The sequence below is a fragment of the Alosa sapidissima genome, chromosome 12 (assembly GCF_018492685.1).
Source record: "Alosa sapidissima isolate fAloSap1 chromosome 12, fAloSap1.pri, whole genome shotgun sequence".
Classification (NCBI taxonomy): Eukaryota; Metazoa; Chordata; class Actinopteri; order Clupeiformes; family Clupeidae; genus Alosa; species Alosa sapidissima.
This window is the reverse complement of record NC_055968.1, coordinates 24333101-24451475: the sequence shown is the minus strand read 5'-3', so window position 1 is coordinate 24451475 and position 118375 is coordinate 24333101. Positions and strand designations below refer to the sequence as shown.

The 118375-nt window shown below is 43.0% G+C and overlaps 7 protein-coding genes and 1 long non-coding RNA gene across 16 annotated transcripts; 2 read left to right on the top strand and 6 right to left on the bottom strand.

Annotated features, from left to right (window-relative positions):
* Window positions 1–1911: 1911 nt before the first annotated feature.
* Window positions 1912–35712, bottom strand: LOC121678083 (lisH domain-containing protein ARMC9). 5 transcript variants are annotated; one of them, XM_042057286.1, is made up of 26 exons: window positions 35583–35712; window positions 34839–34922; window positions 34513–34638; window positions 34236–34406; window positions 32767–32925; window positions 32592–32684; window positions 31683–31707; window positions 30856–31013; window positions 30576–30674; window positions 29918–29953; window positions 27751–27785; window positions 26982–27093; window positions 25503–25610; window positions 23539–23629; window positions 23184–23307; window positions 22470–22609; window positions 21929–22005; window positions 21439–21513; window positions 20755–20845; window positions 20033–20091; window positions 19214–19312; window positions 18570–18679; window positions 16040–16167; window positions 12461–12569; window positions 7564–7733; window positions 1912–3363 (listed from the first exon to the last, which is right to left on the bottom strand). In XM_042057286.1, the coding sequence occupies exons 2-26, from the start codon at window positions 34887–34889 to the stop codon at window positions 3341–3343; spliced, it is 2469 nt and encodes an 822-aa protein (XP_041913220.1). In that variant the 5' UTR covers window positions 34890–34922; window positions 35583–35712; the 3' UTR covers window positions 1912–3340. The 5 variants fall into 5 exon arrangements, with proteins under 5 accessions (XP_041913220.1, XP_041913218.1, XP_041913219.1 ...); XM_042057284.1 differs by lacking the exon at window positions 1912–3363 and adding an exon at window positions 6138–6292; XM_042057285.1 differs by lacking the exon at window positions 1912–3363 and adding an exon at window positions 6138–6292 and having other exon boundaries at window positions 32767–32922.
* A 638-nt stretch (window positions 35713–36350) lies between these two features.
* On the bottom strand, window positions 36351–37968 carry polr2h (RNA polymerase II, I and III subunit H). The gene is made up of 6 exons (XM_042056751.1): window positions 37781–37968; window positions 37376–37468; window positions 37185–37268; window positions 37005–37098; window positions 36817–36900; window positions 36351–36700 (listed from the first exon to the last, which is right to left on the bottom strand). Exons 2-6 carry the CDS (start codon window positions 37446–37448, stop codon window positions 36583–36585), a joined length of 453 nt encoding a protein of 150 aa, XP_041912685.1. The 5' UTR covers window positions 37449–37468; window positions 37781–37968; the 3' UTR covers window positions 36351–36582.
* A 2167-nt stretch (window positions 37969–40135) lies between these two features.
* Window positions 40136–54346, top strand: ap1m3 (adaptor related protein complex 1 subunit mu 3). Its single transcript, XM_042056399.1, has 12 exons — window positions 40136–40313; window positions 43323–43479; window positions 43651–43718; window positions 43908–44038; window positions 46229–46376; window positions 47189–47315; window positions 49751–49893; window positions 50313–50384; window positions 51081–51239; window positions 52329–52454; window positions 52658–52733; window positions 53164–54346. The coding sequence occupies exons 1-12, from the start codon at window positions 40272–40274 to the stop codon at window positions 53184–53186; spliced, it is 1272 nt and encodes a 423-aa protein (XP_041912333.1). The 5' UTR covers window positions 40136–40271; the 3' UTR covers window positions 53187–54346.
* Window positions 54344–64146, bottom strand: LOC121677592 (transmembrane protein 125). Of its 2 annotated transcripts, XM_042056401.1 has the most exons (4): window positions 63702–64146; window positions 59570–60790; window positions 56211–57044; window positions 54344–55732 (listed from the first exon to the last, which is right to left on the bottom strand). In XM_042056401.1, the coding sequence occupies exon 3, from the start codon at window positions 56931–56933 to the stop codon at window positions 56244–56246; it is 690 nt and encodes a 229-aa protein (XP_041912335.1). In that variant the 5' UTR covers window positions 56934–57044; window positions 59570–60790; window positions 63702–64146; the 3' UTR covers window positions 54344–55732; window positions 56211–56243. The 2 variants fall into 2 exon arrangements, with proteins under 2 accessions (XP_041912335.1, XP_041912334.1); XM_042056400.1 differs by having other exon boundaries at window positions 54344–57044.
* Window positions 64147–64264: 118 nt separating this feature from the next.
* Window positions 64265–88241, bottom strand: LOC121677590 (cilia- and flagella-associated protein 57-like). Of its 4 annotated transcripts, none has more exons than XM_042056396.1 (23): window positions 88181–88241; window positions 87148–87339; window positions 86368–86681; window positions 84671–84948; window positions 83828–83990; window positions 83301–83453; window positions 82776–82915; window positions 82395–82560; window positions 82167–82280; window positions 79976–80188; window positions 79016–79189; window positions 78286–78447; window positions 77452–77607; window positions 77092–77185; window positions 76495–76685; window positions 74769–74942; window positions 73206–73364; window positions 70822–70965; window positions 70086–70202; window positions 65922–66056; window positions 65526–65669; window positions 65046–65181; window positions 64265–64538 (listed from the first exon to the last, which is right to left on the bottom strand). In XM_042056396.1, the coding sequence occupies exons 2-23, from the start codon at window positions 87302–87304 to the stop codon at window positions 64348–64350; spliced, it is 3675 nt and encodes a 1224-aa protein (XP_041912330.1). In that variant the 5' UTR covers window positions 87305–87339; window positions 88181–88241; the 3' UTR covers window positions 64265–64347. The 4 variants fall into 4 exon arrangements, with proteins under 4 accessions (XP_041912330.1, XP_041912331.1, XP_041912329.1 ...); XM_042056397.1 differs by lacking the exon at window positions 88181–88241 and adding an exon at window positions 88152–88168; XM_042056395.1 differs by lacking the exon at window positions 88181–88241 and adding an exon at window positions 88080–88164 and having other exon boundaries at window positions 87148–87405.
* A 209-nt stretch (window positions 88242–88450) lies between these two features.
* On the top strand, window positions 88451–99905 carry LOC121678214. Its single transcript, XR_006021188.1, has 4 exons — window positions 88451–88575; window positions 88910–88969; window positions 94066–94301; window positions 99451–99905. It is a non-coding gene; the product is annotated as an uncharacterized LOC121678214 (long non-coding RNA).
* Window positions 89824–91401, bottom strand: fam183a (family with sequence similarity 183 member A). The gene is made up of 4 exons (XM_042057554.1): window positions 91173–91401; window positions 91001–91060; window positions 90722–90825; window positions 89824–89997 (listed from the first exon to the last, which is right to left on the bottom strand). The coding sequence occupies exons 1-4, from the start codon at window positions 91306–91308 to the stop codon at window positions 89884–89886; spliced, it is 414 nt and encodes a 137-aa protein (XP_041913488.1). The 5' UTR covers window positions 91309–91401; the 3' UTR covers window positions 89824–89883.
* Window positions 99906–111976: 12071 nt separating the features above from the next.
* dmrt2b (doublesex and mab-3 related transcription factor 2b) lies at window positions 111977–114816 on the bottom strand. The gene is made up of 3 exons (XM_042057553.1): window positions 114127–114816; window positions 113592–113688; window positions 111977–113151 (listed from the first exon to the last, which is right to left on the bottom strand). The coding sequence occupies exons 1-3, from the start codon at window positions 114484–114486 to the stop codon at window positions 112436–112438; spliced, it is 1173 nt and encodes a 390-aa protein (XP_041913487.1). The 5' UTR covers window positions 114487–114816; the 3' UTR covers window positions 111977–112435.
* Between the last annotated feature and the right edge of the window lie 3559 nt (window positions 114817–118375).

Below are 118375 nucleotides of genomic sequence, written 5' to 3'. Positions count from 1 at the left end.
AGAGAGTCACCCTCCTGACAGTGTTTTCTGTCTGCCTCCACTCACACTAGGCACACTCAAATAATCAGGCATGACTATGCGACTATACTATTTGTGCTAAATAAAGCCAGGCTGTTGATGTCCCATCTAATGATGTACACTGGTGCAGAAAGAAATATTTGGCCTATATATGAATGCAAACACAAAACAAGTAACAATGAAACTAAAACAAGTAACTTCGTTGTTTGGGGGTACCACTAGTTTGTTTTCAGTCCCAATCATGGAGAGCATTAAGAAAGATATCAGTAAGAAAGAGAGGGCTCACAAAATAGAGATTATTTTGTCCCTCAATCTTGATTTTATGGGACAGTTATTTCACTTTGAGCACTGCGGCCCACTACCTCTCTCCCCGTTTCCCCCTCTCCACCACTGTTCTGTCACCCCTGCCCATGTTTGTTTTGATAGTGAGTCCCTCTCTTCCTCCCTGTCGCTGTGGCGACCGGTGTGATAGCAGTGTTATAGGCTTATGAGGAGAAGAGACCACCTGGACGGAGCGCATGATGATGACACACACAGCCTGTTTCCTCTGATTGTGCTGATGCTCTGTTGTGGGGCTGCAATACAATCATGTCTCTTCGCTGACTCATTCAAGTTACCTGGTGTTATGGATGTACACCACAGTGAATACTTCATGTGTAAAACACTAAGTCCTGCTTTTTCTAATTAAAACAAACTGACAAACTTGTATTTCAGACACGACTATCAAAACAGGAACTTTAACAGTGTTATGATTCAAGTGTTGGCAAATGTGTTGTACAAAACAGTGACAAAGGTCTAAAACAATATGATTTGCAATAAGGACTCAGTGGGAATACGGACTAGGCTAAAAGCTAATAGTCTTTCAAAGTTAGTGCTATTAGCGATTGAGTTGTTTGCCTGTGCATTAAGTAGTGGTTGGCCCTGCTCCTGCCTCACCCAGTGCAACTAGCCTCTCTCCACTCTGCAGCTGACTGCACTCCTCAGAGAGATGGCAGCGGCACAGAGTGACCGGATGTGCCTGCGGTGGGAGCATTGACAACCCACTCACACACACTCCAGCCTACAGGCAGAATATTCTGGAGAGTTCAGAGAGAGAATGAGGGAGGGAGGGAGGGGGAGAGAGTGCAGAAAGAAGTAAAAAAAAATAGCATTCAACAAATCAAACACCTGCTCAGGAAAGTGACCAGGAAAAGGCTTGCTCTCGAGTGTCGGCCTGCCATGCAATGCCAGTCACACAGATGTGCATACACTAACATACACCTTTCAGGAAAGACTTAATTTTCGAGTCTGGACATACATAGCAGCCTACAAACACAATGGCAAGTATAGTGCAACTTCCAATTGCTCCACACACCGTTCCACCAAAAGAGGTTGTTTTTGTCCGTGTGGAGATGTGCAGCTGTTGGGCAAGTCGGCGAAGGAGCCATGACACACAACAGGACGTGAGCTTTCTTCCCCAGATGGGGGGGTTTGACAGCTTTATGTGGCGACACACAAAGGCAACAGTGTGGACAACAGCACCCACGACTGCGAGCCACCTCAGTCCCTGTACTTTCTTAATCACGAGAAAGAGCAGAGAGAGAGGGAGGAAAGGAAGGAAGAACAGTATCATATGGAAAGGCTATTTGAACACAGTGGCTACATGCTATTGCAATAAAAGGGAGGGTTAGCCCTGTCATTTCTGAACCCACCGCATCATCAACATTTTATAACTTGTGAGCCAAGCATGTACAGTCAGTGTGAACTGATGTGTGGCAATATTGGCATCTTTTGGATATGTTTTTACTAGTTGGCTAAAAACATACCCACTAAAGACACTTGGCTTCCTCTTCAGAGTTGCCACTAGCATGGAAACACTCAATATAATGTGAATCAAAATGGCAAACAATATGATGTGTTTATTAAAATCTTTATTGTACCTATACAAAAATAGCAGACATTGTGGCTGGTAAAATACATGGTCACATGTTAAGCAGTACCTCTAAAGTCTATTAAAAGTGCATTGATATGCCTGTACAGTCATTGCAGCTAGCTACACTGTGCATCTACAAACCCATGGTGGGATTAATATTTTGCACTGTAAACAAAAATGATACTGTAACAATCATACAGTATGAGAGAGAGTGTCTCCTTTTGTAAATGCAGTGACCACTACTACACCAGTAGTGCAATCTTGGACATGAAAGAGTTGACCAAATCCTTTCAGTCCATTCACCACATTGATCAAAAAGCACAGGTCGCATAAGCAATAATGGAAACTTCAGTCAAACTCAATGGAAAACAAATATGTCTAATTTGCTCTCAAATGAAATGTATGCCTGTGTTTCAAGCTAATGATGATGGAGTGTATATTACGATTACAGTGGAGATTCTTAATTCTTAATGAAACCTATCAAGCCTACAGGAGTCCTTCATGTCTCCAGCTATTTGGTCATACAGCAATTAAGCGAGCGAGGCAGCTAAAGAAACATGAGCACATCAAAGAAGGAGCCAATCTCTTTCACTTCAGAGCAATCAAATGCTACACTCTGCTGCACCTGTCACAGGCTTGAAGGTCAATCACAGGCTTGAAGAGGGAGCCATTAAAGAAGGAGAAACAGACAGAGAAAAATATATTGTACAGAAAATGCAGCCTGGCTCAGAACGGCTGATATAAAGACGAAGCTTTATTGACACCTGAGAGTATTTCAAAATCCATGAGTGAGCAAAAAGTACCAGCTTCAGCCAACACAAATGGATGGACTTGGATGGTCCAAAAACACCACTACCATGTAAACAAAACACTACAAATCACTGCACTCAATATGGCAATAATTAATATCGTTAAAAATCATCAGCTGAGCAAATAAGGGGACTTCAAATTCAATCTGGAGGAAGGTCACGTATGTCAGTAAGGGATTAACACTCTATGTAAACCATTGTCTCAGGAGAACAGGGGGAGAAAGGTGTTGGGCGCCCAGACAGGGCTCACTGATGAAGAGGCAGGTTGTGGAAGTGAGGGAGATAGAGAAAGAGAGAAAGAGATAAATAGAGAGAGAGAGAGAGAGAGAGAGAGAGAGAGAGAGAGGGGAGGAGGAGAAAAAGTGCTTGTTGTGATTATTGCTGGAGCGTGTTGTGTTACAGGAGTCCTTCTGTGGCGGGGTTGAAAGCAGCGAGGGGGGCCACAATCCTGGTCATTGTTCTCACCGTGCTCCTGCTCCCTCTCCCTCGCTGGCTCTGGAGGATTCTCGGTTGGGCTGACTGTGATAAGAGGTGCGGATGCTGTTACAGGAAGCTGGATGCTCCTCTGGAGATAGGCCTCCCCCTGGTGAAAGATATCTTTTCACTTCCTATTCGACAGGCTGCCTGAAGAGCAGAGGAACAGAGAGGGGAAAAGAGGAGTGAGTGAGTGTGTGTGTGTGTGTGTGTGTGTGCATTTTGGGGGGTAGGGACGGGGCGGTGCGGTGCGGTACGATATACCATATATTATAAATTGACCCTGGGCCTGAATCCAGCATAAGATGTTATGGGGCCTTGTTATAGAGTGGGATGTCAATCAGAACAGGTGAATTCAAAGTGTTTTACAATTTACAATTGTAACATTTACAATCACGTGTACAGGCCACCCAGGGTGATAAGGTATCTACAAAGCTAAAAAGTTGACACAAAGCAATCATATAATCACCAGTAAGTGTCATTGATAACGCGAATAGAGAGGCAAGCATTATTTAGCTAGCAAATGCAGCACTTTCCAACCGCAAATGTATGGTCCGCTAACTCTATAGGCAAACCTCCATCTGAAGAGTTCAGAATGCTCCTCTAATACTTCACAGCCACGTGGCACCCACGTTTGATTACTATTCAATTGTACAGTGTCTCAAGGCGTCTGACTCCACTCTTAAAGCAAATACAGGTTTTATCTCAACAAGGCCCCCTTGGAGAGTGTTCTCACTGGACTCAGCCTAGACCTTACTGGAGAGATAAAGAGCCAGGCTACACAAGTTTACTCAGCGTAATGATTCTTAAACATATTGTGGGGGCACCATCTGTCTGTACATTAGCCTAATGTAATGGGCTTTCCGGTCAGGCTTCTTAGGCCTGGACCAGAGGTAATCATTCTCAAATGCAATAAAGTCAGTAGAGAGGGAAAGTGATGTTATCACCACTTCTGTGGGGACCAGACCACTGTGTGAGCTACACAGTACGATGAAAGAGAAGAATCTCTTGGGGCTTTCTTTTTTCCTGAGCTCAGATGACATTTTTCTAATGTAAATAGTTGGCTAGTGTAATCAGGGAGAAAGCTAACAACTACAGGACATTACTATGGGGATCAATAGGATGGGTGTGTATACTAGGGTATACACAAGGTTTGGTCTCTGACAGTATGTCATGCATTATTTTGAGTGGTATTATTAAAAAATAGTCACCTTTGAAGGCAAGTTATACAACAGTGTGTTAACCCAGTGTTTCTCAAACTTTTTTTCTGGAGACCCACTTTTTAAAAATGACAGACTATCGCGACCCAACTCGTGACTGTGGTAGTTAACAAACTAGATCCTTATAGAAAGCTGTTAGCTTTCCTAAGCTATATAAGGTATAAGGAACCAATGAGCTAGACAACAAATTCCCATTATGTTATTGTGTAGCTTAGTACCCTGGGAGTGAGACAGCTATAAGTTAGTGTCTTGAGAGTGACAGTTGTCTGCGTGACTTTCTGAGTCACTCCTTAGATCAGTGGTTCTCAAACGTTTTCTTTCATTCCCACTTTGATCAAGGGGGCATTCTCGAGCCCCACCTGTCCCTCATCGCTTTAAGAAAGTGGTAGGTCAAGCTTAAAATTGTCAAATTTATTGAAATAATGACAAGTTCTAAATATATCCTCTTCAACAGAGTTAAAATCAGCTGGTGCTGCAGATATAATAATAAATAAATAAATAATAACACACATCTTTCTGTTTTCCAGCAACATATTAGGAAGCATAGGCCATTTTACAGCATTGTACAATATATTCAATGAAATACCAACATGCTGCATTAAATGGATCCATAATCCAGTCATACTGAGCACTGCTGGTTGGGAAATATTTTTGAAATAAACTTTGCAGGGATGTGATGTAGGCCTACTGTTTAACACATGGGATCACAAGAGTGGCCCCCGAATCAGACGTTTCAGCGATTTCGCTCAGAAATCTCAAAGGCATAATACTGTCGCGATCGAGGCGCCTGTCCCATACCTCAAGTTTTTTTGGTGAATGCAGTATCTTATTTGCTAGGTGAGGTAGGTGCTTGTCTTTGCCTTGTAACTGGACATTTAACTCAAATGTATCGCTAAGATATATCAAATATATCGCTAAGATAGGCCAGCTTCGTCAAGAAATGTTCATTAGTGAACGTGCTTGCAGATTCAAACACGCGCGACAGCACTTTACCTCGGGAAAGCCACCTTGCCTCGCTGTGAAACAGTACAGCCTTTTGGTCAGCTACCATCTCTTCGCAAAGTGCGGAGAATAGACCCAGTAGTGGGTCGCGACCCACAGTTTGAGAAACGCTGTGTTAACCCATCGTGACGTCAATAGAATTCAAGATTGCTGGACATGCTGCTTGATCATTACATGATCAGGAAAACAGAGAGCATTACTGACATCCACTTAACCCGGGGTTTCGACTGCTCAGACAATATTAGATATCAACCGATACCATAGGGATCAGCTACGTCACAATTGAGGATAAAAGATATGCAACACAAAATCACGGCTTTGAGTGTAAACGTCCACATGTAACCCAACTCTTGCCTTTGGAATCGGATACTCTGGGAATACCTTGCTGGTTGGTATTTAACAATGCAAGTTACGGTCAGCATGCCTTCCTTATTCCTTTTGCCCACTAGAACTTGTTCTCTTCCTCTTCTTCAGGCCAGGCTGAGCATGACCAGCTTATGCTTTGTCAAGGGAGACAGGAGCACTGACTGTAAAAAGGAACATGCTTTCCTCTCTGGCAACAGCAAGACAGGTCCCGTAAGGGGTAATGTGAAACATTAACACATCAATGAATAATCTTACCCCACAGCAAGCTTTGGCAGTGTTGCATAATCATAGAGTACTTTTGGATCTGAGAATTCACAAATCTAATCAGGGAAAGAATTCATTGGATAGCTGCTTTATTACACATGACGGTATAACATATTTTTGTGTTGTAGAATTAAGATGCTCCGAGTGATGCCAAGGTTTTGCATAGTAAGTCCATCCCAGCCTTCAACGTACACACAAAAAGTCTTCAAAGTGCACACACAAAAGACCTGTCAGAAAGAGATATCAGGATGTAGGATGTAGATTCCACTGTAGTCGGTCACACAGTAAGTTGCTTGTTTGTGATGTTTGTTTGTTTGTTACAGTTTGCTATGTATTAAAGGTACACTATGCATGATTTTCACCTAACATTTACAAAGCCAATTTGATGGTAAACGAACTTATAATAGGTGAATCGTTCACCTAGCATACAGAATCGTGAAACATTACCTTGTCAGTAGATATAGCTCTTTGGAGATAATTTTTGCCTGTTGTTAATCCTTCACCTCCACAACAAAAGCATTTTCATTGTGTACAGGGGAGATAAGTCACGAGAAGTTTGCTATTTACAGTAGCAGAGAAAATATAAATATATCGCGACTCTAGAGGGAGCTCTACAGTTGCCAAAAATACCTAAACCTGGGGTGCGTTTCCCAAAAGCATAGTTGCTAACCTGCTAACCCAAAAGCATAGTTGCTAATAACCTGTTAATCCTAATTTAGTTAGCAACTATGCTTTTGGGAAACGCACCCCTGCATAGCGTACATTTAATTTCTGATCGGACGAGAGGCATTCCATGAGTCACCATGAGTGGCAATAATCTCAGGACATCCCCAATGAGACTCTTTACAGCTAAAAGTTCCGCATTTTGCATTGAATTGTCCAAAGTGAATGTTCCATTCATTCAAAGCCAGAAAGCAGCAATTTCATAACGTCACATTTGACAGTTGAAATGTCAGTGAGAAATTAAGTAGGTTGAATGTTCAGATTAACATGTAACATAAGGACAAGCAGGTATACAAATGATTGTTCCCATCTCTCACTCGACTTGGCTGCAGAGTGACATTTACTGTTGCTTGGCAACAGTAGATACCAAGACTATTGATTGGATTTTTTGGGGCGCAGGAAGAACAAAATCTAAATGAACGACAGAGAACACAATTTGATGTCTTTAAACTTGATTAGTTGTAAGCAGAACTGTTGTATATTGGCAATATTGTGGTGTTGGTAAAGGATATTCCCACGACTATGGTTACCCCTGGCACTCGGCCTCCGGTCTCGTGTCTACAGCCAAACCACAACTGTGGGTATATCCTTCACCAACCCTATATGAGCATTAGTGGAAAGCATTTTGTGTGAATCTCATATGTGTGTGCAAACGGGCGAATACTTTATGAACTGACTGAATGGATATGTATATGAATGTGCAGGCTTATTTATATGTGCATTTGTGCATCCCCACATGCGTGTGTGCGTGTGTGTGTGTGTGTTAGAGACTCACTGAGTCGGTGGCTCCGTGCAGCGGAGCCTGATGAGCTGGGCCGGCTGCTCTGCTGGGGCTCACTCTGGGAGAACTGGGGGACCAGGAGGGGGGAGTGCCGCTTGAGGCCCACGTCAGTGTCAGGCGTGCGTGGAATCTTGGGCCGGCTTGCAAATGCAGGGATGGAGTCACTGGGAAAAAAAGAGAGAGACAGAGAGAGAAAGATAAGAGAGATCAGTGGCTCAGCACAATTGCCTTCACTGATAACCTGGCTGGAGAAAAGTAGAGGAAGTCATCCATCTTTTCCTACTTGCAGCCAGGAGATGTTTTTGAAGACTAATAAAAATGTCACTTCAAGACAGACACAGATGTGGCGCTTTGAAGAAGAAGCTCAAGACGCTGGGGAGAAGAGGGAAGGGGCCAATGGAGATCATGGAGCGGTATACATTCTTTAAAGAAGACCCGCGTTCCTGTGCTGGGCCACATTTAATTAAAGCCCTGTCTCCGGGCCTCATTACTGCAGCAGGGCTCCTGGAGTCAGGTTCTGCCAGGAGGGTGGAGGTTATGTGTGTGTGTGTGTGTGTGTTTTTGTGTGTGTGGGTGGAGGGTGAGGGGGTATAGCGTGCCCTGAATCGAGCCCTTTGTTGCGTGGCTGGTTTGAGAGCATGTCACAGGCAGGCCAGTGATGGTGTTGAGTCAGAACTGCGCACGCACACACACACACACACACACACACACACACACACACACACACACACAGGGCCCCTCCCATATGTAGAACCACTCCTGCAAGGCTTTAAGATGAATGTCTCTCTTGAGGAGAGTGAAGGAGAGAGAAAGAGAAGGAGAGAGAGACATGGCAGAATGAAAGAGAGAACGAGAGAGAGGACACAATTAGATCGATAGGGAGTAAAAGTGACAGCGGAGACACAGAGACAGAGGCCGAGATGCAGATAGCAGACAGGCAGGAAGAAAGACAGAGACAGAACAGACAAAGGGCAAGAGGGAGAGATGGGTAGTGAGATATAAAGAGAGAGAGAGAGAGAGAGAGAGACATACAGTGGAGATACAAAGACAGTGAAAGAGAAAGAGACAGTAGAGGCTCCAGCTCTCACAGAGCCCTGTACATTCTGTGGTGGGCATGTCACCCTCGGTGAGGAATATCACACCACATCACGTGGCAGCTCCCTTGTCTGACACCATAGCGACAGGCAGCCAGCCTGGGCTGTGTGGGCATTTAGAAAGGTTGCATCAATGGTTATAAGTCTGCAACTGTGTGTGTGTGTGTACATCCAAGAAAGGAACGTACGTGTGTGTGTGTGTGTCTGGGGCAGGGGCGCCGCTAGTGTTGTATTCCATAGTGCGCACTATGCGCAGTCTTAATGCCCCCCCCCCTTTAAATCAACCCGACCGCAACTCAAACCACGAATATTAATTAGACAAAATTATACCAGACCCGCTTATTTACAAAAATAAGCGGGTTGGGTGTCATACGTTTTGTAAACACTTAGTTAATGTAGGCTAGCCTAACATGCAGTGTATCCTTATTGAGCCTATTATTGGTCATTTTCCTAGTACCAAAGTTATCTTGAAACTCAGTCAGGATGAAGGTCAATCGGTAAACAGTCTGTATTCTTTGCGCATCAAGGGAGAGAGACAAGCTTCACCCAAAGGATTCACCAGTATCTCTAGCTTATACGAAAATCCTAAACTTTAAGTATGTTACAAACAAAGGGGGGTGGGGGGTGGGGGGATCTGTTGTTCTAACTCGAGGGCTCATCCTCCAAAGCGGTCGTTAAGTAGGAGCACCCCAACTTACACATGGCCAAATGCTAGCAGCTATACGTGACAATGGGAAGTGTGAAAGCCCCCCATCCTTGCCCACCTAGTGTATACAATAGAGAATCACACCGGGGGATAAACAAAAGGTCTAGACAGGCTCCCATCAAATTCTTACCATTCAAGGATAAACAAAGGATACTCTGCATACAGACCAAAGACACAAGAGATACACATGGGTACAAAAATCACAAAAGACACAATAAATATACAATTACATGCACAGGTAAAATGCTGATTTAAAATGCTTTCAATATGTAAAACCTTTACATAAACAGGAACAGAAAGCCCTTCTTACTGACATCAGCCTAGTCATGCCTAGACATCCCTTATCAAATACCGCACAAACTCAAGTGTAGCCTATATTACTGCGTTGCGAAGTGGGTTGGTCTCTCTGATAATGTTGGTTGAAAACTGGTTTCAAACCTACATTTCTGGCAGAGATTTTTTATGTCAGTCTAGGGGATCATGTGTCTGTAAAACATGAATTGCCCTTCGGTGTGGCCCAAGGGAGCTGTCTTGGTCCTCTGCTTTTCCCCCTCTATATGCTATGTCAGCATAATGTAAACTTCCACAGCTATGCAGACGATACCCAATTGCATATTTCTGTGGAGCCAACAAACCCAGATGGCCTTTGTTCCCTTCTCGCATGCTTTGCCTCCATTAATCAGTGGATGAGCAACATTTTTTTGCTAAATGACGATAAAACAGAGATACTTTTGGTTGGACCAAAATCAAAGCAAGACACCATTCTTAGCAATCTTGGGAACCTGGCACACCAAGTCAAATACAAAAAGTAACAAGCCTAGGTGTCATCTTAGATTCAGAGTTAGAATGTAGTTTGTTCATTCTGGGCAGAAATACCTGTTCATACGTGCCAGAAGTTGGTTGACTATGGGACGCAGATGTGCAGCACTCAAAAACAATGGTTCTGCAACTAAATATTAGTTCAGTGATATAAAGTGAGATTAAATATGGAAAAAATGCAGATTATGTCAACTGTTTGTGGTTGAAGAGAAAAATGTTATTTTTTTAACAGACTAAATTCCTTTTCTTTGCTTCCTGTAAATAATAATGCAGACTTACATTTGGAATAGGGAAATAAAAACTTTAAAATGATTTTGCACTTTATTCACTTTTTTTTAACACACTGTTGTTTATTTGAACACTGAACTGTAGGCTAAACGTTTGCCAATAAGCCTAGGTTCGGTTGTGTGACATTTCGGGCTACTCATGTCACTGATTAGCTTAACATTGCTATTTGTTGACATCAAACATGAGGAGGAACACCCAAGTTTACCCAGCTGCTATTCAGCAATTACACTCTTTTTTTTCTTTTCTCATGCCCGGTCATTCTCCATCTAAACATCAACAATAAAAACACGTGCGCGTATAGGATACAAGGATACAAGGATACAAGGAAGTTTATTGTCACATGCATATAGTTACTGGAAGTAAGAAATGCAGTGAAATTATGTCTGGTGTCAGCCTATTTGTGCATTAATGGGGGGGGGTAAAAAGTGCAGTAGAAGAGGGGTTTAGTAGATTAAGTGGCAAGGGCTGCATAAAAAAGGTGGGGGAGGATTGGGATTGGGTGGGGGGCACCAACAAGGAGCACCCAAGAGCAACAGGGGCAAGGAAAAACTCCCTTACCAAGGAAGAAACCTTGGGCAGATCCACTGCTCAAGGGGCTAACCCAACTGCCAGGGGTCTTGGTGTGTGTGTTGGGGGGATGACAGGGGAGATGGGATAGTGTGCTGTGTATGTGGGGAGAGGGCAGTGTGCAATATGTGTGTTGGAGAAGCTTCCTCATGAGACAATGTGCTGTGTATTGAGGGGGGGGGGGGGGCAGTGTGCTGTAAGTATGTTGGGGATGTGTGTTGGAGAAGCTTCCTGATGAAATAATGTGCTGTGTATGTAGGGGGGGGGGGGGGGATAATCCAGCTGTGTAGCCTACATGTCGGGTCATCATGTAATTTCCAGTAGCCTAGAAATCTAGACGCACCCTAGCGGCAGCAAATAAAATTTGCTGCCAGGGCTAGTCTAGCAACTCTCCGTTGGCTTGTGAGCTCGAAAAATTAAACTTCTATCAGGCCAATCAAATCGTGTATAGAGTCGTTAGGCGGGCTTAACATAATGATTGATGGCAGAGTTGCAACGGTTTGGCTTGAATTCCCTGCTACTTGAAAACAAAGAAGATGGATGTTGTTGTTGACCAACAGTGTGACACGAGTTAAGCTTGTTTTAAGATGGCAAAAGTTTGAACTAGCCAACTAGCTCCGCTGGTGAGAAAACGCATGGAACTCAGCGCTGTCCTATTGCGTGCAGAGGGAATTTGAAAGACAACCGATTATCCCGCCCCTCCGACTGAGCACTGTGAACGGTGAGTGCCCAGACCCTACATTTAAATGTGGGTCTGGCTCGTCAGGCTACATTTCCAGGACTCCGCTATTGGAAGTAATGATAGGCCAACTTGGAGTGAATATACGCAAAGGGGAAATTCTCTCTCTTCTCGTAGCTGACTAGCCTGATACGCACAGTGCGTAGGCTACGGCCGTACACTTGCAGGCGCCACTGAGCATCACTGCTAAGAACAGTGTGCCTTTTAAAAATATAAAAATGCCTGAAAAATATCAAGCTGCTGTTTTCTTTTCATGACGAGCACTACGCTTAAATGATTTATATGAATGAATGGTTGTGTTTTTAAGCACCAGAACTGTTTATCACGTCATGACAAAGTTTACAACAATCATCAGACAGCTTTCGCTATCCCTTACGCTGAGAAACAGGGAAAGTCTGCTCTCTTTGCCCCAAACATAGGCTATCATTTGTGCGCAAAGCATGTCTCTATCAAGACATTACACAAGCTATTTGTATTTGTCTATTTGTTTATTCGCACAGTGCGTACAGGATTACTGCTGCCGGTGCCAATGGTCTAGGGCATGTGTGTGTATGTGTATGTGTATGTGTATGTGTATGTGTATGTGTATGTGTATGTGTATGTGTATGCGTATGCGTATGCATAAGTGTGTGTATATATGTGTGTGTTTGTGTGTGTGTATAGTGCTGCTGGTCTTACCTGGTGACGTGGCCGTTGCTCTCGCTGGTGGCCGGTGGGGGAGGTTGGCCCACCACTGAGCCCTCCAACCCCGACTCCTGGGAGGAGCGCCAGCACTCCGACTCAGACACTGCATGCAGGGAGACAAGAAACACACAATGACACGTCACACATGCTGATCAACATACACACAGACACAGAGGCACACACAGACACACAAACACACACACAGGCACCCTTGGATGTATCCAGGGGGCTAGCTGACATAGCTAGAGGCTGCCTCTCCATCCATACCAAGAGACAGACACACCGAGCAAACACCTGCTCCACTAAATCCTCTCTAAGTAACACAGAAAAGAAGGTGTGTGTGTGTGTGTGTGTGTGTCAAAGTCAAAGTCAAAGTCAAAGTCAGCTTTATTGTCAATTTCTTCACATGTTCCAGACATACAAAGAGATCGAAATTACGTTTCTCACTATCCCACGGTGAAGACAAGACATATTTTTCCAATTTAAGTCCACAGACAAACATAACATTCAAGTAAACAAAAAAGTAAGTAAATAAGTAAATAAGAGGGCACATATAATAATGAAAAAATAAGAGCAGCAAAATTTGGTTGAAATTGTGCATAGACAGTCAATAAAATACTAGTGCAAAGTCAGGCCAATAAAAGGCTTGGGTAGTTCTGTTTGACCTAAGTAATAAGTGGCATAGTGGTGCAAGTTATGTAAGAGCAGCAGAAGTGTTGTGTTTTCAGGACAACAACACCAAGTTGTAAAGTGTACAAGTGTGCAAGTGTGCAAGTGGAGTAGTGCAGGCGGCCATTGTGGGTCCAATGTCCAGGATGTTATGTAGCTGAGGGTGGAGGGGGGAGAGGAGGGAGAGAGTTCAGCATCCTTACAGCTTGGTGTATGAAGCTGTTGGTGAGTCTGGTAGTGCGGGAGCGCAGGCTTCTGTACCTCTTCCCAGAGGGCAGTAGATCAAACAGATTGTGAGCGGGGTGACTTGCATCACTCACAATTTTGGTCGCCTTGCGGGTGAGGTGTGTGTTGGTGTGTGGTCTTGTCTTTCCTACTTCGTGGGGCCACATGACCGGGAAAAGACCAACGAGAGGCTGCCTCTCCATCCATCCCAAGAGACAGACACACCGAGCAAACACCTACTCCACTATATCCTCTCTGAGTAACACAGAAAAGAAGGTGTGTGTGTTGGTGTGTGTGTTGGGGTGTGTGTGTGTGTGTGTGTGTGTGTGCTTGTGGATCCAGACAAAGTTACAAAGACCATGACCTCAGAGGCAGAGACTCAGGAAGAGGCTGCGATTCAGCCTGAACTGATGTCTTCGAGCAGGAGAATGTTATCAATCCAGCGGATGACTGTAATTGTGACAAATAAAGACACTGTGTGGCTTTAGGATAGAAACAGCTGCCAAATTTGCGTGAGCCTGACCAGGTCTGACCAGGCATATCCAGGTGGTTTCCCTGAAGTGCCAAAGATGCTCGCATGATGTTACTGTTGGTTTTCAACTTTATTTGCACAGATATGGAAAATGATCTGATTGGCCGGACCTTGGTCAGATAAAGTGACACTAGGTAGAAAAACATGCCACTCTACACTGAGTTGAACACTTCTCACAGGCACAGCAGGCAAACACACAGACACACTCCTCACCCCCCTGACACCATTAACACACACACAGCACTGCTAGAAGCCTGAGCCCGGTTCATCTTCATGCAAGAGTGTCAAGTGCCCTCGAGGACTACAGCTATGTCAATGTCATAAGCTCAAAGGCAAGCGGGAACAGAATGTAGCACCAATTATAAAGGCAGAGAAGAAGCCGCCCTTTAAATGAGATCGAGCACTAACATGAGTCGGCAAAGCAACCGAAGGGGCACTATCCAAAATCAAGGATAAGTGCTTCATATAGGCTACATAATAAAACAGTGCATTAATTCAGTAAACACATCGGACATATTCAGCTTCTATATGGTTGTGGTGGAGCGATAACATCCAAAATCAAGGATAAGTGCTTCATATAGGCTACATAATAAAACAGTGCATTAATTCAGTAAACACATCAGACATATTCAGCTTCTATATGGTTGTGGTGGAGCGATAACGTCGACGACTGACAAGCCTTAGCCTGGGTTCAGTTCTCAAACCCGCCGTTGCAAGTCTGTGTCGTTTTGGATAGAAGCGTCTGCTAAATTGATTGAATTCCAATTTACAATCTACTCTTTTTCTCTTTCTAGCACTTTCTCTCACCGCTTCCTGTCTCTTCTTGAATGTGGTGGAGCTGTGGCACGTGTCTATTTGGCACTTTCCCTAAACTTCCTTCATCCGCTTCCTGGCCGTCATCAGCTGTTTGCCCTACACCTCACATGCACTTTAGATAAAAGCCCACAGACAGATGCAAGAGGAGCAGAGGAATAGAGGAGAAGAGAGCATATAGAGGAGTGAGGCGATCCCTACAGTGCAGTGTTTTCCATACATTGACTTATTTGTGGCGGCCCACCACAATATCAACATTGACCACCACACAATGATTTTCCAGGTTGTGCTACATTGTGCTTAAATCTGGTTAGCATAACCGCGCTGCGCTAATTTGTTAAAAACTGTTGCATTCAAGTTAATTCTGCAAACCTACCACCACAAATAGAATACAATTTGTGGAAAACACTGCAGTGGTGCGGTGTTTTTACGACCTCTGTCCACTGAAACGGTCAGCTGCGTTTTGCAAGGGGAAACTGCTTATTCAGTGCCATGCAAGGAAGTGAGCAGAGGGAGTGCGCAAAACAAATTCTTTCTGAAGTCCAGTTTCAGGAACTGCCTAACCTAGGGGCTCTGGACATCAAAAGATGTCCAGACAGAAAGAAAGAAAAATGCAAACTATGAAGAAAGGCTTATTCCGGCAAGTTCCAACTCTAACAGACGGATATTAAAGTCCTGCTACAGAAAAAAGTGAAAAGGAACTGGTGAGGTTACACTACCACCATACTGAAAAACAATACAATATTCATTTTGCATATTTTCCCAGTCATACTCTCCCAACAGTTACTGACTGACCGTTTGCTTTCTCTGAGTCTAGACTCCTAAAATCTTCTAAAATGACCACCTTGCATGCATATAGGCCTGCCATGAATGAACAGGATGTGTTTGGGACTGTAATCTGAAAAACCAGAGAGCTGACTTCTTCCCCAAATGTATAAGAAAACACATGCTTATATTTGTGCTGCAAACAAAATGAACATGCTCTTGTTCAGTGTCAAGTCCACAGATACACAGCTCTACTGGGAGAGGAGTGCTCTGTGTTGGAATGGTGAGGTGTGAGATGTGAGATGTGAGGGACTGAGGGTGATGTGGGGTGTGAATGGTGAGAGTGAAGTGTCGTAGGTAGTCTGGAGGAGTGTTGGGAGATGCTTTGGGGTGAGATGTCTGGTGGAGGTGTGGTGTGTTGAGGTGGGCATGAAGTGTTTGGTGAGGGGTGTGTGAAGCTATGTTGTATTGCACCAAGATGTGTGGAGGAAAAGTATGTTGTGGGAGGACAGGTGTGTGTCTAGAGGTATAGGTATAGAGTGTGATGTGTTACAGGAGTGCTGACGTACCCAAGGTGCGATGCAGCGAATCGGAGGTGCTAGGTCGGCTGCCACTTCTCGTAGGGGGACGGGAGTCGTACCTGGACAGGGGGAGGCTCTCTCGGCTGAGAGGATAGTCTCCTTCTCGCCGGGAATCTCTGGAGAGAGAGAGAGAGAGAGATAGTCTGTTTTCCAGTACAGTTCCAACATGTTTGGAGACCCATTCAGTTGATAAAAACAGTTTTGATGTGTGAGCGAATGTAAATGTACCAAATTTTGTTGTAAAGGATTCCTACAAAACAGTCAAGGCAGCTAGCTTGACTATACACACACATCAGAAATGTGGTTTTCCATTTCAGGTAGTATCACCACTAGAGTTCTATGGAAACATCTCCACTCACTTTGCATGCATCACTGGCCTTCTGTTTGGGGAGAAAGTGGTTCAACATAGGACACCGGCAGCCTAATTCTCAACCTCTATCTTGGCAATTATGAGCTCATGCTGCCTGAGCATCAGATCCTGAACTCTTTCTGAGCATGGAGCCTGTCCAGCTCAAACTGCTGCCTCTGTCTCTGTGTGGTCCCAGGGCACCTGTGACCCTCTACAGCCTTTTCATGGGCGAAAAATACAGGCACTTAGGCATCATAACAATCCCTGGCGCTCCACAAAGGGCTCATAAACTCAGTTATTGTTCCTCCCATTGACTCAATGAAACCAGTGGCTGACAATGACCAGGGGAATCCGAGACAGAGGACCGAGGTTCTCATTGTTCGGATTTGACACCACATTTTGGATATGGCACCACATGCTCTTACCTGACAGATTTATGACTCATAAGTGCTCATAACAAGGACCCTAAAAAGGGACACCTAAACATGCCTCAGATACCGCATAAGAGTGGACACCATTCCAGTGGTGATACCTTCCGATATTTGCTTCCTTAAGGTGTGTTAACGGTATATGCTTTGTGTCTCCAAAATGTGAGGTGCATTCCCGATATTCCAGCAGAGGCAAAGTATGCCAGACCAGGTCCTTTATCTGCCTTTTGTTGAGGTGAGACATAGTGGAGCGATAAGATTAAATGACCCATTACAATAGGTGGGAATGCATTTCCATGCCAACTGTAATGGTTCACTGTGGCTTCGGCAGCTGGGCTTCTTTCACAAGACTCAGAGAGGCAGAACTAACCTAAGAGCGCGACCAAAAATAGATTAGTGCCATTCAGCCAGATCACATATTCCTGTGCTGTTTTATATGGGTCACTGCTGTTTCCGCTGGCCATTTAAAGGATAACTTAGTCAGTATGTGTGTGTGTCTCTGTGTGTTTTTGAGCTGCAGTGTGGCACTCATAGAGGATGGGAATCACAGTGTCACTGGGAATAGGACACATCTGAATTATGCTACCAGTGACGACGTCATGATTCGCGAAATAGTCTGAGGATAGTCAAAGGGTCTTATTTCAACACCTTTTGTCCACACAGAGAGTGATCAGTTATTATCTACAGTAACTTGAGAGAGCTGCTCTTGGCCAGTCACAGCAGGATTAAGCCTGATGCGGGGAAATCAGACTGGAACACCTGTTAGTTATTATCTACAGTAACTTCAGAGAGCCGCTTTTGGCCGTCACAGCAGGAACAAGCCTGATGTGGGGAAATCAGACTGAAACACCTGTTATCTTAATTGAAGCCAAAGGTGTAAACTGATGGAGGTGGAGTGCCACCTCCACTTTCCCAACATCAATCCACACAATATCTCGTGACTAAAATGCACTGATCGGAAAACAGGGTTTCCTGTCAATCTCAACTGTCCTTGGCCAGACAAGATATATTATAACCATTCAGTTACATATTGTATAATCAAACAGAGCTCTTTCAGTTTGGTTCTTACAGTAATTTAGAAGCAATGGATGAAATGCAGATGCTTGTTACTGACACAAGCCTTTTAATAATATATGTTAAGAGGGAGCATTACAGTGCTACTGTATTGCGTTTTTAACACACCCATACTATGCTGGTCTGTGTGCTTGTGGTCTTGTAAGGTTGTATTGCAGGATGACTTTCCCAGGTGTTTGAGTAGGACAATACGTTTGACATTTAAGTGCACCAGTGAAAGAACATTGTTCATCTGTGTATGTACACTGATATCACTGTCAAAGGGTGTGTCACTCAGTGTGCGTATCTGTGTGAGTTAAGGGTGTAACGGTACACAAAAATCCCAATTTGGTGCGTACCCCTGTGTTGAAGTCACGGTTCAGTTAATTGTCGATACAGTAAGCCTGTAAGCTAATATGCTGACAATTGAACTGGAATAGTATTTTGAAAAGGTGTTAAATGTTTTTTGGTGTTAATTAAGTAAACAGACATATGGTCTGCCACCTTGTATGTTTGTGTGAAAACTCAAATTTGAAACATGGTCTGCACACAAAAAAGCCTGTTTATTGATTACTGCATTCAGCACATTTGGTTCACAACTGTATTGAACCTTACATCCTGTAACTTTGGTACAAATATGTGCACCTTTACACCCCTAATGTGTGTGTGTGTGTGTGTGTGCTTTTACATTGTGTTTCGATGCGAACTTGGTGTCACTGGCCGTTGTAAGGGTTCGTCCACGCTGTGGCCTGCAGGCGGACCGGACCTCCTCTTTGCCTTCACCATGTTGGTCATGATCTAGGAAATTCCAAATTCTTGGTCACATATCTCCTCATGTTACATCCACTGAGAAGCCTGAGGAGTCAGACTGTTAGGTAAATATTTCACAGAACATTCTATAATAGGATATTAAGGTAATCAATCAGAGAAAACAGAAATTTAACATCACTCCCTGTCTCTGTGTTTCATCCCTAGGCTGTCACGCTTGCTTTATGATGGTAAATATCTACTTCAGCCTATTAATGTGTGACTTATTTAATTCAATTTCCTCTTACGTTACCCCACAGGTTGCGGTCAGTGTAAAGCTGGCATTAGGCCTACATAGTTTAACAGGTCATTTGCCACAAACACTGACTACATCCTGTTGGATAAGAATTTTCGATACGATTTTAAGAATTAGATAAGGAGTTTAAATATAGTTTAAGCATCTCCTTGGCTGATTTAAAATGATTCACATTTAACTTGTTCAACTTTTGTGCAACAGTGAAAATACATTTTCCTTTGCATGAGTGTTGTGAGCGTAAATATAATTTTTACAACCAGCTGTCCTACCCCCAGGTACTCTGTTGTGAGCAAGGACTCTCCGGAAAGTTCTTTTGGCTGTGGCTGGAGCACTTCCTCCTTGTCCAGATCTGCCTCCATTGCATCCTCCTGTACAAACAGAGATTTGAAACGAATTAAGAGCCTGGTATGTCTCACCGAGCAGCAACAATGGAGAGGGTCTGGCCAAAGTTAAATAATAGCAAAATAACAGAAGTCAGATAAGTCCGACTCAATTGCAATTGATTTAGTAAGAATGAACAACACTTATATAATAGGTAAGTTGGACAATAACATTTCATGCAATCCTATAACTTCTGTTTCAATACTGTAAAGATGCCATGCAGTCCCAGGGATTATTTTCCAGTCTTTAAGTAAACTCTGTCTTTGTTCTTAGTCAATATTTTGTTAAATTAATGGTGCACATAATGGTATTGAACGGTACTATTTCTGAATAGTAAACACCACAAATGTACACAGTGTGTGCACCTACACAGATACACATGGTTTTGAGTGACAGGCCATTGTTGTAGTAGTTGTATTGTTATTATTTGTTTTGTACCTCCTCAAATCTCCAAACCCAACTTCCAGGTGGGTGACACCCAATACCTGTGCCGTAGAGAGATTGCCATCAACCCATTTGGCAGAGGTGTCACAGTGAAAAAGGTCTGTTTATCTCTCTCTCACTCTCTCTCTCTTTATCCCTCCTTCACCTTCCCCCCTCTTATGTCTGAGGGGGCCAGTGATGTGGGTCATGCGGAGGGTACAGAACGTGCCCATAAAGTGGAGGCTTTTGTCATTCGAGTGCTACGGCACGGACACCTTCCTCACCTCGTCATCGTCTTCCTCCTCTTCATCGTCCGACTCGGCCCCATCCTCCGTTACGTCCACTGAGGACATGAGCACGCGGAGGTCAGCGTGAGATACCACAGCATCAGTAAAACAAAGATAAACCAGTTGTAAAGCTCACCCCCAGTAGGGGCAAAATGGTGATACTCAATCCACAATGTCCATACACCATACTGAGTTTATGATTGAACACAATAAATAAATAAAATACAATTAGCAAAAAAGTACAAAAGAGCTGCACTGTGCTTAACACAAAAATGTGTGAAACAATTTGGCTACTGGCTACATATCACACACAACACTGTTTAAATATAATTGGAGCAGCAGTGCTATCTGTAATGGCTACTATATTTATATAGTTCACTGGTAAAGACTAAATATACAAACACTGACCTATCATGAGTGACCACTACATTAGTGGCCTCATATAAACTAAAGGTAAATCTCAAGAGGGGATAAGCTTAAAAGCACAAAAGAGTCAATGATATCTTTGATACAAACCCTTAGGCCTTATCTCTAATGTGCATTATTCACACAATAATAGAGACTTAAGGTGTGAAACCTAAGATGCACGTTCTGTTGTTTGCCTTCAAGGACTGCTGATTAGATAGTATACCGGTAATTGGGAATCCATTTGATGATGGAATACATTTTTGCTTAGTCTGTGTATGTAGTCGTGGTTATGGTGACTGGGTGAGACCTACCTGAATTGAGCTGTTTAATGATAAACTCAATCTGTCTGTTGAGCTCTGGGTTCTCTTCTTTGCTATAGCAACAAAGGATCTCTTCCATGCTCTGTAAATGCAACAAAGGAGGAAACATACACAACAACTTTCAATACCTGCTGTTAACATGCATATTCATTTGTGTGGGTGTCTGTACTTATTACTTTAAAGTTTTTCAGGTTTCTTTGCAGAGCTCCCCCTACAGCTTCAACGTATACATTTTACAATACTCCTCAATCGGTCAGTCTGCCGTTTCCTATTTCCCTGTTCCTCCGACAACGGTTTACTCGCTTTCTGCTTCTTTTCGCTGGCTCTGCCATGACGAATGTCTGAGAAACTCCATCGCTACCTTGTACTAGCCGCTGCCTTGGTATGTATGTGTAGTGCTGTAAAGCAATGTTTACATTGCGAGGATGCGAGACTTTCTGTGTCTGAGTCCGGCGGGCTGCTGGCCCAAAGTTGCAATGCTGGTTTTTCTGTTCACAGACGCCAGGGGGAAGCGAGAGGGGAAAGCGAAACGGCCACCAATCACCCCAGAAAAGCATTCAAATGACTACAAAGCTGTGTTCAGGTAAATTAAGCTAAACACACTGCATAGTTCCCCTTTAAACACACACACACGCACACACACACACACACACACACACACACACACACACTCACCATTTCTCTGGCTGCCTCGCGAACAGCAGAGATTCCCAGTATGCTATACAAGGCTCCGTTCACATAAGGCCGGATCTGCAACAAAAAAATTACACAACTGCTTTATAATAATATCTTAAGTGTTCATTAACTTCTGTGTAAATACTGATTACAGCCAAGGAATAACTTCTTTATGCTATCTTAATAGGTGGATCATGGTTTGGGTGAGCCCACGCCACAATGTTTACCTATTCTTTCTTAAATAAAAGCACATACTGTACACATAGACTGCATGCACCATTGGCCACCTTTGATGTGAACAAGGCAAATTGACATCAGACGTGGATTCTTTTAAGGCGCAGTGGATTCTCAAATATTAATTGGAAAATGCTGATTCATGCACACAGACAGATAGACACAAACACACAAATATGGCCACAGCACTGTGGACACAATGCAACCAGGTGTGCCCCTTCATGGACATCCTAAGGGATAAAACCACAGCATTCACCTCATGGTTCTCATGTCCCAGGAGGTCAGTCAGAACTTTCAGCACATGTTTGGCATTTTCAGCACACTTCCTTTTGCCTGCGGGCACAAACATCGCTGGTAAGGGTCTCTACATTTGACCAACGGCGAATACACTTTAGACATTTTGATTTTAAAATGGGAACTTGACAACTTAACACAGACATTAAAAGACATAACATAAACAATATCAAAACTAAATTGAATGAGTTCAGTGAGCTCATGGGTTGAATTTAAGTCAAGTCAAGTCACATTTATTTATATAGCACACTTAAACGCAATGTAATTGGCCCAAGGTGCTCACAGCACAATTTAACCAGCTGATTGTCCATGGGCAATGATGCGGACTCTCTTAGTGTAAACAGGATGCAATAATATGCAAACTTAGTGGCAGTATATTACAGCTCTGTTCTGGATGACACAAACATCTCCTGAAAAGACATGTCTGCACTTTCTCAGTGTGTTATTAACACTCAGTGAACTCTTTGTGACTTCTCTGCCAGTAAAAAAGAGAGCATGTCTACCTTGTGTGCGCAGGCACAGGTTCATGAGCAGGGCCACCGCGTACTCCAGCGTGTAGTCCGTCAGGCAGTCCGAGTCATGGAGCTCGTCCACCAGCCAGCCAATCAGACCAGCCCTGATCATGGCTGTCTGCTGGGCTCGCCTGTGAGGAGCCAATCAGACAGAGGAACTATATATATATATTATTATTATTTTTTTTATTTTTTTTGTGATCTTCTGAGTGATCTTCATTCTTCAACCTTCTTGATTCTGAGATACTCGACATGTACTGTTAGAGAGAGAGATAGATAGATAGATAGATAGATACTTTATTGATCCCCAGGGGAAATACTGAGACCTTGAATTTCCCCTGGGGATTAATAAAGTATCTATCTATCTATCTCTCTAACAGTAGAGAGATAGATAGATAGATCACTCAGATGATCACAAAAAAAGCTTTATCAAGACGTTATTCAGTCCAGATGGACAGAATTGGAGGACTCACTAGGAGAAGTAGTAAAGCATAGAGGGTATGGTGACTGAGCAAAGTGATGTTGCTAGCTTTAGTCACGCCATGGATTTAATGGCTAAATCAACATGCAATAAGAAAGCACTACATTTCTGCTATTAGTAGTTCTGACCACATTTCAAACATGTTACATGCAGTTCATGGGAAGGAATAGGTCAGGTAAATGTCTCTTTGGTCCCGGCTGGTGGAGGGAATGTGAGCTAGGGACCTGAGGCTGAGTTTCTGTAAGGCTCCCAGGAGGTTTTCCCTGGTCAGCGAGTCCTTCTCCTCCGTCTTCATGGAGTCCAGAAGAATCTTCAGCAGAGAGGGGATCTGAGACAGATACATTCGGCCTAGAGAGCGGAAGAGACATATTTGATGAAATCAACAGTAAATATCACAAACCTACCTACTACAACAGAGCTTTCCATTTTTATAAGGGACAAGTTGATCATACCCGTAACAAGCCCAGGTTGGATAACCTATTAAGCACTTATAACCACATCAAAGGGATATTACAAAATGAATAATGAATAGAGACTAGCTCAGCTCAGGAGCTGCCTGATCCACAGTTATTGACTTACCATCTGACAGTGAGGCGAAAGCATTGATGAGTCGGGCCATGTACTGACGGACAATCTCATTTTTTGATTTCATCAGGTGAAGCACGGTCTTCTGCAAAAACAGTCAGAATTGAAGGTATAACAAACACCAACTTACAAGTTTAAACACTGTTAAATGCATTTTCAACAAGCCTGCTGTTTGCTCATTACAGTGCTTAACATGTATGTGAAGCGTCAGTTTGACAGATGGATGTTTAAATTTGAAACATTTTTCAAGTGTTCTAAATGTCACATGACGTGTCACAGACACTACTGATAATATAAGACAACCTTGTGGTACAAGATGTGTAGAAATAGTTTGCATTGTTTGATGTTCTTTACGTTTCACAGACTTATGTAACACATTGGAATAGTGGCAGCGGTGCAGTCTCATTGACTACCCAAGGAGCTTATCCCAAGTCAACTGAGGTAATGGGCCTCAGGGCCTCAGAAGAGAAAAGCCACGATTTGCCACAGCGCTTAACCTGACCTCAACTACTTCCAGCGTTGCACTGTAAGAAAGTGTAAAGAAATGCATTTGGGATCTGTCATTTTTCAAGACATTCATTTTCATTGCATTTAAAATAATATTTAAGGACACTTATCTTATCTCATAGTCCAAAAGGAGAGTGGCTAAGTAAAGACTACATCCAATTACTGTGCTTATACCCCTGTCTATTGTATGGTATTGAAAGCTATGTAAACGTTAGACTGCTAAAGTGTCCCATATGGATTACCTGCTGTGTGGCAAAGAGAACAGTGACAATAGGCTGAGACATTTATCTTACAAAACGCCCCTTTTGACATCGCTGCTTCAGGCCATGTGCAGATTACTAAACGTGAAGAGGCATACATACAAAGGGAAATAAACACCAACACAAAGAAGATGTCAGAATCCTCTGAGCTGGTGAATCATATAACCAGAGATGGTTCTTTCAGTTTTCCTTCCAAAAATCTGTAGTTACTGAAGATAAGTGACCCTATCTGACCTCAGATGGTGAAGTGTGATTTTGTTGTTTGTCAGGGCTTACATTTATGTGGTGTTGGGATGACTAGTCCCCCGGTGGTAAAGCCAGTTTCACCCAGCGTTTTATTTCACGGGACGCAGTGTAAAATACATATGAAAGCCCTCAGATAAAAAAGATTGTAGAGATCTCACAGGGTTCCCACTCTAAGTCAAATGTAAAATTCCATGACTTTTCCCTGACTTTCCCTGACAAAAAACCTGAATTTCCATGACTTGACTGTATAATGAATAGTACAATATACCGATAAATGATTTCAGAGCACCTGCGTAGCATTCAAGAATCTTTTACTTTTTTAGAGCGGTAGATGAATAAATAGGTATTTAATAAACAACAAAGTTGGGCTATAAGCAAGCAGTAAAGCTAATAACCAGATATACACCAATTCTGCTTGGAAATATATTTGTATTCATGTATTTTGGCAAGTAAATTTTAAACTGCTACAACAAAATTCCCTGATAATCCATGACTATGCCCCAAAAATTATGAAATTCCCTGAGTTTTCATGTCTGGAATAGACTGTAAAATTCCATGATATTCCAGAAATTCCATGATCCGTGGGAACCCTGATCTCAATACATTGAGTGGAACTCAGTTGACACATCTATGTCCAAACTACTTCACTTCCATGTCCCTGTGAAAAACTGAATTGCAGCACAGCCATGTGCCCTCTGCACCAGACTCAAGATGATCACCCAATGATCTAAGTGACGAGAGAAGGAACTCACGGGCAAGGGCTGCATGCTGCTCTTTTGGGTTGTCTCAGAAAAGAGTTCTTGATCTACATGCATTTCTGGCGATACTTGAATCGAATAGGGAATAGGTGAGCAGGAGTGTCTGCTCAGTCACCGTGTCGTGTACCTGGCTGGCAGATATGGCCTGGAGGTGGAGGCAAGAGCAAGGTCATAGGGAGCTGTGTACCTTTCTGGAGCTGCTGCTGCTTCGGCTGACGCGCTCCAGGAGGTCATTACTGATGAAGGCCTGAAGGACGGTGTCTCGCTGCTCACCGTGGACAGACCGAGTCAGCCTCTGAAAAATCCAAACAAGCCCCCCCCCCACACACAAACACACACACAGTCCCAAAGACAGACAGCACAATTAGTGATACGAGGAAAAGAAATTATTATTATTATTCTGAATATTTCAGAAACTGAAGTGAAAAATACCACAGCGATCCATAGCATAGGTAATGAGACAATCTGATCAATACCAGCAGACTTCTAAGCAGGGCCGGAGTGGGGCCACTTTTCAGGCCAGGAGTTTCAGGTCCAAGACCGGCCCATGTTTTCCATGGTGGTGGAAATTGGATAAATGAAGTAACATTTCAGCTCTTACTATCCTGTAGTTTTTATTAGTACCATGGTTCAACAAATGTGTAAAGGTTATATAATAATTCACTTCAACTGAGAAGTTAACAAAAAATATTCCACAAGTTAATAAAAACAGAAAGAAAGAAAGAAAGAAAGAAAGAAAGCCTTTGACATGTAGCCTATCCCACGCTTCCAAAAAGAGGCATATTGAACTAATGTTTAGGCTACATGTTTTTTGCATTGGTAGGCTATACTGTTGTTTGGTGCTTTAGCCTACTATTTTACTACACCCACTTTTGAGCAAACAAGGCATATAGGTTTATCATGTAGCATAATTGCTCTTTCTTACATTAAATAACTTTAATTTATCCTCTCTACTTGTCCCTGTAGTAATGGCCTCCTCATCACTAATTTCGGGCTCATCATTTTCAGTGGTCGACTGGTTGATCTGCTGCTCAGAGGCTACACTTTTTACCGGAAAGGCCTACACAGATCAAGCTTCAGTTCTGTTATCAATATTTGCATACTGCAAAGTCTATGAATCGGATACAAAAGGCTACTATTTTAAGTAATTTAATGTGCTTGCGAATAGCTTGACAACACTACAACGTCCATTATTAGCCCAATTACATTGCTAATAATCATTGACTATAGGCTATTTCTCTTTACCACTTTACCACTACCATCCATCCTTCCTGACGCTTATGGCTACAGTAGGGCCGGTCCAGCTATCCGTATCTGAGAAAACTTTTTGGAAAAGACGGGCTATAGGGACCCAACCAACTCTTTTTGGGAGGGGAGAACTCCTCACATAGGCTACAACCCATGCAGAGGCAACGGTGTCATGCACAGAATGTGAAGTGGTGTCATGTATAGGCTACTTTTCTGATTCTCCCGATTACCCACCCCGGGCCTGCATCTAAGTGTGGTCTGAACTACACTAATGAGTAAATCAATGACCAATCATGATTACAATGACTCATCCTGGGTGGGCCTGGCACCACAATCAGAGCACTGGTGTCTCTCAGGGTTACTAAAGTGATTTGATTCATTCGGGCCTGGGAGTGTTTGAGGCTGACTCCAGACTAACCCAGCGCAGCGCCTGCAGCAGGAGCGCCTTGAGCCGATCCGACCCATTGGCCAGATCCCTCTTCAGCTTCTCGTAGTCCAACGAGGGCAGCAGCGGCACGTCTTTGGGCCTCCTAAGAAGAAAACGTGTGTGTGGGGGGGGGGGGGGGGGGGGGGGGGGGGTGGGGGTGATGCACACACACACTAAAATTAGACACCACCGCATACACCAACATTCCTGCCAGCTTTCTATCAGTTCAGTGGGAATGTAATGCTATCGTTGATGTACAGGACTAAGTACACTCAGCAATATCAATGCAAGAGGACAATGCTAACTAAGACAAGAATCTACATGAAAAGGAAGCCCTGGCTTGGTGGTAAAAGCACCTTGAAAGAAAGCTAAGGCATCCTAAGAAGGTGCATACTACTGAAGGTGAAACTGTCTAAAGGGAAGAGAAAAAAAATCATGGCAGTGTGCCAAAGACCAAGAGGAGTGGATTTTTTTTTTACCTGGGGCAACAATTCTGTCAATTCACATAAATGTATTTGCTTTTTTTTAACAAGATAGCAATAGACTTTGCCAACATGTATCATTCACTCATCATATATGACAGTTTAGTTACCAGTCATAAATCTCAGACTTGCCACGACTCTACATGCTTTCAGCGCTCAGTAGAGAGTTGGGCAGGTAGAACTGCTTGTTCTATCAGGGTCTGTTTTCTAGTGCTACAGGGCCCTGTTTTCTGATTTCCATACATGTGGCTGTGGACGGGGACTCATGGAGAACTTACGGGGGTGCGACGGAGGCACGCAGCATTGAGGAGGCCTGGGAGAGAGGGATAGAGAGACACAAGAATGAAACTATCACTGTCTTTAGTCATTCTGTCAACACTGTTTTTCTATGGAGTTGGTCACTACTTTTCAAGGAAAATGAGCAATGGTGCTGGCACAGGAGACCAATGCAGATGGACATGGCTTTTGCATTTGTTAAAATTAAAAATGTCATGGTTAAAAAACCAGGAACCAGAACTCACGGACATCAAACTGGTCAGGGGATACTGGGAGCACAATTCACAGTGGCTACAGAGCGCCAATTCTTTCAGATTAAACTGACAGCCGGATAAAGAATGCAGATTAAAAAAACATTTACAGGAAAACCAACTAAGACTCACCTGTTTAATGCTAAAAAACGAACCAGAGAGCTCGGACCACATTCACAAGTCATTTCAGAGGAGGTGCGAATCTGAATCTCTAAACTCAGTCATGAGAAAAGATATCAGTGCAATCTTTCTTTCAACTAAGCTATTTGCTTGACTACTTTGTTATTCTTCATTAAAGTAATTCATCCATTATTCATCATCATTATTCATCCACTATGGCAAAGATAGATAGATAGATACTTAATTCATCCTGAGGGACATTTTTTTTTAGATAGATAGGAACATTTTTTTTCTTTTTAGATAGATAGATACTTAAAAGTGATAAGGGAGGCAATCCTGATCCTGGGTCAGAATGAGCAGCACCTTCTCTGAAATGCTTTAATACGGCCATTGAGCTCACCTCTCGCTGAGATCACTAGGATGTTTACCGAGACACTTTCAGCCCAAGTAACAAGCCAGGGTGTACCAAAGCTAGAAGAGCTATATACAGTTGTACATGCTGTAAAATAATTCTGGTCACATGCAATACCTTCAGGCGCGCATTCAATAAACACATTTGCTTTACTTTACTTTTTGTTTGTTTGTTGGTTTTTGCATGCAGTGAGTGGCAAGGGCATGAGGAACCCTTATACGGGTACAGGGAGTATGAGAAGGGGTTAGTGAGTGAAGAAATGACCCGCCATCACTATCACATTGCACCTGGCCTTTAGGTCCGGTTTCTCCAAACAACCGCTAATGAAGGTGAAGTGCTGAGATCTCAAAGAGGTCATTTCAATGTTTAACTTTGGTGGGAGGCAGGAGACCTCAAATGTCGATTTCGAGCGAAAAAGGCCGGGAAATTATCCATATCAGCCTATCTATATCCTGTTGAACCGGGCCTGTCCTTTGTGAAACACAGAGGCGCAACACACCGATCTGTCCAGGCATCTCAAGTATGAAGAATGAGTGGCCCGAAGACCAATAGAGGAACTTTAGGATCTGGCCAAGACAGAGGAGGGTGTGTGAACTTGTGTAACAACAAATGTATAGCAGGAGCTCAGTCTTTGTCAAACTTTGAGAGCCTCACAATTGACAAATGATTTGTGCAACTACGCAAGAGGGGAAGTATATGGAGTACTTATAACGTGTGTTGGCTGGATTAGGAGCCTTTGGGCGAGGCTCTATATCCCATATCGCTTTACTTCAAGAGGATTAAGAAAGTCCAGGTACATCCTGGAAATTCTTCGCCCACGTACAAAAAAGGGCCGGCCCCATGGTAACTACTGTAATAGTCCTGTGGTAGAGTTGCACTCCAGGAAATAGCAGTGATATTTTCCATGAACAAATGAGTAAAAGTGTGAAACTAGTCTGGTGCTGACCAAACTCTAGCTCTGAGGACGCTTGTGAACCAAGTCTGTGGGGACTTTAGGAACCAGGCTCAAGCAAATCATTATTATGGCGACTAACAAAGACAAACAGCACATGGCGGGCTATGCAGGGTAAAGAAGAATACAAACTGCAGTCACAGTGACACCACTAGGGATTCAACTCAACACCCTGTCCCTGTCAGGCAAAGAGCAGCATTCTCATAGCAACGGAGGCCCTTTAGATGGAGTCGATATAAAGGGAACTGGAGCCGGCTGTGGGTTTCAGGAGGAATATAAAAGGGAGGGAATGGATGAGCAGTAAGGATGAGAGGAAGAGAGGAGGAAGAGAGGGGAGGGGAGGGGAGGGGAGGGGATGGCAGAAGCACAGTCGGCAAGGCGATGTAGTGGGGGAGCAAGACAAGAGGGAGAAGAATGAAACATCAGAGACTTACATATCCATCATCATAAGGGCTCATAGAGTAATATCCCTTTAAGAGCACACACACACACACACACACACACACACACACACACACACACACAAATACACACAATAGGAAGTTGTTGAATGAAGGTATACAGAGACACAACAAAAACAGAAGCACACAACTAGATTTGCCCACAAGCCAGGCCTGATAATGGCCATTCTCCTCAAGGGGAATCCACTAACACTGATGGTGGTGAGTACTGTATATGGCAGACATCTCAATCATCTTAGAGTCCTTTCAAATAACCCTTCCTTCCTATGCAGTAAAGGAAAAATGTATTAAGAGCAGCTCATAACAGAGATAATGACTATGTTGGGGGTGTATTTTCATTACACAAGCAGCTGCAGGAGGGTTGTAAACTAAATATTAGTCACACACCATAAACACCTAATATCTAACCAGACTTCCATGAGGGGCAATGAAGAAAAAATGTAACAAAGCAACACAGCAATCTAAAGACCCCACAGCACATTTTAGCTAAACAAAAGACAACCAGGGAAATAATAATGCTATAGATCTTTGGACTTGGCAAATAAGAGCATCATTATATGCATCAGCATCAGTTGGCTGGCTGGCTGGGTGTTAAGACGGCCACATGTGGGAAAGGGTGTTTCTCACTTACAGTTCCAGGCCGGGTGAAGTCAATGCTCTGGGCCACACTTTGTCTCATCTGGTTGCTGAAGAGGCGCACACACACACCCTGGAGATACTCTGGGGAAATCTGCAACAAACAGCAGCATTCCCATGAGCAATCTGGGAAGTGTTATTGAGCATAGACTTGCACTGAGGGTGAGGGTGTTTCAGTTTTAGGTTTGCATAGATATAACATTCATATAGGGCTCATGTGTGGCGAGCGTGTGTTTCTGTGTGTGATCTGGGTAATGGTAGGGGGCTGAATGTACCATTTTTCCACTGACAGTGGCTTCAAGTGAGTCCACCAGTTCAGCTGTGACACCGATGAGTTTATGGTAGTCGGCCTGCATCTTCTGGAACTTTTTCACGTAGGACGAAGTCTTCCTCTCAGCTTCTGCCAACTGCAAGTGCAGTTGTTGTACTGTATCTTCATACACACAAATACACGTCTCATTCAAGTTTGCAGGGAATAGAATTAAAAAAAAGCTATTCACATGTAGCAAGTATCACTGAACAATTTTTCATGCCAAAATTTTGCAATAACAGATGAAGAGTTTGGTTCCAAAACGCTAGTTCTCCATTTTTGAAAACATTAATAAGTCATGTTATTTAACTGTGTATTTCAGGTAATATCAATTGCAGTTGTGTTGTTTTGACTGAGTAAAGATGAATGATTAATCAAATAACAATAACCCTATTCTAATTCCACTGAAATTACTTGGAAAACAAAATAAAAAAAATGATTTATGAAAATGTATTAAAAATGGAGGATGTAGCGTTTTGGAACTAAACTCAGATTCATATTAAACAGACAACTCCTCAACAGACAACATTGGGATATTTGATTGACAGTAGAAATAAGAGGATGCATGACATTTGGGTACGGCCTCCACATTAGTGGTTTGTGGTTTAACAAGCACACAAAATGATTCAAACTCAAGTCAAGAATGCTTAAATGCGTCACATCAGACTGAAAAGTCGCCAAATGCAATTACAGTGACACTCCTTCCCACAGTCCCTGTCAATGTGTGCACAACACAGTACACAGCAGACATAAACTGTACATCGAATTATTCTCTAAACATGAGCTGCTTACCTTTGTTGCTAGGGAAACCTTCCCTCTTTGACACCAGTGTTAAAGAAATAACTAGAACATAATATCAGTGATCATTTTAACAAAAAGAGGGATAACTATCAGTAAAAACAAATTTGATCAAGAATGCTGCATCAAATCATATCATTTAAGATTTTCCACTGTAGTCTCGTATGATTATTGTGACACATCTTTGGATATGCAGACATAATTTAATATCATACTTAGTATCACCTCACATGGGCACAGTTCCAACAAGTACTTTGGCAGTAATTTCTGGTATTATTCGTAAAACCAATTGAAAAGCAACAATGATTGTCTTTTGGGATTTGAACCAGACTGAAGAATATTACATAATCTTAATCCAGGTCTTTAATAGCATGGGAAGGAAAGCCTATACAGCAGACTTCTTATAAAGCTGTAATTGTTTTGATGTCAGACCAATCTAAGATGCCCATAGGTGGCTATAGACCATCAGGGTCAACACAGGGTGAGAGTCATATCAGGTTTTGCCCTGAACCACACACACTGATGAAGGGGGGAAAAAAGTGGATTTGTCTTTGCTTTTGTTTCTGAATGACTGCAAATAAATGGAAGGGGTACTGTCTGCATATTAATGCTCCCTTTGGTTCCTTGTGGGAAAGGCTTTTATGAAGGACTTAAATGTGTTTCTCACAAGTAACAGGAGAGGAGATTACATGTTTTTCATCTGCTTTCAATCTTAGGCTATTGTATTCCTATTCATTTTAATCTCATTGTTTATCTCTCTGGTTCACTTCTTTCATTAGGTAAGAAGAGTGATATAGTCAGAAGACCAGGAGTGAGAGGACCTGATGATACAGTTTTAGGACTATGGTGAAAAGCTATAGTATGAACTCCAGTTGTATCCAGTTTTAGTAACATTAAGGATACATATATGGTCACCAATCTTGGAGTGTTGGAAGCTTTTAGTGTCGTAGAGAGAAATTTCTCAAGCTTCTCCTTCATCTCTGGCATCCAGGAATCCTGCAAAAAACAAAATCAGCTCAGACATCAGCTCAACTTCTGAGAGTGACTGAGGGTGAGGGGAGGAAGATGTTGAGCCTACCTGGAAAAGGTTCTTGAAGGACGGATGCGCCACAGGATTGGGTACGAAAGGTAGAGCGTAGAACGGCAGGAACTCAGTGGTCTGACTCAGTGCTGAGCCTCTGGTCTCCAGAAAGTGTTTGAAGTGTGTAATCCTCTCATCGAAATCCCCTCGGTCCTGCTCCAGCAGATATCAAACACAGCTCACCACCACTGATACTTATTTCTGATACTGATACATAATTCCTGACATAAACCCTTCATGTACATCATACTGTATCATGGACTTTCTTCACTATACTTCATCGCAGCGGAATAGTGAGAGAAGTGGGGCCACCTACTGGCCAAAAAGGGCAGAAATGTAATGTATTACGTACAGGTTGTATTCCAACGAGTGGTGGTCTTGGAATTCCTGAGGCAAAATGAAATGGCAGGTGTCTTTGTTTTCCAATGCATTCTATGAGTACATGCTTGTACAATACATTCTGTCATTGTGTGCTGGAGGAGATAGTATAAAAATATCTTCAAGGATTCAATATTTTTATTGTCAATGTGGTTCACAACGAAATTCAGTTTGTCACTCTCCTAGCAGCAATTCTTTGTATGGTTTGTATGATAAGTGGCTGCATAGGAGGTCAAGCATGGAATATGCTTCATTCCAACGCCTACTGAAAACATTACATTGCTTAGAAGTTTAAACTAGGCCTTGAAACAGAGGAACAGGTCTAGAATTAGCCTGGCTAGCGCCACCACTTCTCAATGAAACGTGGTCTGGGAACCAAACATTCATTTTCTCGTATTTGAAAAAAATGCTCAGATCCGTTTATTGGGTGCCACGGATGTCTATCAAATGCGTCTGTGCATAGCTCATCATCGTCTTGCTTTCCCCCCTGTTCTGTGATTGGTTCCCTATCTCAGGTGAAAATTTGCTCCATGGTCTCCAGGCTGCCTTAGCAGCGTGAATCAAATCGCGCGCAAGGCAGCATGGGAACACCCAGGCTAGTCTAGAATGGCAAAACACATATAATGGCACACCTTGATATTTGAGTGATATGCATGGTGGCATGTTTGTGCAACAACTGGAGTGAAGCTCTAGGAAAGTTTTTTTCAGATTGTCTATAAATTGTAAACTGGGCATAATAAAGCATGTGTATATGTGTGTAATAAAGCGAGTACACAAGTGTGTAAGATTTATGGGACAAATTTTAGTTTTAAGGCTGTCACATACTTTAAGTACCAACTGGATGCAATTGGTAACCAAATATAAGTCATTCCAGCAGTAACCAAAAACAAACAAACAAAAACTCCAGCAAACCCATACCATATAGGGTTAGACTTAATAGTTCAGCAATAACTGTAACAACTCAGGTTTGGCAATATCCTGATGCCTGAGCATACTAACTGGCATTCTTCCCCAATAGGAGATATCAGCACTTTAAAAAAAAACAAACAACGGTCTTCATAGTCCCTGACATGGCCTTAGCAACTTACTGGTCTTCCAAGGCAGTGCTTCAGAGGATAGATGGTGAAATGGATGTGCAGATAAAACTCAAGCTTTTGAGCTGTGGGATGACTGTCACGGTCCTCTACAGGAATGTGTTCGTTCCAGAGCTCAAAGAATACCTTGTAGTCGCCATCCTCAAATGAGCTCATAAGATCTTTCTGTAAATTAATTTGGATATCATACTTATGATTCAAGGCATATAAGGGTACATATTAATAAAATGACAATTGATAGATCACATCTGTAATCCTAAAACAGGTTTACCTGAATGATGAGGGCTTTAGAATCTTGAACAGCATTGCCTTGAGATTTGGGGATCGGTTTCCCCTTGATTTTACATTCCTTCTCAAACTGTTTTGCTGTTTCTTCAAATTCAGCAAAGTTGAGATACTGTAGACACAATAATGATGGGTGACAAATCCAACAAATTGATATCTGCCTAACACATAGGCTACCTAAAATAAAATAACTACAATGGGCAGTAAAACTAACACAAATTATTAATCCACCATTCCTTTAGTTAACACAATATGTATATATGTGTGTGTGTGTGTATTGCGTGAATACATGCATGTAGCCTATGTCTATACCTCCTTGATCATCCCAAGAATATCTGCTTCATTTCCAAACATGTCACCCATTTCAAGAATTTAGGAGTCCTTTACACGTGAATGCTGAAACAAATAGATGCAATACATGGTCTTTAAAGGGATACCTACAAACAATGCAGATGAAATATAGCTTGTTCAATACAACTAGGCTATCAGTGTCAATAGCAAAACGTTAGCTAAGATAGTAGCCTGACTGGCTACTCTCCAATATTGTCCTACGTCTTGAGGGCGAACAACTTTGTTTCTCAAAGATTAATAGACTGTAACAGGATATTAGTAACTTGACAACGTGGATTACAAATAATCAAGGACAGTTTATGTAGGTATTGACAATAATTAGCTCACGTAAATGGAACCACCACCGCCAAACGTACATATAACTCGCTAACATTAGTGGCGACAACAAAGTTAGCTAATGTTAGCTACTAATATCAGTAATCAGTTATCGAGATTTATTGTGCTAATTTGCAAATACAGCCCATCTCAGGCAATTCATGCAACTATCAGTAAATTCAGCTGACAGTATTCATGCGTGGTAAGGTTTGCTTGAGGCTAGCTTACGTTAGCGGACAGTTTTTTAGAGATGGATTACAACACATGCACATCTAACGTTATAGCCAAACATGCTATCGCTAACTATGCTATCGTTAGCCAATTAAACGTAAACCTACTTGGTTAGTAGCATATGTTACGTTTTCCTTTAGGCGAGGAAATTCAACTCACCAATATCTCATTTTGATATTATGAAATTGGCCATACCATTAACATTACATTTTACAGTAACAACGCTAGACTGATGTTAGCCGAACCTTCATGGTAGAATACAATGCTGAACCGCTACCCAGTAACTAAGGGGAAGACGCTCGTAAATACACCTAGCAACCAAACAGACTGGAGCCGAAAAGTGGTGTGTTTTGCTGCAAATACTGTAGTTTTGTGCACATGGAGCAATGCCATTGAATTATAAGGTTCCATCTATCTGACATTTTTGTCAAAATTAAGATATTGCCATTCTTATTCTGTAACAACCTAATAAGGTGAGGTGATTCTTGAAGTTGTATGCATTTTTGGACACTAGCTTCATACATCTAAAGATACGTGTTCCACTTATCAATATAACTCTGAGTTCTAAAACTTTGAAGCTCAATATCTCAGAACTACACAGAATGCAGATAGAACCTTATAATTCTAAGGAGACTAATATGATACACAAACACCACTCTTATGGATAAGCAAACTAGTTAGAAAAGTATGTTGTTACTAACCAGTTCACCAGTCCTGCCAGACACAACATTTGAGTCATTACATACGAATTCTCCATTAAATTAATTTAAGCAAGACACTCATCATTTTCAATAATCAAGGTTAACCTATATCTTTTAACATCTTTAACAAACTAAACAACCTGCTAGTCTACAAAACCACAAAAAGTAATTCTTGGTTGGTCAATTGGTTCTATGTGCTGGGTCTCAAAACATAAAGACAACCAAATATATAAAACTTTTTTTATTATTATTATTTACAGGGTTTACCACAAACAGTATTGATTTGTAATTTGTAATTACATTACGAAAAAAGAGAGATAAATCCCAGGTATTTCTACAAAAAAAAAAAAAAAACACATCCACAAAGATGCAAGTCCATGATCCTCAAGAGATATTGTCTTTCCGGATATTCAAATGCACTGTATTTTGAGTCCACACAGAAAAACTGTAAGCCATGTTTAGAAAGCAAGCTTCTTCATTAAAAGGTAGACCCGTGAGTCCACTTCAAATCCATGCAAGTTGTTGGCATCACCCTGTAGTCTCATCAACAACCCACCATAAGAAACGTATGCAGAACTACATAGAAAACAACAACAAATAAATGGTTAATTTAAATTAGCACACAAACATCTGGAGAATTAAAGAAAAATAATGGTTGATCATTTTTAATTAGGCAGCAAGACAAAACTCACAGACGAGTGGCCGCTTCTGTAGACGTCTCATCTCCTTCAATTCTATACACCTTTCCGTACATTACATAATCAAACTGATCCGCCCTGAGGAAAAACAACATAGATACCTCATTGCAAGTCCTATTAGACAGACAGACAGACAGACAGAGAGAGAGAGAGAGAGACACACACACACACACACATCTTACCTTGAAGGGCGGTCATCTGTTGGATTGTATTCCCCATCATCTGGAGTTCCATCTTCATAAAGTGTACTTGCTATCACCAACCTGAACTTGTCCCCTGAAGAATATAGTAAAGTCATACTTTATTAATGTTATTGTATCGCACTTGAAAGCTATGGCTTCTTATGTCACCATTCATCTTACCAAGGTCCACAGGGTAGATCTGAATGTTCACGTCAAGTATGAGGTCCATCTTGAAAGATTCACTTTCACAGTGAAGTCGAGACACTGAAATAAAAAGTTTGAATAGTTTGTACAATGCTTATGTATTTAATCTTTGAACTAAAGCCCATTGGTTGTCTAACAACACACAGCACCAAAACAGCATACATTACCTCTGTCAAACTTCATCCCATCTGGGTCAATGTCTTTCACATCAAAAATATCTTCAAACAGGATTCCAGCCATGTTGGTTCTAGTCTATCAATCTGATGAAAATGGGAAGATTTTGTTAAATAGAAGTTTTGACAGTATGGACAGATAAATGGAACCTTACATTACAGCCGATTGACTCAACATTTGACATAATTTACTTAGCTAAAATTACTTTCAAGTTGGGACAATTTACTGATATTCCAAGAGAAAGCAGAAGCAAGAAATTTGACTGTGGGTGTAGAGTTGGCCACTGGGTGAATAGAAAACATTATACAAAACAAGGTAATCTGTGATTCCATTCGCACAGGCACCCATGTGAAGCTAGCCTAGCCAGCTAGCTAGTAAACGAAGTTCTCTTCACTTACTTTTTCTAGGATACCTACGACCAAAATCTGTTGTCGTAATAATCTTCAAAGATGGGGGAGTATGAAAGACTCCAATGAAAGCTCTCAGGAAGAAACTAAAAATAATGATAATCAGATTTGTCTCATCAACAGAAATGAATTGTGCCGCGCTCACAATGTGGAACTCGTTGACCCTTCTCAGCATTCACTTCCGTGGCAACCCAGAGAAACGTAAAAAAAAAAAAAAACAGAGAAACGTTTTCTATTGGCAGAGAGAGCTTGCAATGATTTTCACATGGGATACAACTACCTTAGAAACAGTTATAAGCAAAAATGCTATAATTATGACCGCCGCGCAGCGAAGGTTTAGTCAGATTTATTATTTTTGTTTTTCTTTTTCGCATGCCCAAATTTACGTCAATGATTCCCGGGACACTGAAAGACCGGGGTACACGAAACTTGGTGGGCATGTAACCCCACATGGATAGCATGGAACCACAGTTTTCTGTGAATATTTCGAGAACCGTAGGGCCTAGGAGGTCCACCTTTTTTATGTATGTTGGTCTTAAGGGGGCATGTCAACCCATCCCATTACCACTTATTTCATGTATAGCGCCACCTAGTTAAAAATTAAAAAGCAAACAATTAGGTGTTTTCATCACAATATCTATGGCTGACAAGGTCAAAACTGCACGAAATTAAAAGTGTAGGACCATTATGACACCCTCCGAATGCATGCCAAGTTTTGTGTACTTTCGTTCATGGGGGGCCTTACAATAAAATAATTTATGTGTACATTTAGTGACGTACACCAACAAGGATTCCCGGGACACTGAAAGACCGGGGTACACAAAACTTGGTGGGCATGTACCCCCACATGGATAGCATGGAACCGTCATTTTTCGTTTTGATCTTTTACATGTGAAATCTATGAACTAATCATGTTTTGGTACTTGTTTTCTAGCAGATACCAGTGAGAATTGAGTGTGGATAATGCAATTTAGTGAGACAGTTAGAATCATATAGGCCTTTCAGCGTGATTTCTTTTTGTGGAAAAAATGTGCTGGACTGGGCGGCGGTCATATTTTGTACCGCTCTGCGGTACATCTAGTTGTATAATTGATAATTAAATGTATATCGTTACACAACAGCTGCATTTGTTCAGCAACAGTTTTTTTTTTTTGTTTTTTTTTAAATAATGGACTGAAACATGAATAAAGCGAGCGCCATCTGCTGATTTTTGACCAGTACTGCAGACTTATTGGTTTGTGGTAACCTGACGTTTTTATCGGCTAGGAAAACCGCTTCCCAACAAGCAGGATCATTTCTCTTGTCTAGTTTAACTCTCTTGTGCAGAAAATGTATAGCCTACATTGTATTTATTCATCTATTTATTCAGAGAATGCTAACATTACAGTGATAGGGTTAAGTCAGGTAAATTGGGACATCATGTAAAATGGGACAAATGGTTTTACATCTTGGTCTCTTTAAATAGCCTAGCCTATTAGAAGCCAATCACTAATCACGAAATTATATGGTAACTACAAATGTCCTTTATTAGAAACAATTATTTTGATTGGTCTGAGATAACAAAGTGAGATTATAATAAAATAAATCACTGGACCCAGAACTTGCAAGAAAATCACCTGGCATGTTGATTTTGTGTTGATGCAGGGCACTGCAACATTGATGATAACACAAAATATGCTTGTATGTTGTGATATTTCATGAATTGTTGCTGTAGGACACTAAGGGCACAACCAAAAACATTTTTTTCCAATATGAGAACATTTGCAAAAAAAGGCAGAACTTCACGAGCCCAGAGAAGATAAATGCAGTGTCTTAATTTACAAGCCAGACACCAAAGGATAGTTTGACTGGACAAGAGACTGAAACAAAAGTCAGCGGCATGATGGGACACCCTGATTTGACAGATCAGCTGGAGGCAGTGTCTTCTGTAGTGATCTATGCCCACTTCTTCTCAGACAGGAGGCTATGTTTGTTCATAGTCTATTTGTACCACACTCAGGCAAACAGTTAATTTTCGGTGTGAAATAGCTAAGCCCTCATGCACCTTTAGGCCCTTAACAACAGGTAGGCTATTTAAAAAAAACTTCTTCATTGCCATTGTAGAATTATAACCATATAGAAAATGCAATGTGCAGTGCATGTGATCGAATCCATTAGACATACTAAATTATACATTCTAGCAAACGTTTATCACTTTTAGGATGATACATGTTGTATGAAAACACCATCACTGAATAAGTAGCCTATTTAAATAACATCGCACACCCATTTTAAATGAAGCCTGCAGACTTTCTCTCGGTATTAGCCAGTGGGTGACAGTTGCTCGCTTATTCCTCCCCCACATCTGAAACCTCTTTCGAAAGCTGTTCTTCTGGTTACGCTTAAACCCCGGAAACACAGAGAGGATGGACAGAGCCTCTGCTCCACACATTTAATTTGTTTGTAGTTCAAATTAGAAACTGAATTTGCCACGTCTTCCAAGATGTCTGCATCAGCTATTTTTATTCTGGATCTGAAAGGCAAGGTAAGACAAAATAGTGTAGCCTACTGTATAGTGACAAGAAGTGTGTGCGTTTTTGCCACGGCCAGTGTACGAGACATCCTACAAATTTTATGACAGACAGTTTCAGGCAACAGGTTGGGGGGGGGGGGGGGGGGCGGTATGACATCTCTGTGGCTATGGCAGAGGTATTAAATGAAAAAGGTGTACTTTCCGACCGAGGCTCCAGAATTTGCATGTTGACTGTATCATTTGGAAAGTACGCGATCGTGACGGAAATTACTTCTCTATATTGTCTGTATTGTCTATATGAGTAATCTATTAATCATGTTGTTTACACATCAATGAGTAGGCTAGATGTTTTAATTGAATTGATAATATATGGAACGATGAAACCTTTCCCCTAGCGCTTAAATTTCCCCAGAGCCAGCTGGGCAGGACGTAGGCGGAGCCCGGTAGAACAGGTGTATCAAACTTACAAAACTCGTTCTACTGAGTAGGCTATGATAGGGTCTTTGAATGGTCCTACATGCTTTAATTACATTTCACACATTTTCAACAGAGAGGAGAGTATTCTCCAATATGCACAGACATGGTTTAGAAACATTTCAAATGTCAAGCTAGGATATTGACATTTACTTGATTCATTCTTTCACTAAACTCAAGACTGTGTGATATTCCATGCATGTCACAAAGTCAATAAATTGCCACTGAAAATATGGTATTCCTGCGAGAAGGATAAAGCCAGTAGAATAATGTATTCCTGAGGGAAAACAGAAAAGCCAGCCTGGGGGTATTCATGAAATGGATTTCACCCAGATGTGGCCTGGACCCCAGGCTGTGCTGATGAAAGCTTTTTAATGCCTGATATTATCAAGCTATTTCTCCATCCAGGCAATGGTTCCTCAGTCATAACATTTTTGTATCCAAGTGGGTTTCTAGTCAGTATGCATCTGTCTCCTGCCAAGGCCACAATGTGTCAATACTGTTAGTTGTACATAATCAAGGACTTATATTTTGTCTACTCTCAAAGTGAAAACTGGTGTGGTCACTGGCCATTTTAATGAAGGTCAGCAGAATCTTTTGTTATGCTTTAGTGAAAGTTGAAGGTTTCCTTTAATGAGGTAGTGTCAGCTGTAGCATTCTGCCTACAGTATTGATTCACTGCTAACACTGCTAAATTTCCCCTGTTCAGAATGTCTAAGCCGGTGCTTTATAGGAAATATTTCTGAATAACAATAGTATCTGTGTGTATCGTCCTGTGGTGTCAATTTAAGATATAAGTTAAGTTTAGTTATACTGTAAGTTCCTACTGGAAATGTGTTCTCTGCATTTTATCCATTCGGGGGTATACACACATTCATACACACACACTCAGAGCAGTGAGCTCAATAAGAGCACACCCACACTAGCACATATACACACCCGGAGCAGTGGGCAGCCCTTGATCCGGCGCCCGGGCAGCAGCTGGGGGTATACCTTGCTCAAGGGCACCTCATCTGTGGATGTGGATGTGGATGTGGGAGAGCGCTGTTCAATCACTGTTCAATCACTGCTAGATATATATACTTTCCAAAGTGTAAATGTTTTCTTGGACTTTCAGTCTGTGAAACAGCAGCACAATCTGTCCCCCATTTATGCTGAAATGTAATTTAAGAGAAGGAGGAACTGCTTAAAGCAAGCAGTGTTGTGCTTTGCTTAAAGCAAGCAGTGATGCACTTTTCTTTCCTCCTTCTTTTAAGTTGTTTTTTTTGTGTGAAATGGCTGCCCTCTGCAGTGTCTATCAAGGTGTGCAGGCTTTTCTTTATATGATGCAAAGAAAGAATAATATACTTTATGAGCATGACTTCATAATATAGTTAAGTTTAAATAGACTTACAGTATACGAGAAACAGCAGTCAAGTCTTTTTTGGCAGGCCTCACTAAACAATGTATTTCATGCATTGACAGCACTGTAAGTTGCATGCCATGCACACAAAAGTCCTTGTTGATTGTAAGTTAGACACATCAAGCACAATGCATTGTTGCATTGCACACCATTTCATGGGGGTGAGGTCACCTTGACTTCTCCTGTACTGGTTTACTGCTTTTGAGTAGTTTCCTATTTCCTAGTTTCCTATTTCTTCATTTTATTGTATTCCTCTGAACCCCACTGACCTTTGTCACACAGACTCTGATATTGAAAAAGAAATATGACTTATTTATGAACAGAAAGGAACCCTTTAAGATATTTCCCCTTGCATCCTTCAGAAGTATGAGTGGAGATATCACTATGACTCTGTATGTCTGTATTGGAAAAATAGTGCTGTGTTTCATCATTCTATTGGGCCTTACGTGCCTGCCATGGGAACTGGTTGTTGTCAGTTAATTGGCATTTCACAATGACTGAGAGTTGCTTGAAGTGTTGCTTACAGTGTATGAGAGGAAGTAGATATTAATTTGTGATTGTTTTAGTGCAAATACATGAATGTAAAAAGTATGTAAATATACAGCAATATTTACAGTGCACACTTTCTGGGTGTTGCACCATAACACCACGCCTGTCAGAATACTCCAGCCTGAGCCCTTGGATTATCACTGTTTGTTTAGTACCCTCAGAAACAAAGAAAATGGGCAGGGAGAGGGAGAGCTGTTTGGAATGCTGCATCTACACAAGACTCGTGCGGTGCTAAAAAGCACCTCTGCTTAACGCTTAACTTAACTGTTTAGTATTTTGATCCTCTGAAGGCAGACTTTACACATGGTCCGTGAATAAATATATTTTAGGAGTGGCTGGGGGCTTGAGGCCAGAAGTTATGTTAAGAGTAAAGTCAAGGAAGAAAAATATAACTTATGATTATGATATGATTCAAGATGCACAAAGAAATACAAGAACTTCAAATGTAATTTTAAATACCATTGACATGCGGTTAAAGAGACCCTGTGATATGATATGGCTATATTTTATTTAAACATTCTGTGTTGCCTGTACGATGATAGATGAAACTGCTGTGAAGCTTTCTATGAATACATCTTTACTGCCTCCCACTGTAGGTGTTGATATGTCGGAATTACATGGGGAATATGGATATGGGTGAGATCGATCACTTCATGCCCATTATGATGAAGAATGAGGAGGATTCCGAACTCTCCCCTGTCCTGAGCCACGGATCGACTCATTTCCTTTGGATCAAGCACAGCAACCTCTACCGTATCCTTCAATTTATTTCCCCTTTTTCTCCATATGTTTTTTGATTTTTTTTTAAGACTAATCTTTGATTTACTTACATGTTTGAGCAAGGCACACTGTTATTTAACTGCAAATGAACTTTCTTTCTCCTTCAGAAAACATGATTTTGACCTTAACACAGTCACCATTCAGTGGTTGCAATGACTAAGAAGAACTCCAATGCAGCCCTTGTGTATTCATTTCTGTACAAAATAGTTGAGGTCAGTGCAAGTGTCCAGCTGTGTCCTTAACAGTGTGTTTTTGTCTCAAGTGTTCAAATGGGTCTCTCAAACAACACTGGATTATTAATGTCTGTGTGGTCGTTGTGAGTTTCTGCCAACAATAACTTGCTACTGTTACTAGCAGTTGCCTGAACGGCATGTGGCTTATGTTTTTCCTGCATTCTTCAGGTTTTCACAGAGTATTTCAAGTCACTGGAGGAGGAGAGCATCCGGGACAACTTTGTGACTGTATATGAACTCATGGATGAGATCATGGACTTTGGCTTCCCCCAGACCACAGAAAGTAAAGTCTTACAGGAGTGAGTGTAGTCCTCTGTCAGTGCAACATAACACCTGAGACATTGTGTGTGCATTTGTAATTGTCACTCAGACAAAGAAAATGCAATAGGTTAGAATCGGAATGACGGCTCAATCGGAATAGAAATTACACAAACACCTTGATCTGAATAAAACTGCCGATCCGATCAGAATTATAATCTGAATGGAAGAGGTGGTGCATTCTGTTCCTATTCCGATTGAACAGCATAGGGTCAATCAGATTGCCTGCTGTATCCTCTCAAGGAAAAGTAGGCAACAGCGGCTATTCTGATCAAAGATTCTAAAGTGCTTGAGAGCATCTGATCGGAATAGAACATACCCCATGTAAACAGATGGCACAAATTTTTTAAAAGGAAATAGTTTAATCGAATGGCAAAAAAACTGTCCATGTAAACCCACCTATTGTCATATAGTTATCTTTATGCCATCTCATGCTTCCCTTATTGCAAAACTTCCTCATAACTGGTGCTGCCAGTGAGTACCAGAGAGTTGTTGTATTAAATAGAACCTTATGACACAGGATTAGTCTTAGCATTTATATATCATATAATTTATTGATGACCACAGTCAAACCATCTTGACACAATGACCCTTTGCGAGACTTCTCACATAACACCGCTTAGTAACTGTTTCTTTATTATTTATAATTTTTCAGTCTGATGTTGATGTGTAGAGGGCCAAGTGGGTGAGTTCTTAGGAGCTTTAAGACTACAGCTTTGTGGGAACTGTATGGTTTTGTTGTTTTCGCTGTCTTCTCCAAGCTTTTGTTTTTGTTTTGCACAATGTTTGCAGTTTTCTACCCAGAAAAAACCCAGAAAAGAATCAGTAATTACGGCATATCTAATTGACCATTAGACACAATATGACTGCAATCTGGGTGATCTATACGCCATCAAACCCATCCGCTCACATATGCTCCACACGCCCAGGCATCCGACTGACTCTCTCCCCCAGCACGCATGCCCTGGCTACAGGCAGAGTGCCATGGTAGCCAAGAGAGGCAGAGCAGATGCAGGTCTGGGCTTTTTATGTGGGTAGTGTTTCCATTCCAGGGATGGATTACTGCACGGGCCTACCGGGCCCAGGCCCAGGGGCCCAAGGGGTCAGGGGGCCCTGAAGCCCAAGCCTTTGCATGGAATCATTGCCTCAATATCAACAAATCAGGATGTAGACTATGAATCTGATTGAATTTAGTATTGGCCATCCCCAAAATGCACCACAATACAGGAAATCACATCAAACAAATTAAAAATGTTCTGGGGGAGGACCCCCAAACCCCCCCTCCCACATATACGACAATAAATGGGGGGCCCTTAATACATCTGGGCCCAGGGGCCCGAAAGTTCATAATCCGCCCATGGTAGTGTCCATTTTGATGCTAATTCTTGTATTTTCTCCTTTTTTGTTTGTTTCTGAGACATGGGCAGATGCCCTCGTTTGAATGTACAAAAGGTGTGCAAGACAAATCAAACACACATTTGGTCTCTCTGTCATCTGTCGTTGGACAATTGTTGCACTAAGATGCCCTGTTTGTTAATGATATAATTTTACACAACACAAATTTTTTTCATTTTCTCAGGTTGTTTACTTGCCTTCAGGCCATTATTGTAATTGTAAGCAAAACAACTTCGTCCCTGGAGGGCTATAGATCATGGCTTTGAGAAAACTTGTTTCTTGGTATGGAATTAGGTCAGAGCAGTATTGATCCCTCAGCAGCTAAAAGTGTTAGGATATAAGATCAATGCAGCCATTCCTCAGTGGCAAACACAGCTGTGGGAGTGGGAGATGAACAGTGGGAGGAAGAGAGCTGAGAGAGAGAGAGAAAGAGGGAGAGAGAGAGATAGATGCTCTATTGTCAGTGTGTGGTAAACAGAACTGGGATGCAGGTGGTGAGAACAGTATCTACAGGCTCCAGTCTTTGCCGTCTGGTCTCCATCAAATTCCAAGGTCAAGCCATGCCCCCCCCCCATAGATCCGTTTACAGCAAAACCCACAAGAACAACACTTTTTTAGAAACATACAGTATCAGCTCAAATTTGACCACTAATAATACTTTCAACATATACAACACATGTCACATGGGTTATAGTGGTTGTTGTAGTCCCAAAGGTCCAATTGTTTTCATATATTATTATTTGGAATGCCTCTAATCTCGATCTTGGTCCTGGTAGGTACATCACCCAGCAGGGACACAAGCTGGAGGTGGGGGCTCCTCGACCCCCCGCCACAGTCACCAACGCCGTGTCCTGGAGGTCCGAGGGCATCAAGTACCGGAAGAATGAAGTCTTCATGGACGTCATTGAATCTGTCAACTTACTGGTGAGGGGATTTTAGTACCTCTGCAAAAGCATTCAAATGAATTTTAAAAAAGGTGGGCCAAGTTTCTTCATGGTTTAAATATAACAGATTGTCTTTGAACAGGGTCGGCTTATTGTCTAGTTTTATATCTGCACTCACTACCCTTTTTACTCAGCAGGAATACCGGCCAATTCAACATAGGCCAGGCTCACATATCAGGAAACAACCTTTCCTCAACTTCCTTGAATTCACACTGAGACAAACAATCCCTGATTTCCTTTAATACATCAGCCTCTAGCCTCAGCTGTGACCTCAACCTACCCCAACCGCCATTTTCTGCTTTAGTAATGGTGTGGTGACGTTTCCATGGATCGGGACACTGAACGCGACTCCCTTCTTCACAGCCTGATTAAGGGGAAGCTAATGCCTTATTGCCTTCTAATGGGGCATTACCATTCACCCGTGCAGCCTCCAAATGGGCTTCTCTGTGACTGGACACTTTCTCAGCCTCATTCTGTCTGACGAATGATTCAGGACGGCTGTGTATTTTTTTTATCAGTTCTTCTCTGCTTTGCTCTAATTTACATCACTTTTTGTCCCTTTGTCTTCTTTGCTTTTTTTTAGCATTTTAATATGTGAGGTTGACATTTTTGCAAACTGTGTAGTTTATCTGTGTAGTCATTCAACTTTGACTGTACTGTGTGTGTGTATGTGTATGTGTGTGTGTGTGTGTGTGTGTGTGTGTGTGTGTGTGTGTGTGTGTGTGTGTGTGTGTGTGCCTTTCCCCGACTGGTTGATATATATATATGTCTGTTGTTTCTATCCTGGCACAGGTTAGCGCCTCAGGCAGTGTCCTTCGCAGCGAGATCATGGGCTGCATCAAGCTCAAAGTCGTCCTGTCTGGCATGCCCGAGCTTCGCCTGGGCCTCAACGACAAAGTGCTCTTCGAGAACACGGGCAGTGAGTAACGTATACAATCTCCATTTCTCCGTCTTTATCGCCCATCTGTCCAGCCATCCCCCTCCCTCTCTCCCCCCATATTCTCATCTGCATCCCTCTCTCATTTGCACTCGTTTGGTGCGGAGCGACGGATTACGCACCCTGGGTGAACGTCTGTGTCCTAATCCCCACCCCAGGCAGTAGGGGCAGGTGGGAACTACCCCGCTCATCGGCTCTCATCCTACTGCACTGTGCATCCCCCTGGGTCACAGCTGGCTAGCTTACAGACAGGGGTAGTGAGAGGACACATCTCTATGAAGAGCTTTAAGTATAGTGGTAAATGTGCTATATGTGGGAATTCCCTTAATAAAGAATAGAATGTTGCTGAACTGAGTAAACATCCAGCCCATAATATAGGGTATTATTATCACAGCTGGCTAGGTCATAGAAAGAAGCAGCAATAGGTTGTGCGCATGATCTGCAGTTCTATGTTAGGAAGAGCTTAAAGTATAATGGTTAATATAGTAAGTGTGGGAATTCTCTTGAATAGAATTAGGGTGAATTTAGTAAACGGCGGTACAATAGCACTCAATGTGAGGATGCTTCTCTATTATCCCACAGAGAAGAGGAAGAATATTTCTTGTATGTGTGCTGTAATAATAAAAGCGTGTCTTTTGACAAAATATATGCAAAACAGATTTACTCATAAAATACATTGATTTAAGTGTCTCCTATGATATAGGAGAAACAGCGCCCTCCTATGGATAGGATGTGTAAATGTTTTCTGTCCCTGATAAAGGGACTAGTGAGGAAAGAGTACGTGATCCATCTGTGTCTCAGTTTTTTTGTGAGTGGATCAGGGCAGAAATCCTGTTTATGGATGTGAAAGGATGAAGGAGAGAATAGCAACCCAGCAGTGACACCGAGAGAAGAAAATGAGGCCGGGGGCAGGTGTGGGGCACTGTTCATCGCCCAATCAGCACTTCATTTGAGTGAATCCTGTCTGATACAAGCTGGCTTAGCACCAGAGCTCGCCTGTCATCCCCCAATTACACCTCCTCTCTGCACACCCCCCCCCTCTCTCAGTGCTTGAGGTCCCTAGGGAGCCAATCAGAGAGCTGGAGGGGGGCACTTCCTGTGTGACCTTTTGCTTGTGGCACTGATGTCCTTATGTGGCGTCCTCTTCCTGCTGCTAAAGGGAGCGAGCCAAAGGCTGCATCCACCGGTGAAAGCCTTCACTGGCTCGCATGGCTCTCTGATCTGGCTCCTGTGTTCTGGACCCTTCTGAGAACGCAATGTATTTTTCAGTAGAATGTGACACTCACAAATGCACACACACACACACACACACACACACACACACACACACACACACACACACACACACACACAAACACACACACACACACACACACACACACACACACACACACACACACACACATATACACACACACACACACACACACACACACACACACACACACACACACACACACACACACACACACTGCTCCTGCTCTTCCTTTGTCTGTCTGTCATCTTACACACTGTCTTTTTATCACACATGCACACACATTTTCTTCTTTGTTTCTGCTTCACTTCGTCACTCCTGTCTCTCAGAGTGCAAGCTGCACATTCAGTGCTTTTATCTCAGCAGGCCCATGCACACACCTCACCCACTCATCCTCACCCATTTGGTTGGTGTACATTCCAAACTGAGATTGACTGCTGTTTGACTGTCAGCATTACTGAGGCGAAGACAAAAGATCCCTGGTCATTAAAAAGTGTACTAGTTTCTACTTCTTCATTCCCTTAGCAAAAAGAAGTTTATGGAAGTGTACTGTTGGTCTACTTATTTTGAAATAAGCATATGTATAGCTTACTTTTTGTGTAAGCTATACGTATGCTACCTTACGCTACCTTGTTCTTTTTTTTTTTTCAAAGTATATTTTTTTGGCCTTTTATGCAACAGGATAGTGAAGAGTGACAGGAAGTGAGTGGGATAGAGAGTCGGGGTGGGAATCCGGAAAGGACCACCGGGCGGGAATCGAACCCGGGTCGCCGGCGTACAGCCGCTCACAGGCGCTAGGGGAAACGAGACGGCCACCATTCAGTCCGAAAAAAAGTCATATAACCATTCTAATGATTCTAATGATTTTTATACTAATAAACTTACAACATGAAATACACTTGGGAATTAAACTTCAACTGTACTCAGGTTTAAGTATACCTTTTGTAGTAAGGGTTCTCAATTCGGTGTCAGAGAAAACAGCTGCTTATTTGAAAACACACACACACACACACACACACACACACACACACTGCCTATCAACACTGACTGACTTCTAGGCTTCATTGGCTTTGCTTTTTTAATTAATAATAAAATTGCAAATCAGTCTGCCAGGGTGAATGCATTGTATGTTGAATATAAATCTGGATGTTGTTTGCATCAGGGGAGAAGAGCAAGGCAGTGGAGCTGGAGGATGTGAAGTTCCACCAGTGTGTCCGGCTCTCGCGCTTCGAGAATGACCGCACCATTTCTTTCATCCCACCCGACGGGGAATCAGAGCTGATGTCCTACCGCCTGAACACCACGGTCAGTGTCTCCTGCTGCTGTTCTTTCTCTTTCTCTCGCCCCCTCCCTCACTCTCACTTACTCACACTCACACAATCGCATCCAAAGTTTGATATGTATTATACTCGGTCATTGTTGGTCACATTGTTAGCCAAGACACCTTTTGTTTCTGTTCTGAAACTAACAAAACATATATAAAAATGACAAAATTAGTTTTCATAAGGTTTTCATCATTACTGATATATGGACCTTCATATGAGTCTTTCTATTGTGTACAGCATTGGTACCTGTACTTAAACCTGTACATTAAACCTATATGCTCTGTGTGAGACGCTTGGGCCTTTGAAGGCAGGGTGGCTGAGCTGCAGAAACAATCGAGCCTGACGGGGCCTGCCACGCCGGAGTCCGTGATTCATTACTGTGTGCCTTGCTCCTGACAGATGAAGCCTCTGTTTTGGATTGAGAGTGTGATCGAGAAGTTCTCGCACAGCCGAGTGGAGATCAAGGTGAAGGTATGGGACACGCTTGACTGGCCATGCGTGCCGCAACGGCAACCCAGGGTTACGTCTCAATCTTGGAGAGCTCCGACAGGCTGCTGCTGCCACAGACATTTTGACACGGGGGCACTACCAGGAGCGTACAAGAGTGTATACTTCAGTCAGCACGGATGGGGGAGGGGGGAGATGGGGAGTGTTACTGTACATGAAGTTGTTGCATAGTAATACTATAAATCTATGTGCATAATACAGTACATAATATGGAAAAAATGTCTTAATTCTGTTTGCCTTAAAAATATAATTCAAATCATCATTCACATACCCTGTTGTTCATAGGTCCTAGAAATACATCCAGTAAATGGAGACAGATATGCTCACATATTCACACAGGATTGTAAGTTTGATTAATTGACTGTGATCCTGTCATGGAGGATATGAAAGAGATGTAATTAGACAGTTTCCTTTTTCTCATATACCACCGTCATAGGCTCTTCACTACTGATAAGGCATGTCTGATAATTGCAGTGACGGTGACAAATGGGTGGTTAATGTGTGTCTGTGTCCGTGTTAATGGGAGGGTGAAGCGTTGGACTGGACACTTCAACACTGTCATGTCTGTTGTGTCAGACTCATTCTCTTCTCTCTTTCTCTCTTTCACAATCTGTCCACCTGTCTACCGGTCTTTTCTTTGTTCTCGCTGGTCACTCTCAGGCTCGCAGTCAGTTCAAGAGCCGCTCCACGGCCAACAACGTGGTCATCCTGGTGCCGGTGCCCAGTGATGCCGACTCGCCTAAGTTCAAAACCAGCACGGGCAGCGCCAAGTGGGTCCCGGAGAAGAATGCCCTGGAGTGGACCATCAAATCCTTCCCTGTGAGTCTCACACCATCACTCTTCACTCAACAAAGCAACTAAGAACCTTCCAGACCATCTTACTGATGTCATAGTGGCTGTCAGTGTAGAGGGACTATTTCTTTGGATTGGGTGCTATTTTATACAGCAAAATCCTACTTGTGGCAAGCACAAATGGTGACATGATCATCGGTCAGCTTTAATGTACACTTAATTCTTCGACGCTACCCTCCTGCAAAATGCAGGTGTTACTTCTTTTTTACTTGTATTTTGCTTGTTTGAATGCATTGAGTCTCTGCATTTAGTGTTCCAGAGCACAAGTCAATTCCTGCGTGCCTATCTGTCCCCAATAAATGCCTGAACAATCCGCAGAGGGTGCTGTTGGGGTCACTTCCCTCCCGAGGGAAAAGCGGCGTTTGTGTTGATATCAGAGTTTTACAGAGCCACAGATAAACACACAGAGTGTCGGAGCTGAGCTGATAAAACCATGAGGAAATGAGAATGGCCTGATGTCTGTGTTTGATTGGGGCAGAGGGGTAACTCTGCCACCCTCTTGGCAAAAAAATAAATAAATAAAAAAAATAATAATTCAAGATGTCACTCTCAAGCTGCCAGTGAAGCATTAGCACATCCATCCCCCTGCCTTCCTATCTTTTGGAAGAGGCTGTGGTACATGGGCAGAACGAGGAACTGTAAGGCAGTATTAGAATAACAGAAGAGTGTGTGTGTGTGTGTGTGTGTGTGTGTGTGTTGTGGCTACTTTGGCTGCACTGCAGAGGTAGGAAGAAGGCACTCTGCAGAACAGAGTGATTTGCAAAGGTTACGTGAGCACAGTTCTACCTATTCAGCACTTTCTTACTGTTTCCTCTTTTAATGAAAGTTTTTAAGGTTTGTGATGGTTGTACGGTATCTATCAAAGCACTTGTCACATGTTATCATAGCACTGAGGATTATGTCCTTATTGGCATTGAACATTTATAGAAATAAGGTGTGCTCTCTGATGTGCTACATTCTCTAATGTGCTACATTTCAACAGTTTGCAGTAAAAAAGGAATGTGTGTGTTCATACTGGTGTGTGTGTGTGTTTGTCTGTGTGTTTGTACTGTAAAGGGGGGAAAGGAGTACATGATGAGAGCTCATTTTGGACTGCCGAGTGTGGAAAGTGATGAATTGGAGGGAAAGCGACCAATCACAGTCAAGTTTGAGATCCCTTATTTCACCGTCTCTGGAATCCAAGTGAGCCTTTTTGTTGTTGTTGTTGTTGACTCTGCACTGCACTTCACCTTACCAGACAGTGAATCCTGAATAGAGTATGAAATGAACATAATATATGCAATAGACATGCATCTATGCATACATTTGTTTGGGTCATATTCTGTATATGATATACTGTGGGTATATACAATTGAATTTATATTAAACCTGTGTTTGAAACATAGGTGCGCTATCTGAAGATTATTGAGAAGAGTGGTTACCAGGCTCTGCCATGGGTTCGTTACATCACACAAAGTGGAGGTAAGTAAGAAACTTAACTTCACACACTCAACTCACCTACTGACCGGTTCATTTGCAGGAAGCTACGAAAGGCGATACTGGAAATCCAGACTAGCCATGTTTACTTATGGAATTCTAAAGAGATTCTCATGGCTCTACAGGCACATTTAAGTTGAATGGATGCAAAACCCTTTAGTTACATTTATGACTCCCCATCTACACACTACCTTCAAACTCACAAAACAGGAATATGTTCCCTGATCAATCACACTTTGAACCACACACTCCTGTTGTTAAGAAATTGTGTTGCTTACCTTAAGTACTGCCTGAATCGACTGTCTGCTCACATCATGACACAAGCATTTGTTACAGCCTAATGTGGCATTGAGCCTGATAGTCTCTGGCTGGCCATGTGAACATTCTACTCACTCTACATCATTGCCTCTGACAGATTACCAGTTGCGGACAAATTAGGAAGCAGCCAAACAGCCCCAGTGAATCCTCTCTGCCTCGGATCTCTTTTTCCTCTGGACATTCCCGCATGTCGACAGGAGAGGATCAGAGGCTGGAAGAAGCCAGTCAAGTAACTTGAATAAGCAACACACCAGCTTTTATTATGCTTCCAGAGCGTTGCGCCTGTGGGTGGTCTTTTCACCTGCAGACTCTTTTTTTTTTATCTAAGCAGAGACTGGACTCATCAGTGAGGACTTAAAATTTACACTTTTTTTATTTTACGGTTGGACTTTATTGTCCATCACAGTCACTGTGTGTTTTAGTGGAAGTGGTGTAATATCTGGGGGAAGATTGAGGATTATTGAGCCTATCAGAAGTTACAGTACCCTGTATGGTTTTATTACTGTGAGGGTTGTAAGCATAATATCCCGGCCCATGAAATGAACACCAAGAGCACGAGATCAATGATTTATAAGCCTCAGCTTCACTAAAGCAATGTTGTAACACTATACCCAAACTAGACTATCGCCAGGAGCAGGAGGCCAGAGATCTGAATAATGCAGTCATTTCCCTTACTTTCTCATGCCACTTGCTATTAGAGCATGGCACATGGCAGACAAAAACTATACCCTGACTTAAAACTTAAAGACAATATGTGAAAACTTAAATGGACTAAACGTGTGGCCAGAAATGACTGGCACGTTCGATGACAGCCACTTTTAGTCGTAAGGATCCCAGTGAACATTCTCCTTTTACAGAAAACTGGCAGAACTGAGAATGTCTTGCAGGGATGTTAATGCTGTGCTTCCAAAGTTCTGACACTGCCCTCACATTCAGTCTTTTGCGGGTCCTTGCAGGTACTGCCACAGGGAATATGCTCTCTGTCCGCCCTGCTCAGTATGCATCACACTCCTGGCGTTATCAGTGATGGTCCCCGCCTGCTGGAATGTAGTTTGGCTTTACTGCAAAGCCAGCAGAATTCATTATTCGTTGTTGGTTTATGAAGACTGAACTTTTTTGGTTCACTTATGCTGCACACATTACAGTGTGATAACCTCCTAATATTTATTCCACTATATACTTGTATACTTGTGTATTTAATAAAGATGTTATGCATTCATTGGGCAATAAAAGGGTAATTTTAAGAAAAACAAACAAATAAACACATTTTATCAGCATAAGTTTGAAATCATTACTTTATTTTTGTATTAAGGACAGTATTATTGAATAACATCATTCCACATAATTGTGTATGCTCTTCTTATTTAGAGCTTGTGTGGTTCCATGGATCAGTGTATACTTGATTGCACGCAACCAGTTACTATTGAACAGAATACACGGACCTCATTCATCTCATTGTTTCCAGGAAAAAAGCATGAATTTATACCAAAAGAGCCGTTTTTGGGTCGTTTTTGTTCCCAAACCACATCAAACCAATGTGTGAATATCCATCCATGCACACTTGGTAAGAAGTCTCAATGAAACAAAGCGCTAGATCATGTGCAACTTGGGTAGGGGTGGGGGAGTGTGTCTTAAAGAGAGTACCAGACGCAGACCGTCTTATCTCGCCCTGCATGCGCCCAGTCTGTGCCTGGGTGACAGTGGGTCATAGAGCAGGGCATTGTGAAGCAACAGTCGGCCGCTGGCCGTGCCACAATAGCCTGGTTGTGGTCTGTGGCAACTGGCATTGCCCAGCACCGGCTCGCCCTGTCCAGCTCTTGCCCCTGATGCACTGCATCATGCACCATATCTGGTTATGTGACTCAGCTCATCTTAGGCTCTTAAACTACTGCCTTACAGCTTACCTGACACATAGCCTAAACTACTTCCCCATAAACACACACACACACGTATGTTATAAAATATACCAGTATAATTGGCACAGACATGATAGCATATGGCATATGAACTGACACACACACACACACAGACAGGCAGAAAAAAGCGATCAGAAAGAATGAAGGCACTGTCAGGCAGACAGAAGAGGAGCTAGCACAAACACACCCGCACATGGCTTAGAACTGTACAGCTGTCGTGTAGAATAATGCCCAACTGCAAAAGCACTGGCCTCTCTCTCTCTCTCTCTCTCTCTGAGACACTCAAAATGCATATGATTCTGTCTTTACATTCTTTATTTAGGACTGTGCATGTGAACAGTCTGACAGCAAAAGTGCAAGAGGCAGACAAGAATTCTTCAAAAAGGTCAAAAAGATCACCTCTACTGGAGAGCATTAATACTAAAAGCACTGCTTATTTTGATGCCATAGCCTGATGACACACACACACACACACGTGGCACAGTTGGAATATGCAGCTGGATCAGAGAAGCTCGACAGTTTCTCAGTTTTTGGTGATGATGATGTGGTTTTTTTTTTTCATTTGTTCTTTTGTGCAAAGAAAGAAAATCAGAGCGAGGCAAAGAGGTATGAATTCACAGCCATGCAAATCCGTGTGATCGTGTGAGAGTGTCATCCAGTCCTATCTGGCCTCCCGCGCCGCCGTCTCCCGCAACGCAGCCGCGACACCTCCAGATGGACGTCTCCTGTTGGCATGCTCTCCCCGAGCCACTGAAATAGAAGTGTGAAGGACAGACGTGTCAAAATTAATTGCGAGTCCAAGGTGGAGGGGAAAAAAAAGGACCGAGGCGAGAATTAAAAGCGCGCCATGCCCTATTACAGGTCCAAGGTCCATTTCATCCGGATCAATTTTCCTATGGACTCTTATGGAGCCACTCATCCCGACAGATCCATTTGCGTGGACCGTCCAAGGCAATCGCACGGCTAATCATTCTTGGAAATTGGTCGTTTGGCCTGATTCTACCTTGATGATTTCGCGGTGCATAAATAAGGATGGTGATAAATCTCCCCCGAGCTCCTTATTTTCCCTCCTGGCGCGTCGCGTCCAGTTTATCATAAAACATCGCTACAGTGCCAGTGAGGGGAGATGGATCAGGTCCTCACTTGTTCCATTAATGACCGTGAGGAGCTCACTGCAGGCTCCAGTGGAGGCGCCAAACCCACTGCGTGTTGAGGGTAACACCCTTACGCTGTCTGCACCAGCTTGAGCTGCTGACCACGTTCAGATAAGCTGGGCTAAGCTGGAGGTCGTCTCTCTCCTGGCCTCCCGCATCCGTCCCGATATGGTGAAAACCCCGACCGCCCGCTCCCTCAGCCTCTGCCCGGGGCCCGTCTGCTCGACGAGGAAGATCACCAACGCATACACGACCACCGCCAATGTGGCGGCACCGCCCCCAGCCAGCAGCACCACGCCCGAGATGAACATGTCGTTGAGCGCCCGGCCCGGCTTGGGCATGTGCATGGCCAGCGCCAGGTCCAGGAGCACGGCGCCGCACACCAGCAGCGCCACGCCGGTCAGCAGCACCACCAGCAGGTCGGCCAGGCCGCCGCTCTTGAGCACGTTGATGCGCCGACGGCTGCGCACACAGTTCATGTCCTGCACGGCCGAGCTGAGCAGCTGCTTGAGGAGCACGGCGAGCGCCAGCAGGCAGAGCGCCGTGCCCACGCCCAGGCGCCACTCGCTGGACACGCTGGTGGTGGTGGACAGCAGGCCCACGCCGCCCAAGCCACAGCCCAGGATCAGCAGCACCGCCACGCAGTAGCACAGCAGCGACTTGCGCGGCTCCCGGAACCACCACAGCTCCACCTGCTCCTCCAGGAGGTTCTGCTGGATGCGGGCCGGGTCGGCAGCAGGGGTGGCGGCGGCTGGCTGGATGCCCCGAGGCGGGGGAAAGTCCTCCAGCTCCGACATGGTGCCCCCCAGACAGCCACCGTCACTGGGGGGAAGCTCGCTCTGAGACCAGGCCGGGAGGATACTAAGGGTAGGGGTGAAGGCACAGCTGGCTCCACTGGAATATCGAACCTGTAGAGTCAAAATGAGCAGTCACTTCACAAAATTCACAAAATACTGCTTCATACATTAAAAGTTGCCATGGGTCCTGTAAAAAGCTAAAAGCTCTACTAAGAAAGTGCAAAGGAACCTATCAGTTTCAGGGACCATTTGAGGTTTTTCTATGAGGAACTTAAGAGTTCTCACTTAAAGAGTGCCTTTAGGGATACTAAGTGAATGTTAAATACAGGCTGGTTAGTGTACGTAAAGATGTGAACTGATGTGAACTATGGACTATAAAATAATCTGAGCGGTGAGTGCAAATAAGGGAATGATCATGAACAAAACTGTCAGCTCTGACAAGTCAAACATTGCAAAGTAAAGAGAAGAAAAGAGAGATACACAATGTCATTCAAACAGTCTGGGACAGTGCACAGTAAACAGCTTCTGTTTTCTAACCAAAAACAGCACAGTCATGGTCATGTAACTAAAAACAACACACATCTCTGCACATCCTCAGATCAGAGACCTATGCAGAGGGTCTCTCAGATGCTACGGCTACCCACAATGCACTATTCAATGCACTAGGATCAAAGTCCTTATAAGCAAGTCCCCCCACTTGGCAGCCATCTTGCTAGTGCGTTTCGGGCAGTTACTTCGGGCTATTTTCCTATTCAAATAAATGGGGAAGTATATGTAAGGGAGGTAATATTGACATAAAAAGAACATCAGGCAAATCTGTGTTCAAAGGTGCTCTTAGCGATGTTGGGTAACATCACTTCTGTTGACGTTCAAACAAAACAGAGCTATTTCACAACTCCCTCCCCCTCCCTCCAGTGCAAATGAAACTCTCCTAAACGAGTCGGTGATTGGCTGGAACAGTTTGTCATGTTTGTATGGTCCAGGCTGGACCAGGTTGTTTTTGTTGCCGTTTTTGGAGTCTGGGCTGTCCACAGAGACCACGTTTTTGTACAGTGTATTCAGGGCACAGGCAGCTAGCGGATGGTGAGGTGATGTTTGCTGTATGTGACAAAAAATGTTTTGCTTAGAAACCGCGTAACATCGCTTAGAGCATCTGAATTGAACGATAACTATCTTTGCCCAAATTGCTAAACTAAGGCTAAAAATGACAAATGCGGTTGGTTACTTGGCTTTACGAACTTAACCCCATACATTTCCATGGAGGATTCTTTGAGTGCGGTGTCTCCTTATTAGCAACTCTCTGCTTTAATGCTTTAGTCTACAGTCAATAATTAGGCAAACTGACACAGAGGTCTAAATCAGGCATTGGTAATCAGAAATGTGACAGCAAGATGTACAATGGATGACAAGCTAGATGTACAATGGAGCCTTTCACTTCCTCCACAGTAAAGATTAACAGAGTTTCACTAAACCAATGTCAAACAGTTTCAGGAGGAAGTTGGCAAACATTTCACAGGGTAAACTTTTATGCAAATCCACACAGTAGTCAAACACCATGCTTGTGTCCTCCTCCGCACGGCTGTGCCTCAGCCACATCCACCTACTGGTGACACACACACATATACACACACACACACAAATACATTGAGCACCTAATCAAACGCCAATGCATGGAAGTGTAGTCTGAGCTGAATGTATTAGTGCATGTGTATGTGTGTGTGAGAGAAAGAGAGAGAAAGGGAGGGAGAGGGAGAGATGTGTGTGTGTGCTGTGGAGATGAAGACTGAATATATATGAGTACCTGTGTGAGTACCTGTATGCATGTGTGTGTGTGTGTGCATGTGTGTGTCACTGATCCTATCACTCTCATCACCCGCTCAGGTATTAATCCTTTTATCAATGGTCCATCCCAGTGGTCCAGCCGACCCTCAAGGTTGCTGCTCCGACAGCTTGTCTTTACAATGCTGTCAGCGCCTTTACTCCAGCAGTCAGCAGAGCGCTGGCTGGCAAGGAATTCTAGCCGCGCACACAAACAAACCCGCGCTGCATTCATTAGACTGGGACACATGAGAAGGGAGCGACAATGTGCTCAATTTAATGCCCCTCCAGCAACTTCGGATTTTACCTGTATTTACCCTGCAATGATTCTATCTGTATTCAGGGTCTGAATTTAGACTGTGTTTGTGTGTGTGTGTTTGTGCGTGCGGGTGTAGGGTGTATATACGTGTCAGTGTGCCACCATGTGTGGCTAAATGTGCTTGTGAGAGTCTGTCTTTGTTTCAGTTTTATAATTAGGTCCCCACAGATTTGACAGTGATGGCCTGCTCCCTGAAATAGGAGTCAGTAATTGAGGGCACATATGAAGTCAAGAGTAAAAAGCAAACAATCCACAGCCGCTGAAGCCACATGGACCACAGAGAGCCAGTGCACCACTGCATCTCTGCTCTCTCTATTTTTTTTCTTTTTTTCCTCTCTTTCCATCTTTTTAGGTACTTTCTCTGATAATCTAACTCTCTATATTCTTTCTGTCTTAGACAGCAAACAAACACACACACACACAAACACACACAGATAAACATGCACACACGCCTCTAATATCCAAACAAACTTCTGGTCATTCTATAGACCATAATTACCTTAGCTTTGTGCCAGCTTCTGCCTTCCTTCAGGGAGAGTCTAATCCAAACAAGCTCTTCAACAAGCTGTAGATCACAGGTGTGTTACAGTAGACCAGAGAGAGGACTCTTCTTCATCTGCAGTAGGTGTGTTCACTTCTGACAAAAAACACTTCGGAGATAATCATAAAAGTGGGTAATCAATTGGATCTCCTTAGCTTGGTTTTTTTTGTACAAGGTCACTCTGAAAGCAGGAAAAATATCCCACTCAGCTTTTCTCTTTTACACTGGCAGTTGCACTTTTAAAAGAGTCCTTTAGAGTCACCTCCTTTGAAGTGTGTTTCATGATTCAGTGTGAATATTTTGCAGGTTGAGTTTTAAAGAAGGTGGCGTAGTGGGGGTGAGGGATTGCAGATTTGGCTTTATTTTCTTCTGCGGCCTTTTCTTTTGTTCTTTAACTCTCTGCTCCAAAAAAAGAAAACCTGGCCCAGAGTGTGGTATTGTCAAGCTGGCGACAGACGTGATAGTGGAGAGTGTGTCTAGCCGTTCCTGCTGAAGTCTGGCGAATTCCCGATCCCCCACAGCAGAATGGCTTCCATCTGAATTTCAAACCAAACGCTTAGCGTCCCCATCAGCAAACAGCTCCCATTCCCATTCAATAATTCATGATGACCTAAGGCCACAAAAAAAAAAAAAAAAAAAAACGTGAAAGAAATAATAGTAAATGGTGGACAGGTCTAGTGTAGTGTCCACTGCCTTTTAGTGCATTGAGCAGCACCCCATGCTCCGTCCATCTAGTACAGTAGACACTTCACAGGCTGGTATGTGAGAAGCAGATGAAAGCCGAGAGTCCAGCGTGTCGAGGCGTCTCCAGGAGGCTTCGGCCTTTTGGTCTGGCCACTCCACTGCTCTGATGTGGATGCTCACGGAGACATACGCTCCAGCTCTCCCTCCTCCCCCTCAGTGCAACAGCCTCCCCACTGAAGATGAGAGGCGCTTGATCCGGCACCACTGCCGACCCTGCTGCCACTGCTTCAAACGGGCACCGGAACCAAGCATCGGGTGCCGCCGTGGGGACGGTCAGGCAGAGGGACAGATGGGGTGGCACGATGTGTGTGTCCGCACGAGGGGGGCGGGTGAATGAGGATCATTCAGAGAGCCATCCGGACACCGTCACCACACACAACGGTAGCGGCTGCCCTTCACCTCCCTCCTCCGCGTTTCACAAAACCTGAGCAGAGGCTAAAGGACAATAGAATGTGTCAGTGGATGCATCGTGTTCCCAAAATCAGGAGCAAAGCATAAAAAAGACATGAACAACATTCAATGAAAAAACTAAATCTCTTAAATACTTCAATAACATTTTAAAAAGTTCTTCCTCTAAAGTAATTTCTTAAAAAAAAAAAACATATTTTACCTCAACTTTGTTATAGATTACGTTATAACTATTTTCCCAAATGTAATAAAAATCATGAACAACAAAAACTCTTCCAAATCATCCAAATGACATTAATGCAAATGACACCAATTGATTTCAACCCACCCAGCTCCACTTATATAGCTGCTATGAATGTATGCTTTGAATGGAGTTAGTTCTCTTAGAAAAAACACATACGCTGCTTGCAAAACCAAGTTATTAGTATCCACTTCACAGATCTGAGAACCACCATCCATCACTGAGTAGCCATTATGTCACATTAATATACATCTCACCAAGCCAAATTCACTCAGCCTTTGCCTCACCGTGATAAGACTGCACTGCACAATGTAATGGTTGGAAAAAAAACAGTTTTGTTTTTGTCATGCCCGCAAAGCACGCTCCCTCTTTCCTTTACCTCCCCTGTGTGTGATCCTCTTTATCAGTGGCAGCACACGTCTCAGGTTACTGGCAGGCATAACCTCAGGAGCAGAGCAGGCACCTCTATTTCTCTCCCTGGTAACGAGTCTTTCTCCCTGTCCCTCACTCTCTCTGTGTGAGGTTCACCTCTTCCTCAGTCTCTCTCTCTCTCTCTCTCAGGCTTGTTTCTTTCACACCCATCCTCTCTGCAGTGCCACTAATCTTACGGGGGCCAAGCGTGATAACCTGCCTCAGCAGTGCACTGCACGGTCCCTCCCTCTCTCTACTGGCTCTCCACACACACACGCTGGCCGAGGGACCCTCCCCACTTCAACTACCTGGACATACTGGTGCTCACCCCCTCACCACCCCTGCCACCACACGGTCGAGTGGCGGGTGACTTCTCCTCCCCTCTCCCCTTACATTCACGCCCATCCTGAGCACCGGATCATTCCAACAACTCGTCTCTACGTGCCAAGCACCCTGAAACAGGAGACAGGGCACAAGTACATACATCACTACAACCTACTCATATCCAGACATGTGTGTGTGTGTGTGTGTGTGTGTGTGTCTGTGTTTTAACTGATGCATATTTGTTCAGATGCCTTTCATATTATGCATGCTTACAAAACTATGCATGTGTCGCTCTACTGGATTCTTATATTTTGGGCCATGTCCTTTAGCGCAATTCTTCCACCTAGTGAAGCGAAGAAGCCTTCACAACAAATTCACTGGCTCCACATTGCTGTCCTGCCCTGGTGGGGCGCTAGGAAGAAACAGCTGCAATTTATAACTGCTAATTAAATCACCAATTAGCATGCATGTCCCTCCAGCTCTGCGCTGCTGACGGAAGAAAACTCGCTCACCTTCTCTCTCTCTCCTCCACCCAAATGAACACTTACACATACACACGTGCACGCACACACACACACGGCCATGCATGCCGATCTTCATCATTCTCAGCAGCATGAGCCGGCCATCTGAGGCTGTCGGACACATAACCTGATAAGGCAGGCTTCCAGCTACCGGCTGCGCAGCCCTTCACTCTGACCTCATTCTGTGTCGTCATGGCTGCTGCTACCACCAGAGCTACACACCTGGCCCTAATCTTTCAGTTACTGTACGGCAGCCCCTGTTCCTGTTCTGAGACTGAGGCACAGACATTTGTCAAAATCATTTTTTTTAGGTAGGAGTCCAAAAAGAAACTTCTAGAAAGTTACCTTTGCTTACCAATATTCTAGGTCATTTTCTTTCAGAAAATGAAATCATATATACTGCTTTATACAGTTTCTGGAAATTCACTTCCCCTGAAGGACCAAGTATTTCCTGAAATAATTAATCATTTGCCATGCCTTCAGTAAAAGTCCCAGGCCAAAATGTATAATGGCAAGGACATTTTTCCCCTTTGAGTTAAAAGGAAACCTAGACCACAGCAGTACATGGTTCAAAAGGTTGTTGCATTTCCTAGAGGACATCCCAGGAGAATGGCATCGGAAACAAGAGGTGGAGAAAGCAGCAGAGAGAAGAAGGGAGCAAGAAGAGGGAGGGAGGAGGACAACAAGAAACAAAAGGGAGCAAGAGACGCTGAGAGGTGGAGGGCAGAGGGGGGGGAACAGGACGATAAGCCCATACACACTACACTGTCCTGAAACACAACTGTGTTGATGCTTATACAGGACATAGCTGAATATACAAAAAAAAAAGTGCACAATAGTAACAAATACCAAAATAGGCTACTGTGAAGATGAGAGAAAATGTAGGCTATGATGAGGTTGGTGTGAAATTAGAATGAGAATGTGGAGAGATTTTGCATACTGTATAGACATCACAATAGATGGCATTACACATTCATCGCTTCTACAATATTTTGTCTATTTTTACAAGCTAAAAGTCAATCCCATGGTGCAAAGGTTAAGACTGTGGGCATGGCATTGACAACTTGGAAGTTCTTGGTTCAGAATGAGCAATTACAAACAAGTTTATGGATAAATGTGTCTTGGTAAAAGTCTATGCGCGGCTTGCATCATCACTAGAACAATAGCCTAATAATATGATCCACATTTCCTATTTTCTGCATTATGAGAAAAGATCAGGATCTGAGTCGATGGAAACACCGACTGTTAAGTGACATTTCTCAACACAGACTTACCATCAAACATACATCGCTTCGCCATATAGAAACATACCGAGCCGAGAAGTAAAGGCAAACTTATCGTTATTGGAAGGCTTGGCATGATATCCAGGTGACCGACCGTGTAGACACAATAATTTACATTAACTGCATAAGTAGTAAAGACAGTGAATATGAATTCTTACCTGTGCACCGAATGCGCTTGTAACTGAGCACTCAGCTACCGTTCGCTCTTATCATTTCTCGAAGGCATGTGCTTTCTCTCTCTCTGGTCCCTGCTTACGGGTGCTCTGTAACTCAACGCCGTAATAGGATTTTGAAGACAGATTATCTCTCTGAAAATAATGTTAACAAAACTACTCTCTCTTGTTTACAGCGTGTCAGGTGTAGGCTACAGGCAATTTCGCATGGACTTTTGCCCCGTAGGAGGTGTGGTTCAGAAGATGCACTACTCAGTTCCTCCGTAACCTCTCGCCTGTTCTCCGCGGGGACTCCGGTGGTGAGAACAAACAACACTGCGAAGTCCGTATGTAGCCAAGACGATATGACAAAAAACACAAGGTCCCATCCTGTTTACCTAAAAACGTCTCAGCCCTTTATTCTGTTTGCCTCAGCTCTTTTCCGTTCTGATCTGAGTTCATAGCTAAATATAATATCCCCACACTAGCAGGCAAACCAATAGTTCCGACAATATCTTAATGTGACAGCTAAAAAGCACTAGGCTAAACACTAAATAAAACAAAGTTGATATTTTCACATGACATACTTTAATAATTTTGCATCTCTGTGGTCCCACAAAGCAATATGGATAGGCCTATGTGGAAACATGAACTACAACTGGGCGAGGGAAGGTAGCTTGGGGCTGGATGGTGGCCTGTGTGGGTGTTTTACTGACATGTCCCGAATCTCCTGTCTCAGCTGTCTGATTTCAACCTTTTGGAGCTGAATGACCATCTCTTTCTCATCATGGAGGTTCAGACGGTGAACTACATCATGTATGCTGGACCTGGGTGCTAGGTTATCTGGTGGGCAGGAAGGTAAACATTAAGGAGAGCATTCACAACAAGTCTAACCTCCGACCTATACACAGGTGTTGAGCATATTTTCCCAAACAGGGAAATTAATTATTTTACTTAAAAACTTTGATATTTTGGAAAGGAAATGACAAATGCCTTGCTTCAATTGTTAAGATATAAGTTGGTTTGATAACCATCCATTTGTAGGCTACAGATGTTGTTGTATGGATGCTGCTGCTGCATTCTAAATGTCTCCCACAGCATTACAAAGAGCACTGCTAGTTTAGTGGAGAGTGGTACTACTCAGTGGAATGGGACATGTCTGACAAGAAACAGAAAATTACCTCACCATCCCCTGTTCAATCTTTGTACTGCGTCGCAAACTCAATAAACCCATCCAAACAACTGCTGAGGTGGTAATACGCAGGCCAAAAGCATTCTTTACCCTGCAACCTTTAGACAGACCCATCTTTAGACCCTCGACCGGACGCCGTTCGATCTCCATCCCCTCACCTTTGGCCTCGGCGGCTTGCTGTTTCTGGCCCTTGTTGTTCAGCCTCAGCTGAGTCTCGTAGTTGTGGACCTGCGACCGCAGCAGCCGCAGCTCTCCTCGCAGGTTGTTAATTTCTGTGATTAGGGTCACGTTCTCCTGCGTGTCCAACAAGCCACAGACAAAGCCCCCAGAGAAATCAATGGAGAACAGTCTGCTGCACATGTCGCAATACGCTACTGTGTGTTTTTCTGGCAACGCAAGGGGTTTTCGTTGCAGTGTTGTTGTTTCATTATTTCAAACATGGTAATGGAACACTGAACACAGTAACTGCTACAGTATTATTCATTTTAAATGAGATTGTATGTGTTACAATCTCATTTAACTAAAAAGAAATTAGTAAGATTGTTCTGTGTAAAATGATCAGCAAGATATCATATGCTTTTGCACACGTCACATATTATCATATATTTCATTACTCAAACTCTTAAGGTGCAGAATACCTGCATGATTTTCACATTTTCTGTGCTGTGGCCCATGCTGGTTCTGGCTAGTTTCTGCTTCATTGAGGCCAGGCTTCTCTCTAGATGTTCCTGGTGTCGGGCATACTCCATCTGAATGGCATTGTCAAGCCCTGCTATGTCCATCTTCATGTGGAAACGCACATAGGAATACATCGATGTGCACACAGAAAGAGTGAGCGAACGAGAGAGAGAGAGAGAGAGAGAGAGAGAGAGAGAGAGATTTACAAACAGCCATAATATGCCATTTATCTCTAGAACAACATCTGCTTTTACTGGTGTGATGTTCTGCTTTTTTTCCCCCGTTTTCAATTTTTCCATTTGCAATTCATTCTTTTTCTAACTCATTGTGACTTTGTGCCACCGGCTCTATCTCACCATATCAGATTTATGTATGTAGCGGTCGTGTAAGTCCTTGATGGCGAGCTTTAATCTCTGAGGCTCCTGGATGAAAGCCACACAGTTATGGAGGTCTGTCTTAAACCTCTTCATCAAAGCCTGGCCATCCAACACCTGCGGATAGAGAGAGAGAATTATGAGATTGGATGGGTGAAATAGAATGTGAAAGAGCGAAGAAAACGTGCAAAACACGAGTGTGGAACAAGAATTGAAGTTGAGGTTAAGCAGGTTCAGGAAGAAGCGACTGGGATGGAGTTGAAGAAAGGCACATTGAGAGAGAGGGAGAGAGAGAGAGAGAAAGAGAGAAAAAGAGTGAAATTAAATTAAATAATCATGAGAGTAAGGAAATAAATAATTGATAATGTTTAATTGAATGTTCTATAATGTGGCTGCACTTGTTCTATGCATCATATTGAAGATATCTTTAACTGACTATATTGTGATGAACCACTGCATGGCTGCTGAGTGGAAGGACTTGCCTAAAAGGACATTGGGTTTACTTACTGCACAGCTATGTAAATGACTACTGTTAGCCTAAACTGCCCTCTTTTAGCTGATTTCTACAGGGTGTCTGTTCTACTGTTCTAATATGTATACAATATAGCCTACATTTATTTTTATTCTTTATTGCAGTAGTAGTCTATGCTCAGAGCCTAAACTCGTCATTCAAAAAGAGAATATTCATTTTTAAAGGAACCATATGTAAGATTGTGGCCAAAACTGGTACTGCAATCACTTTCAAATTACTGTAGAGAGGTGTATCCCCTCCCCCTCCCCCTTCCCCCTGACTCGAGGTTGCCAACCCGGATGCCGAAACACTACTGACTTCGTGATTAGTAGATAGGTGGAGGGTGGCGCATCAGGCCAAAACACAGAATGACATGACAAAACACAACATCAACATCAGTTGAGGGCTGCAACTTCACTTTTTAAATGACAATATCCTGGCCGGACTACTGTTGTCAGTGATATAAGTATTTGAAATGAACATGATTTCTTAATGTCTAGTGACATATTAGGGCCATTTTATGATTAATTGAAATACATTTCTTACATACGGTTCCTTTAAGTATTGAAGTATTTGGAGCCTGAAACGAAGGAATACTTCAGTTGGAAATTCAACTGCCATTTGAAGAAAGATTCATTGATTCGTTACTAAGCCCAACCAGTCTACCAGAAAATGTCAAACTTGCACCAAACTACATTTTGGAGATGATCAGATGTGGCTGCAAGAGTGAAAATCCTTGTAGCTCTAACAGATGCAGTTGCCAGGTTAATGGTGCCTTGCACAATATTCTCTGCATGTTTTAGGGTAGGATGAGCCAGAACTGGACAATTATCAGAACTAATACTAGGAAAAGTGTACATATTCAGAATTATTACAGGCAATATTATAAATTCATTATTTGACATAGAAAAGGGTTACATTTTCCCAATTTGAATGCATGAAGTATTGTCTGAATAACTATCACACTGCAAACTGTATTTTAGTACATTCTATTTGAGTTGATTATTTGCTTTTCCTATTTTTTTTTCTTCATGATTTCGGCACACAGGGCTTTAATGGTTAATGTAGGACATTGCCCAAGGGATATCACTGGGCACCCTCCTAAATATTAAAGAGCCACCCCAAGTCAACAAGTCTAAGCAAAAATTAATAAATAAATAACCCACAAAACCAGGTCTGACCCCATGGCTCCCGGACTGGCATTATCTGAAATATAGAAATTCATTAATTCACTTAGTAAATGGTTAAATTGTCCAAATTTGAATGTACTGTCTGAAAAACTATCACACAGAACACTGTATTTTAGTACATTTTAATTGAGTTGATTTGCATTTAATATGAGTATGCCTACTCATCTTGAAATTAGAGGTATATCCTATTTCATGATTTTGGCACATTGGGCTTTTTCATATTTAAACATTAAATTACAGAAAACTTGTAATACAAATTTCCTGTGTAAAAGACTTTTCATCTAATATGTAAACACAATGAAAAAGTAATTTTGAACCCGGCTTCATCTAATGTTTACTCTAATGTTGTAAACTTTATGCAAATCAGCACATATTTAATTAGATTGTGCCTAATTTGCATATTCAAACATTACATTTCAGATAACTTGTAATAAATTTTTTTCCATATTAATGTAAGTAATCAACTGGGGAAGTTTCATAGTGATATCTGCTAGTTAATTTTTTTTTTTACCCTATTCACCTGTAGTGTCTCACCTTGTATTCAATACATTGAACAAGAAAAGTTTTATATACAAAATTGCCCAAGGGATATCACTGGGCACCCTCCTAAATCTTAAAGAGATACCCCTGGTCTACAAGATTCTGCAAAAAAAAAACAACTTTAACCGACAAAACCAGGTTTGACCCCATGGCTGCCGGACTAATGTGTGTGTATGTGTGCATGTGACAGTCCAGTGAAGGGAAACAGTTTATGACAAACTACTGTAGCAGTCACTTGACAGTCACATGGCATGTCAAGTGTCCATTGTAACAAAGCCAGTTAACATACTGTGGTTAACTGCTGTCCTTCCAAACCAACCTGGCTCGCAGGTCATTTACCTCTACCAGTGTTACACTGTTGAATAAGTTAAGAAGAGAAAACAATTTGATCCTCTGTGTGATAATACCGCACTCTGGTATTATATTAAAATGGCACTGATGATATTGCACATTACTACTGACACTGGCTCTAATGGTACTGCACTTTACTGTTTTAAAATGTAGAAATACACTACCGGTCAATAGTTTGAGGTCACTTAGAAATTTCGATTCAGATTCAGATTTCTTTATTGTTGCATCTTAATTTATATTTATATAAAAAAAAGAACAAAATTCTTAGAATGTGTGCTTTCTACTCCATTATAGAAAGAATTCCAGCTGAGATCAGTTGCACTGTTTTTTTTAATCAGGGCAGAAGTTTTCAGATCACATTATATGCTTACATAATTGCAAAAGGGTTCTCAACTGTTGTAGAAAGAAATGGCTGATCTTTAATGCAATATCTACATTGCCCATTATCAGCAACTATTCATCCAATGTTCCAAAGGCACATTCTGTTTACTAATCTGATAGATGAAAGGCTAACTGAGAAAACATTGGAGAACCCTTTTGCAATTACCGGTATGTAAGCACATAATGTAATCTGAAAACTGCTGCCTGAATGGAAATTTCTATGTGACCTCAAACTTTTGACCGGTAGTGTACTTGGCATCGTGAATTGTTTTTGTGTGGGTTTATGGGAGGGTTTAGTGGTCCTGTTAAGTATAAGTATAAGTATATATACTCTTTTGATCCCGTGAGGGAAATTTGGTCTCTGCATTTATCCCAATCCGTGAATTAGTGAAACACACTCAGCACACAGTGAACAGTGAGGTGAAGCACACACTAATCCCAGCGCAGTGAGCTGCCTGCATCAACAGCGGCGCTCGGGGAGCAGTGAGGGGTTAGGTGCCTTGCTCAAGGGCACTTCAGCCGTGCCTACTGGTCGGGGTTTGAACCGGAAACCCTCCGGTTACAGGTCCGAAGTGCTAACCAGTGGGCCACGGCTGCCCCGTGTTGTTGTCTGTTGTCTGTTTATCTGACAAGCTGTATGGTGCAAGATGAATTTCCGAAAGGATCAATAAATATCTATCATCTATACGTTGAAAGACAGTTTTACATGGGCATTAGGTGACATAAGTTGGGTTGACTGCTTAGTGAATCTGACCCATAATGTAAATGGAAGGGTCATGCCTAAGATATGACTAAGAGAGAGATCAGAGTCAAAACAAGACAATGAAGACAGTTCAGTGCTAAAATATAAAATGGAGAAATAAAAGTTTTATGGAAAATAAAACCATCAAGGCCTTCTATTCAGTATTAAAATCATCAAGGCCATCTATTCAGTATAATTGTAATTTATATTGACACAGTCAGTCACACACATAAACACAATCCATCTTTTATACGTCCCTGTATAGAGCACACACACTGTCAATGAACTTCGCACACACAACCACACACACACACACACACACACACACACACACACACACACACACACAACACAAACACACACACACACACACACAGACACACACACACACCACACAAATACACACACAAGCACACACACAGATAGCCCACCCTCTGAATCTCCTTGTGCAGCTCATTCTCAGTGGCGGCGAGCTTGACCCTGAGCTTGCTGATGTTCAGCTGCTGCTTGATGTTCTGTGTGTGGAAGGAGTCCAGCTCCTTCTCCATCTGCGGGGGGGGGGGGGGGGGGGGGGGGTTACCAAAGCACATCACAGCACAGCCTATTGATCCGCCTGGCCTTCCTCTCTGCTTCCTCCCCCATTAGTGCTGACCTAACCCCCAATCATCTGGCCTCCCAGCCTCATTTGTTTTCAAATTAAGGGCCCTAATGTGGCGCAGAACACGTGGCAAGTAGATGCTTTCTATGAATCCCTCTGTTCCCAATCAGTGTGTGGCAGAGACGCCACTGAAACAAATCCCCCCAGATGGTGACGGGAAAGTTGGGAAATAACTGCAGGGATGTTGGCTCTAACAAAATTACTAAACTAATCTATGGCCTGTTGAGATGCTTTAAGGTGCAGATGAAGTAAATCCTGGACAGTCTAATTAGAATGCATTCCACATATTGTGAATGCAGTATCCCAGTGGCAACATTAAGTTTCTTTATGGGCTTGCAAAAACACTAAAAGTCTGACTTGCAATCGTTGCTTAATTCAGTTGTTGGATGAAGCACTATGCCGCATTTGTTTTGAACCATTGTTTAGCCTACAGGCCACTGAGGAGCCCTCCATCCAGAAGGTCACTGCTTAGTTTACCTGTTCTCTATTTTTGTTCCTGTGTGACTCACCTCCTGGATCTGATCCCGCATCTCTTTTATGTCGTCTTCACGCGGCTCAATCTGCTTCCTCAGCTCTTTGATCTTGTAGTCCAGCACAAACTTGAACTTTTCCAGCTCCTGGTTTTTCTTTTTTAGGTCATACATTCTCCTCTCCTGATAGATGGATAGATAGTCAGATAGGAATGGCAAGTCATTTTTAAGTGGAATTTCACACCGAATGAAAACCATTTCACAGATTAAAAAGATTACATGCTGTGTTTTTCGGACCAGTAGAAATTCAGAGGGTAATCCCCTCTATTCGTTGGGCTTTTTTAAATTAGCACCATTTAATTGGGTGGACTCTATTCTGTTCATTATAATATTTTCATGCCATTTATGACATAAAACCCTATTAACACACTCAAAAGTAGTTCAACAACACAAAGAAGCAATAACAGAGACTAAAGCCACATTCAACTTCTCTCTATGTCTCTATGTTGTGCTCCACCAACACCCCCCCCCCCCCCCCCCCCCCCCAAAGCGATAGAAAACTCCGGAAAAAACACACACAAAGCAGGAGTACCATTAATATTCATTACGGCACAGATCTGTGTTTGAACTCGCTAGTCCCAAACATTTTCTATCATTTATCTCAAATCCAATTTAGGCTGCAGAAGCCATGCAGTGCAGGACCTAATCTGCCTCATAGACAGCATCTGTGACATTTAAAAGACTGAGCCGAGTTATCAATTAAACTTCCTCCATCTCACTGGGGGAGAGCAGGAAAACATGGAGGAGTCCATCACCTGTTATGGACCCAGGCTCCTAATGATAAAATATGCTCTTTCAAACGCGAGATGAAATGCCAAAACAGCCTCACCGATCCATGGCATTACAACAGCTGACTTTCCATTTTTCAGGGGGTGTGTGTAGCGATTATGCTTCTGATGTTGGAGACTTAAGTAAGAGAATGGATGTTAGAATTAGGTTGTTCTGAGCAAAAGTTTAGGAGGAGTGTGACGAAATTTGCCATGCCTCCAGTGTCACCCTGTCAGGTAATTTATTCCCAGTGTACCAGCTCAAGCAGCGACATTTGTTCTTAACCCACCATGACCCCCTATGCCTCCAGTCACTTTTGGCTAAGAATACAATGGGGTGATGCAGAGATACTATTCCTGCATGATCCCTGTAAAGCACTTCAGGACCCTGGTTAAAGATCCTGTCAACAGGCTTTGCTTCCTGCTCTTTAAAGAAGCCCTATGCAACAATTTTAGCAAAAATGACCTTAATTATGCAGGTTGAGAGTCGTTCTGATGGTTCTACAACACTTTTTGGGTCGTTTGGTGGGTGCTTCGTCTCCCCCTAGTGCTTCTCCGCGGAAAAAACGAATATGCAACTTTCTGGTCCCGGACCGAAGAAATCCGGATGTGACTCGACGGAAGGCTTTGAAAATGTAGTCAGATTGTAGTTTCTAAGAAGACTGCAAAACTGACTTTTTGTTGCTTTGACTTGGCTTTGTTGCTGTTGAAATTGTAAGTAGCCTACCCTTGGGTGAACTTCATTTTTGTAATGTGGTTTGATAGTCTCTTGAACAATGTGTTTGCTCGACCGTTTTATTGTGAGCCCTGTATGTGTTTAGCTTGGTTTCTTGATGGCTAGCTCGCTAGCTAGTGGGGATTTAGCGTAGCAGTCACTCGCTACCGAAGCTGCAGGGGGAGCTATGTCGTGAAATATGCGAGCCCAAATCAGGCGAAAACCCAGAAACAGCGAATGAATAACCAGACTTGCATAGGGCTTCTTTAAGCAAATTTGGTTTGTGAACATGTGAAATATATGTGTGTGTAGACTGTATGTGTATATATATGTGTATGTGTGTGAGTGTAGGTATATATGTGTATGAGGGGTGGGGTACTTATGAACGATTGTGTGTGTGTGTGTGTGTGTGTGTGTGTGTGTGTGTGTGTGTGTGTGTGTGTGATATGAAACATCTATCTGAACTGGTGCCCATATGCTGTTGGTCCCTGATTATTTCTCACTTACAGACTGGCCAACCTCCCTAGTCACCTTGACTGAGCTTTCTCAATGGCCTTGCACCCAGCCAGAGAAAAACTGCATTGAAATCACTTCAAGACTTGTGGGCAAACATTTTGTTTGGTAAACAAAGGTTCTGTAAATAATTCCCTATAGTCATCTTACTTCATACTTCCTATCATACTTATTTAAAAACTAAAGGGGAAATAGAAAATAAAATAAAAAATGATTGACTACACACACACACACACACACACACACACACACACACACACACACACACACATGGCATACATGCACACACTAACACACACAGTTGCCAAATAAACAAAGAAATGCAAACATTACAGACACACACACACAAATCAACACAACCCACACACCTTGTCCTGGATGGTTTCATCTCTCTCCAGGATCTCCTTCTTCAGGGTCTGCGTGTCTTTCTCCATGGACTTGATCACCGCCTGCAGCCTGTTCTGCTCCCCCTTCATCCGTTCGAATTGCATGTTCTTATCATCGATCTCTTTCTGGAGGCTGCTGAACTGCACCGCACAACACACATGCGCGCACACACACACACACACACACACACACACACACACACACACGCAGAACATCGATGGGTCACTAACACTGACTAACACTCAAATACGGATAGGGAAGAAGAGGCCTCCGTCAAAGAGATAACAGAGTTTAGTTGATCATGCAAAATACACACACATACACACAGAGAGACAAACATAAAAAAAACCATCAGGGGGTTATAAACAATCCTGGCTTTAAGCTTAATTTGTACAATACTAGGCATTGGTTACAGCCTGCTATCACGGATGCATTTCCCATGTGTGTCTGTGTGTGTGTATGGATGTATTCCCCTTGATAATATGCTGTCCATGAACAAATAAGTTACAATTAAAAAATGGCAAGTTTTATTATTTGTGAAGCCCATTAAACACTGGCAAGCTTGTGTGTCTTCCCTGGCTGTTACAGTAAACCAATAGCCCGCGCGGCTTACTTGACAGTGCTTGTGCTTATTCAACAAATATTTGCCCGCTGAAAACACACGGCAGCCTGTGCGATCCAAGTCAACATCATCCTTTACTATTACGGGGCGATTTGTTCCACATTACTGACTGTGTGCTGCGCACAAATGTGGACAGATGGAAACGCGTGCGCACAGCGAGTGGGCCGTATGGCACCGTTATTGGTCTTAATTATAACCTACCTCGGTGGCGGAGGGAGGAGGGGAAGGGGGTGGAGGTGGAGGAGAGGGAAGGTGGGGGAGGGAGTAAGGGAGTGGTGTCGGCTGAGTGACAGCTGGTTGGTTAAATTGGTGTTGGTGTAAGTGGCCCGCAACGGAACAGAGATTTATTCTGAGCAAGCACAGGAGCACAGGCACTGATAGGGGGCCACAGTGAGAGGGGCCAAACACAACAATGTCACATGTGACCAAATGCTGACTATACAATTCTAGTAGGAGTCAAGAATGAAACAAGTTCTGAATCTCATAATATTAAAATCCTATGATGCATTGCTTTTTCATGGCATAGACCTATAGTACAAAAATTATAGCTTGTCTACAGTGAGGCTTGTCTACTAGGATCTGTATACTGATAACTCAAATTACAGGCGATGAACACAAATATAAGTTTAACATTATGTGAAGCATTTGATGTAGGATATGTGGTTAGTGATAGTTGAAGCACTTTCCCTTTCGATGAACTGTAAAATTCCCCCGAGTGTCTGTGGCTTTGTGTGTGGAGGACTCGTGGTACTTCCCAATATGGAGTTGTGTTGGACTTTGCTTAAAGCTGTCGGAAAGTCCCCCTAGGCATGTGCATGGCATGCATGTTTAACTCAATAAAGCCAGTGGAACAGTAATAAGTGAGATTGTAAGTAATTGTCAGTGTAGCTAATAGGGCTTCATCATCTTTTTCTCCCTATACCTTTTTCTTAATGATGCCCGTGTCTCCCTTCATCTTGAGGTTGGTCTCCCTCTCCTCGGTGAGCAAGCGCTCGTAGCGGAGATGTAAGTCCTGGATCTCATGGTCGCTGTCCTCCTCCATCTGCCTCTTGGACTCCTCAAACTCCCGGAGCTGCATGCGCGCCTCCTCCTGGCACTGCAGGGGGTAGATGGGGGGCAGGCAGAGGTGTCAGAGAAACACAGCGGGACTGTGTGTGTCTGTCTGTCTGTCTGTCTGTCTGTGTGTGTGTGTAAGTAAATCAGACTTTAATGCTAAGTAAACATGTCTATAAAAAACATTTTGAAACCGTAGGAGGGATTTGTCAAGGAGTTCTCAAGACAGTATATGAAAACCGTGAGGTGGGTCAGTCCATCCCATCCATTTAAACAGGTGAATTAAACAATTAAACACCCCTCCTCTCACTGTTCTTCCATGCTACCACCCCCCCACCCCCCACATACACACACACCACACACTCTTCTCAGTGCCTGTCAGTACGCGGAGCCACACTATCATCGGTGTGACCTAATACGACTCACTTAACATTCCTTTTGGAGGAAAATAATGTGGTGATTATGCCGGGCCCCCGGCTCGGCCATTCTCCCGCTGCTCCGTGCCAGCTGAGGATTGATGGCACTTGACGCGGCGTTTCCTTTAAGATTCCGTGGATGGCCCCGGCGGAACGCACCCCTCACACCCGTTCATTTGTCTTCTCAATTCCAATCAGTGTCACAGTGGGAGGTGTGTGTCTGTGAGAGTGTGTGTGTGTGTGTGTGTGTGTGTGTGTGTGTGTGTGTGTGTGTGTGTGAACGGAATACATACACACACGGGACATAGGCCCACGCAAAAATATGTGCAAATGCAATAAGCGCACAGACATTATGCACATATAAGAATACACACACAAATACTCATATTCAGCTTAACAGTCAGAGACAAGCCACCAGTCATGAATGCACAATCAAAGAAATTCAGGCTGCTTGACACAAATATGAACAAACACCTCAAACACCTACTTATCTAAAACATACTGAGATATCTCAAATCAAAATGCAATTTATGCATAGAACAGTGCAGTGAAGTAGGGACTCACAGCATAAGGAAAATCTCTATCAATCTATTCAAAGGGACATGCACAAGAAGTCTATAATCATGACAGATGGAACGTGCGTGTTTCATGTTAATAAAATGAACAACCCTTATAAAACCGTAAACTGATCTCTGTCATCAGCATCATTCAGCTCTGAATAATGTAAAGGATATACACAAATGATGATATGGAGAGTTTAATGTAGCGGGGATAAACAGTGTAGTAGTATTATAAAACGACTCATATCACCTCACTCAGACATCGGCATATCAGCTGAGGGGGCTAATATTCCTCATCGACAATGCTATTCTGAAACAACGTGCCAAGGGCTTAAGTCTCGACTGGGGTAATTTCACACTGTTCCACCATGACAACCATCAGGTCTGAGGAGTGATTTTCCAGACTTGTTTTTGCTACACCCCGGCACCCCGCCAGCAGATCTCGCTTTGCCTTCTGCTTCCATAATTGCTTAAAAGCGGATACATCCTGACAGTTGCCATAAAGTTCTGGCGACAAAAACGTTTCCGGAGAGGACACTGCATGACTTCACAGTACTCTACTCCACTCCACACTTCTCCACCCACCTACCTTACCCCCCCCCCCCCCACCTCCACCCACCTGCTCCAGCAGCAGCTCCTTCTCCTTCATGGTGCCCTCGTAGTAGAGCGTGAGGCCCTGCAGCGCCGCCTCCTTCTCCTGCACCATGGTCTGCAGCTGGAGCTTGTAGTTGGCCTGCATGATCTGCGACTTCCCCTGCAACTCCTTGTACTTCTCATATTCCAGAAGGAGCTTCTTGCTGCTGGTGGACTCTGAGGAGACCATCGAGGGTGGGGTGGGGTGGGGGCACAAGAGGTGCTTAAGGAGGAGAGGATGACCAGTATGGGTGGGGCTCCGTCTCAGACAGTCCATGCAGACGGTGAGCAGGATGGAGCTTGGGCCCAGTGGTGAAATATTACAGGTGTAATCACACTGTTCCCCTTACAATCACATCTGTCTGATAGTGCCACGGGCTAATTACTGCACTTTTGAGGAATTAATCAGATATCATTAATGTGACATTAATCATTTACAGTGCTCTGGCAACAGAAGTGTGTGTGTGTGTGTGTGTGCATGTGTGTGTGTGTGTGGTGGTAATGGCTGTGTGGAAGACAGACAGAAATAGTGAGAAAAAAGAAAGACTGAATGAATGATAAGAGAAGAGGAGAGAAGACTCACCTAAATCCTGCACCTCTTTACTGTGCTTTTTCTGAGAATCAGTCATCACTTCCTGATGTTTGGCTTCCAGCTGCCCCTTCTCTGTTTTCAGGATCTACACAACAATCAGCTATCAAAATCCTAAAGAACTCACTGCAGTACTCAAAGACTTTACTCTTTCATATCATCATAAACATCCAATTAACATGTATGACATCAGAATATGTCTGATGGGGTGTTTGTGCACATTTCTGTCGTGTGTTGTCTTTCATTAATGCTTGATGGTCCTTGAAGTCAATGGACAGTAGGGGTCAAAAAGACCATACATCTTCATCAATACATGGCAGTGTATCTGCTTTGATTTTAATCAGGAAGTGTCACCTGGATTTTGGTGTTCAGGGACTCCATCTGGTGATTGAACGTCTCCGTCAGGTCTTTCATCTTGTCATTGTAGTTCATGTCTTTCAGACGGAGCTGGTAGTCATTCTCCATCTTCAGCTCCTCCATCCGCGTCCTCAGCTCCAGTATGATCTGGTTCTGGAATGACATTTCAGACCAATAGGCGTGATGATGATGAATGACGATGAATGGCTCTTGTTAATGCACAGTGTCATTTTTTTTTTTGTTCACCACATACTTCAAGCTAACACAACTCTTGTCAGTAAACAGACACTAATTTCAATTCCATACAAAAGAACTCCAACACTCTTGAATTGAAAGTCATGAAATTTGGACTCATGTTGCATTGTCCAAGAAAAAAAAACTAATGTGAATAAAGTGGCTTTCAGATAGCCAGCGAAACCTCTGGGGGACTAGCTATTGTCATTATCTGTCAGTCAGCGTATGCATCATTCCCATCGGTAATTGCTTAGAGTTAGAGTTATTTTAACTCGGTACCTGCCCACTTTGCATCATTTGCTGTCATATCACTTGTTGTCGCCTCGACATTGCCCAAACAGATTTACGTTACATGGACGCTTGTGGTTTACTCGTTCCTACTCGCTGTATATCTGAACGGGTCTTAAAAAGACAGCAAGTACAAACACTGTAGGATCTGGTGCAAAATAGCTTACAAGGACCTATACCTGTTAGACAGCTACTGCACTGTCTGAATCTCTAAACAGACCCAATAAGAGCACAGCTACAATAACACCGCGCTTCTCTGGGCTGTAATTCTGTCTGACTTCTGTCTTTGAGTGATGATGCAGTCCTTACCTTCTCCTCCAGGTCAGTCTTGGTGATGAGGATCTCCTCGGCGTAGCAGAGCTCTTTATCTCTCTTCAGGCCCCGGCCCTCCTTATCAATCAGCTTCCAGGTGATCAGACAGCCGTCCTTGGACACGCTCAACAGGTACTGGTCATCAAACGTTATCACCATCTGTGCAGACCACCATGGATAGAAATAGGTTTAACAGTTATATACTTTTTTAAATTACATTGTAACAGCAGAATTTGTGTGATGCTATAAGGAACAACTTGTGACTTGCTAAGGCTTCCCTTGAAGAAACTTCCATGCAGCCTGACTGCAAGCAATGTACTGTTTTTTAGCTTTACCCGTGGATGCGATACATTTCTAATTTTCAGTAATATGGGATGGCCACACTTTTGGAACTATCATAAATACTCTTACCATGATCAAAAAACCGGAAGCCATAATCAGATATGTATGTAGAAAATATAATGTCTTTAAAATCAGGTGTAATTACTATTGTTCTATATTTGTAACAAGTGCTTATCTTAAGCACAATTCCATAAACAGATGTAGTTTAATGAAACATATTGGGCCAGTTTCCCAGACATGGATTAAGCCTGATCTAAAATGAGAATAAAAGACAACTTCAATGATCCCCTTCAGTGAGCTTCTAGTTTAGGACTAGGCTTAATCCATGTCCGGGACACTGGCCCATTACGTTCCCTCCATACCATTGTTTTTTTTAGTGACAAACCTTGGTGACAGCGGAAGCATGTGCCTGGTACTCGATCCACTCCCTCTGGAGAGACAGCGGGTATCTGATGACTCGGACCGTCCCAATGGACGTGCCGGTGAAGAGAGTTCGGCCGGAACGGGACATGACAACGCTGGTGTATGTCACGTCCTCGGAGCTCACCTCCCGCAAGATCTGTCAGGACACACACACGGCACAGCAATGCTAAGATGTGATGTGTGTGGCCCTTGTTCACACACCCCATCTGCCAGCCACTGCACAGAGCTTTTGAACACTCTGGACCATATGCAGGCAGAATACTGATGGCAGTGTTACAAAGTACCACAGTATCATAACAGCTCAAACACCTGGAGGGCGCTTGCCTCATAAAAATCTATCTGCTAAAGTATCCACTAAATCTATCGACTAAAGTATGTACCAAAAATAATATCTTCAGTCATATTATGTGAAGAGCCTCTCCAAACTTTATATATATCTAACAAAGGTCTTTGCCACAAAGTTTCATAGATGTCTAATATTTTATATTCCACGAATGCCCAGACAGAGACAATTCGGAGGGTTCCGTCAAGCCCTGTCAGGCAAACTTATTGAAAACACGTCCTGGGAGACCGAGAGCAGCGTTACTTTTTAAGAACTGTCAGATTGACAAGACCCAGCACTGATAGCTCCACGAACATTTTTATGGGCTGTCTGACTTGAGTGAGGATGATAGATATATGCGTGCCTGAGCACACACTGATTTATGAGGTAACTTGCCTCATATTTTGATATATCACTCTGATATATTTATTTAACTTGACCTTGGTACACATCGGAAAATGATAGAAAACAGAAATATTTTGTTTGTGACTTTTTGACCATGCCATGACAGCAGCCTCTTGCAATTATTTTACATTTCACACAAACCAAAGAATGAGGTGCAAGAGAGTAATTAGGCTACCTATGACAGGTGTATCTCACCTGGCAGTCCTGGATTTCTTTGAGGGTGTAGTCGGTGCCCACGACGAATATGGACTTGTTGTCGGGTGACAGGCTGATCCCTGTGTAGCTGCAGGACTTGAGGACGCTCTCGGACTCACGCTTGCCTGTCAGCGTGTTCCACTCGTACACAGCTCCGTCCATGCCACAGGACACCAGACGGCTGTCGTCACCACTCCAGATGATGGAGAGCACCTGCGGACATGGATAGGAAGGGCAGCGGAGGACATGAGACCCTCATCACCTGTGTCATTTTAGTGGACTCACTGGTATTGCGGTTTCTATTTATATAATCAGTGCCAATAAATTCATAGAAATCACACAATTATCTTGGCATATCTTGTGCATCAAGTTCTGAGAGTTCAACAGAAGATACTCGATTAGACATATTTTTTTATCTTCAAATACATAACATATAGTAATCTAAACATGCTTTATTCTCACTATTGTAAGGGCAGATCGAGGAGAGGAGGTAATTCTTTTGTAGCACAGTCAGTCTTTTAATATATTGTACCTCTTCTCTATCCATCTCTTGTTCTACTTTATTATGATTGTCTGTTTCTTTTCAGTTTCAAGGAACACCTTTGGGGTATTTTGTATTATCTGACCAATCACAAAGACATTCTTCTCTCTCTTTTTACCATTCGGTGCTTCTGAGAGCATAAAAATGTCAAAAGCTGCGATGTAGTTAAAACTAAGTGTGCATTCATTATGGGGTTGTGTCAGCCATGGGGGGAAAATCAAGTTTTACAGAGCAAATCAATCAAGCAATTTAGTTAGCTTGTGAGACTAATCCAAAAGCACATTCTTCTTTGGGCTTCAGAGACCAAATCAATTGTATTGTCAATGTTTTTTCTATTTCCCAACAAGGGTGTCTAAAGCCAGGAAAGCTTAGGACAGATATTTCTTTGCAAGCACTTTACAAACATTAATCCCCCCAGCCACCAAACAAACTTAAATAGTCTTTTTTTTTTGCTTTAAACCAGGGTTTTTCACTCCGCATAAACAAGTGTGTTGTTGACACAGCTGTCAGGTTTCATCTTTAGCTGTTTTCATCTCCAATCAGTCCATGCTTCTTTGAGGTCTGAAAACTGTTGATTGAGTTCAATCAAGTGTGCTCCCGATGGGATGGAAACCTGAGGCTAGCCAGCCAGACAGCCCTGTCTGAAACCTACTCAGAGCTTACACATAGTGGGAGCATTTCTGTTTTTTCCCCCTACTTATGATATGACAAATCCACATCAGTCCACATCCACTAAAGTATGTATCCATTCACTAGTGATGTCCTGATACCAAAATGATGACTTCGATATGATACCATACCTAAGCATCTTAATACCAATACTGAAACGATACCACGGCAAAACATTAAACATCACTAATAAACGCCATACGCAAACTAAGATCACTGTATGTTGCCCCCCATCTCTTTCTGCTACTCTACAAAAGCATCATCCAACCACTTCTACTCTATTGCTCCCCCTGTTTCTTCACCATACTAAATGTCACCAGCAAGAACAAACTCATTAAAATCTCACACTTAGCATCCAAGATAATACAGCTTCCCACCCCAGCCTCACTGATGCAAATGACGCAGCCACCACACGCTTTGCACGCACCATAGCAAGCAGCCCTGACCATCCCCTGAACCGTTTCTTCACCCTACTCCCATCTGGCCGCAGATACAGAGCCCTGGACTGGAAAAAAGCGCACTTTAAGAAAAGTTTTGTACCCTCAGCAATCACTGCACTTCACAAACTCCTGTGACAATCATCCATCCCCCCTATTCTTTTGTGTTTTGTGTTGTCTGTACTGTTATTGGTGCTTATTTGGTGTTGAGGAGGGAGGGAAACTTGGGAGAGGGGGGTATGGGGTATGGGGTGTGTTATATGGTATATGTCATGGGGCGTGTTATGTTATATGTTATATGTATGAGGCTGTGGATACCCTGCATGGAATATAATAAGAATGATATGTGTGAAAAAGAATATCCTTATAGGACAATAAAGACTCTATACTATAATAAAAGCAACAGAATAGGCCTAGATGACAGAACTTAACAAAATGTGGTTTGAATTAAAACCGCATTAAAAAAAACATTCTATCTGTTGCAACAACTTTCTAGTATCAGTGCATTGTGAAGCACAACAATCTACCACACCGCGTGTCTAACCTTGGCATTATGCCCCTTCAAGTTGAGGATGTTCTCAAAGGTGGTAGTGGAGAAAATGTGTATGATGTTGCCACTAACAGCAGCAAACATGTGTCCACCATTACTAAAGGCACACTGCAGAGAGAAGGGAAAAAAAAATGTGTAAGAGACAAAAAACTAATTTTATAGAGAAATGACATGGGACACTTCTACCCATTTGTACCACTAACTGGATGTAACATTGCTAACTTCTCTGCAGCCTCGCACGGTGAACTCCTTGAAGAGCCTGATATCGTCAATGAGCAAGTTCATCAGGCATAGCTTACTGGAGAAACCCACCAACACGTAGAGGCCGGAGGGGTGAAGAGCAATACAGAAGGCTTCCTCCTGGAACTCCTTGTAAAGCTCAAGGATGCTAAGGGTGAGTATAACAAAATTGAACATGAAAACACTCTACAGTTTGGAAACTAAAATGGCTTAAATCTAATTACAGTCCATTATGTGTATTTTCATAATAACATTTTTGACAAGGTTTTCCCTAAATACAGATGGGATGCAATGAAAATTAAATAATACGAATAACCAGTACAGATGTCTCTGCCAAACGATAATGAGTGACAATCTCCGTACTTTGTCTCAAAGTTCCATATGCGCACCGACTGGTCCAGTGAGCAGGTGGCGATGATGGGCTTGCGTATGCAGACAGACAGGCCGGTGATGCTTCCGGAGTGGAAGGAGTGGGACAGGTGCTCAAAGTGGGCCAGCTCACCCTGTCAAGGTGACATACCCAGCATGCACTAACATATTCTGAAGCATCATTGATTTATTAGTTAAAATACTCTCGGCTCTAACTAAAAACTAATTCTGCATACACAGATGTGCATTTCTGATGTGGCTGTGTGAACTGTAAAAATGTGAGTCGGGGAAACAAAACTTCACAAATAGTTTGTTCTGTGTGTTCACAAACACAAGAAAAAAGTAAGCAAGTAGTGGCCTATAGTACACAAACAGAACTGGATTAGAAACTTCAAAACAAAGGGCATCTGAGGCCACTGTAGAAGATGGGTCGAAATGCTAGAGCATCATTAAGAAGTGGATCTTAAGCCGAAGGGATGTATGATGGCTGAAAGGGATCAAACAGAGTCCTGCACTGACCTTGCTCATCTCCGCAGTGGACAGGGTAAAGCTGTAGAGCTGGTTGAAGTCTGTGCTGGTCACCACAGTCTCCTCTGTTGGGGTGATGACCAAAGACATGATCTGCTGCTGCTCAGCACGGCCTGGGTCGCTCCTGCAGGGGTCCTGGGGAATCTGAGTGAGGAATACACACACACACACACATGGTGCATGTACACACACACACACACACACACACACATGGTGGTGTTACACACATACAAGATAAACAAACACAGAAAATGACACACTGACTCCATGCATGTACACACACACACACACACACACACACACACACACACACACACACACACAATACTGAACAGGAACAGACATGTGCATACGAAACATACATGCATGACATAAGAAAACATACCAGCAAAGGGTGCCATAAACTTCTGCACAATCACACTGATGCAGCAACACACAAAAATAAAACTAGCAAGCCTACATACAAAGCCACACAAACAGGAATGCGCCAAACTATCCAACCAACAAACAAGTGTTACCCGGATTTCTCTGGTTTTCCTGTAGTGGTCCTTTTCTTCAGTTTTCTCATACAGCAGGACTTTCCCGGGACCAGCAGCGCAGGCAAACCCTTTGGAATATGCTGTGATGACTGTAACACGTGGCATCTCCGTCTGGATCTCCTTCTTTTTCAGACTGGCAGACCTACATCAAGAACAATGGTAAAACACACTAGTCTTACCATTATTTATATGACTTTATCTTGATAGATTCCGTAGTAAAAAAGAAAAAAGAGCTGTCATCATAAAGAAAGCTAATTAAAAGAAAAGATGGTATTAAGGCGGTTGACCTCAGAGGTCCAGGACAAGAGAATCACTCCAGACTCCCAAGGGAGGTTGACCTTGGAGAACACAGCTAAGAGAAAACCAAAATGACTGAGATCATCCTTGTAATGTATACATTTATTTAAAGTGTAGCCAATTGGACAACCACCCCAGGAGACATTTAACAGCTACAGTATTGTCTAATTACTGGAAATTTCCCCACAATAGTTCCCTCCAATGGCGAAGAATCTCTCTTTCTTTCTTTCTTTCTTTCTGTTGCTCACATTTGGTATATAGCCCTCCACTACAGTATGTATCATGGCATGTGTTGGGATGCCCAGTAAGATGTAGCCAATGAAGGCATTGAAGGCATTTTATGTTAATAATCCAAACTTGATTACCTCAAAGAGGCTTAGTAAATTTGACTCTACACCAGATGAGATGCATCTTTTACAGGTGATGTCTGCTTGGACTGCCAGAGATGATGTAGGCCTAGTGCAAATGCCAGAGATGGGAGGGGTGTAACAGTAGAAATACGTAGCACATCATTGGGAGGCATACCTGCTACAGCCGGACTTGTTGTCTGCTGGGCCCTGGGAGGCTTTGGAGACCACACTCATGTCCCAGTGCAGGTCGCCCGACTCAAACACCATCAACCTGCCTTTCTCTGTGCCTGCGATAATGCGCTCCTCTGAGACCCAGGCATGGCACAGAATATTCTGGGTGTCCAGTTTCTGAAAGGCGGTCTGTTTAAGGATGCCCTCCATGAAGCGGAAGACCTTCAGGACTCCATAGCCAGTTACACAGATCTGTGTGTTGTCATAAGGGCTGAAGCTGACCTGAAGGAAAACGTTGCTTGCTGAAAGTTTATGTCTTTAGTGTATCAAATCAATATGATGTTTAAACAACTCACTACAACTAATTTGAAGTGTTTCCCTAGTAGCCTACATTCATAAAATCATTGCAGTTCAATAATACCTCACTTTTCACAGCCTGGAATAAACCTGCCAATATAAATAACTTATTCTCATGTAAACACAGGGGTGGTGTGTTTGAATAAACTAAACAAGTGGGAAGGAAACATTTAATTTGGTCACCACTGTAGCCTAGCCTAGGCCTACTCCAAGGGTACAGGAATAGACTTTTTTTCACAGCAGTCATTTTGACATGAAAGAGTAGGGCAAGCATGGAGTTACTAAATACCTGAAGTCTATGTTCCATTTAAGTGTAGCAGAATCAAAACATTTAATTAATGTCATTAGTAGCACCAGAGGCTGGCATATATTTAATGTAAAAATTGCTACTGTGAAAAACGTCAAGAGGATTAGGCTAAAATCAGCCATTTTGCCATTCATCAATACACAGGTTTCCCACACCTTAGTTAAGATCAAATTCAAGGACCTTTCAAGGACTTTCCAGGCCCAATATGCTCAAATTCAAGGACCTAATGTGTCGATAAATTTCAAGGGTGGGCATGGTTAAATCATGTTACCTCAACAGACCAAGGATATCTCGTCGCAGTTTTCTTTTATTTTTGGTCATATGACAGTTGGTAGGCTTATTCTATTGTTCATGTTTGTATTTTGCATAAAACTGAGCTGAAATAAACTTTTCCTAAACAAGTTAAACTCGTTACCATGAACCTGTTGGTTTATTCATCAATATGTTAAATTAAATATTTGGGCAACAAACACTACACGCGGCAAACACGCAGAAATCACGCTAGCTGTGTAGTTCAACGTAAATCAGGCATACGCATACTGTAGGATATCAAAAGAAGTGGTGGCGAAATAATGGAAACATGTTAATAAGCGGACGGAATTGTATGGATTTTTTTCCTCAAAAAGAAATTCAAGGACTTTCAAGGACCTCCATTTATTTATGTCTATTTTCAAAAACTTTCAAGGGCCTTGATTTTTTTTTTTTTTTCAGATTCACAAACTTTCAAGGATTTCAAGGACCCGTGGGAACCCTGATACATTTTAAATCTGTGCAGAATAGGCTTACGCATTGAGCGGGAAAGACTGAGGCGCCATTATTGTGCAACATGCGCACCAAGACGACAGGTAGGCCTAGGCCTAACTGTTGGAACTAGATAGATATATAACTATCATGTAGTGGTACGTAGCCTCATACACAATAGCAGGTCGCGCTAAGAAACGTTTCTGGAAGAAGATGAGTGCAAATTCCATGCCTGGCCAAGCCTTCTGCAATCTCTTGAACTTGAAGCTCAAGCTACTCTCTCTCAAACAGCCTACCTGAGAGATGGGATTAGGAACGATAGTAGTCTTGACAGTGGCTATGACCTTTTGCCTCTCCCACATCCAGTACAAGAGCATCCAGTCCGGGCCACCTGACTGTGCGATGAAGTATTTAGAGTCCGGGGAGAAGCACATGGACACAAACTCAAAGACAGCCAGGTCGCCGCCCGTAAGCACTTTTCTCTTGCGGCACTGTTCATGCTGCAGGTCGTAGACCGTGATCATCGCCCTCTCCCCGCGCTCTGACACGGCCAAGTAGCGCTTGTTTGGGCTGATAGCCAGTGCATACATGCCTTGGCTTTTCTCCAGACCTGCAAAGGGAGACATGGTACGGCATTTATGTGGCACTAGAAAAGGTTTGCCCCTTTGATTTATTCTAGGTAGTTTAATTATTACCTGTTGTTTCAGTGAGTCTTAACAGTAGGTCTAAGCCTCCGTCTGGTACAGTATGTGTAATGCAGGCTAGGTCTATTCAGAGTTGGTTAAAATAAATAGTCTATCTTAACTTTTTCAAACTAAATTAACTAAATTTCCAATTCCAGTGATTTTGTGTTCAATATTTAATAGGCCACAGGCCTACTGAAGAGCACATGAGGTTTGCATTAGGTACTTTAGTTAGACTACTACATAACATATTAGCATGCCATTATGTGTTTGTTAAACTGTTTCTAACTGTTTAAAGACATTTTCAATGAGAATAGAAAGAGGGGAATATATGACCCTGGTAAATGATTAACAAAACTGAAATTCACACATTTTAAACCTAATGTAGGCTACCTGGTATGAATCTCTGACATTTTTGGTCAATGTTGTAGCGCACACAGTTGTTTCCAGAGGGGAAGATGACCGTTTGCTCATCAACGCAGCACACGTTGTTGGCCACTCCAGTCCTCAGCCCAAAGACGTGGTGACACTGGGCCACCAAGGCAGCCATTGCTAAATTGTGTCACGTCAAAGCTAGTGACTTCACTGCCAAGTGGAGAAAACCAATTTAAAATGACTTGTGATCATTAGTCAGCCACTGAGGCTTCTTAAAGGAGAATTCCGGTGTGATATTGACCTAAAGTGTATCGAAACATGATACCGAGTGTGAACGTATGTCTCATAGCCCATCTCGGCTTGTCCCCTGCACTCCAAAATCTGGCGCTAGTTAGCCGATGCTACCAACATCTTTTTCAATAGTGGTGCTTATTCCAAAAATAATTCAGTGGAAATGCATGGATTCCAGTTGCTGCTACTGGAAGAAACTGGAATCCATGCATTTCCACTGAATTATTTTTGGAATCTGATCCCTTATCATACCTGTTCATTCTTACTCGTTGCTCGACTTATCGTGACTAAATTCAAGATGGCTGCAAACGTTAAACTTCGTGAAGATACTGTCTGTATAAATCGTCTTGTAAGTAAACTACCAGTGCTTTTTCAAAGTTCTCAATGTCTCGTTTTAAATGTCAGGGCCCTAGGAAGTCTACCAATGAAGTGTGGAGATACATTGAGCCTCGTAAATGGGTGTAAAACAGTGATTTATTTGCATGGCTAGCCCGATGCCGAAGCACCACTACTGAAAAAGTTGTTGGTAGCATTGGCTAACTAGCGCCAGATTTTGGAGTGCAGGGGACAAGTCGAGATGGGCTATGAGACATACGTTCACACTCGGTATCATGTTTCAATACACTTTAGGTCAATATCACACCGGAATTCTCCTTTAAGTCTGATTAATATCTCCAAGACTGTATTGATTATTTTGTAAGACATTATTTTCTTTCTGATGGTTTACTTACAGTTTTGGAGGACCAACATAGAAACTCACCTTATGTAAGTGAATGAAAATGCTGGAACAAGAATGTTCACAGAAGTTCTATTAGAATGGATCAGCATTGTTGGTTTTGTTGCCATGGAATACACATCATTATATTCATCACAATGAAAATGACAGTATGCAATGACATAAAGGAAAATCTGACTACGTAGGAGTAGGCATAAAACTCATGTATGATACTGTCCCTTCTCACTCCGTGGCAATAAGTTAACATTAACTTTAACTATTGAAACAATCTTTTGTATGTATTGAGGCAACTTTGGAAATCTTTATCCATAGAGTGGTGTGAATCAATCACTGATATCAAACCAATTATGCTGCCTGGAACCATTGTGGCTCCAGCAGTTAACCTGGATTGAGTTGTATTAGACAGTAGGCTGCCCAAGGTTTGTCTTCATGTATAGCCTAGTTACATTAGTGCATATCAACATAAGGCTATTCTGTTCCTAAAAAAAAAATCACTAACCAGAACAAATAAAAGAATACCTTACCCGTTGAAGATGTTTTTAGTCTTAATCTATATTGCCTGCCTCTTGAGTGCAAAATATAATTATTTTAAACTCAAAATATCTTATATAAAAATATCGACAATATTTTTCCCCCATGAGAAGGCATTGCTATTGTATGTAACCAACATGTCCATTTACAGAGATTGGATTAGCACATGAATGGTTGAACTGTTTTATTACATTATCTTAAGAATTTGTCTTTTCTTTCTAGTGGTCCAGGCTTTATGGATGGACTAAGACAAGTAAAAGTAATCCTCCAGTATCATAGTAGGTAAGTAAAATGTATTTATTTATATAGCACATTTAAACACAAAGTGCTGTACAAAATAAAATAATGAAGTAAAAAACAAAAAATAAAGTAAAAATAAGTAAACAATTAATTACAGTATGAGACCAGCAACAGCAGACAGACACAGATCAATAGCAACAATGACTCAACATCAATAACAACAGGAGACCGAGAGTTAAAGATAGGGCAACAGACATAGGGTTAGGAAGCGGGGAAGGATAAGGTAAAAAGGTGGGTTTTGAGCCTAGACTTAGACTAGACTAAACAAAGATGGAGGGAGCATTAATGTCCAGGGGCAGTTGGTTTCACAGCCGTGGCACTGCAACTGCAAAGGCTCTGTCACCTTTTTGTTTGAGCCTTGACCGGGGGAAGAGCTTTGTCAGCAGATCTGCGAGATCTGGGGATTTGGTGCAGATGCATGGGGTCAGTGATGTAACTAGGCACCAGCCCATTAAGAGCTTTAAAACAATCAGAAGTACCTTGAACTGGACCTTCTAAAATCATGACTAAACTGGCATAAATACTGAGCGTGCGGATGGCAGATTGTTATTGAATTTTGGGACACAAATTCGTACACATAATTCAGGTCCTTATGATTGATCATATGTCATGGCACGACATTTTAAAATATTGATCATTATTTATGTAGCCTTTTGATCAGTCAATATTGCTAATACTAGATGATTTACTGACAGTTGTATCTTTTGGTGAGACAGAGGTTTATACTTTGTGATTTTATTTTGCATAAACAAGAAAAAAAAGTTATCTTGGGCTATCTATCATTATGAGACATTCAACCTAAAGGGTAAGCAAATAGAAATAACATGAATACATGGTTGTCTGTCAACAGTCTTTGATTTATAGAGTAGCTGTTCCTTGTGTCAGCAGTGTGACTTTTAGCGCAGGTTTTGGGTCTGTTCTTTGAGGCGCCATGCAGCATCCATATACTTGGTGATTTCGGAGTTCTGCCGGGGGAAGTTGAGTCTCCGGTCACTGCGGTCAGACACGATCTGAGAGGAGGAACAAAGAACATAAATGAGACCTAGTTTGATAAAAATCTATAAATGTATCAGTGTTGTGTGCAACAAGTCTAAGCAAATTAGCCTGAAAAATGGTTGGTGGAAGTTATAGCAAAGGCCTATTTAGTATCATTGGAACAGTATTTTTATGGAGATTAACAATATCAGGAGCCTACAACTTTATAATACTTCACAGAAAAAATGGAGCTTTCAATGAACCACAACTTCAATATTGGTTCACATCATGATGTCTCATCAATATCTCCTGAGCCGGTAAAGGATTTTCATCAAACATAACATACCTTGAGCCTTGATGGACTGATTTGGTAGGCTACTCAAGACCATAGGGGTCAAAGGTCAAGGTTGTAAGGCGTCACGCAGGCTCCTACCGTTTTTTTATGGCATCTCCCAAGCAGATTGAAGGATGTTCATGAAACCTAATCACTATAAAGGCTACTGACAAGATGTGACATGAATTGAGACATGTCCCACATTCCATACTTTGATGCACCATGACCGCATAGTCCTATTGGTGAACCAAGTACACAGCTGAAACATTTTGGCCTGTACCATTACAGGAAAATAACTCATTCTTTTATTTTCTGAAAGCCGTGGTATGAGTTGAGACATGCCTCACCATGTCCTAATGGTAGAATCTTAATCTCCATGAAAATACGGTTACAATAATACCATGCTGATTTTAGCCCTACGTTACCAGAGGAGTAGATATCCAGCCAATCTCTTGGCTTTCCGTCATTGGGTAAGTGTACTTCTTTGTTGGTTCTAGGTGCGCTCCATGAATTATCCTTAGGAATGTAGCTGTAGTGTTGTTTACAAAAAGTCAGATAACTTGTCAGTGTCACATATGTGGTCGTGCAATCATACAAAAGTTAAAGTAAAGTTTGTGGCAAATAATAGTCTCAGAGTGGCTCATTCAGCAAAATGCCTCCTGAGCCTCACATTAACAAGGCCTAGGCTAGGCTAGCCTACTTACGATCCGCCTCCATCTGCTCGTGAGTGTTCGTCGACATGGGCTTATCCGTCAAAACGTGAACTAAAGTAAAAGACAGAACATTCGACGTTAATGTTTACATTAAAGTAATATTAACATGATTTAAACATTTGATAGAAATTTCAGGAAATGAAGAACCTCGTAATTTGCATACGTTTCTTGTATGGGTTGATGCTGAACTTTGTATACAGCTTCTGACATCTTTTTTCTTTCAAAATCGTCTCGACGTGGATGGCATTCTGGTGAACGATGTCAATGGGATCCTTTTCCTTCGCTTTTTTGTCTGCCATGTTAAATCAAGATTGCTCTTTCGCCAGAACAGTCCGGAATCGCTGAAATCACACAGCAGCAGTCCTCGTCTGATTTCCGAGTCCTGTTGCCAAGCAGCGGTAAACAGATTCTAAATGGCCAAGCTATCTTTTACCACAAGAGGTCGCACTAACACTTCTGATTTATAATTAGAGACTGTTTTGTGTTGGTGTCTTTGTTTTCTTCCATGCATAGCTCTCTTATGTCTGTCCAAAATGTAGCCTATAATGGTGAAATATCCTTCCTTGAAATCTATTTGCAACAAAGCATGAGGGGAGTGAATAAAAATCCAATTCTTCTTCTAGCCTAGGCAACAAATGACAATTTAACAGTTAGGCCTAAACAAAATTAAGAAAATGTTGTGATGCAAATGCATCACATTGCCATTTTTAAATAAATCAATGTGTAAGTCTAAAGCACAAACATGGGGGGGGGGACCGGATCCCGGGCTACATTTTGACATAATTAGTGATCTGGTTTGGATTTTAGTCAGCAAATGTAGGCATTCATATGTCACAGCTTTTCTCCTTAGAAACATTAGGCCTAGTCACTCATTTCAATCTTCTTTTTTTTCAGTTAGCGCATTGTTTGGTCATAGCATGCCATTGCATGCCGTTGACAGGTTTGCTGCAGAGAAAAGTGTCTGCTCCTTCATGGACATGAATGAGACTGCACACCCCCCCCCCCCCCCACCACCACCACCACCCCTTTAAGAAAGAACACTATGGCACTCTTATTTTTCATCCCAGGGCTGTTTGCTCTATGGGGCGAATTGTGCGGGTGTGCGGTTCACATCATGTCAAGTTACCTCGTTTACACAGAGTCCTGTCACAGTGTCCAACCAAGTTAACATCACAGAAGCCATTTTGTCATGATGAAGTCCTGCTTTTCTATTTTGTTTCTTTTTCTGGAATGCATTTGTGGGGTGCTTTCCAGTGCACTGCACAAACGAGGGAAGATTCCCTTCTTCACCCTGAGGGAAGATGGGCTTTATTTCTGTATTTCTGCCTCTACATTTGTTTCTTTTTACACACTATAACCTCACTCTGAATCACTGTCTCTCAAACAAACCCGAAGAAAAAAATATGGATTCTCTCTGTGTAAACAGGCAGAATCCATGCCAGGGCAACATCTTTTAACCTTTCCTAACGAGGTCACATTATAATTGCAAAGCACCTTGCCTAGCGTGCTAATTAAACATTGTGTCATGTTTAATTCAGCTGTTTTCCTTTTCATTAGTCCCACCCAGAACAAACAGTCAGGCACTGATACTTTGATATGCCATCTCACCCACTCATGGATAATCATAGAGGAGCTTTTGGGGTAATCACAGGACAAATATTACTGGCTGTATTAGTCTAACAGGTGCAGGTAAAAATGTATGAGTAGTGATGTGAATGTGATAAAAGTATATCCTTCCATGTAGACACTTAATTGCCACTTCACTAAGTCTTGTTTATCTACAGTAGTAAAACCGTTCAACCGTTCAACCATTTTATTGATGTGCAATGGACACATACTTATTTTTATTCTGCAGTCTTTCACACCTTAAAGGTGTAGGTTTTTGAACATTCTAAGTTCCGCAACAATTGAAGGTTCTAAAATTCTATGTTGAATTCAATGAACCCAGATATTCTTTAGAATGTTCATTTCTCAACATTCCCGTCACACCGGTGTGACGGTACTCCTTTAAGGGTTAATTTAACACAATGTCTGCTCTGTTGTTAGAAATCCAAATACGTGTTGGAGAACTGCACATGGCTGTGTTTCTGTGTGTTATCCGGCAGCGCAGTGTGAGAAAGTTCCCTGTTCCTGTGACATCTACCCCCCTCTGTGTCTGTGACAAGCAGTCATCCAGAACAGCCATCTTGTCAGAAATATAAACATGCCATCGCCCGCCCCATTGTCTCCACACAAAGCCAGATAATGGTGTATCTCATATACATCACTTATGTGGCAGCCCACCAGTCAGGGGGTGAAAGGCAAGAATCGTGTGTCTATGTGTGTGTGTGTGTTGCCTGTGGCGAGGTGGGGTAGTGATAAGTGCCCCGTGCTATCACCACCTGTCTCCTAATGTGCGGGTGGAGGTGGCCCTCTCCCCCAAACACAGGTGAATAAGGGGAGACTGCTAAATCGTTATCTTTGATAAACCTCCTCCACTCCCACGCGCTAGCACCGCCGCCGCTGCCACCTGGCCGAGACGCCACCACACGTCATGGGAACTGAGATCAGATTGGGGTTTCCACCGCTAGCATGTCCTCTCCTAATCTCACACTGTTTAGTCTTGGTTGGCGAAACTGAGATGTGGTGTTCAAATTGGTCTTTTTTCAAATGTTGTTGAAATGATGCTTTGATTTTCTATGCCCATAAGCACTGGGTAATATTGGAGATAAAAGAAGAGAAATTAATTGTAAATGTTTACATTAATATTCTTTAATGCCATATTGTTTACATAACAGAATAGATAATAATGATATTCCAATTAACAGTCATAACACAGTAGTCACTCATATGAATATTTAATTCATAAAGAAGAGTGGAGAACCTAGTATCAGTGTCTCAGGTCTGTAATTGCACCACTGGAGAGCAGTAGTGAGCAGTGAAGGTATTAGAGCTCGACCACCTACTGCCTAACCATGACAGCATCATAATCTAATTTGTCCTTTCACATACCTTCCTGACTGCAATAACTCATCTAATGAATTACTCTCTCTCTCTCTCTCTCCCTCACTCCCCAGGCACGGCTGGACTGATGAGCTTGGTGGTGTGTTAACTGATGTGATTAGTCCAGCATCCACACAGGCAGAAGGACAGTGAGCTGGAGCTGTTTTAGTGTCTCCAGGCCCTTGGCCCCAGCTACTGAACACCCCATCGATTTGCTTAACACAGACAAAGCAGCTACAACAGCCCCGACCTCCGCGCTTCCCATCAGGCCTGGTTCACGTCCCTGGGAGTGTCAGCGATAGTGGCATGGGTGAGTGGTTGTTAAAACCTAGGATGTAGATGCTCCATGCTCTCATAACAATGTGCCACTTCACCTGCCTTTTGCAATTCATGTGAGATTAGTGAAGTTGTCAGCAGCACAAAGCTTTTCTGTCACTGACATCCTAGTTAGCGGGAGTCATCTAGAGCGCATTGACTGGTTATTTTCCAGTTTTGTCTAACTTTTTATTTATTTCGTTTTCTTAATGGCCCCTTTTTAATAGTTTGGGGGCGTTATCGAGATATAAAAAAATGTGGTGGGGCTTACCTTTAGCCGGCGCTGGTGGTTTCTTATTTCTCAAGTCTCTTCGGAATGCAAAGGTGTGTTGATGCAACATGAGGCAATCTCACTTTTATGGTTTCGTATCACTTTTATCCTGATTCTGATCATAGCACCTTTAGTCTACCTGTGCCTCTAGAAAAGCCCCTGTCTGACATTAAAGGAAAACCGTCTCCCCTTGTGTCTGGGCGTGGGTTGGCTCTCCATGTCAAAAGGCAAGGTGCTGCATGATGGGCCGAAGCTACTGACAACTGAGCTTAAATGCATTTAAATGAACAATATAGTCTATATCAATATTAACATTCCAATTATAATCTTTTATTGTTTGCAAGAAATATTTGGTATACTCTCACCTTGATGTTTGGACTCATCCCAGAGTTTAATAATTTTTTTTTATTCTTTTGTCATAGTTGTGACATCAATATTTCTTGAGACCGGAACTACTGTGGCAGTGAAGGGATTTGTGAGATGGCTGTTTTTCAGTCATAGTCATATTTAATGTATTTGCAGTTAAAATGCATTATTACAGGTTAATAAATAATCGCCCCTGAATAAGCCCATCACTCCACACATTGCTAGTGCATGCTTGGCTGTCACGTTGGCTCCGCATCGTCATGTGTAATACTGAGGCAACATGTCATGGACGCTTCCTCTCATGTTCCTGTGAGAGGCCTGTGTTTGGTGGAAGGGAAGGCTCTCCGCCCTGACACACCCTGTAATGTACGGGTTTGGGTGTGTGTGGGTCTGTGTGCGGGGGGGGGGGGGGGGGGGGGGTTTGGGTGTGGGTGGGTGCTGTGAGGGGGGTCTTGACAGGTGAGAGTGACCTGAGGGCCATGAGTCACCGAAAGTCTAAAGAGCACTTAATCACCCGGCCTAAGAGCCATCCTCCGCTTGGGTGGGTTTTCAAGCATTTACTCACTGTGGACAACTCATCGGCGTGCCTTTTGTCTCTACTATTTAAATGCTCTGGCGGAGGAATGCGGTAGACATGAATGCTACTCGTAGCTTTGTTGTCATCACTCACTCAGAAATGACGTCTGAAACCTCGCCATCCTGCGTGAAATGGAAGAAAAATGTATGCCCTCTGAACACACGCTAGCCTGAAATGTGAGCTCAAGTTGAATGTGAAGTGATGTGACATGGGAACACATGCAGTGCAATAATATACATTTGTCACTGGCTTTGATGGACTCTTGAGTTTTGCTCTTTGGAGTCAACACACTTAGAAGCATGTCTTTGTTTTGCAATTCAGTCACAGCTTTCAGTGCTTAATATTCACAGACGAATCAAAGGTGAATCACCTCGGCTTAGGTGATGTGAATCACCCAGGATTTAACAGGTGCTGCGTGCATAAAGTCATAAACCCCTCCACTCCCCAGCACGAAGAACCTCTGGGTCCCGTTTTGTAGACAGGTCTTGGTGTGCAAAAGAGCCAAGTGTTTAATCTTTTAAAAGCTCCATCGGATATGATTAAAACCTGACCGTGTTAAGTAAACAGCCTCATTTATTTAAAATCTGGGAGAAATCAGAACTCCAGGGCCCTCTCTCTCTCTCTGAGTGACAGGCCAGCTAAATGTCAAGTCTGTCTACAGCTACCACTTACGCCAAGCGACAAAGCAGGGGTCGGGTTTCCTCCGAGAGCCGGGCCCTGTGTTTGCAGAGTATTAGTTAGGACATGGCCGTGACTCGGCCTCCTTCCAGGTATGTCTGTATTTGTGTGTGTGTGTGTGTGTGTGTGTGTGTGTGTGTGAAGGGGAGAGTGGGAGAGAGAGGGAGGGAGAGATTGACAGATGGAGAAGGAGATGAGAAAGGACACAGAAATTGAATTGTTTCACAGAACAGGTAAATAACCTTTGTCCACAATGTTGGAAAATCCTGGCAAATCCCATCTTAAAATCTGACCAACCAAATCAAACGTTGATGGCTTTTCATTCAGTCTCTCCAGCTGTTACTTTTATGTGTATCTTCACATTCAATGACCTGCTTGATGCTTGACTTTGAAGCAGCGTAGCCTACTATGTGTTTCCCTATCTCATCTCTGGACTGCAAACAACAAGTAGCCTAAATGGCACAAATCACAAGCTGTAAGACCATGCTTTTCAAGTACCAATAAGTCAAACCTCCTCTAATCTCAAGAAAGATGGCCCCGTCACCTGCTGTTGGATTCTTATGAAGCTGTTCAAATTGAGACTGATGTACCCATTAAGATGAAAGAGACTCCGAGATAGCTCATTAGATCCTGAGCACGAGCAGCTTCACCTCTGAGACCAAAAGCAACCTGTCAAAGCCAATCTGCCCGCCGTGTTTGTTGAATAAATCATACAATACGTGTGTGTTTCTTTTCATGATTGTTCTGAAGTCTGAGGAGGTTAACAGACTATTGGTCTATATATTTTATCTAAAAGATCGCACATTTTTGGGATGCTTATCTGTTAACGTGCGCCCTTCAAAACTAGTCATGTCATGATTGATGGGGATCCCAGCTTAACCCGAGTGCCAGACCCCCAAGTTTTCTTGTCATCTCGTGTCCCTTTTGAGCTTCCAGGGCGTAAATCTGTTCAGAGAGACACGCTGTGCTTTGCCTCTCTCGACGATTGCAGCCACTGAAGAGTTTAAAGCACAATTTGGTTTCTCATCTGTGACAGAACAGAAGAACAAAAAAAAAAGCTTGTGTTGAATTGGGGGAGTAATTAGTGCTAATTTGGCAGGCATTCCAAAAATGAACTCACAGCAAAGTACCGCCGCCGCCTTTTCTGATGGATCAGCGTGTGGGTCAAAGCTGGAGACTGAGAGGCTGAGGTGGCTGCTGATTGGATTACATGAAGATTCAAGTGTTTCTGCCAGATTGCACAGATGGACAATATTTGCATGTCTGATGTACTGCTACAGAGCACAATGCTTTTGACTTTCTCATCGCCACCCTGTCCAACACATGAGAGCTGGTCAACACAAGCCAATGAGCTGCTACTCTGCGCACCCTCAGTTTAATTCGTATCCCTTTGGCCAGAAGAGGATTATTTAGGGATGAATGACCTCCAGTCTGTCATTGTATGTCACATTTACATTTACAGTTCAAGCTGTAACCCAATTCGAACCTCAATTTTTATATTTTTTTAAGCACAAGAGTCGATGAAAGGTGTGATTTCTTGTCTTTTTTTTGGAGGGGGGGGGGGTTCAACTTGGAGAGAAGTCTGAAAATGAAAGCCAGCCATTCACCAGCAGAGCTGAGCAGTCCTCGCATGCTTCTCCCAGGACCTGTGGCCGTGCCGCTGCTGGGCTTTGGCCGGCCGAGTGCGAGAAATGCTGACCGCCATTTTCCAGACCACCACGCTAATGCACTTAACTCTCATCAAAGCACGTCACTCTCTCTCTCTTCCTCCCTCCTTCTTCTTCTGCCTCTCTCTCTCTCACTTTCTCACCGACATAGATCTCTGGTCACAGGCCAGTTCCAGGGCGCCTGTGACGGCTGCCAACACGCAATCATCACACTTCACACCTGGCAATAACATTAGCAGAGCATCCTCTGACAAACTGTCTGTTTAAAGTGTTAGAAAAAACAGCCCTGCGAGCTGGCAGTTAACACGGCGCAGGGTAAGCTGCGATATTCGCCGTGCGGCATGAAGGCAAGTCGAGCTGGATTTATGTGTGCTGTGCGGTGGTCGTGCCGAACAATGCCAGCGGGCACAGAGGCAAACCCCGGCCGCCTGGCACGTAAATCGGCTTAAGCTTCGCTTTCCGGTCCATTGATTAAAACGTACTTGAAATGTTAAAATCAATCCGAGGTGATTTTCATGGATAGTTTTGTCAATTCAATTGGACGTGAAGCAGCTTGACCTCTTCAGTGGTATTTCTCATTGAATTGCTATGGTCAGAGTTTATGAAAATGAAAAAAATACCTTTTTTAGGTGTAGTGTGTTATTTTAAATCGCACACAAAGGCAGATCCCGTTGATGGCTGACTTGCATGCCTTGGCCTGTGAAACACCGAATCTCTATCTTTCAGGATTCGTTAGGATGATGTGTGTGTCTGTGTCTGGACTTTTACTGAGAGCTGAGAGACAGCTAGACAGATCCCAAACTGAGGTGGCGACAGCGCCAACCCACAGATAAGACCAACAAAGGCCCTAGCCGCCCCTTTTCTCATGCCATATTCCCCGGCTTTAAGAGTGTCTGCGGCATCCCCTGTCATTCCCATCCGACCCGCTGGCCGATCGGGTTACACTGACTCAGGGCCCGGCTTTGTGAAACACTCGGCTCAAGTGGCCCTCTTGTGCTCCGGCATGTTCTCCGCCTGGCTTTGCCTCTTAAAACCTCAAGTGCGTGTCTTTCACATCCGACTGGGCACGCTCCTCATGGAACCGAGCAAAGAACATGAGATTGAATTTAATGTGAAATTTACCATGCAAATTTACAATGCATACAGACATAAAGATAATGCAATCCATTGGGGATATGGTATTACAGAGATATCTAATTGCTATATTCCGTCTTTAATAAGCCTCCATATACAGTATAATAAAAAGTAAATGGGTCTAATATTGTTAAGAAAATGTGCAAGTGTGCTGTTTTATTCACATCATGGTACCCTTGTTACAGTGTGACACTAATTGGCATTGTGTAACGAGACAGTAATAGTCAGTTATTACATCTGTAATCAAACAATCTTAACATGTGCACATGTAAGTATTAGCATCTCGCGTTTTCCTTTTTACTCAATCTGGTAACAGCAACCCTGCAATATAAGGTGTCACTAACCTTTCTTATAAACATTTTAGATTTTGTTGTGTAATATTTTAGGAGTTTCAAAAATATACCATGCATAAATGTTGCAAATGTTAAGCTCCCCTCTATCCATTCCTTAGGTATCCACGCCATGATGAGACAACCTTTTCCCAGCGTTCTTTACTGACACATGCTCCCCTGAGACAGTCAGCCGTGTACTTCACATGACACTTACTCAAGGTGAAGCATTAGCGAGTCCTGAAGATGGCCGTTGATGAACAGTGTGCCTCGGTAATGACGTGTGGTGCAGACGAGCTCCAAAGGTCGCTAATTACGGAGTGCTGCAGGTGTTTCCAGCTGATGAGTTTCCCTGAGTGAGTGGGAAATCACCGGCTAGAGGCCCGCTGCGTCTCATTCAGCTGACCGCCAGAGACCCCCAGGGGAAACCTGTGCACTGATCACACTTCACATTAGGCTCATTGTGATTTCATGAGCTGTCTAATCTTGGGCTTTTTTGTAATCTTTGGGCTTTTTTGTAATCTTTGGGCTTTTTTGTAATCTTTGGGCTTTTTTGTAATCTTGGGCTTTTTTGTAATCTTTGGGCTTTTTTGTAATCTTTGGGCTTTTTTGTAATCTTTGGGCTTTTTTGTAATCTTGGGCTTTTTTGTAATCTTTGGGCTTTTTTGTAATCTTTGGGCTTTTTTGTAATCTTTGGGCTTTTTTGTAATCTTTGGGCTTTTTTGTAATCAGTGCACTATCCCAGCATTCTCAGTTCAGATCGACTCTGTCCTTCCGTGTCTTTCACCCTCTCATTCTCTCTCTTCCCTGCTGCGCACACATTCCCTCAGCACACCCCCACCCCCCTTCAATCTGTCACCCACATTTAGTCATCACACTTTCTCTGTTCACATAGTCACTCTTTACTTGCTTCTTATATACACACTCTTCTCCCTCCTTCTCTCTCTCTCTCTCTCTATCTCATTCTTACATCCCCTTGGTCTCTGACAGACCTTTCAGCAGCAGGAGTTCCCCTTTGCTCTGCTCTGCTCTGCTCTAGGCACGAGCTCCTCCATTACTTGTCTCCTATTCTTTCCAAACGAGAGCTGGGAGCAAATTGAAATGCCCTTGATGTGAAACCCGAGGTGTCCAGGGGCCAATTCGCCAGGCTTCCGGAGGTGGGCCCCCTTGCCCCCGCCTTGAGCTGCCAGTCTGCGGCGGCACTGCCAGGTCCCTCCTGAACAGCTGCAGGTTCAACACAAAGACAAACAGCAGCTCATTAGCTCCCCATTAATTGCTTGATCCCATGGTGAGAGGGCTAATTCAGCCTGACAGTCACTCCGACAGTAATGGATACGTGTTGAAACAAAGGTGTCTCGAGCTTTCTCTAGCACTGAAGGACATGTTCATTTAAGTGACATTTTCTGAAGAACTTTTTTAAGACTAAAAAGGCACACACACACACGCATAGATATAGAAGCAAAGATCCTAGCTTTGATGAAACAAACAAAACTGAAAGATGTGACTGTACATCTTAACATAAGCAGCACATTAAACTGTCAGCTGGATTAGTATATTAGTCTGTAATGATTTTAACATTATCTGCTGAAATGGAAAATAGCCTTTACTGCCAAAGCGTGGGAAAGCTTGCATTCCTGTGCGATCTGTCGACATATGTATGCCTTTTCTAGAACAGGAAGTGTTGACTGGCTTTGGCAAGAGCGTGAAAAGCAAACTGCAGGAGTGAAGCACTTGTTTAGTTTTAGACAGGAAGGTGGGCAGCGATCCATCTTTCTGTACCAGTCTGAGAAAACGCTGTGTCTGTAGGGCACTCATTCCGCTCCCTGTGATATTCAACGAGAAATAGTCCACGGTTCACATGACATCCACTTGGTAAAATCACAAACATTTGAGTACGAAAAGTCTAAACGTTGAGAGGATATATACATTGCTACTGAGCCAGCTTTGTACAGTTTTGAGCAGTTAAGAGAATCTTAAACATTTTGATAGGGTCACGTGGACCTTTTCACACATTCAACCTCTTGCTAACATATCAGTGAACCATCCCACCATGTAGATGAGCCAGTGTAGGACATCTGGGTTCTGCTGTGGAGACAGTGAGACTTGTATGTACAGTGAAGAGGAGTGGAGTGGGATAACATCAGTGGCACACATCAAGGAGGGTAAAGTTGTGAACATACAAACAAAACACAAAGATGGCATGGGCCACGTCAGAGCAGTGATGCGGTCAAGATATTGTAGGGTGTTTGTGTGTATATCTTTGTTTCTAACTGTGTGTATCTCTTTCTCTGTATCTCTTTGTGTATGTCTGTCTGTGTGTTTGTGTGTTGTGGGATGTGACAGTAGGCGTCTCTGCTGACACGCATGCTGACAATCAAGCCTTGATCAACTCCAGAGGCTCCAGTGTTCTCCAGTGCACCGCTCTGTACAAGAGAAAAGATGGTTTGATTATATAAAATCCAATTCTTTTGACAGAAAACCAACAATGTCTACCAGAATGTAGTCACAACAATCCAAAAAGACAAATGGAAGGGTCAGGACATTCATCTTTAAAGTGTTCATGTTTCACTCTAACCTTACACCTACCCGGTAGAGTAGAATATTCCACTGAATGAAAATGAGCCTGACAAAATACCAACCACCTTCCAAAGACCATTGTGTTAATTGGATACATTTGGGGAAAATATTTTCGGAGAAAGTCACACATGCATTTTTAAATGGTAGTGAAAACATACTTACCAAATAGAACAGGCAAGGGCTAAATGAGAGGGCTTAAGTGATTTGCCTGCATATTTGCAAATAGCTGTGGCTGTGATTTTGGCTCTTGTGAAAACTCGGTGGTTAAATGAAGTAATGACAGCCAAATTACAGAGCTTCAGTCCTCAACACCTGAGAGGAAGTGGCTCTTAGGCTGTTGACAAGACTTGTTTGTTTGGGATGCCATGAAGGAGAGGTGTAGTTTTCCTTGCATCTCTTGTGCACATTTCAGTGCATTCCTTATATGTTGTGAAGAGAAGGCAATGTGCAACACTGCATCCACATGTCTGTTTTTATGTGTGTTACAGACACAAGGTAGTTGAACATTAGGGCTGTTAGTGTTACTAGGGCTCTGCTGGATATCATCACTTCATTGGTTATTCTTAAAGCCATTGAAGCGGCATTTAGGATCAAATCTGAATTCTCAGCATCTGTTTTTCAGAATGACTTGATATTGTTTTAGTTGAATAGTTTAGAGTGATTTGTTTTTCACCATAAAAGACAAAAAAAAAAAAAAAAAACAAAGACCAAAAGATACCCTTTATAAGATACTTTTTTAGTTACTTTCATTCAGGGCTCTGTCAAAATTATGCTGCACATCTGATGATATAATCCAACTCCAGAGACCCAAACCGGTCAGATCCGTGGTAAAAAGAAACCAAAAATAAAGCCGAGCTGTTCTCCGAGCTCAAAGTTGGGCCCAAAGCAAACACTGAGGTGCCGGAGAGACATGCAAAACGAGCCGCCTCAGGAAATCAAAATAATTACCAGGCCTCGCGGACGAAAGGGAGAAGAAGGTGGGGGAGGCGGGTGGAGCCCCGCTCAACTTAAATGACACCATTTCAACGGCCAGCGGGGCTACAGCGGAGTGTGAAGCTTTCGAAAATAAACTACAACAAAAGTCCCCTGCAGATCTCACTGCCGCTTGCATAGCCAGCATATATGGAAATGTTCCACTGCTTCCGCTCTTTCAAAAGACACTGACACGCTCTTTCAAAGACACTGATTTATGTCCTTTTGTCCTCAAACCCTATTTGTGCCACTTTGGTAAACAACCAAAACAAAATGATTTGAGCGGGCTTATTAAATAGGTTCAACTCAGCTCTTTGAAGTCGTGATTCAAAGCTTCTAATGAGAATTATATGTAAATGAGCAATTTTACTTCCACTTTCTAGAAATCATAATGTGGTATTCTTACCATTATCATTTTATGAAGCATTTTTTTAACTACCCTGTAAAGCATTAGGATATGAAACACAAGACTTGACAATCTTATTCAGGTGAACCGAATCTCCAAACATCTGTTCCAGTCCGTGCAAGATATCCTCACTCATACTTAGCACTACCCCAACACACCAACCTCGCAGGAATCCCTGTGCTTGACCCTTGGCATTAAGCTGTCCACACAGTGAATATGCTAGCCTTAGTATGTGTATGCGCAAGTCGCAAGAATGGGCCCGTGTGTCCGTTAATCCCTGATGCACGACATGGCCACGGCTGCCCAGTGTGGGGCTATGGGCCGTGGCAGGCCTTGTAATCAGAGCTTGATCCTTGCCCAATGTGCTGAGGCTGCACATCAAATGGGCCTTGGTCCTTTCTGCCGCAGCTAAGCCCGGGCCTCGTGTTCGCATGGTGGAGCGCGACACGCAGACACGGGTTCTTACAATCTGCTTTTGGGCTGCGCCAGAATACACACAATCTGCCCACAGTCTTGTCTGCCCACCTGCCGACACACACACACACACACACACACACACATGTGCACGTGCACGTGCACGCATACACACACACACACACACACTGACGCAAACACACATGTGCACGTGCACGCATACACACACACACACACACACACACACACACACACATACACTTGACACACAAACTCACACACACTGACTCAAACACACATGTGCACGCGCACGCATACACACACAAACACACACCACTGACACAAGCTCATACTGATGCGCACACACACATGTGCACGTGCACGCATACACACACAAACACACACACACACATTCATACACAGAAAGACAAACACAGAGCTGTAAATGCAATGCAAAGAAAATCTCTCTCAAACACAAAAGTTTCTTTCTCTCTTTCTCTTGCTCTCACTCACTCTGTCAATCACACACACGTACGCTCACACTCTTTCCACTCAGCATACTTAACAAAGCTCTTTGTTTGGGGGGATGCCCGCCACCTAAGCTGCTTTGACAGTGACTGCTCACCGCAGTGTTCCCAGTCCATCCATCTGTCAGCACGGCCTTCCTGAAAGACTTGCCGCAACAGAGCTGTACCTTCCACAGAGAACAGCACAGGGCCCTCTGCGCAGTCTGCAGACTTTTACCGCCGCTGTCACATCGTGTGACTGATTGCAAAGACGTGTATACCTGATCTGGCCAATGAGCTGTCATTAAGGGGCTGATAGACTCAGGACAATACCTGCCATGGGTCGGTCAGCATTCCATCGGTGCATTCTTCTGTCAGAGGCATCAGGTCAAACAGAGAACACTAGAACTGTGAGCAGGAGGTTCCTCTCACCCTGTGGCCATCCATTAAAAATGATTAATTTATATACTGTATATTGTCTATGCTTTATTTATGGTCATTTATATACACAAATTCTGCGTTCTGTAGTTAAGCCTTAGAATATGTCCAAATGAAAGTGAAACATAGCTGTAAATATTTTACTAGTAAAATTACCTAACGGCTTTTAAATGTATATTTTTATATAACCATTGCCTTTGAAGTGACAGCACAGACACTAAGTATGTACACGTGGGTCAGAGTTTTGTCATGATGTATGGGCCAGTTTTGATTTTCCATTTACGATTTCTTGTTGTTATGATGAAACACGACACAGCATCGTAAATGTCACAAAGAGACTTGTCTCCCTCCACCTCAGATTAGACCTTGTCTTGTCTCACCTGTCAGCGCTTGGCCAGCGTCTGCAATGATTTAAGCCTCGCACCAATGTAATGGGAGAGATCTATCCGTGAATGCGTGTTCAAAGCCAGTACTTTAGGCTTAGATATCAAACATTTGGCAGTGGACCAGTGAGTGTAACCCAGTAAAGGCCTGCCCGTCAGAGGGACGGGGGACAGAGAGGGACTGGCCCGCAAAGTGCCTTGCGCTAAACATGACGAGGGGGCTGAAATCTTTCCTATCCTAACTTAGCCCATACCCTCCTTCACAACAGAAACACACACATAGACACACATAAACATAAATACTAAACACTAGAACACAAATCACAAATACACATATCTTTAAGAACATTCGTATTTATTTCAGACATTCACATATTTATTTATACACAAACCCACAAGTTTCTGACCAACTACTTGAGTCCAGGCCACTCAGTATCCTTCAAGCAGGGGCACCTTTTTCCATGTCACTAATGTTTTGTTGTTACATGAATCTCTGGTGAGAAATGGCCCGGCAGGGGTGATTTATATCCTGTTTGCATTGCCTGGCTTGGTTATGGGCGTGACGTGAGAAGAGCATCTGGAGCAGCAGGTTAATTGAGGGCGATTAAGGTGATTAATAGCTTTGTTTGAAGTCAAAACACAAGACAGAACGGTTTGTGTTACAGGCCAAACAGGCAGCTTGGTGCAGGGAAAAGCCTTCAGCTGCGGAGGCGGGGGGGGGGGGGGGGGGGGGGTTACAAGGCCTGGGGACGTAAGCAGGACATGGGTGTGTACGTGGGGGGGGGGGTTGGGGGGGTGTTTTTGCGACCGGGTGTGAAGAGAACTGGGACACTGAGAGCACGTTGCTAGGCTCACACTGATGGAAAACACACTCCTTTGAGTTGCAAACAGCTCCACACTTTCTCACACACGCATACCTGTATGAATTGCTAAGATACAAATACACACCTTCCCTTGTGGGTTACACAGAGCTCAGGCCATCCACCCACATGCACACACACTCACACAGACTAAGAGTGTCCAAGTGGGAAGTGGTAGGCTGGCAGTGGTGAGGCAAGGAAGGTATGTGCGTGAGTCCAAAAGGAAACGGTAATATTGACCTGAAGGCTGCAAGCTACAGAAGACTCACTGTGTCCCCTCTACTCTCCTAATTGTCAACTACGACCACTGGTGTTTGTGTGTGTGAGTGTGCTGAGGGTGGCTTGTGTGTGAGGAGAAAGGGAACAAATAGGTGAAACTAAAGGACTTTATGGTGTGTCTCTATATTGGCTGTATAAAGATGTATGATTGATGTGTGATGCAATGTGATTCCTATGTGTTGGTGTGTACATATAAATGATGTCAGTGATTGATTTTCTTTGCGTGTGTTGCAGTGCATTTGATTATATGTTCTGCCTTTTCTGAAGTGGGCAGAAATGAGTAAATAATGACTGCATGTGTGTGTTTTAATATGTGTGCATGTTTTATGCAATCTGTTTCAGTAATTTGTGAGGCTGTTGTGTGTATATCTGTGTCCATTATTTATTTGTGTGGGAAAAAAACAAACAGGCTCCCTCCTGATTCTGTTTAATTTTCTGCATTGATGGGGATGTGCCTGGGTCCTATTAAGGGGAAAGTGTAAATGATATTCATGGGCACAGGAAATACTCCCACTGCCTGTCCTTGGGGCGTTGCTGGAGATTGCAGAAAAAGCCCTAGGTCAGGTATCGCCAGTCAGATGAGTTGCTGAGTGGATGTTTCATCAGGTACTGATTGTGAAATTATTGACTGCTGGTGGGGGTTGTGTAATAGAAATTGTCGTGTGCCGCTCTCTCCATTTTGTTCTCTCTATATTTAGCCAAAATAAGTCTCACTTGAGCGATTGCTTGATTTATGGCTATGCTCAAACGTTATAATGGCAAGTTTATTCATTCAGTCAGCTGGTCTTGTATTCCAGAGGAGGCACACGGAGAGAGGTGATGAATGAAAATGAAAATGCCTTTATAGTGACCTGCTGCTCCATCATGTAGAAAACCTTAATAGCTGCTCTGAGTTACTCTTTCAGCTCTGAAAAAAAGAGGTGCCTTATGGGACAAAATAAGGAAATGGTTCACCAATGCTTTTTGATTACCATAGCAACACCATTCAAGGTCACTTGGCTCTGATGACTACCGACTACATATCAGGTTAGAAAAGGACAATGTCTAATTTCAGGAAAACAGCTCGCAGAATCGTAGGAGAGGACATGGACACACTTTCTGACATGGTTCAGCTTGTGGCAGCTTGTGAGAAGACATACAGGTTGTCAGAGTGGAGAAAGTAATATCTAAACAAATATCCAACACAGACAAACAAGGAAGTTTTCATTTGTGAGGGCGTAGTTAAGTCACATCATCCAGTCAAAATAAAATGGATCGAGAGGCATTCTTGTGTTCAGGGGAATGGTATTAACACATGCCGCAGGGAAACCCTAGCTTGGTAATGGCCGCTACCCCTTTTTATTGATACTATATATTGTCACAGCTATTAGAATAAATTGCATCGTTTAATCCGCCCCATGGCTTCTCTTACTGCGAGAATTTGCGGAATGGATTGTCATGTCTGTAACCATAATCCTGTTAGAATAAATAGCCCTTAAACATGGTGTTGTTCTTGGCAGGTGAGCCACCCCGAGCTCGCTCTCGGAGCAGCTGCGCTGGCTACAGTGTGGCTCTGCTATCACGCCATCTCTGCTCTCTTCTCCCTCTCTCCGACAGGCTGCCAGGGCCCTGCTCCCCTTTGCTCACCGGGCCCGTTGCTTTTGGCCTGCCAGCTGTTATTCCTCTGCTGATCCCACGGCCCCCTCCACCCACCCTCCTCTACTTCCACTTCACTCCCCTCCCTCTCTCTCTCTCTCTCTCTCTCTCTTGCTCTCCTGGCCATCAGAAACTCCAGTTTTATGTGTCAATAACCCCACTTTCCCCCCTTTATGAGCAAAGAGCCATGGCACAATCAATCACGTTTAAGAAGGTGCCAATACATTTGCACGCTGTTGTTATTTCTCTCTCTCACTCACTCTAAGTCTCTCTCTCTCTCCCCTTTACAGGATGAGAACCACGGGGCAATGCCAGGCCCAGCCTGAGTTTCCATAATGGAGCAGGGAGTGTGAGAGGATCGCTGGTTAAGGTTACCCACAGAGGAGAATCAGACCTGCCCTGGGTAAATACCGTGCTAATGGTTTCACATGGTAAGGGAAGGGAGAGCTCAGGCTATTTTCATCCGAGTATTGCGGATACCTCCCATTTTCATTAAATTCCTGACACAGTGTTGGGAAGCGGCCCCCTGTAGGAGATAGAGGTCAGAAAAGGTTAAGCTGGAATTTCAAGTGAAGCAGGAAACAAGGGGCTTGGATGTAACTGACCCTCCCTCAGGTATCTGACTTGAAGCCATAAACAGGGCAAGAGAATGAGAGAAGACTTGTAAGCAACCGCCACTCATACAAGCAACCTGTAATTGTCTCATACAAGCCTGTAATTGGCTGGTGAGAAATAACGAACCCAACAAACTGTCTTCTGAGGGATAAGTGTCTGGATAGCCAAGGTATCATGACTCTGGCAGAAACAACCAACCCTCTCTCTCTCTCTCTCTGTGTTTCTCTCTCCCTCCATCACCTGTGAGGCTATACAAAGCCAGGAAAGACTGTGGTTAGTGTTCCTGGGCTGCGGTGGTGGGGATTGTAACCATATAGCGGCGCAGCTGCAGCCGTGGGCAGCTCCAGTGCTCGGCTGTTGGGCCCTGCTGCCGGAGAGCGCTGGCCAGGGCAGGCCTGTAATCAGGCGGATTTGTATGGAAAAACTCCACTGCACTAAGGGGATATGGAGAGAGAGGGATAGAGAGAGAGAGAGAGAGAGAGCAGGGGAACCCTATCCGGCCTGTTTCATTAATGTTTTTAAAGCTGTGAAATTTCAATTCCATGGCAGCCTTCTTAGCTTGCAAAGCCCACTATTCTCTGTTTTTTGGCTTCTGTGCATGTGGGGACACCGGATTGAAAATTAAATCGACAGCTTTTTGGACTCTTGGGTAATGGAGCTGAATTCAGCTGTCCTTTGGCGGAATATTTCTGACAGAGCATCAAAACAGTTTTCTCTCTCTCTCAGATTAATGTGAAAGTTAATGACAATTTAATAACAAAATATCCCCTAAAATGTACCCAAATACTGGCTTAACCCATCATGCGACGTGTGTGTTCTCTATGTAGGAGGGCATCTTTTGTGACGAATATGGCAGAAAATTAACTGTTTTAAAGAAATGGGTCTAGGCTGCTTTGGTAGTGCACAACCTTGAAGAGTAGCCCAGCTTAAAAAAAAAAGCTTAATAAAATCTCAAATGTTGCCCAGTCAGCCTAATGCTGTTTAGAATTCATAGAGACATTCACACCAGCAGAGGTGGGCCTTCATACAGTACAAACCAACGGCCTGGCTGCATACAGATGTCACGACCACTCCACTCCCCCCGTCTCTGTTGCGGAGGAGTGCTGCCAGGTGTTTACTCGGAGTCTTGTGACACATATACACACGCACGCACGCACACACACACACACACACACACACATGCTCCATGAGGGTCTGTTTTACTGGGCACAGCAGGTGAGGCCGAAGTGGCGGTGCGGCTGCGGGCCAGGCGGCCCACCCACACTGAAAGAGACACCCCGGCTCAGGAGTGAGGGGCTCAGGGCTCGGGGCCGTGTAACCCTAGAGCCCGCGTTTCTGGGGCGTGCCTGCCAAGCGCCAAGTGCCGGCAGGAGGAGGAGCGGGAGGGTGGAGGAGTTTTGGGGTCGGGGTGGGGGTGTGCTGCCTGGTGAAATTCTTCAGCCGCCGAGCACTGGCAGCGGCATCAAAGGCCCCCCCCCCCTTCCTCCGCTCCCCCCCCATCCCACCTTTGAGCCCTGATCCTAAACGTTGCTGATACTCACTCCAACAGGGGAGAGCGGAGACGCTGGATATCTCGATTACACAAACATGTCGGGGGTGGCTTCACGCTAGGTGCCGTCTGTTAGGATAAATAAACCTCTCGGTGGAAGAGTTTCGGGAGGGTCTCTCTCCCTCTTCCTCTCTCTCTCTCTCTCTCTCTCTCTCTCTCTCTCTCTCTCTCTCTCTCTCTCTCAGTGACTTGAAACAACACCTTTCTCTTCCAGTTCTGTGGGCCAATGGCAGCATGTATGTGTGTGTGCGTGTGTGTTTGGTGCGGGCCAGGGTGAACAAACATGCCCGCGTGTAATGAATATGTCTGAAATGGAAATGAGGAAAGGCAAGGAGGCTAAAAGCTAAGCTCTGACAAAAGAGAGCGGCTTGAAGTCGTGTTTGTGGACTTGCTACAAAACGGACTTATGTGTTTTAAGCGCTTTAAATGGCTAAATGCTCCGTCAGCTAACTGGCCTCGGCTCAATAAACCTCCCTCTTTCACCCACCCACCCACCGCCCAAAGCCCCACGAAGGAAAATGTTAATAAAATGCCAACGGGAGGGCGATTCAGGCTGCCACAAAAAGGATGGAACAATATGGCTAATCTTCTGTCCAACGCAATCCTAATGAGAAACGAAGCATTTGGAGAAAGGTCAGAATCCATTAAACCTCTGAGATACACTTCAGAGGGTGGCACTGTGAAACGCGACATGGGGAGGAAGATGAATGAAGCCCTTCCTTTGCTTTGAGGAAGGGAAATTAATTTCCATCCATGCATTATCCTCTTTTTGGGCCAGGGAAATAATGATCTTCCCCCTGGTGACAGATGCTTGTCTGTTTGTCCTGATGAAAGGAAACAGTGATGACAGTGTATCATGCGAGGGCTTAATATTCTTAGATCCCTCTTAATGGAAAGTATGCAAACAGACATCATTGACACATCATGTGCACCGCCCCCTGTCTTTAACGGGATTGCGGCTCCCATTGTGAGGCTCCGTATAAAGGCCCCTATGTTTCCAGCTCAGATACCCAGAGATAAACGCACAGAGATCAGTGGAGGCCGGGCCAGAGCCAGGGCTGCTATCGCTCCATGTTGACGCCACACGGTCCGGAGTTGTCAAAACTATCTGGCTGCCATATCGGGGAGAGATCACAATGGAGAGCTGGATTTTCAAAAAAGGAGAAGCGAGATAGACATCGCCAACGGGTCAAACAAACCTGTTAAGGCTCCAGAGTGGAACCCCACTGTGGGATAAAGAACAATGTTGCCAAGGCAACATTATCAGATGGCCCTGGCTTTTGTAGCCCATTGTAGAAAGGTTGGCTCTTCATGTGTGCTCTAGCATTGAGTAGCATAATTCGGCCAATGCTGAGTAAAACAGCACTAGTACTAGTACATTTATCCTATTTTAAATGCTGCCTGCTCCAGTGTCCATGATTATATGTGAATATTATGGTTTATACAAATTAGCTACCATTTTGCTCATCTGTCAGTCTGGTGTATATTACCCATAATGCTTATCTGTGGCGCACCTTATGAATCGAGAGGGTTAGTAGAGGAACTTAAACATCTCAGCACTTGACAGGGTTTCTCTGTATTCGTCTGTCCCTCTCATCAGGCGAATATAGACCCTCTAAAAGGCTCTTTCATTATTGGTTTTCTTTGGAACTCAAAAGAGTCCCAGAACACCACAAAATTTATTTGGACATCATTTGCTCTAAGAGGACTGAACAGGAACCTGGGGTATTTGTGATTCACTTCTTTAAACACACAAAGGTTCTGGGCACAAGTTCTATCACTTCAAACTCGTCATAACAGGAACACATACATGTGAAGTAGACTTGTGCTTCTTGTTTAAGAAAATTAGTTTTCTGAGACATCGTTACTTGTCAGTATGTTGGTGGAGTGTCATAGTGGCTTGTTTTTAAAATAACAGGAGAAAACAGGCTCAGACTGAACAGTCAAGTTTGTCAGGAGAATGTTTCGAGAAGATCTGAAAACTAGGTGATCAACAACTCTGAGTAAGAAAGACTGGAAATATGGCAGTTTATATGCAGTTTTTCTTAATATTTTGAGCCAAAAAAGTAACAATATTTCAAAGCAAAGTTGTGCCACTTTTTAAACTCAAGTTTACAAAAGGTGTCTTGATACCTAATACAAAAGTTAACAATGCATGTAGTCACACAAAATGTAAGGTTCTTTAAAGGACAAAAAAGTATATTTCTCCTCCAAAAAATACTGTAATACAAAGCATTATAAAATGTAAATATATCAGTAATAGGAAATACTGTCAAATTGCTGGAATTTGATCTATTAGCTAAATTTTTATTTTAACACCATAAATGTTCAAGTACACTTTTTATAATGTTGCCCTATTTCATATTAGATAATGCACTTTGCATGAATGATACAAAATGGTTGCATTTCCAATACATTCCTAAATGCAGCCCACGGCCAGTCCTAATGTAGTATATGACATGGTATGAGCTATTCACCTCATCAATAGAGACTCCACAGAAAAGGGCAAAGGCCGAACTCCAGTGTTTTTAACTGAGCTTGTGTGTGATGGCGATCTACAGTGTTTGTTAAGCCCCTGCTGACTGACCGGTCTGGGCTCATGGACTAGGTTGGCTGCCGTGCTCTGTGTTAACCTAGACTGGTCAACGATAACACTTTTAATCAAAGTCCTCTCTGGGTCCATGAGGCCAGCAGAGTTCGTGCAAGGCCTGAGCTGGGTGTGCAGTATGGGCAGAAACAGGGGCTCGTGGAGGCCCCTCGAGTCCTCCAAAGCCCCCCACCTGTCCAACGCTCTATCCCTGCCAGGGCCTGAGGGCTCCACTGCCAGAGACCCTTTGGGCAGGTTGTCTTTGTAACTGACCTCCATAGGCCGAGGTTTGAGTCGCTCGTCGGTGGCCTGGCAGAGGAGGCTGCAGTCAAACAGAAGTGGGTTACCTCTGTACATGGGCATGTAGGCAGGCAGCCCAGGCTCGGCCAGCGGGGGGTCTGTGAAAAGCGGGGAGAGAGGCGGGTGGAGGAGCACCAGTCCAGACATCTCCTGCATCTCTTTCTGCCGCAGCTCGCGCTCCAGCATGACGCTCTCCAGCTCCTTGTCGGCAAAAGCACGCCGCTTGCGCATCCGTGCGCTGATGGAGGGGTAGTGGATCCGTTTCAGCCAGGAGTCCTCTTCGATCAGTGGAGGTTTGCTGCCTGTGGCATTAAAAAGAAAGCTCTTGTGATTCTGCACGCAACTGAAGAAACACACACTGAAAATTGCTTTAATTGCTTATTAAAAATGTCTTTGAATATCATTTCATATGAGATATTATGTCATGTACTACATAATGTCCTGCTTATTAACAAGATGTAAAAGACAAAATGTAGCCTTGACAGCAGGATGGCCTGACAATTCAATATACACATGGGGAAACTTCTATAAGATCCTCTGTACCGTCTATTTTGCTTTCAAAATTCCAGTGTAATTCGGTACCGCAATTTGCATAAATTTAATTACTTTAAATAAACACAAACAGATCCCATTTCCCTCTGAGGATTCAGACACGTACAGTAATCACTGAACTAATCCGGTCTCTCCCCGCTGCCTGGGAGGCCGCGATGTGTTAATGAGATGCGTGTTAATTAGCCCTTACCCTCAAGAATACTTTTGACGAGAAGGCTGGGTGCTCGTGCGTAGCGCTGGCAGGCTTTGCGTCTTAGCGATGGGGTCGTCCTGTGGCCTTTCTTGCCCTGTCAGGAAATGAAAGAAACACGATACAGGAAATGAAATATGTGTGAATATGCATTTTATAAAATAAGATGTAGGTTGCTACATCTTACTAAACTTGTTGCTGCTTTGCGAGAAAAATGTTTGAATAAAAACATTTTTTAGAATTCTATGTAGATTGGACTGTTGGCCATCATATTTTAAAACATGGACCACATTATCATGATAAATACAAGTAATAGTAGCCTGCCTTGCTTTACGTCAGGTTATATGAAAATGATTTACATGTTAACATGTAATAACAAAAAACGCGTATCTTCAGATAGACGGATGTTTTCTAAATGCCCTTAACATATCCTAATAATCATCATCAAATCAGCAGACTACTTTTCAAACTGAGCTAGTGAATTTTTAGGTTTGCCACTAGTTGTCCTTCGATGTCGAATGCGCAGTGAACCCACCTCCGTGGCTTGCTGTCTCCTCAGGGCAACCTGGGCGGCCATCACTCGTTGTCTCTCTACAACGAGGAGACAGTTTGCGCACTGACAGTCACGCCAGCGACAGAAGCGTTTGTGACCTTTCAGGCATGACACAACTCCGTGGTTTCGGCAGCGAGCGCACTTGGGGCTGCGGGTCAGCCTGCGCGTGGGTTGCTGCTGCTGCTCCTCCGTCACCTCGGCTCCCTTCCCGCCACAGTCGTGACGCGCCACGGGCACACACCCGTCAAGGCTCTCCACGTCAATTTCTCCTTCACATTCGGATTTGAGTGAGTCAAGTTTTGTCTCATTTAGCTGAAGGCCTCTTTCCAGTTGAGTGGACATCTATGTGAAACACCTTCCACGCTGCAATGCGAAGATGGTCCGAAATCTTTAAGTCGTCAACAAATGAAAGCTGCAACCGAAGTGCACGAGTGCCTTTCTCATCCTCAGTTTTTACGCACACGCTAAAATACAAAGCACCCGGGCGCGAGCTGGGCAAACTCTCTTTGGAAAATATGAAGTGATAGACTTTTGAAATTATAACCCCTTCAGCTGCTCTCTGAAGTCCAATCGGGTTGTTTCCAGGAAAGGAGTCTCACGCCACTATGCGTCTGACAAACGAGCCAAAGTGTTTAAGGATATGTTCCCACAGGGTGCGCAGCGGCACCTGCCCGACCCACCTCGAAGTTTTAAGGACAAAGCACAAGCACTGCATTTATGGATGTCTTCCCAAGACAGAAAGTCAACATTGACGTGATGTCACACGGTTTTACGTTCAATCACGGAAAAACCGTCCCACTTCTACAGTCAGTTGCACTGACAAGGAAAACGCAGTATGGAACATTTAAACTTAACCCCTCTCTCTTATTTCCTGCACTTCACCAATTAATCTGAATGAGGTGTTTGTCATATACTAAAACCTTATCAGGTTAATTTGTGAATATAGGGTAATTACTTTTTGGAGTGAACCTCAATCCCTTTCTCTTTTTTACCTGACTATATTCTATAGCAAACGTTTCTTGGTAAATACTGTATCGTAGTTTAAAGACTGTCTGAATTTGCCACAGGCTTTTCATTTAGAATTTGCTTGTTGCACACTGTGAAATTATATTGGCAATCAATTTCAAACCGTTCCCACCTCTAGCCATTCATTCATGCTGCAGTCTCTGAAAATAGCCAGGCCATAAATACTTATGGGCCTATGTTTTAACACACAAAATGCTACACATTAGGCTACGACTGCTATAATTAGTTAGTTTACATGCTGTCCATGTGATGAATACATACAATGCCACTACACCAAAAAGTACTAGTACCAATTCTTTTAACAGCAGTTTGATGTCCTGATACATTCATCACAATGCATAGCTAAATTACAAGGGCTTTAACTACATTGTTAAATATTTGTTTGGTTTAGTTTGTCCTCAATTTCACAGAATTGAACTACATGTATATGAACCTTTACGTATAAGGCAAATGACTTGAACTGTCACAAAAGTGCTTCGTAATCATGTTTTAAATGTCAATCTATAAATTGAAATCATGATAAAAATTAATCAGAAAATGAATTATGGATGAGGCACAAATTTGATTGATCTACTGGCAGTCTGAAAGCTGCTTAACTGCTTAGAGTTCATATGTATGATATTATTTTACATAATCGAGTCAAGAGGGGAAAAAATCACACAATTAAAATAAAACTAGTAAAACTAAAACGTCAGTTAATTGTATTTTGCTGATTCTTCCTAAAATGTTGTAGAATGAAACCAATAATATTGTGTCCTACTTTCAACATGGTGGTCTTGTATATTGTATGAGTGTATACACATGTAATGGATGCAGGATTTTACAAGTGTTAAATGTCCAGAATTTCTCTGTGAGACAGACACACAGCCCACAACAGCACCACCATGTGTCACCTGAGCCTAGTGGATAAAATAATAGGAATAAATAAACTACTCCATTTGGCTTTGACATGGACAAGTAAAACTCAGTTATGATTAGAGTATTACCAAATAGAACCAAATTTCATTTAAAGTAGAATTGCTGGAACCATTTAATTCAAAATGTTGAAATATATTTCATTTAATTCAGTTAATTTGAAGTTTAATATTAGTATGAACCATACAACATACAGATATAACTGTTTTTTGTCAACATTTTGGCAGGCAAAGAAATGACAAAAGAATTAACAATTGCCATACTACATTTTTGGCTAGACATGGTAATTGGGAGTCTTCAGTGCCCCCATGTGGACATTCAAAGCCATCACACCCCAAATGCCACCCACAGTTTGACAGGCATCCTCAAGTGTAAAACCAAAATGTTATTTAGTAGACTTTATAAATGCACCATATATCAGCTAAATATATGGCTTTTTTTTTTTTTTTCGTTTTTGTGGGGGAAATTTATTTAGAGATTCTGTAGTAGGTTTGTAGACAGGAAACTGAACTCATGACCTTGTCACACTTTAGACAGAGTTCCAATTGCATTGGATATTAACAAGAACAGCAGTGCCTGCTGGTCTTCTTGGTTGCCTACAGTACATAAGGATCTGGGCCAAGCCAAAAGTATCTGACTCAGCAGTCTGCAGGTTGACTCCTGTTATTGACATCTTTTCCTAAAACAGCTTAGCACAAATTAATTCATGCTTTTATGCAGACATAAATGCATAGTCATTTAAATGGGTCCGTCTAATCAATGTAGGTTAAGCTTGACTTTGGCTGCATATTCTTTATGGTGATTCAGTGATTGTTCGGCCTATAGATCACTGGGATGAGTACAGGGTAAGGACATGAAAATGTATGATAAAGTCACGTTTGGCTTTGCTTTAAGTTGCTTTCTGTTATTTGTACATGATAATGTTATGAAAGTATTCAAACATAGCATTTGTGAGTTACTTTAAGATAAATAAGGCTCTCGAATCAATCACCACCATAGAGGAAGTGAGGATGGTCACTGAACAAACCGAATCTAAAGATGAAGGCTGACTCAGTATTTCAGATTTGGTGTATTTAGTGTCTGTATGGTCTTAAACGAGGGGGATTTTATTTCTTCTATCGTGAATGGATCTCGGTCACCTTTTCTACTTTCATGAAGTCAAGAGCATGGCAGAATACATGAATGCATACATACAAAGCGATCATTCATTTCTTATGCACCTTTGCATCTTTAAAACGCAGCCGTGGGTGATTTTGGAAGTGTGAAACTACCTGTGAGCTTCTCTCAAGGGAGAAAAAAACAAACTTCACTTTCCCCCCCCCCCTTTCTCCAACACCAAAGGCTCATAGTGTGTTTGACTTCAGTCAGGTCATGAGCGGAATTTCAACCATCTTTAAAGTGCTATGGCGGAGGGGTTGCATTCAACACACGCCTAGAGTTCTGAAATCCCTGGAAGGATGTAAAAAACTTCAGTAAGAAGAGGAGTTGGCGCGCTGCCATCTCAGGTGCCCAGGAGCATGGTCCGGAACTCGTTTGAGAAGTGGCCCTGAAAGTCGTGCCAAAATCGAAAAATAATAAAAAGAAATAGATAGATAGATAGATAGATAGATAGATAGATACTTTATTGATCCCCAGGGGAAATTCAAGGTCTCAGTAGCATACAGACAACACACACACATTCACTAACAGCAGAAAAAGTAATTAAAAGTATATAATATAAAAACACAACTAAGCAATAAGGACAGTAGAAGATAAATAATATACTAAATATACTAAAATACAAATTATACTAACTAACACTTAATCTAAATCAATTCTAAAAACAGTATCCACATAGTGGTGATTAATCAATCAAGAGGCGCTTGCAATGACTGAGGCAGGGACTGAGCCTGTGATTCTCTGTGCATAGTAAGGTATAAGGTAAGGTGCTCTGTGTGAGTGAGTGTCATGGTGATAGTGCAATGGTGATAGTGGTCATGATGATAGTGCAAATGAGTAAGTCCAACAGTGCAAGAATAAAGTCTATATATCTATATATATATAACTATTTTAAGAAAAGGTATAAGTGTGGCCACAGTTCAGCTGTGGCATGGAGGGAGGGGTTATGCATATGTGCTAATATAGCACGCAAACAGTGAGGCAGAAAGACAGTGGTAAAAAGTGGCTAGTGGACAGACAGTATCCAAACATGGAGGGGGTGAAGAGGCAGACAGACTATGCAGAGAAGTCTATCTCTCCTCTTCCCTTAAGTGAAGCATTGAACAGGATTCAAATGGATTTCGACATGGCA

Bases quoted from the DNA above. Each gene is read 5' to 3' on its own strand.
- LOC121678083 (XM_042057284.1), bottom strand. From the start codon at position 34,889: ATGGGTGACATGTTTGGAAATGAAGCAGATATTCTTGGGATGATCAAG. The intron at 29,954-30,575 runs GTAAGTGAGAAA...GTGCTCTTAAAG, and splicing joins ACTTCACCCGGCCTGGAACT to GGATATTACTCTATGAGCCC. The intron at 6,293-7,563 runs GTGAGTCTCTAA...TCTTTCTGACAG, and splicing joins TGCACGGAGCCACCGACTCA to GTCTTTTGTGTGTGCACTTT.
- polr2h (XM_042056751.1), bottom strand. From the start codon at position 37,448: ATGGCTGGAATCCTGTTTGAAGATATTTTTGATGTGAAAGACATTGAC. The intron at 37,269-37,375 runs GTAATGTATGCT...TTTTTATTTCAG, and splicing joins TGGGATGAAGTTTGACAGAG to TGTCTCGACTTCACTGTGAA. The intron at 37,099-37,184 runs GTAAGATGAATG...TATATTCTTCAG, and splicing joins GATCTACCCTGTGGACCTTG to GGGACAAGTTCAGGTTGGTG.
- ap1m3 (XM_042056399.1), top strand. From the start codon at position 40,272: ATGTCTGCATCAGCTATTTTTATTCTGGATCTGAAAGGCAAG. The intron at 49,894-50,312 runs GTCAGTGTCTCC...TGCTCCTGACAG, and splicing joins CCTACCGCCTGAACACCACG to ATGAAGCCTCTGTTTTGGAT. The intron at 51,240-52,328 runs GTGAGTCTCACA...TGTACTGTAAAG, and splicing joins GGACCATCAAATCCTTCCCT to GGGGGAAAGGAGTACATGAT.
- LOC121677592 (XM_042056400.1), bottom strand. From the start codon at position 56,933: ATGTCGGAGCTGGAGGACTTTCCCCCGCCTCGGGGCATCCAGCCAGCC.
- LOC121677590 (XM_042056396.1), bottom strand. From the start codon at position 87,304: ATGGCTGCCTTGGTGGCCCAGTGTCACCACGTCTTTGGGCTGAGGACT. The intron at 82,561-82,775 runs GTACGGAGATTG...ACTCACCCTTAG, and splicing joins ATATGGAACTTTGAGACAAA to CATCCTTGAGCTTTACAAGG. The intron at 66,057-70,085 runs GTGGGCTATCTG...CTCTATCCGCAG, and splicing joins TGCACAAGGAGATTCAGAGG to GTGTTGGATGGCCAGGCTTT.
- fam183a (XM_042057554.1), bottom strand. From the start codon at position 91,308: ATGGCAGACAAAAAAGCGAAGGAAAAGGATCCCATTGACATCGTTCAC. The intron at 91,061-91,172 runs GTATGCAAATTA...CTTTTACTTTAG, and splicing joins CATCAACCCATACAAGAAAC to TTCACGTTTTGACGGATAAG. The intron at 90,826-91,000 runs GTAAGTAGGCTA...ACAACACTACAG, and splicing joins CGAGCAGATGGAGGCGGATC to CTACATTCCTAAGGATAATT.
- dmrt2b (XM_042057553.1), bottom strand. From the start codon at position 114,486: ATGTCCACTCAACTGGAAAGAGGCCTTCAGCTAAATGAGACAAAACTT. The intron at 113,689-114,126 runs GTGGGTTCACTG...ATTTCCTGACAG, and splicing joins GGAGACAGCAAGCCACGGAG to GGCAAGAAAGGCCACAGGAC. The intron at 113,152-113,591 runs GTAAGGGCTAAT...TTAATGCCACAG, and splicing joins CGTCAAAAGTATTCTTGAGG to GCAGCAAACCTCCACTGATC.